General features: G+C 59.0%; 4 protein-coding genes and 1 pseudogene across 13 annotated transcripts; 1 reads left to right on the forward strand and 4 right to left on the reverse strand.

Moving 5' to 3' along the window:
- Positions 1-949: 949 nt before the first annotated feature.
- LOC138833281 (secreted and transmembrane protein 1A-like) lies at positions 950-23,077 on the reverse strand. Of its 8 annotated transcripts, none has more exons than XM_070031706.1 (7): positions 22,005-22,121; positions 21,178-21,215; positions 13,889-14,044; positions 10,890-11,225; positions 10,646-10,699; positions 8,179-8,306; positions 950-1,080 (listed from the first exon to the last, which is right to left on the reverse strand). In XM_070031706.1, the coding sequence occupies exons 1-7, from the start codon at positions 22,049-22,051 to the stop codon at positions 1,024-1,026; spliced, it is 816 nt and encodes a 271-aa protein (XP_069887807.1). In that variant the 5' UTR covers positions 22,052-22,121; the 3' UTR covers positions 950-1,023. The 8 variants fall into 8 exon arrangements, with proteins under 8 accessions (XP_069887807.1, XP_069887812.1, XP_069887813.1 ...); XM_070031711.1 differs by having other exon boundaries at positions 22,058-22,117; XM_070031712.1 differs by having other exon boundaries at positions 21,178-21,207; positions 22,005-22,087.
- Positions 8,996-10,563, reverse strand: LOC138833213 (basic proline-rich protein-like; annotated as a pseudogene).
- On the reverse strand, positions 23,036-44,748 carry LOC138833283 (secreted and transmembrane protein 1-like). 2 transcript variants are annotated; one of them, XM_070031715.1, is made up of 5 exons: positions 44,681-44,748; positions 40,224-40,365; positions 39,523-39,831; positions 37,978-38,104; positions 23,036-23,121 (listed from the first exon to the last, which is right to left on the reverse strand). In XM_070031715.1, the coding sequence occupies exons 2-5, from the start codon at positions 40,312-40,314 to the stop codon at positions 23,067-23,069; spliced, it is 582 nt and encodes a 193-aa protein (XP_069887816.1). In that variant the 5' UTR covers positions 40,315-40,365; positions 44,681-44,748; the 3' UTR covers positions 23,036-23,066. The 2 variants fall into 2 exon arrangements, with proteins under 2 accessions (XP_069887816.1, XP_069887817.1); XM_070031716.1 differs by lacking the exon at positions 23,036-23,121 and adding an exon at positions 36,615-36,972.
- Positions 44,749-46,728: 1,980 nt separating this feature from the next.
- On the reverse strand, positions 46,729-80,226 carry LOC138833211 (testis-expressed protein 19.2-like). Of its 2 annotated transcripts, none has more exons than XM_070031572.1 (6): positions 80,178-80,226; positions 78,244-78,331; positions 77,273-78,116; positions 57,663-57,980; positions 57,212-57,383; positions 46,729-47,303 (listed from the first exon to the last, which is right to left on the reverse strand). In XM_070031572.1, exons 3-6 carry the CDS (start codon positions 78,096-78,098, stop codon positions 47,279-47,281), a joined length of 1,341 nt encoding a protein of 446 aa, XP_069887673.1. In that variant the 5' UTR covers positions 78,099-78,116; positions 78,244-78,331; positions 80,178-80,226; the 3' UTR covers positions 46,729-47,278. The 2 variants fall into 2 exon arrangements, with proteins under 2 accessions (XP_069887673.1, XP_069887672.1); XM_070031571.1 differs by lacking the exon at positions 46,729-47,303 and adding an exon at positions 56,482-56,684 and having other exon boundaries at positions 57,212-57,368.
- An 18,423-nt stretch (positions 80,227-98,649) lies between these two features.
- On the forward strand, positions 98,650-102,373 carry LOC138833212 (testis-expressed protein 19.2-like). Its single transcript, XM_070031573.1, has 3 exons — positions 98,650-98,698; positions 100,655-100,742; positions 100,870-102,373. The coding sequence occupies exon 3, from the start codon at positions 100,888-100,890 to the stop codon at positions 102,052-102,054; it is 1,167 nt and encodes a 388-aa protein (XP_069887674.1). The 5' UTR covers positions 98,650-98,698; positions 100,655-100,742; positions 100,870-100,887; the 3' UTR covers positions 102,055-102,373.
- The last annotated feature ends 33,015 nt before the right edge of the window (positions 102,374-135,388 follow it).

A 135,388-nucleotide genomic window follows, 5' to 3' on the forward strand; every position in this document is an offset into this window, starting at 1 on the left:
TCCAGGGCGGGCTGGGGTCCCGGGACGGGGCAGGGCTGCACACGGCACGCACGCAGGAGGCTGAGCGGCCTGGAGAAGACCGGGCTTCACGGAGCTGGCCTGACCACATTCACACATGCAGCTGGGTCCAGCTTCAATGTGGGGTGCTTCCTTCAGGAGGGCGCAAACTTTGACCCAGCCCCAAGCTCTCCCCGGGTGGCCCCCGCTCCCGACCTCTCCCCAGGGACCCTGGCTCCCGACCTCTCCCCAGGGACCCTGGCTCCCGACCTCTCCCCGGGTGGCCCCCGCTCCCGACCTCTCCCCAGGGGCCCTGGCTCCCGACCTCTCCCCGGGGGCCCTGGCTCCCGACCTCTCCCCGGGGCCAGCCCCCACTCCCGACCTCTCCCCGGGGTCAGCCCCCACTCCCGACCTCTCCCCGGGGTCAGCCCCCACTCCCGACCTCTCCCCAGGGCCAGCCCCCACTCCCGACCTCTCCCCAGGGACCCTGGCTCCCGACCTCTCCCCGGGGTCAGCCCCCACTCCCGACCTCTCCCCGGGGTCAGCCCCCACTCCCGACCTCTCCTCAGGGCCCAGCTTCTGGGCAGAGGGCTTGGGGAGGGTTACCCCAGGCTCCCAGCGAGTGGTCAGCTGGGGCTCTCTGGTGCTGGGCGGCCTGGGGCCCCAGGAGGTGCCGGGTGTGGCCCAGACCCTGAGGCAGAGGCCTGGACTCCAGGAGCGGCCGTGGCCCCAGCACCGAAGGGCTTCGTCTGCCCAGGAAGAGAAGCTGGTGCCCGTGCGACCCCGCGACCCCGCGGCCCCGCGACCCTGCGGTTCTGAGGCTCTGCCTGGGACGGTGGGGCACCGGGCCGGGCCCCTCCTGTGAGGCACCAGTGTAAGGGCGGTCTCTGGGGAACCCCCCCAATCTCCCGGACTCCATCTTGGAGTGGTTCAGAAGCCAACACAGCCTGGAGCAGGGCTCACAGAACAACTGTATTTCAGAAAACTCAACGTCCACACACAACGGCACCACACGTCCACCTCCAGTCAGCGCGGGACGCACGCACGCCCGTCTCCGGAGGCGGCCCTGGGCTCCCTGGGCATCTGCAACACAAAAGGCGACTGAGCTGTGCAGGGCACCAGCGCCTCCCGGGGCCGCCCCCTGGGGACCCCGGGTCCAAGGACATGCCCCACAGGTGTCCTTCAGCGTCTACTGCCTCTCAATTCATTCCTCATCTGAGAGGAAGCAGGGCGAGGGCTGGGCCTGACGGGCACAAGACCCCAAAACAGACCTAACACAGACCCAACACAGACCCAGCACACAGCCAACACACAGCCAACACACAGCCAACACACAGCCAACACACAGCCAACACACAGCCAACACACAGCCAACACACAGCCAACACAGACCCAACACACACCCAACACACACCCAACACACAGCCAACACACAGCCAACACAGATCCAACACAGACCCAACACACACCCAACACACAGCCAACACACACCCAACACAGACCCAACACACAGCCAACACAAAGCCAAAACAGACCCAACACACAGCCAACACACAGCCAACACACAGCCAACACACACCCAACACACAGCCAACACACAGCCAACACAGACCCAACACACAGCCAACACACAGCCAACACACAGCCAACACAGACCCAACACAGACCTAACACAGACCCAACACAGACCTAACACACACCCAATACACAGCCAAAACAGACCTAACACAGACCCAACACAGACCCAACACACACCCAACACAGACTCAACACAGACCCAATACAGACCCAACACACCCAACACACAGCCAACACAGACCCAACACACAGCCAACACAGACCCAACATGTAGAGAGCTGTGAGAGGCCGCACCTGGAAGATGGTGCCAGCTTCCGCCCTCCGCCTTCCCGATGGCGAGTGCTCTCTGTGGTAAACAACTCCTGATATGGCTAAGGCAAAGAATCTGGCTTGCTTCTGCGCACCTGAACCTATTGGCGGTTCCCACGTGGCGTATCAGGGTTGGCTACCCAGCGGGTACTTAAGGCTGTGGGGAATTCTCCCAGGGGTTGGGGTCACAAGATTAAAAAAAGGTCCTGAATAAATGGCAGAGAGAAGAGTCCGGTGTCGCGTCTCCTTGCTGGTCGAGGCGGTAGCGACACGTGGTGGCCCGTATGGGGAACTCAGCCATAACCCCAACGAGGACTCAGAACTCTCTGCGGTCAGGGTGGTGCACCGGTAAGTCCCCAGGTAAAAGGGGAATCCGCGACAAAAGCGGGGAGTAAGTCCCCAGGTAAAAGGGGAATCCGCCACAAAAGCGGGGAGTAAGTTCCCAGGTAAAAGGGGAATCCGCCACAAGAGCGGGGAGTAAGTTCCCAGGTAAAAGGGGAATCCGCCACAAGAGTGGGGAGTAAGTTCCCAGGTAAAAGGGGGATCCGCCACAAGAGCGGGGAGTAAGTTCCCAGGTAAAAGGGGAATCCGCCACAAGAGTGGGGAGTAAGTTCCCAGGTAAAAGGGGGATCCGCCACAAGAGTGGGGGGATTTTTGCTCTTCTCGGTAGATAAAGAGAGAGTGAGAACCCGGGGCTAGTCAATAGAGTAGCCAAAAGTGAAAGTAAAAGTTTGTTTACCAGCTTTAAATGTTTAAAACATGGGCGCTTCTTCTTCACACCCAATTTTTTGGGCTCTCAATGAGCTACTGCACTCAAAAAAGTTAAAAATAAAAAAGAGTACTTTAGAGAGATTTTTGAATGAATGTGACACCATTGCCCCATGGTTCGCTGTCTCTGGAAGCCTCACGGTGGCCTCTTGGGAGAAACTAGGGAGGGACCTAGATTTTGCCTCTGAACAAGGAACGCTTAAGAGCGGAGTGAGACCAATATGGAAACTGATAAGAGGCTGTCTCGAGGACCAGCGTTGCAGTGAGGCGGTAGAGAATGGTCAGGCCGCCTTAGAAATGCTGCAGGAAGAAAGATCAGAAAGGGCAGACAGCGAAAAGGAGGAGAGCAGGGGGGGGTCATACCCTGATTTTGCCGAACTAGAGACCTCTGAGTCTACAGACTCAGAGGAACTACAATCACTCATAGAACAAATAGAAAAAACAAAGATAAGAAAGAGGAGGAAAGGGAAGGAGAGAGAGGACCCAGATAAAGATGAATGCACGCCCTCCGTGCACCGCCCCACACCTTCGGCCCCTCCGCTCTATGCGGAGGACCCTGGAAGTGGCAGCCCCGGCTGTTCTTTCAGCCCAGGCGTGTGGAAAGCGGTCAGAACCGAGTTACATCTAGCCTGTCCAATATTTCAGGATCCACAGGGACAGCGGTATCATGAACCCTTAGATTTTAAGGTTATAAAATCTTTAGCTGAGTCTGCGCGGACATACAGAATCAGGGCCTCCTTTACTGTAGCCCAGGTGGAGGCCCTAAACAGACACTGCATGACACCCGGTGATTGGAGTGGGCTCGCACGAGCTTGTTTGAGCCCAGGTCAGTATTTAGATTGGAAGGCTTTTTTGATTGAATTTGCTAGTGAAGAGGCTGCGGCCAATCAGGCTGGGGGAAACCCAGCTTGGGACAGAGATATGCTGCTTGGACAGGGGAGATTCGCCAATCAGCAGATAGGCTACCCGGTCCAAGTTTATGAACAAATCAATAAAATTGGCATAAAGGCATGGAAGGCCTTACCAAATAAAGGCGAGGTGAGTGGCAATCTCACCAAAATCCTGCAGGGCTCTATGGAGCCGTTTTCGGACTTTGTTGCCCGTATGGTCGAGGCCGCTGGCAGAATTTTTGGTGACCCAGACGCAGCCATGCCATTAATTAAACAGCTTGTTTACGAGCAGTGCACTAAGGAATGCAGAGCCGCCATAACCCCATATAAGAATAGGGGACTAGAAGCATGGATGAAAGTTTGCAGAGAGCTGGGCGGACCACTAACTAATGCTGGATTAGCTGCTGCTGTGGTGCAATTAACCCAGAAGAAGCGGGCTGGGAAGGTGGCTCAGTGGTAGAGCACTTGCCTTGCATGCATGAGGCCCTGGGTTCGATTCCTCAGCACATAAGCAGAAATGAAAAAAGCCAGAAGTGACGCTGTGACTCAAGTGGTAGAGCGCTGGCCTTGAGCTGAAGAGCTGAGGGACAGCGCCCAGACCCAGAGTTCAGGCCCAGGAAAAACCCTATTTAAAAAACGCTGCAAATTTGTCTAAACAGTTGTCTAGTTATCTTTTAGGTAATTGAACTGGGGAGTTCGACAGCCTGATGGAACAGCTCAGGGTTGCCATCTTCATGGTGAACTCGACCCGAGTGGATGCCGGATTGGCGGAGGGGTTATCTTCGTGGATCTCCGCTGCTATGAATCATCTTAAGGAATGGGCGGGTTTGGGAGCCCTGACAGGCCTCCTGGTGTTAGCCTCCTTGGTATGTCTGTGGTGCATTTGCCAAATTAGAGGTTCTCAGCGTCGCAGTGCAGCCATGATTATTCAAGCCTTTACAGTCATTGGAGCAGGTCAGTCCCCCTAAGCGTGGCTTGCCACCCTAAAACAATGAACACAGATTGCAAAGCCAAAGTACTGCAGTCGAGAGGCATGAGTTTTGCCCTCGAGGAGAGCATGTTTGATTGCACACGGGTTCGATTCGCCTTTTCCCGTCCTTGTGAATAACGAATCAATGGACAGGCTGAGTCATCCCTAGAGAAGGCACCCTCTGGGAGAAGGCTTGTATGCAGTCCTTGCATTGCACAACAGGGATCAGACCTCTGTTCTCATCTGTGTTCTTTAAACAAAAAAGGGGGAACTGTAGAGAGCTGTGAGAGGCCGCACCTGGAAGATGGTGCCAGCTTCCGCCCTCCGCCTTCCCGATGGCGAGTGCTCTCTGTGGTAAACAACCCCTGATATGGCTAAGGCAAAGAATCTGGCTTGCTTCCGCGCACCTGAACCTATTGGCGGTTCCCACGTGGCGTATCAGGGTTGGCTACCCAGCGGGTACTTAAGGCTGTGGGGAATTCTCCCAGGGGTTGGGGTCACAAGATTAAAAAAAGGTCCTGAATAAACGGCAGAGAGAAGAGTCCGGTGTCGCGTCTCCTTGCTGGTCGAGGCGGTAGCGACACCAACACACAGCCAACACAGACCCAACACACAGCCAACATAGACCCAACACACACCCAACACAGACCCAACACACAGCAAACACACAGCCAAAACAGACCTAACACAGACCTAACACAGACCTAACACAGACCCAACACACACCCAACACACAGCCAACACACAGCCAACACACAGCCAACACACAGCCAACACAGACCCAACACACAGCCAACACAGACCCAACACACAGCAAACACACAGCCAAAACAGACCTAACACAGACCTAACACAGACCTAACACAGACCCAACACACAGCCAACATAGACCCAACACACACCCAACACAGACCCAACACACAGCAAACACACAGCCAAAACAGACCTAACACAGACCTAACACAGACCTAACACAGACCCAACACACACCCAACACACAGCCAACACACAGCCAACACACAGCCAACACACAGCCAACACAGACCCAACACACAGCCAACACACAGCCAACACACAGCCAACACACACCCAAAACACACCCAACACACAGCCAACACAGACCCAACACAGACCCAACACACACCCAACACACACCCAACACACACCCAACACACAGCCAACACAGACCTAACACACACCCAACACACACCCAAAACACACCCAACACACACCCAACACACAGCCAACACAGACCTAACACACACCCAACACACAGCAAACACAGACCTAACACACACCCAACACACAGCCAACACACACCCAACACACACCCAACACACAGCCAAAACAGACCTAACACAGACCTAACACAGACCCAACACACACCCAACACACACCCAACACACACCCAACACACAGCCAACACAGACCAACACACCCAACACACACCCAACACACAGCCAAAACAGACCTAACACAGACCCAACACAAGCCAACACACAGCCAACACAGCCAACACAGATCTAACACAGACCCAACACACATCCAACACACACCCAACACACATCCAACACAGACCTAACACAGACCCAACATACATCCAACACACAGCCAACACAGACCTAACACAGATACAACACAAGCCAACACACAGCCAACACAGACCTAACACACCCAACACACAGCAAACACACAGCCAACACAGACCTAACACAGACCCAACACACATCCAACACAGACCCAACACACATCCAACACAGACCTAACAGACCCAACATACATCCAACACACAGCCAACACAGACCTAACACAGACGCAACACACATCCAACACACACCCAACACAGACCTAACACAGACCCAACACACAGCCAACACACACCCAACACACACCTAACACAGACCCAACACACAGCCAACACACACCCAAAACACACCTAACACAGACCTAACACAGACCTAACACACACCCAAAACACACCCAACACACACCTAACACAGACCCAAAACACAGACCTAACACACACCTAACACACACCCAACACACACCTAACACAGACCCAACACACACCTAACACAGACCCAACACACACCCAACACACACCCAAAACACACCTAACACAGACCCAAAACACAGACCCAACACACACCCAACACACACCCAAAACACAACCAAAACACAACCAACACACACCCAGGACACCTAACACAGACCCAAAACACACCTAACACAGACCCAACACACAACCAACACACACCCAAAACAGACCTAACACAGACCCAACACACAACCAACACCCACCCAACACACAACACACACCCAAAACACACCTAACACAGACCCAACATGGACCTAACACACACCCAACACAGACCTAACACACACCCAACACACAACCAACACACACCCAAAACAGATCCAACACAGACCCCGACACAGACCCAACACAGACTTAACACAGACCCTGACACAGACCCAACACACACCCAACAGAGACCCAACACAGCTCTAACACAGAACCAACACAGACCCAACTCACACCAGAGGCCCGACCTGCATGAGACCCAAACAGAAACCCTCAGACCCTGCTCTGGAGGCAGGGTCTACGTTCACTGGGTGTGCACACACACCGAGCTCACACACACACACACACAGTGGTGCTGCACTGGACAGTCGGCCCTCACGTGGGTACCCAGGCCTCTGGAGAAGTCTGAAGACTTGGGGCCTGACCGGCCTGCAGGTGCCTGGGGCCTCTGGTCTAACTGGAGCCTGTACTGCCACCCAGAGCCCACGCTCTAGGGGAGCCTGCTGCCATGTCCTTCCTGATGCCCTCCCCCTGCCCATGTCCTCCCCTGCCCATGTCCTCCCCTGCCCATGTCCTTCCCCTGCCCACGTCCTCCCCCTGCCCATGTCCTCCCCCTGCCCACGTCCTCCCCCTGCCCATGTCCTCCCCTGCCCATGTCCTCCCCTGCCCATGTCCTTCCCCTGCCCATGTCCTCCCCCTGCCCATGTCCTTCCCCTGCCCATGTCCTTCCCCTGCCCATGTCCTTCCCCTGCCCATGTCCTCCCCCTGCCCATGTCCTTCCCCTGCCCATGTCCTCCCCTGCCCATGTCCTCCCCTGCCCATGTCCTTCCCCTGCCCATGTCCTCCCCCTGCCCATGTCCTTCCCCTGCCCATGTCCTTCCCCTGCCCATGTCCTCCCCCTGCCCATGTCCTTCCTGATGCCATGTCCTTCCCCTGCCCATGTCCTCCCCCTGCCCATGTCCTTCCCCTGCCCATGTCCTCCCCCTGCCCATGTCCTTCCCCTGCCCATGTCCTTCCCCTGCCCATGTCCTCCCCTGCCCATGTCCTCCCCCTGCCCATGTCCTCCCCCTGCCCACGTCCTCCCCCTGCCCATGTCCTTCCTGATGCCCATGTCCTCCCCCTGCCCATGTCCTTCCCCTGCCCATGTCCTTCCTGATGCCCATGTCCTTCCTGATGCCCATGTCCTTCCCCTGCCCATGTCCTTCCCCTGCCCATGTCCTTCCCCTGCCCATGTCCTTCCCCTGCCCATGTCCTCCCCCTGCCCAGTCCTCCCCCCTACCCGGGTCCCCTCACCCCTCTTGGGGTGCACTGGGGATGTCCAGGGGCCCTGCCCCCACTGTAAGCAGGTGCTGGCCGCGTACCTGCTGGAACTTCCGGGAATGGCAGGTCCTATACCATGACAGGAGGCAGAGCACGGCGATGCCCAGCGTGAGGACGGAGGCCAGGGCCCCTCCCCGGGACCGGGGCCAGGTGGATGCCTCCGGGTGGACTTGGCGCAGAGAGGGGGTGTCGGCCTGTACCCACCCACCATGCGGGCTCCTCCCTGAGTCTCCACCCCCTCCACCCCTTCCTCCCCCCACCTCCTCCCTCCCTCCCCCCTCCCCCCACCGCCTCCTCTCCCACCTCCTGCCCCCTCCACCATCCTCCACCATTTCCCTCCCCCATGGCCTCCCAACTCTTCCCCACAGCCTGGGCACAAGGATGCCCAGAGTAGGGCTGGGAGGAGGGGGCTGGGAGGAGGAGGGTTGGGAGGAGGAGGCTGGGAGGAGGGGGCTGGGAGGAGGGGGCTGGGAGGAGGGGGTTGGGAGGAGGGGGTTGGGAGGTGGGGTTGGGAGGAGGGGGCTGGGAGGAGGAGGGCTGGGAGGAGGGGGGCTGGGAGGAGGGGGCTGGGAGGAGGGGGCTGGGAGGAGGGGGTTGGGAGGAGGGGGCTGGGAGGAGGAGGGCTGGGAGGAGGGGGGCTGGGAGGAGGGGGCTGGGAGGAGGGGGCTGGGAGGAGGGGGCTGGGAGGAGGGGGTTGGGAGGTGGGGTTGGGAGGAGGGGGCTGGGAGGAGGGGGTTGGGAGGTGGGGGGCTGGGAGGAGGGGGGCTGGGAGGAGGGGGCTGGGAGGAGGGGGCTGGGAGGAGGGGGCTGGGAGGAGGGGGTTGGGAGGTGGGGTTGGGAGGAGGGGGCTGGGAGGAGGGGGTTGGGAGGTGGGGGGCTGGGAGGAGGGGGGCTGGGAGGAGGGGGCTGGGAGGAGGGGGCTGGGAGGAAGGGGTTGGGAGGAGGGGGTTGGGAGGTGGGGTTGGGAGGAGGGGGCTGGGAGGAGGGGGTTGGGAGGTGGGGTTGGGAGGAGGGGGCTGGGAGGAGGAGGGTTGGGAGGAGGGGGGCTGGGAGGAGGGGGCTGGGAGGAGGGGGCTGGGAGGAGGGGGGCTGGGAGGAGGGGGCTGGGAGGAGGGGGTGGGGAGGAGGGGGTTGGGAGGTGGGGTTGGGAGGAGGGGGCTGGGAGGTGGGGGGCTGGGAGGAGGGGGGCTGAAAGGTGGGGGACTGGGAGGAGGGGGCTGGGAGGAGGGGGCTGGGAGGAGGAGGGTTGGGAGGAGGGGGGCTGGGAGGAGGGGGGCTGGGAGGAGGGGGCTGGGAGGAGGAGGGTTGGGAGGAGGGGGGCTGGGAGGAGGAGGGCTGGGAGGAGGGGGCTGGGAGGAGGGGGGCTGGGAGGAGGGGGCTGGGAGGAGGGGGCTGGGAGGAGGGGGTTGGGAGGTGGGGTTGGGAGGTGGGGGGCTGGGAGGAGGGGGGCTGAAAGGTGGGGGACTGGGAGGAGGGGGCTGGGAGGAGGGGGCTGGGAGGAGGAGGGTTGGGAGGAGGGGGGCTGGGAGGAGGAGGGTTGGGAGGAGGGGGGCTGGGAGGAGGGGGGCTGGGAGGAGGGGGCTGGGAGGAGGGGGCTGGGAGGAGGAGGGTTGGGAGGAGGGGGCTGGGAGGTGGGGGGCTGGGAGGAGGGGGGCTGAAAGGTGGGGGACTGGGAGGAGGGGGCTGGGAGGAGAGGGCTGGGAGGAGGAGGGTTGGGAGGAGGGGGGCTGGGAGGAGGGGGACTGGGAGGAGGGGGCTGGGAGGAGGGGGGCTGGGAGGAGGGGGCTGGGAGGTGGGGTTTGGAGGAGGGGGCTGGGAGGTGGGGGGCTGGGAGGAGGGGGGCTGAAAGGTGGGGGACTGGGAGGAGGGGGGCTGGGAGGAGGGGGCTGGGAGGAGGGGGCCTGGGAGGTGGGGGGCTGGGAGGAGGGGGGCTGAAAGGTGGGGGACTGGGAGGAGGGGGCTGGGAGGAGGGGGCTGGGAGGAGGGGGGCTGGGAGGAGGAAGATTGTGAGGAGGGGGGCTGGGAGGAAGGGGGTTGAAAGGTGGGGGGCTGGGAGGAGGGAGCTGGGAGGTGAGGTGGGGGACTGGGAGGAGGGGGGCTGGGAGGAGAGAGGTTGGGAGGAGGGGGCTGGGAGGTGGGGGGCTGGGAGGAGGGGGGCTGGGAGGAGGGGGCTGGGAGGAGGGGGGCTGGGAGGAGGGGACTGGGAGGAGGGGGGCTGGGAGGAGGGGGGCTGGGAGGTGGGGGGCTGGGAGGAGGGGGGCTGGGAGGAGGGGGGCTGGGAGGAGGGGACTGGGAGGAGAGAGGTTGTGAGGAGGGGGGCTGGGAGGTGGGGGGCTGGGAGGAGGGGGGCTGGGAGGAGGGGACTGGGAGGAGGAGGGCTGGGAGGTGGGGGGAAGGGGGGAGGGAGGTTCTGAAGAGGAGGTTGGGAGGAGGGGGTTTCAGGGATGGGGTTGGGGAAGTGGGTTGGGGGGGTCCTGGGTCCTGTCCTTGGGAACAGAGGTCACTCACCCCTGGAGGACATGACCAGTCCTAGGGCTGCAGCCAGCTGCGGGTCTTGGGGCTCTGCCAGGAAGACGGGGAGGTGGGGTCCCACCCAGCGTGGGCATCCCGACCAGCTGGCACTTCCCAGGGGTCAGGAGGCCGTGGAGGGTGGGGTCAGGCGGGGGGGGGCTGCTCAGAGGGGCAGGGCCGTCCCCCTCCTCCCTCTTCCCCCCTCGCCTCCCTCTCCCCCGACCCCTCCTCCAGCTCCTACCTCCAGTCCCGCCCGTCCCAGACACGTTCAGGTAGACCTGTCTGAGATTCATCTGGCACCCGCGCAGACGCCAGGAGTACAGCCCGGCGTGGCGGTCCTGCGCGGACTCCACCACCAGCTGGGCCCGGCCCCCCTGGACCAGGAGCTCCCAGCCGTCCCGGGAGGCGCGGGAGCGGCCTGCGGAGGGCTCCACGCGGAAGAGGGTCCCGTCGGCCCCGGGGGCGCTCAGGCTGACGGTGATGCGGGTGAAGGGGTTGGAGATGTTGCAGGTCATCACGGCACGCTGACCCCTGGACACGGAGACCACGCCCTCGGTGCACGCGGGGTCATCCCAGCCTGGGGGGACATGGACGGCATGGGACCCGGATCCTGGGGCCCGGCAGGGGCCTCGTGAGCACCCGTTCCTCGGGTGCAGGGGGCCGGCGGGGCCGGGCTCCAGGGGCTCCCCACACCCCTCCTGGGAATCCGACCCCAGGCCCCGCCGGCCCGGTGGCCTCCGTGTGCAGCCTGACTGTGAACACGAAGCGCGCGGCTGGTGCAGAGCTGTGCGTCCTGGGGGGCGGCATTGTGAGGAGGCAGGAGATACAGACAGACAGGCAGCAGACCGACAGACAGGCATGGTCTCTCCCTGCAGCTGGTGGGACTCAGACAGACAGACAGACAGACCGACAGACAGGCATGGTCTCTCCCTGCGTCTGGTGGGACTCAGACAGACAGGCAGACAGACCGACAGACAGGCATGGTCTCTCCCTGTGGCTGGTGGGACTCAGACAGACAGGCAGACAGACCGACAGACAGGCATGGTCTCTCCCTGCGGCTGATGGACTCAGCGAGGACCCTTTCGTCCTCATGTCGGGGACCCCCTGGGGCTTCAGGGTTCCGGGGTGCTCCTCCCAGGGCGGGCGGGGCGGGGCCGGATGAGGTCAGGCCCTTCCTGGGGGGGGTCGGGGAGGGGGGGTCAGGCCCTTCCTGGGTGGGGTCGAGGGGGGTCAGGCCCTTCCTGGGGGGGGTCGGGGAGGGGGGGTCAGGCCCTTCCTGGGTGGGGTCGGGGGGGGTCAGGCCCTTCCTGGGTGGGGTCGGGGGGGGTCAGGCCCTTCCTGGGGGGGGGTCGGGGAGGGGGGGTCAGGCCCTTCCTGGGTGGAGTGGGGGGGTCAGGCCCTTCCTGGGTGGGGGTTGGGGAGGGGGGGTCAGGCCCTTCCTGGGTGGGGTGGGGGGGGTCAGGCCCTTCCGGGGGGGGGGTCGGGGAGGGGGGGTCAGGCCCTTCCTGGGTGGGGGTAGGGGAGGGGGGTCAGGCCCTTCCTGGGTGGGGGTAGGGGAGGGGGGGTCAGGCCCTTCGTGGAGGGGGTCAGGGAGGGGGGGTCAGGCCCTTCCTGGGTGGGGGTAGGGGAGGGGGGGGTCAGGCCCTTCCTGGGGGGGTGGGGGGGTTCAGGGTCCAGCCGAACCGGACCTTCCCCGCGAGGCGTCCTGCGCTTGCCGCGGTGCCCGAAGCCGTCACCATCTGCGTGGCTGCCGTGGCGCACATGCGGCCTCGCGCACACCCAGCCTCGCTCACACCCGGCCTCGCGCACACCCGGCCTCGCTCACACCCGGCCTCGTGCACACCCGGCCTCGCTCACACCCGGCCTCGCTCACACCCGGCCCCGCTCACACGCGGCCTGGCTCACACCCGGCCTGGCGCACACGCGGCCTCGCTCACACCCGGCCTCGCTCACACCCGGCCTCGTTCATACCCGGCCTCGCTCACACCCGGCCTCGCTCACACGCGGCCTCGCGCACACCCGGCCTCGCGCACACCCGGCCTCGCGCACACCCGGCCTCGCGCACACCTGGCCTCGCTCACACGCGGCCTCGCTCACACGCGGCCTCGCTCACACCCGGCCTCGCGCACACCAGTCCTTGTTCACACCCGGCCTTGCTCACACCTGGCCTTGCTCACGCCTGGCCTTGCTCACACCCGTCCTTGTTCACACCCAGCCTTGCTCACACCCAGCCTTGCTCACACCCAGCCTTGCCGTACATCTATTCTTGCACACACCGGACCTCTCACACACCTGCCTTACACCCGGCCTTGCACAGGCTGCTTCTGTCAGTGCTGTGGGGCCCCCCTCTGGGCCCAAGCCTCGGCTTCATGTGGACACCGCCTGTGGCTGTGACAGGGTCCCAGGGGCTGCTGGGGTTCTGGCAGCCACCTTGCAGCTAAGCCTCAGAGACAGTGTGCAGTTTGCATCATTAATACCCCGCCCCTCAGCCCCCGGAAACTCAGGGCGGTGTGAGCAGCGTGGGCTGCGGATCTACACTCGTTCTGTGCACTCAGGTTGGCGTGTGCAGCGTGGGCTGCGGATCTACACTCGTTCTGTGCACTCAGGTTGGCGTGTGCAGCGTGGGCAGTGGATCTACACTCGCTCTGTGCACTCAGGTTGGTGTGTGCAGCGTGGGCAGTGGATCTACACTCGTTCTGTGCACTCAGGTTGGCGTGTGCAGCGTGGGCTGCGGATCTACACTCGTTCTGTGCACTCAGGTTGGTGTGAGCAGCGTGGGCAGTGGATCTACACTCGTTCTGTGCACTCAGGTTGGTGTGAGCAGCGTGGGCAGTGGATCTACACTCGTTCTGTGCACTCAGGTTGGTGTGAGCAGCGTGGGCAGTGGATCTACACTCGTTCTGTGCACTCAGGTTGGCGTGTGCAGCGTGGGCAGTGGATCTACACTCGTTCTGTGCACTCAGGTTGGTGTGAGCATCGTGGGCAGTGGATCTACTCTTGCTCTGCTCTCAGGTTGGTGTGGGAAGCGTGGGCAGTGGATCTACTCTTGCTCTGCTCTCAGGTTGGTGTGGGAAGCGTGGGCAGTGGATCTACTCTTGCTCTGCTCTCAGGTTGGTGTGGGAAGCGTGGGCAGTGGATCTACTCTTGCTCTGCTCTCAGGTTGGTGTGGGAAGCGTGGGCAGTGGATCTACTCTTGCTCTGCTCTCAGGTTGGTGTGGGAAGCGAGGGCTGCGGACCTACGTTCGTTCTTTGCACTCAGGGCGGCGTCCAGGAGCAGGAGGACCCCCAGCACCCTGGCTACGCGGCTGGGTGTGGCCCGGTGTCGGGTGGGCATCATGGGCTGGAGGGACTCTCTTAGGGGTTCAGAGCTCCAGACATCGGTTCTTGGAATGCCCCCTGGTGGGAAGAAAGCCACTAGGTCAAAGGCTATGGTGAGGCAGCGGGCCGGTGTCGGGCAGGGATGGGCAGCTAAGGACCCCGCTCCGCCTGGACCCCGCTCCGCCTGGACCCCTCTCCGCCTGGACCCCGCTCCGCCTGGACCCTGCTCCACCCCTCTGTCCGCCGCTGCCTATGCCCCAGTGCCCCTCAGGCGCCCAGGCCTTGCTCTCTGTCCCCAGGTGGATGACAGGCCGGGAGGCTGTGCTTGCAACCTCGCGGCTACCTCTAAGGTCAGGCCCGGCTCACAGGGCCGCACGGCCACGGGGCACATGCAGGGCAGCGAGGCCCGGCTCAGGTCCACACCCACGGGGCACACGCAGGGCAGCAAGGCCCGGCTCACAGGTCCACACCCACGAGGCACACGCAGGGCAGCGAGGCCCGGCTCAGGTCCACGCCCACGGGGCACACGCAGGGCAGCGAGGCCCGGCTCACAGGGCTGCACCCACGGGGCACACGCAGGGCAGCGAGGCCCGGCTCACAGGGCTGCACCCACGGGGCACACGCAGGGCAGCGAGGCCTGGCTCAGGTCCACACTCACGGGGCACACGCAGGGCAGCGAGGCCCGGCTCAGGTCCACACCCACAGGGCACATGCAGGGCAGCGAGGCCCGGCTCAGGTCCACGCCCACGGGGCACACGCAGGGCAGCGAGGCCCGGCTCACGGCCATACCCACGGGGCACACACAGGGCAGCGAGGCCCGGCTCACGGCTGCACCCACGGGGCACACGCAGGGGATGATGGCCCTCTCAGGCCTCACGGGAAGAGTGGTCAGAATTGAGAGCCCCTCTTCCCGCTCACTGTCCTGACCAGCACGGCCGCGTCGCGCCCCAGCCCCGCCCGGGGCCCTTGCAGGGCAGGAGAGGTGCCCCACACCTCTGCACCCAGCTGGCCAGGGCGGCACCGGGCTGCGGGCCGCTCCCCGCCTCCCCTCAGCCCTCCCGTCTGCCTCCGACACACCCTGTACACAGACCCAGCACACACGTGCACACACGTCCCCCACAGGCACAGCAACCCAATATGCATGGGTGTGCACACACCCACGGAGTACATCCCAATGTGCACACGTGAGCTCACCTACACACAGTACACCCCACTGTGCACACGTGTACACCCACACCCATGCATAGTGCACCGATGTGCACACGTGTACACCCACACCCATGCATAGTGCACCCCGATGTGCACATATGTGCACACCCACACCCACACCCATGCATAGTGCACCCTGATGTGCACATGTACACCCACACCCATGCATAGTGCACCCTGATGTGCACACCCACACCCACACCCCTGCATAGTGCACCGATGTGCACACGTGTACACCCACACCCATGCATAGTGCACCCCGATGTGCACACGTGTACACCCCACACCCATGCATAGTGCACCCCGATGTGCACATGTACACCCCACACCATGCATAGTGCACCCCGATATGCACACATGTGCACCCACACCCATGCATAGTGCACCGATGTGCACACGTGTACACCCACACCCATGCATAGTGCACCCCGATGTGCACATGTATACCCACACCCATGCATAGTGCACCCCGATGTGCATATGTACACCCCACACCCATGCATAGTGCACCCCGATGTGCACACGTGTACACCCCACACCCATGCATAGTGCACCCCGATATGCACACATGTGCACCCACACCCATGCATAGTGCACCCCGATGTGCACGTGTACACCCACACCCATGCATAGTGCACCCCGATGTGCATATGTACACCCCACACCCATGCATAGTGCACCCTGATATGCACACATGTGCACCCACACCCATGCATAGTGCACCCCGATGTGCACACCCACACGCATGCATAGTGCACCCCGATGTGCACATGTGTACACCCACACCCATGCATAGTGCACCCCGATGTGCACGTGTACACCACACCCCTGCATAGTGCACCCCGATGTGCACACGTGTACACCCACACCCATGCATAGTGCACCCCGATGTGCACACTCAGCTGGCCCGGTGGGTCAAAGGTTAATCTTGGTCCTTGCCTGGTGCAGAAATGGCAGCTTCAGCACAGAGGGGTTCATGTCACTGGCTGAGGCACCAGACCCAGGGTGGGCTGGGACATGGGTCTGCCCTGCGGGGGGCAGGTCTGGGGGGTGGGGGACACGGGTCTGCCCGGGCTCAGGCCCTGTGCTTTCCAGTCTGGGTGTATTTTCTGGAGCACGGTACGTGTGTCCATGCTCCACTGCAGGAGGCGTCTGGCCCCCAAGGGCCTGATTCCCGGGCCCAGCCTGCCCAGCCCCCCCCCACCTCAGGGTCCTTCCCCGAATCTAGATGCCTGCCACCGTCCTGTCCCTGCAGTGAGGCACACGCTTCCTCCCTTCTGCTTTTCCCAGAAGGCATCTGGGTGGAGCCCTGCCGGGGGCAGGGTTTCCCCGGGCGGTCCCGTCATCGGGGAGCTGGCCGGCTGAGCGGGGTGTCCAGCCGCCAGGCGCTCTGCCTCTCAGGCTGCGCATCACAGCTGGGGCCTCGAGAGTGCCCAGTCTCCGCCCTCCCCGGGCCGGCCCTGCCCGGCTGGCCGTTAGGTGGGCCCGGCTTTGGAGCAATAGCGTTCAAGATCTGCCAACCCAAGTGCTTCATTTTGAATATGAGCGCGACGTCAGGAGAAGTGCACCTCGTGTGTACTCACCAACAACCAGGACACCCCGGTCACAGGAATCCACAGTCCCAACAAATCCGAACCCAGACCCAGGGACTCAGACACCGGCCAACTGCCACACGCCCTGCCCCGAACGTCCGCCCGCTAGACCTAGACCGACCTCTCCCTGGGACCCCAGCAGAGCACGGTGTGTTCTGACTCAGATGCAGACGGTGCACTGCGGTCAGAGCAGCCTCCCGCCCCCCCGCACTCACACCAGGACTGCAAACCCTCCCCCACCGCACTCACACCAGGACTGCAAACCCTCCCCCCCCGCACTCACACCAGGACTGCAAACCCTCCCCCACCGCACTCACACCAGGACTGCAAACCCTCCTCCCTGCACTCACACCAGGACTGCAAACCCTCCTCCTCCCTGCACTCACACCAGGACTGCAAACCCTCCCCCACCGCACTCACACCAAGACTGCAAACCCTCCCCCCCCGCACTCACACCAGGACTGCAAACCCTCCCCCACCGCACTCACACCAGGACTGCAAACCCTCCTCCCTGCACTCACACCAGGACTGCAAACCCTCCTCCTCCCTGCACTCACACCAGGACTGCAAACCCTCCCCCACCACACTCACACCAAGACTGCAAACCCTCCCCCACCGCACTCACACCAGGACTGCAAACCCTCCCCCACCGCACTCACACCAGGACTGCAAACCCTCCTCCCTGCACTCACACCAGGACTGCAAACCCTCCTCCTCCCTGCACTCACACCAAGACTGCAAACCCTCCCCCACCGCACTCACACCAGGACTGCAAACCCTCCTCCCCCCTGTACTCACACCAGGACTGCAAACCCTCCTCCCCCCTGCACTCACACCAGGACTGCAAACCCTTCCCCACCGCACTCACACCAGGACTGCAAACCCTCCTCCCTGCACTCACACCAGGACTACAAACCCTCCTCCCCCCTGTACTCACACCAGGACTGCAAACCCTCCCCCACCGCACTCACACCAGGACTGCAAACCCTCCTCCCTGCACTCACACCAGGACTGCAAACCCTCCTCCCCCCTGTACTCACACCAGGACTGCAAACCCTCCTCCCCCCTGTACTCACACCAGGACTGCAAACCCTCCCCCACTGCACTCACACCAGGACTGCAAACCCTCCTCCCTGCACTCACACCAGGACTGCAAACCCTCCTCCTCCCTGCACTCACACCAGGACTGCAAACCCTCCTCCCCCCTGTACTCACACCAGGACTGCAAACCCTCCTCCCCCCTGTACTCACACCAGGACTGCAAACCCTCCCCCACCGCACTCACACCAGGACTGCAAACCCTCCTCCCTGCACTCACACCAGGACTGCAAACCCTCCTCCCCCGCACTCACACCAGGACTACAAACCCTCCCCCCCCGCACTCACACCAGGACTGCAAACCCTCCCCCCCGCACTCACACCAGGACTGCAAACCCTCCTCCCTGCACTCACACCAAGACTGCAAACCCTCCCCCACCGCACTCACACCAGGACTGCAAACCCTCCTCCCCCCTGTACTCACACCAGGACTGCAAACCCTCCTCCCCCCTGTACTCACACCAGGACTGCAAACCCTCCTCCCCCCCTGTACTCACACCAGGACTGCAAATCCTCCTCCCCCGCACTCACACCAGGACTACAAACCCTCCTCCCCCCCACACTCACACCAGGACTGCAAACCCTCCTCCCTGCACTCACACCAAGACTGCAAACCCTCCTCCCCCCTGTACTCACACCAGGACTGCAAACCCTCCTCCCCCACACTCACACCAGGACTGCAAACCCTCCTCCCTGCACTCACACAAAGACTGCAAACCCTCCTCCCCTGCACTCACACCAGGACTGCAAACCCTCCTCCCCCCAACTCAAACCAGGACTGCAAACCCTCCTCCCACCTGCACTCACACCAGGACTGCAAACCCTCCTCCTCCCTGCACTCACACCAGGACTGCAAACCCTCCCCCACCGCACTCACACCAGGACTGCAAACCCTCCTCCCTGCACTCACACCAGGACTGCAAACCCTCCTCCCCCGCACTCACACCAGGACTACAAACCCTCCCCCCCCGCACTCACACCAGGACTGCAAACCCTCCCCCCCGCACTCACACCAGGACTGCAAACCCTCCTCCCTGCACTCACACCAAGACTGCAAACCCTCCCCCACCGCACTCACACCAGGACTGCAAACCCTCCTCCCCCCTGTACTCACACCAGGACTGCAAACCCTCCTCCCCCCTGTACTCACACCAGGACTGCAAACCCTCCTCCCCCCCTGTACTCACACCAGGACTGCAAATCCTCCTCCCCCGCACTCACACCAGGACTACAAACCCTCCTCCCCCCCACACTCACACCAGGACTGCAAACCCTCCTCCCTGCACTCACACCAAGACTGCAAACCCTCCTCCCCCCTGTACTCACACCAGGACTGCAAACCCTCCTCCCCCACACTCACACCAGGACTGCAAACCCTCCTCCCCCGCACTCACACCAGGACTGCAAACCCTCCTCCCCCGCACTCACACCAGGACTGCAAACCCTCCTCCCTGCACTCACACAAAGACTGCAAACCCTCCTCCCCTGCACTCACACCAGGACTGCAAACCCTCCTCCCCCCAACTCAAACCAGGACTGCAAACCCTCCTCCCACCTGCACTCACACCAGGACTGCAAACCCTCCTCCCCCCAACTCAAACCAGGACTGCAAACCCTCCTCCCCTGCACTCACACCAGGACTGCAAACCCTCCTCCCCTGCACTCACACCAGGACTGCAAACCCTCCTCCCTGCACTCACACCAGGACTGCAAACCCTCCTCCCTGTACTCAAACCAGGACTGCAAACCCTCCTCCCACCTGCACTCACACCAGGACTGCAAACCCTCCTCCCTGCACTCACACCAGGACTGCAAACCCTCCTCCCCCCCTGCACTCACACCAGGACTGCAAACCCTCCTCCCCCCCTGCACTCACACCAGGTGTAGGTGTCTGGTGTGTGTGTGTGTGTGTATGGTGTGGGTGTCTGGGGTGTGTGCATAGGGTGGATGGTTTGGCTGGGATGATCTGCTCAAACACCCACTCCACACACACCAACCAGACACCTACACAACACACCATACACCACACACACACACACACACACACCAACCAGACACCTATACCACACACACAACCACACACAAACCAGACACTTACACCACAACACAACCACACACACACCAACCAGACACCTACACCACACACACACACCAACCACATACCACACACCAACCAGACACCTACACCACACAAACACCACAGCCAGACCAGGGAGAAGGCGGCTCTGAGAGGAGCCAAGGAAGAGGGGGAGTCAGGGAGGATCCAGGCTTTCCCTTCTGTCCTGCGAATCTCCCTGTTGAGCATGTTGAGCAGGCTCAGGGTGTGGACATCAGAACAGGGGCAAGGGCCAGGAGGGCACCCGTGACTGTGTGTGCGTGCGCCTGTCTCATTACCTGTGTGCAAAGGGAGTTCCCGGCAACCTGGGCACAGGTCGGGAGAGTGCATCACCCTGGGCTGGTGCAACCGCACAGGGCCCTGCAGTGGCCGGAAACGAGGAGGGAGACAGGAGAGCCCAGAGCGGCCTCCTGCCTGAGGCGCTGGGACGGATGCAGGGGCTGCCCTGCCCAGCCAGGACCCTGTGTGTGGCCACTGCCTCAGCCCTGGACGGAGCGCCCTCCCCCTGTGCTCCCCAACCTGTGCTCCACACAGCCCTGGACAGAGCGCTCTCCCCCCTGTGCTCCCCAACCTGTGCTCCACACAGCCCTGGACAGAGCACCCTCCCTGTGCTCCCCAACTGATGTGCTCCACACAGCCCTGGACAGAGCGCCCTCCCCGTGCTCCCCAACCTGTGCTCCACACAGCCCTGGACAGAGCGCCCTCCCCGTGCTCCCCAACCTGTGCTCCACACAGCCCTGGACAGAGCGCCCTCCCCGTGCTCCCCAACCTGTGCTCCACACAGCCCTGGACAGAGCGCCCCCCGTGCTCCCCAACTGATGTGCTCCACACAGCCCTGGACGAGCGCCCCCCCCCCCCCCCCGTGCTCACGGCAGGAGAGCCAGTGTGGTGAGGGCCGGCCGACGTCCCCACCTGTGCACTGATGAGCCCAAGCCCAGGCCCTGCCCCTCCCTCCACCCCCCCCTTCTCCCATGCCCACCTCAGTCCTTACCCTGCCTCTGTGGTTGGTCCTCCAAGCCTCCTCTGCCCAGACAGCTGTCTGCGGTCTGCCCAGCCCAGAGCAGGGGAGGAGAGGAGGCGGTCTTGCAGGGCGGGACTAGGTTCTCCCTGAAGGAAACACTTTCTGGAAAGCAGCCGAGTTCCCGGAACTGCCTGTGTTTACTAAGAAGTGTCAGGATTCTCTGGGTAGTACTCACCGTGTGTTTTAATTAGGAGCCAGGAACTTGCTGTGCATCTCCAAGAAAATGGGGGGCCGGAGGGGGGGAGGGGAGCCAGCGTGAATCCCAGCAGGAGGAGGGGAGGGTGGCCTTCCCTCAGGGCCATTACAGTGCAGGACCTTCCACTGGCTGCAGCTGCAGCCCAGGGCCCAGGGAGGCTGGGCCGGGCCAGCCTGGGGCCCAGGGAGGCTGGGCCGGGCCAGCCTGGGGCCCAGGGAGGCTGGGCCGGGCCAGCCTGGGGCCCAGGGAGGCTGGGCCGGGCCAGCCTGGGGCCCAGGGAGGCTGGGCCGGGCCAGCCTGGGGCCCAGGGAGGCTGGGCCGGGCCAGCCTGGGGCCCAGGGAGGCTGGGCCGGGCCAGCCTGGGGACCAGGCCTCCCCCGGCTCCCCCACAGCCTCCCCCGGCCACCCCCCGCCTCCCCCTCCTCCCCCGCCCCCCTGTGTCCCCCACAGCCTCCCCCGGCCACCCCCGCCTCCCCCTCCTCCCCCACCCCCCCCGTGTCCCCCTGGCCCCCCTTGGCCCTCCCGGCCTCCCCCGGCCCCCCCCGGCTCCCCCACAGCCTCCCCCGGCCACCCCCCACCTCCCCCTCCTCCCCCGCCCCCCCGTGTCCCCCTGGCCCCCCCTCGGCCCTCCCGGCCTCCCCCAGCCCCCCGGCTCCCCGGGCCTCCCCTGGCCCCCCCCCGCCTCCCCCTTCCCCCCCCGCCCCCCGTGTCCCCCTGGCCCCCCTCGGCCCTCCCGGCCTCCCCCAGCCCCCCGGCTCCCCGGGCCTCCCCTGGCCCCCCCCCACCTCCCCCGGCCCCCCCTGCACCTGGGGTCTGAGGAGCCCTGTGCCTCTCCCCAGCCCTGTTCGTCCATCCCCACCACTGGGGCACCACTGGCGGCTTGGGGAATGTTTGAATCCTTGTAAGGTATCCACACACACGTGTGTTTAGGAGCGATCAGGTGTGGACAAAACAAATCAAAGTCTGGGTGATGTCAGGACACCAAGTCCAGTTCCAAAGTCCAGTTCCATTCCTAGAGTGGAGCCTGGGCCACACACCCCCAGCTCTGCACGCACACCCACCGGTATGCCTTGCTCAGCCCCAGGGCACCCCCGTCCCCCCCCCAGCTCTGCACGCACCCACCGGTATGCCTTGCTCAGCCCCAGGGCACCCCCGTCCCCCCCCCAGCTCTGCACGCACACCCGCCTGTACGCCTTGCTCAGCCCCAGGGCACCCCCGTCCCCCCCCCAGCTCTGCACGCACACCTGCAGGTATGCCTTGCTCAGTCCCAGGGTGTTGGAGACCCGAAACCTGCCTGAAAATGCTCTGGCCTCTTTCAAACACCTAATTGACAAGTAGCCGTTCTCAGAAATTCCCAGGTGCACATTTAGATAACTTCCTATAACAAACTACATCTGGCTAACCATAAAACTTCTCTTATCTCCAGCCCTAAGCAAATGGCACCTGGCTAACCATAAAAGAAATCACAGGAGATACCTTTAAGATGAGCACAATGGCCAAAAGGATAAGCACGACCCATCCCTGACCCCGGGACTCCTCACCCTTGCTTCTGCAAAGTTTTTTCATTCCCTTCCCCTGTCCCTTCGGGTATATAAACCCTGCCTCACTTTAATAAAGCAGACCTTGACGCGACTCAGAGTGGCTCTGTCTTTCTTAATGCGCTTGGTCTCGATTCTCTCTCGCCCCCCTTGGTTCTTTCAGGAGGTGCCCCCTCGGATCCCCCACTAAATTACCTGGCCTGCTGGACGGGTCAAGTGGCACCCAACGTGGGGCCCGAGACGCGGTAACTTACCGACAGCGGACAAAGAAGGAGCTCCTGACGCGAGGTAGAGACGGCCGGACTGCATCACTCGTGCACCGGAAAGGTCTCAGGGTAAGCATTGCTGTCGATTGACCATGGGAAGTAGTCTGTCTAAAGAAGGTCTTTTCATTAAGGAAATGAAAAAGAGTATCAGGGAGAGAGGAATTAGAGTTAAGAAAAAGGACTTGCATAAATTTTTTTGTTTTGTGGAAGAAAAATGTCCATGGTTAGTGTTACATGGTCCAGGAATTCACCCTCTTACCTGGAATAAGGTAGGAAGGGACATTAACAAACTCCTCAGAGACAGAGAAGAGGTTCCTGAAGCCTTTTTTAGTTTTTATGGGGTAATCAGGGACATCTTAAAAGATGTGGAGGGAGATGGACGATTTTCCCATCTCTTAGCCCTTGCGGATGACCTCTTTACTTGTCCCCCGGCAGAACATGAACCTTCCTCCAAGGTCAGTTCGCCAACCGCCCCTTTAAAAAATGAAACTAATTTGTAAAAAGGGACATCAGGCCTGGATGAGGCTGCCACTGGCGCGGCTTCGCCCTCCCCATCCCTTATTGATGAGCCTATCCCCACGAAGTTGGCCCCCCCTTTATTGAGGCCACCTCCTCCAGACAAATCATCAAAATATAAGGCACTCTATCCTGTAATTCATCAAAATGTCCCTGACGATGATTGGCTCGACCCCTCACAGCAGGCCAGCCTCGAGACGGAGGCTGCCAGATATGAGGAAGAAAAACACGGGTCCCGCCCTCAATATCAGTCCCAAGCTTTTATAGCAGACCGGAAACATCCCAGACAACTCCACTGGCCCTCTCCACCTCCATATGGGCCATGTCCCCCCAGTGCTCCAAGCGCCCCCCCAAATAATTTAGTTCCTCTTACCCAGATTCCAGGGGTAGAAGGACTTTTAAAAACTAAAGACTCCCTGTTAAGACAGGTCTCCTTTTTAAAAGATGTCCTCTCCATAAGAAGGGAATTGAGAGATCTCACCCAGCAAATACAGGAATTACAGATTGACCTTACAGGAGAAACTGGCGTTGTTTTGCCCTGTGTGGGTTCCTTACCCAGAGCACAGGCCAAGCCAAGGATAAATAAAAGTAGCAAGAGACCAACTTCAGTGTCACTCTCTTTTCCAGTAATGACCCGTTCTGGTACTCAGGGAAATCAGGTAGACACCACCCAGGGTGATAACTCAGAGGATGAAGATGCTGAACAAGGGACCTCGGCCTCTGAGGGAGAGGGGGAGGAATTAGAGCAGGAACGAGGGGGAGGTAATGTGGGCCAGGCCATATATAAAAAATTAAAAATTAAACATCTAAAAGACTTGCATTCAGCAGTAAAAAATTATGGCATTAACGCACCCTTCACCCTTTCTATACTTGAAGGACTGGGCCAAGGAGGCAGCCTGCTGCCTCACGAGTGGGTTAAAGTGTTCAGTCAGTCCTGACTAGAAGCCAGTTCTTAACCTGGAAGGCTGAATTTATAGATAAGGCAGAGGCTCAGGCTATCATAAACAAAAAACATGTTCAGATGGCCATTACCATCTGAAGTTGCTTTTCTGTTTGCAGTCCTTCGACTGCCGCGCAGCGCCTGTCTGGTTTCCTCTGTTTCTGTTTAGTTTTGATTGTCTCTGTTGTCTGTCTTGTTGTCCTTAAAGGGAAGGGGCGGCAACTAACAACCCCCTTAAGTCTGACTTTAGATCACTGGAAAAAAGTTACAGCTCAAGCCCAGATTGTCAGGTTTTAGGAACTTGCTTGTTTGTCAATTATGAAATTGCCACTGACCACCTGCGAGTGGCCCCAGTTAGATCTCAGCCTTGGGCCTTGGTTCAGGGGGTCTGAGCGTGGTGGAGAACCTGTCAGTCTGAGGGGACGGCCGCTAGGGATTTTTTTTCCCTTGCCCCAAGATGACTGGGAATTCTCCTCTGCCTTGGAAGGCCCCTGGGTCAACGTCTGAAGGAATCTAAGAGAAAAAATCCTCCGGAGGTGAGTAGGGGTGTTGAGTCCCCTGGTAAGTAAATGGTGGTGAGATGTCGCCCCATTCACTGAGACCTGATTTTGTCTTTGTGGCCACTTGTTTGTCTTGTTTAGTGGGTGTGTTCATTTTATGTTTTCTGAGGTAGGGAAGATTTGGGTGAGCAGGCAGGCTCACTCAACAGACTCTGGATTCAGCTTGCTGAATGAGAACAGCACAGAGATTCAAAAGACTAATTAGTAAATTGCCTTGCTAGATAAGCAAGCTCTGGGAAAATAAAGCCCAACAAAGGTACCTGGCTTAAAAGAAATACTGTCTTAAATTTTTGTTTAAAAACTTTAAAAGGTGTACGTACAACTGATTTTGATTTTTGCGCGCTTTAAGATCTGTGTGTGTTTTGAGTGTGTCTGTGAACGTGTTCAAAGATAAAAATTGTCAGCATGCTGTAACAATCGAGTGAGTTTAAATTTAAAAATTCAAAAGGTTATGAGGTTTGGACATTACCAAAAATTTTAAAGAATCTTCACATTGTTTTAAATGGCTTTGTAAGGATTCTTTAACTTGCAAATTAAAAAATCTGGTATTTAAAAACTAACAGTTTATACTGTAATCAAGTTGCCTGGCTTAACAAAAACGCATTGGCTGTTTGGGATCTAGTTCCCTTGGCTAAAATTTGGGGATAAGTATTAGAAATTTAAATGTAAAGGTTAGTTTAACACTGTCAAAGATGTTACTTGTTCTGTCTGTCTAAAAACTGTGTATTTCATTCGAGAACCAAGAGAAGAGACGGGGAAAAAAGAAGCCAACAGAAGACCTATCTTTAGGGGTGAGGGGTAAACAAGCAGAAGTGCAGTTCAGCTTGTCATGCATGGTGGGACAGGCCCTGGGAGGAGTCCACGCATGGTAAAAGAGGGCAAGCTGATGCAAATGCAGTTCATCTAACCCTAAAGAGTCAGATTGGGTGTGTGGCCATTCCATAGAAGGGGCTGGGTGGCCCATCTTTGTTCTCTCTTTTCTCTGCAGATAGACACTGAAAACATGATGGTTAAAATGAGTGATGTGATGATCTGATTAGTATTGCTAAAACCTCCCCTTGGATGTGTTAACCTTAAAATTAGAAAGGACTTAAAAGAGGGCTAAAAAGTTATTTATATAATGTGGCTTACTTTCAATTATGTTCCACAATTAGGATGCTTTTAAAAGTTATAAAGGTGTTAAGTCTAGCTTCGTGATATAGTAAAGGTGACTGTAATTCTTGCATTAAGGAAAAATTGTCATTTGAGTTTAAAAATCTTAATGTGTGTCTGTTTTAAAACAAGCAACCAAGAGACAATGAGTGACACTTGGCCTCAAGATTTCAAGGGATCTTTTCAAAATGCAAATAAAAACTAAAGTATAAAATATTAAAGGTAATTAATAAGAGGTTTAAAGAAATAGAAATAGATTTTTGGATATAAAGTTTAAATATAAAATTGTTCTTAACATTGGCCTCAATGTGCACAAAGGAAAAATTAGGATTACCAAAATAATTGCTATTCTAGTTTGCTCTTATAGGTTTTTTAAGTTTCCAGCAAAGACCAGAGCAAAGCACAGAGTATTCTTACAAGTTGTCAGATGTAACTTTGACTCTTAATAAGTTTCAGGTAAGAGCATGCTTAAAAGCTACTTCTATGTTGACCACCTTGTTGCTTTTAATTGGAGTAAAATGGCCTTTTATAAGACTCACTGATCTGCAAACAGGTTCAAAGCCAGCCCGGGCACAAAAAGGTTCCTGTGAGACTGTCACCTCTATTCAGCCAGCAGAGTACTAGCCCTGGACTGAAGAGTCAGGGGACAGTACTCAAGCCCCAAGCTCGAGACTCACAGTGGCAGAGTACTAGCCCTGGACTGAAGAGTTAGGGGACAGCATTCAAGCCCCGAGTCTGGGACTCAAAATGGCAGAGTGCTAGCCTTAAGCTGTAGAGCTGAGGGACAGTGCTCAGGCCCCGAGTTCAAGTCCAGCGACCAGCTAAAGGGAAATGCCAATGAGGCATTTATCCCAATGTGGAGAAGACACTCCTGGGACAAAAGCAATGGAGGAGCATCCAGAGGCAGTAAAGCCACTGCTTGGATGGCAGAAATGTCAGATCCTAGAGTCATTTGTGCGTGGCCCTTCAAAACAGGTCAAAGCCGGGAGGTCATAGGAAAATAGTTTGGAAGCATGCCTAATGTTCATGACTACCTTGTAAGGGACAAGAACTTGCCAGTCCTCTGTGATAGTGAAAAGCTAATGTTATAAAATGTGGGGGATAGTTTAAATCTCAACCCCTTTATGTACCAAAAGCTCTAATTGGCAGTAATATTGAGCTGACACCAGCTACATGAAATTCATCTGCTCAGGAAAAAGTTTGTAAACCTGAGAGTGTGTTTCTATTGATATCTGTCTAAAGGCCTGCAAAAGTAATTTAGGCATTGTTGGGATCTTTAGAGATCACATTCCTAAGCCATCTAGGAAGATGCTTTTGCAAACCAGGGTGCTATACAAGCTACACTGCTGTAGCCGGAGAAAAGGTCTGTGCAGTTGTCAAAAGTTAAAATATTGTTCTTAATGACATCTAACCCTGATGGCCTCTTTGTAAAATAGGCTAAGGTTATAGGTTCCTGGCTAGGTAAGATCAACGCCCCTAAAGTCAGCTTGAAGAAGTTACAGAAGATGGACCTTCGCCCTTCTACCCCCAATTTAAGATCAAGGGCCCAGAGTCGGTTTTGGAGAAATGAGGCAAAATAGATGAAAAAAAAAAAAGGCATAAAAAATAATGTTAATTGTTGTAGGTGTTCAAGGTGTGGAGACTGCATCTGTCAGAGATGGTTGCAAGACTAAACCTTCTGAGCCTTCTGTGTCTATTTACAAAATATCTGGTTAGTAAAAAGGTTGTGGTTTTGGTAAATTGTCCTGGGCTATTGTTTAAAGATCTTAAAAACCAGCAGGATCAAAGCCTGCCAAGCCTATGCAATGTATCCTTAACCAGTTTGTGTAGGAATTTACAGCACAGCATGAGGTGTGACAGTCCCTTGGAGCCACTGAGAGACCCTGCTGCTGCTGCTGCTGCTGCTGCATACCCTAATGGGTAAAGTTCAACGACGGCCTGACAGCCACCTGGAGAAACTCCTGCCTGATTCCATCACCTGAGTCGGCTTCCTGGTTGACTGCTGCTAAATCTAAGATCTTGTGGGACATTCTTTTGGGTGATATCCAGAAACCCTCTATTCCCACAGTGGATACTGGGGACAAGAATATCACTGGCTTGCTTGTCTTAGACACTTCAGTGCATAGTGACTGAAAATCCACTCTATGGTCACAGCCTAGTTTGGCTCTGGTATGGTAATAACCTGAGTGTGTTATCAGTGGAGGTAATACTCTTAGCCTTAAAATCTAACAAGCTTCTGCATCACAGTGGTGCCTTAAGGCTGTTCTAAGATAAAGGTTCCGCAAGCCAAAGAAAAATTGGGCAGTTTTAAACTACAGCCACAAAGATGCTCAAAAAATCATAAAAAAAGAGGGTAGTAAAAAAAGCCTTAAAAAAAATGTAAGGGGCTCTGGTACTATTATTTTTGTTACAATCGGACCTTGTATACTCAACAGACTGGTGTCTTTTGTAAAAGAAAAAGATCAGCGCAGTCCTTCTATTAGTTCTGAGATCCAAATACCAAGCATTGAGAACAACTGACACCCCAAAAGATAATATAGAGACACCCCTACGACTGAGATAAGAACCCCCTAAATTTTAAGATTAAAATTAGCCCCCCAAAAATGGGGGAATAAAAGATTAAAAATTAGAGTTACATTTTACAATTGCTAACTGCTGGTTTTGCTTCTGTAAACTTGCTTGCGCTAGCACTGACCCTTCCCCTCCCTGGAGATATAAAAAAGGTTTCGGGGTCTAGGTGTTGGCCCTGGGACAAGCTCTGTAGTCGTAATTAAAGGGCTAACAAGTAAATTCCCTATATGGCCAAATGGGACCCAAGATAAGAAACAAGGAGTATGTTCCTCCACATTCCTGTGTAAAAACTCCCGATTTAGGGGGCTCAAGATAAGGGCCATTTGATGAGCCCAGCAGACTAGGCCAAGTGTTAACCACAAGCCTGTAACACTGTAGATTCCCTAACCCTTACCTCCCAGAGTGACTACCTCAGTTTGATCATCCACGCTAATTGTTTTATTACAAAGAGTGTTATAAACTTCCCCAGGTAGTATGACATTGATGTTGGGATATCCTCCTTTTCCCTGTGCAACAATGTTATTAATGTTTCTGCCTCCCTATACTCACAACAGAGCCAGGTTTTTGTTTGTGGCAATAATATGGCCTACACTGTACTTCCACAAAATTGGACAGGGGCTCTCTCAGCCGGGCCAAAAGTCAACTCTGGCCATTTTTATAAAAGGAGGGGGAATTGTTGGAGACCCGAAACCTGCCTGAGAATGCTCTGGCCTCTTTCAAACACTTAATTAACAAGTAGCCGTTCTCAGAAATTCCCAGGTGCACATTTAGATAACTTCCCATAACAAAATACATCTGGCTAGCCATAAAACTTCTCTTATCTCCATAAAAGAAATCACAGGAGATACCTTTAAGATTAGCACAATGGCCAAAAGGATAAGCACGACCCATCCCTGACCCCGGGACTCCTCACCCTTGCTTCTGCAAAGTTTTTTTCATTCTTTCCCTTCCCCTGTCCCTTCGGGTATATAAACCCTGCCTCACTTTAATAAAGCAGACCTTGACGCGACTCAGAGTGGCTCTGTCTTTCTTAATGCGCTTGGTCTCGATTCTCTCTCCCCCCCTTGGTTTTCAGGTGGTGCCCCCTCGGATCCCCCACTAAATTACCTGGCCTGCTGGACCAGGTCACCAGGGCACCCCCCCCAGCTCTGCACGCACACCCGCAGGTACGCCTTGCTCAGTCCCAGGGCACACCCCCCCAGCTCTGCACGCACACCCGCCTGTACGCCTTGCTCAGCCCCAGGGCACCCCCCCCAGCTCTGCACGCACACCCGCCGGTACGCCTTGCTCAGCCCCAGGGCACACCCCCCAGCTCTGCACGCACACCCGCCGGTACGCCTTGCTCAGCCCCAGGGCACCCCCTTCCCCCCCAGCTCTGCACGCACACCCGCAGGTATGCCTTGCCTTGCTCAGTCCCAGGGCACACCCTCCCCCCCCCCCCCCCCCCCGTGCCCCAGGCCTCTTCACTCTGAATGCCGCTGGCTCCTCCCTCCCTCAGCCCCAGGAATTCACGGTTGCACCCCAGTGGTGGCATTCAGCTGTGGGGTCCGGAAAGGACCCGGCGTCCCTGTCCCCCTGGCTAGGGGTCAGCGCCCACCGGCCTCCACCCTGGGGCGGCGCAGGGCGTCTGGGCACTGGCTGTTGGGCCGGCTGGAGCCACGGTGCAGTTATTCTCCTCTGATTCTGGCCGCCACGCCTTTGGACCTGAGCAAGAACATCCTCAAGAATGACACCCATGCCGGGAAAAATTTGTTTTTGACCAAATGACTGTGGCAGACATGGAAGGATTGACAGGGAAGGAGAGATTACGTTGAGGAAAGGTCACTGTCTCGTCTGAAGGGCAGGCCAGGAGGTCCCGCTGTGTAAGGGAAGCAGCTGCTCATGGCCTCGGTTAGTGAGAGCGCTGTGCACTCGGGGCGTGTCTGGAAACCAGCAGTGAAGAAGGTCAGACCCAACCTGCTTCTCCATGAGGAATGCGCATGGCTCCAGCGCCCCGGCCTCACACACGGCCCCGGCCTCACACACGGCCCCGGCCTCACACACCTCCCCAGCCTCACACACACGGCCCTGGCCTCACACACCTCCCCAGCCTCACACACACGGCCCTGGCCTCACACACCTCCCCAGCCTCACACACACGGCCCTGGCCTCACACACCTCCCCAGCCTCACACACACGGCCCTGGCCTCACACACCTCCCCAGCCTCACACACACGGCCCTGGCCTCACACACCTCCCCAGCCTCACACACACGGCCCTGGCCTCACACACCTCCCCAGCCTCACACACACGGCCCTGGCCTCACACACCTCCCCAGCCTCACACACACGGCCCTGGCCTCACACACCTCCCCAGCCTCACACACACGGCCCTGGCCTCACACACCTCCCCAGCCTCACACACACGGCCCTGGCCTCACACACCTCCCCAGCCTCACACACACGGCCCTGGCCTCACACACCTCCCCAGCCTCACACACACGGCCCTGGCCTCACACACCTCCCCAGCCTCACAGACGGCCCCGGCCTCACACACCTCCCCCCCAGCCTCACATACCTCCCCGGCCTCACACACCTCCCCCCCCTCACACACCTCCCCCCCCCCACACACCTCCCCCCCCCTCACACCCCGCCCCAGCCTCACACACCTCCCCCCCCCTCACACCCCGCCCCAGCCTCACACCCCGCCCCGGCCTCACACGCAGCCCCGGCCTCACCCCCCCCCTCACACACACCCCGCCCCGGCCTCACACCCCCCCCTCCGCCTCACACACACCCCGCCCCCGCCCTCCCCAGCCTCACCCCGCGCCGCCCCGCCCCTCGCGCCGCCCCGCCCCTCGCCCCGCCCCGCCCCTCGCCCCGCCCCTCACGCCGCTCTCCCCCCCCCCCCCCCCCCCCCCCCCCCGCCGTTCCGCACACACCGGGCAGGGCTGTGGGGGATCTTGACGTCCCCACACCTTGGACCAACGTGAGCCATCGAGGAGCATCGAGGAGCGGGGTTTCCCAGCGCCTGCCGGCAGTGACCACCCCGCCCCCTCCCGTCCCTTCAAGCCTGCTTTGTGTTCTCCTGGGGACCTCTGCCCGCACTGCCCACCCTCTGCTGGCCTCAGCCACCGAGTTCCTGCACCTGCCAGTCCACCTGCCATCGCCACACACCACCTCCCCTCCCTCCCCTCCCCTCTGCTCCCCTCCCCTCCCCTCCCCTCTGTTCCCCTCCCTCCCCTCCCCTCCCCTCTGTTCCCCTCCCTCCGCTCCCCTCCCTCCGCTCCCTCCCCTCCCCTCCGCTCCCTCCCCTCCCCTCTGTTCCCCTCCGCTCCCTCCCCTCCCCTCTGCCCTCCTCCCCTCCGCTCCCTCCCCTCCCCTCCGCTCCCCTCCCTCAGCTCCCCTCCCCTCTGTTCCCCTCCCTCCGCTCCCTCCCCTCCCCTCCGCTCCCCTCCCTCCGCTCCCTCCCCTCCCCTCTGTTCCCCTCCGCTCCCTCCCCTCCCCTCCGCCCTCCTCCCCTCCGCTCCCCTCCCCTCTGTTCCCCTCCCTCCGCTCCCCTCCCCTCCCCTCTGTTCCCCTCCCTCCCCTCCCCTCCCCTCCCCTCCCTCCCCTCTCCTCCCTCCCCTCCGCTCCCTCCCCTCCCCTCTGCCCTCCTCCCCTCCCTCCGCTCCCCTCTTCTCCCCTCTGTTCCCCTCCCCTCCCCTCTGTTCCCCTCCCTCCGGTCCCCTCCCCTCCCCTCCCTCCCCTCCCCTCTGTTCCCCTCCCTCCCCTCCCCTCCCCTCTCCTCCCCTCCCTCCAGTCCCCCCTCCCTCCAGTCCCCCCTCCCCTCCCCTCTGTTCCGCTCCCTCCCCTCCCCTCCCCAGGACCCCCCCCCCCCCCCCCCCGCACTGTCAGGGGCCAGGTGTTGGGCAGCTCCCGTCTCCAGCTGCACATGTCCATTCTCTCACTCTGACACGGCCTGTGCCCGAACAGTGTGCAGAGAAGGTGGGAAGGGCTGGGTCTTCTGGGGCGGGGCGGGGGTCTCCTGGAGGAGGGAAGCGTGGGGGCAGGGAGCAGAGGGAGGGGAGTGGAGGGGAGGGGAGCGGAAGGGAGGGGAGCAGAGGGGAGGGGAGGAGGGCAGAGGGGAGGGGAGGGGAGCGGAGGGGAGCAGAGGGAGGGGAGGGAGGGGAGGTGGTGTGTGGCGATGGCAGGTGGACTGGCAGGTGTACAAACTCGGTGGCTGAGGCCAGGAGAGGGTGGGCAGTGTGGGCAGAGGTCCCCAGGAGAACACAAAGCAGACTTGAAGGGACGGGAGGGGGCGGGGGGGGGCGGCTGGGTGTGGCGCAGGGAGTTTCCTGGGCTCTGCAGGCAAGGGTGTAAGCCCACTCTGAACCCTGCCTCCTGCAGCTGGCTGGGCCTGCTTCCGTGGCAGAGTCAGAGCCAGGCCGTGGCTCCACTGCTTTAGGGCCACGCAGGCTGAGCTTTTTGCAGGGCTCTTCACTACAACAGTTACATTCCACAGCTGACCGTATGGATGTCACCAGAACAGTTACATCCCACAGCCGACTGGACGGATGTCACCAGAACAGTTACATCCCACAGCCGACTGGACGGATGTCACCAGAACAGTTACATCCCACAGCCGACTGGACGGATGTCACCAGAACAGTTACATCCCACAGCCGACTGGACGGATGTCACTGGGTTTATCGTGTGCACTTGGTGTGGTCCTTGGTCTTTCTAAGACTGAATGTGGGATGCACTGAAAATCCTTCTCTTGCCCGCCAATGGCAAGGGCTGGACCCGCGACTCGGTGAGGGTGCCCGTGTGCCCAAGGCCAAGGGGCAGCTGTCCAGGGGAGCAGGGCCCCCGGCAGGCCAGTGCCTTGCGCGCAGCCCGCCCTCCCCGGAAGGACGCACCCCAGCCGTCTGTCATCTCAGACTGCCGGCCCTGCGTTCCAGTCTCCAGTCCCTGGAGCTTGGCAGCATGCCCAGGAGCGTCCTCGGTGGCCAGAGGGACCGAGCCTCCAACCGGGTGAGGGGACAGCCCAGAGAGACGCGAGGGCCCAGGGCCAGGCAGAGCAGGGTGGACAGCGGTGCCTCCTGGCACGGAGGTCGGAGCAGCCGGTCCTGACAGCCGTCACCTGGGCACCACCCCAGTCACCACCCACCCCCGAACCGCAGCTCACAACCCCACCCCCTCCCGACCACCCCCGAACCCCGGGTCACCACCCACCCCAAACCCCGGGTCACCACCCAGCCCCCCGACCACCCCCCGAACCCCGGATCACCACCCACCCCAAACCCCGAGTCATCACCCACCCCCAGAACCCCAAGTCACAACCCCACCCCCCCAAACCCCGGGTCACCACCCACCCCCAAACCCCGGGTCACCACCCACCCCCCCAAACCCCGGGTCACCACCCACCCCAAACCTCGAGTCATCACCCACCCCCGAATCCCGGGTCACAACCCCACCCCCCCAAACCCCGGGTCACCACCCACCCCCCCGACCACCCCCCGAACCCCGGATCACCACCCACCCCCAAACCCCGGGTCACCACCCACCCCCGAATCCCGGGTCACCACCCACCCCACTGAACCCCGGGTCACCACCCCCCCCAAACCCCGGGTCACCACCCACCCCCCCGACCACCCCCCAAACCCTGGATCACCACCCACCCCCCCGACCACCCCCCGAACCCCGGATCACCACCCACCCCCCCAACCACCCCCCGAACCCCGGATCACCACCCACCCTCCCAAACCCCCGGTCACCACCCACTCCCCCAACCCTGGGTCACCACCCACCCTCCCGACCACCCCCCCAACCCTGGGTCACCACCCACTCCCCCGAACCCCGAGTCACCACCCACCCCCCTGAACCCCGGGTCACCACCCACCCCCCCGACCACCCCCCGAACCCCGGATCACCACCCACCCCCCAACCCTGGGTCACCACCCACCCCCCCAAACCCCGGGTCACCACCCACCCCCCCGACCACCCCCCTGAACCCCGGATCACCACCCATCCTCCCGAACCCCCGGTCACCACCCACCCCCCCAAACCCTGAGTCACCACCCACCCCCCTGAACCCCGAGTCACCACCCACCCCCCTGAACCCCGAGTCACCACCCACCCACCCCCTCAAACCCCGGGTCACCACCCACCCCCCCCAAACCCCGGGTCACCACCCACCCCCCCCAACCCCGGGTCACCACCCACCCCCAACCCCAGGTTACCACCCACCCCAAACCCCGAGTCACCACCCACCCCCAAAACCCTGGTCACCTCCCACTGAACCCTTATTTACATGACTCAAGTCTACAGAAGAAATGTAGAACAGAGCTGGGAGGTCAAAGCAGCAGTGACCAGAGCTCCAGACAGGACAACAGGGCCTCCTGCTGCCTGGCTTTCAGATCCCGCTACAGCGGCCTGACCTGGCACACCAGCCTACTCCAAAGGGGTGTGTGACACATACCCAGAAGGGTGTGCGTGCACAGGGAAGGGTGTGCGTGTGCACAGGGAAGGGTGTGTGTGTGATGGACAGGGAAGGGTGTGTGTGTGCACAGGGAAGGGTGTGCGTGCACAGGGAAGGGTGTGTGTGTGCACAGGGAAGGGTGTGCGTGCACAGGGAAGGGTGTGTGTGTGCACAGGGAAGGGTGTGCGTGTGCACAGGGAAGGGTGTGTGTGTGATGGACAGGGAAGGGTGTGTGTGTGCACAGGGAAGGGTGTGTGTGTGTGATGCACAGGGAAGGGTGTGTGTGTGCACAGGGAAGGGTGTGTGTGTGTGATGCACAGGGAAGGGTGTGTGTGTGCACAGGGAAGGGTGTGTGTGTGCACAGGGAAGGGTGTGTGTGTGTGCACAGGGAAGGGTGTGTGTGTGTGTGCACAGGGAAGGGTGTGTGTGTGATGCACAGGGAAGGGTGTGTGTGCGCAGGGAAGGGTGTGTGTGTGATGCACAGGGAAGGGTGTGTGTGTGTGCACAGGGAAGGGTGTGTGTGTGTGCACAGGGAAGGGTGTGTGTGTGATGCACAGGGAAGGGTATGTGTGTGCACAGGGAAGGGTGTGTGTGATGCACAGGGAAGGGTGTGTGTGTGCACAGGGAAGGGTGTGTGTGATAGACAGGGAAGGGTGTGTGTGTGCACAGGGAAGGGTGTGTGTGTGCACAGGGAAGGGTGTGTGTGCACAGGGAAGGGTGTGTGTGTGCACAGGGAAGGGTGTGCGTGTGTGTGCACAGGGAAGGGTGTGTGTGATGGACAGGGAAGGGTGTGTGTGTGCACAGGGAAGGGTGTGTGTGATGCACAGGGAAGGGTGTGTGTGTGTGATGCACAGGGAAGGGTGTGTGTGTGCACAGGGAAGGGTGTGTGTGTGGACAGGGAAGGGTGTGTGTGTGTGATGCACAGGGAAGGGTGTGTGTGTGCACAGGGAAGGGTGTGTGTGTGCACAGGGAAGGGTGTGTGTGCACAGGGAAGGGTGTGTGTGCACAGGGAAGGGTGTGTGTGCACAGGGAAGGGTGTGTGTGTGCACAGGGAAGGGTGTGTGTGTGCACAGGGAAGGGTGTGTGTGCACAGGGAAGGGTGTGTGTGTACACAGGGAAGGGTGTGTGTGTGCACAGGGAAGGGTGTGTGTGCACAGGGAAGGGTGTGTGTGTGCACAGGGAAGGGTGTGTGTGATGCACAGGGAAGGGTGTGTGTGTGCACAGGGAAGGGTGTGTGTGATGCACAGGGAAGGGTGTATGTGCACAGGGAAGGGTGTGTGTGTGTGCACAGGGAAGGGTGTGTGCACAGGGAAGGGTGTGTGTGTGCACAGGGAAGGGTGTGTGTGTGATCTGGTTTGGCACATGGAACCTGTTCACGTTGGCTCACAGGAAGTTGGTTAGTCCTCATAGAAATGGGAACAGACACATGACACAGGGTCTGCATGTCCTGCTTTGTTTTCTGACAGAAGACAGGGGGCACCAGACTCCCTGTAGGCCCCGGCCCCTCCCCAGGGAGATCCTCCCCCCCTGTGTGGCCAGAAACCCCGGGGCTGAGTTGTGGGCAGAGGGAGGGCAGCCAGCCCTGTGCCGGGGGTGGGCAGGGCAGGCCGCCCCCAATCCAGCCTCTGGGATTCCCCGTGTGTGCAGAGGGGCAGGGAGGTGGCCGGGACCAGGGTGGGCCTTCTCCTTCCTGGGTGCGGGTGCTTCCAGGCCCTCTTCCCTGGGCTGCCATGCTTGAGCTCGCCGGCACTGGGACCCAGCACCGCCTCGGGCACTAGGCGCAGAGTCTCCTGTGCACAGCAGGAAGGGGGCAGGGCTCCATGGGCATCTGGACCGGATCCAGGATCCACAGCAGGCTCTGAAGGGCTGCCTGGACCCGGCCTCCGGCTGGGATCTGCTTCCTCCCAGGGCCTGATCCCCCCAGGATCTGCTCCCCCCCCATCTGCTCTCTCCCGGGGCCTGCTCCTCCCTCCCTGGATCTGCTCCCTCCCCGGGCCTGCTCCCTCCCGGGGCCTGCTCCTCCCTCCCCCCCATCTGCTCCCTCCCGGGATCTGCTCCCTCCCGGGATCTGCTCCCTCCCGGGATCTGCTCCCTCCCCGGGACCTGCTCCCTCCCGGGATCTGCTCCCTCCCGGGATCTGCTCCCTCCCGGGATCTGCTCCCTCCCGGGATCTGCTCCCTCCCGGGATCTGCTCCCTCCCCGGGACCTGCTCCCTCCCGGGATCTGCTCCCTCCCGGGATCTGCTCCCTCCCGGGATCTGCTCCCTCCCCGGGACCTGCTCCCTCCCGGGATCTGCTCCCTCCCCGGGACCTGCTCCCTCCCGGGACCTGCTCCCTCCCGGGACCTGCTCCCTCCCGGGATCTGCTCCCTCCCGGGATCTGCTCCTTCCTGGGATCTGCTCCCTCCCGGGGCCTGCTCCCTCCCGGGATCTGCTCCCTCCTGGGACCTGCTCCCTCCCGGGACCTGCTCCCTCCCGGGCCTCCTCCTCCCTCCCAGGCCTCCCCCTGGACTCCAGGGGTTTGAGTCCACCCCCCCCCATCCCGCACAGTCACTGTTCAGCTCCCAGCATGGAGGCCGAGTCCTCCTCATGTTGGCGGGAGGCAGAGGAGGCCCTGGCTCAGGCCCAAACTTGGTGGACACCCCGGGCCTGGTGGCTCTGGCTGCATGAGCCCGGCGGCAGTGGGGCGTCCAGGCGCCCTCAGCCAGGGCCAGGCCAGAAACCGCGGGGTCCGTCCTCCACCCGCCCACCACGGTGCGGTCCCACAGTCCCACCCGTACCGCCAGCTGCGGCTCACCTGCTCAAGCCTGTGTAAACTCTCCTAGCCAGGGTTCCAGCCACCAGGACTGAGAAGAGGAGAGCGACCATCACCCCCACCAGCGTCCACGGCCGCAGCTCCCCGCCTGGGCGCTTTGTCTTTGTGCCTGCAGGGGAGCGGGACCGGCAGGCACGGCTGGCTCTGCTGCCCATCACTGGCTGGCATGGCTCGGTCCCTGCCCCCCAGTGACCACCAGAGGGCAGAGGGCGCCCCTGGCCTCCCTCCCTGGCCTCCCCCCCTCCCTCCCTGGCCTCCCCCCCTCCCTCCCTGGCCTCCCTCCCTGGCCTCCCTCTCCAGCCTCCCTCCCCGACCTCCCTCCCCGACCTCCCTTCCCAGCCCCTCCCTTGCCTCCCTCCCCAGCCTCCCTCCCCAGCCCCTCCCCGGCCTCCCTCCCTTGCCTCCCTCCCCAGCCCCTCCCTGGCCTCCCTCCCCAGCCCCTCCCTGGCCTCCCTCCCCAGCCCCTCCCCAGCCTCCCTCCCCAGCCCCTCCCCAGCCTCCCTCCCCAGCCTCCCTCCCCAGCCCCTCCCTGGCCTCCCTCCCCAGCCCCTCCCCGGCCTCCCTCCCTGGCCTCCCTCCCCAGCCTCCCTCCCCAGCCCCTCCCTGGCCTCCTTCCCCAGCCTCCCTCCCCAGCCCCTTCCCCAGTCCCTCCCCAGCCTCCCTCCCCAGCCTCCCTCCCCAGCCCCTCCCTGGCCTCCCTCCCCAGCCTCCCTCCCCAGCCCCTCCCTAGCCTCCTTCCCCAGCCTCCCTCCCCAGCCCCTCCCCCGGCCTCCCTCCCCAGCCCCTCCCCGGCCTCCCTCCCCAGCCCCTCCCTGGCCTCCCTCCCCAGCCTCCCTCCCCAGCCCCTCCCTGGCCTCCTTCCCCAGCCTCCCTCCCCAGCCCCTCCCCAGCCTCCCTCCCCAGCCCCTCCCCGGCCTCCCTCCCCAGCCCCTCCCCAGCCTCCCTCCCCAGCCCCTCCCCCGGCCTCCCTCCCCAGCCCCTCCCCGGCCTCCCTCCCGGGCCTCCCTCCCCAGCCCCTCCCCAGCCTCCCTCCCCAGCCCCTCCCTGGCCTCCCTCCCCAGCCTCCCTCCCCAGCCTCCCTCCCCAGCCCCTCCCTGGCCTCCTTCCCCAGCCTCCCTCCCCAGCCTCCCTCCCCAGCCTCCCTCCCCAGCCTCCCTCCCCAGCCCCTCCCCGGCCTCCCTCCCCAGCCCCTCCCTGGCCTCCCTCCCCAGCCCCTCCCCGGCCTCCCTCCCCAGCCTCTCCCTGGCCTCCTTCCCCAGCCTCCCTCCCCAGCCCCTCCCCCGGCCTCCCTCCCCAGCCCCTCCCCGGCCTCCCTCCCCAGCCTCCCTCCCCAGCCCCTCCCCGGCCTCCCTCCCCAGCCCCTCCCCGGCCTCCCTCCCAGGCCTCCCTCCCCAGCCCCTCCCCGGCCTCCCTCCCAGGCCTCCCTCCCCAGCCCCTCCCCGGCCTCCTTCCCCAGCCCCTCCCTGGCCTCCTTCCCCAGCCCCTCCCCAGCCTCCCTCCCCAGCCCCTCCTTGGCCTCCACCTCACCTGTAACATGTAGAATGATGACTCTGCTGTTTCTCTGGTGTCCATACAAATGCCACAGGTACAGCCCGGCGTGGCTGTCCTGGGCGGCCCTGACCACCAGCTGGGCCTGGCCCCCCTGGACCTGGAGCTGCCACTCGCCCCGGGAGAAGTGGCCAGGGGCGTCCTCACTGAAGACGGTCCTGTTCACCCCGTGGGCGCTCAGCTGGATGGTGATGTGGGTGATTGGGTTGGAGAGGTTGCAGGTCATCACCGCGCGCTGACCCCTGGCCACAGAGACCACGCCCTCGGTGCACACGGGGTCATCCCGGCCTGGGGGGAGGTCCCGTGTGTCAGGGCCTCCTGGGGACGCCATGGGCTCCACATCACACAGGCGGGCAGGAGGCGGGCCGTGCCGGTATCCCCTGCTCACCGCAGAACCCGGTCTGCCTGGCCCGGCCCGGCCGGCTCTGGGCTGCGGGGACACTGCGGCCGCTGGACGGGCCCGGCCCATGCAGAGCAAAGGCTCCCAACAGAGCCCGACCCCCAGCCCGTAGACACGCGTCTCCGCGGCCCACCGACGTGCTGGGGTCCTCACGGCGCTCCCCGTGGCTCTCTCTGCCGTCCCCAGGGCCCGCGGCTGCTGACAGCCACTTCTCCCCGCCAGGGCCCAGGCCGGTCTGCCCCCGGCCCCCGCAGCGCCCAGGGAGGGACCCCAGACTTACTTCCGCTCTGAGTGTTCAGTGAGGAGGCCAGCAGCAGGAGCGCTCCAAGCACCCGGGAAAAGCGGCCAGGGACCGCCGGGCAGCCGGTCATCGTGACGGGGCTCGGGCCACCAGGCCCTCGATGTCCGCTCGGGGACGCTGCCTGCAGGGACGCCTCCTGTCAGTCGAGGGTCAGGCAGCCTCGGCCGACCTCTTCACGGCCCATCACGGCCCGGGGCCTGGGCCTCCAGCTCCCCACTCTCTACCCCGTCCCCCAGCATGGCGCCGGCCGGTGGTGTGGGGCCGTCGAGCCAGCTACGCAGGAGGCTGAGGGCATGAGGGCACGGTCGGAAGCCAGCTCAAGGTCACAGTCAGTAGCCAGCTCATGCGACAAGGTCCAGCAGACTCCACCTCCTGCTGACCAGCACAAGGCTGGCCTGGAGGGCGGCTGCGGCCCAGACCGGTGCTGACATCACAGCCAGCGCGGGCACCGTGGTGCACCGGCTCCCCTGCTGTGTGCAGGAAGGCAGGAAGACGGCCGAGGCTGCTTGGCCAGCCGCGTCTCAAGCAGCACAGAACAGTGATGGAGACCAGGAGGAAGCCAGGGAGCCATCTCACGGCAGCAAGAGAGCTGGGGCGTCGGGCCCGGGCCCTGGGCTTGTCCTGAAGCTCCACACTGACGTAGGCAAAGCTGCGCCCAGCTGCTTCCTGGGGAGCAGCATCATGTGACAGAGGATTGTCCCTGTGTCCTGTGGTCACGTGTCCCTGTGTCCTGTGGTCACGTGTCCCTGTGTCCTGTGGTCTGTGGCCACGTGTCCCCGTGTCCTATGGTCACGTGTCCCTGTGTCCTGTGGTCTGTGGTCACGTGTCCCTGTGTCCTGTGGTCACATGTCCCTGCAGTCTGTGATCACGTGTCCCTGTATCTCTGCAGTCTGTGGCCATGTGTCCCTGTGGTCTGTGGTCATGTGTCCCGGTGTCCTGTGGTCTGTGGTCATGTGTCCCCGTGTCCTGTGGCCACGAGTCCCTGTGTCCTGTGGTCACATGTCCCTGTGGTCTGTGATCTGTGGTCACGTGTCCCTATGTCTTTGCGGTCTGCGGTCTGTGATCTGTGGTCATGTGTCCCCGTGGTCTGTGATCTGTGGTCACGTGTCCCTGTCTCTGCGGTCTGTGGTCATGTGTCCCTGTGTCCTGTGGTCACGTGTCCCTGTGATCTGTGGTCACGTATCCCTGTGTCCCTGTGGTCTGTGGTCATGTGTCCCTGTGTCCTGTGGTCACGTGTCCCTGTGATCTGTGGTCATGTGTCCCTGTGGTCTGTGATCACATGTTCCTGTGTCCCTGTGTCCTGTGGTCATGTGTCGCCATGGTCTGTGGTCACGTGTCCCTGTGTTTCTGCGGTCCGTGGTCATGTATCCCTGTGGTCTGTGATCTGTGGTCATGTGTCCCTGTCTCTGCGGTCTGTGGTCACGTGTCCCTGTGTCCTGTGGTCACGTGTCCCTGTGGTCTGTGATCACGTGTCCCTGTCTCTGCGGTCTGTGGGCACATGTCCCTGTGGTCTGTGGTCACGTGTCCCTGTGTCTCTGCGGTCTGTGGTCATGTGTCCCTGTGGTCTGTGGTCACATGTCCCTGTGGTCTGTGGTCACATGTCCCCATGTCCTGTGGTCACGTGTCCCCACAGCTGTGGGCATGTGTCCCTGTGGTCACATGTCCCCGTGGTCTGTGGTCACGTGCCCGTGTCCCCGTGTCCTGTGGTCATGTGTCCCTGTGTCCTGTGGTCACGTGTCCCCGTGGTCTGTGGGCACATGTCCCTGTGGTCTGTGGTCACGTGTCACTGTGTCCCTGTGGTCTGTGGTCACGTGTCCCTGTGGTCTGTGGTCACATGTCCCCGTGTCCTGTGGTCATGTGTCCCCACAGCCGTGGGCACGTGTCCCTGTGTTCCTGTGTCCTGTGGTCATGTGTCCCCATGGTCTGTGGTCACGTGTCCTCGTGTCCTGTGGTAACGTGTCCCTGTGTCTTGTGGTCACGTGTCCCTGTGGTCTGTGTCCTGTGGTCATGTGTCCCCACAGCTGTGGGCACGTGTCCCTGTGTTCCTGTGTCCTGTGGTCATGTGTCCCCATGGTCTGTGGTCACGTGTCCTCGTGTCCTGTGGTAACGTGTCCCTGTGTCCTGTGGTCACGTGTCCCTGTGGTCTGTGTCCTGTGGTCACGTGTCCCTGTGTCCTGTGGTCATGTGTCCCCATGGTCTGTGGTCACGTGTCCCTGTGGTCTGTGGTCACGTGTCCCTGTGTCCTGTGGTCATGTGTCCCTGTGTCCTGTGGTCACGTGTCCCTGTGTCCTGTGTTCACGTGCCCCTGTGGTCTGTGATCACATGTCCCTGTGGTCTGTGGTCACGTGTCCCTGTGTCCTGTGGTCATGTGCCCCTGTGTCCTGTGGTCATGTGTCCCCATGGTCTGTGGTCACGTGTCCCTGTGTCCTGTGGTCACGTGTCCCCATGTCCTGTGCTCACATGTCCCCACAGCCGTGGGCACGTGTCCCTGTTCCTGGGACACTGCCACGCCGCCTCCAGCGCCCGGGCAGCTGGTGGCTGTGGGAGCTGCTGTCCTCCTGACGCTTGCTGTCACGCATGTCCCAGACGCAGGCCGCCATTCTCATGGCACTGTCTGTCTGTCTTGTCCTTTCTGGTTTGAGGAAGCTGTGTTTTAATGAAGCAAATGCTCGGCCCTCCCACCGGCCTATTTGTTCTGTGGCGAATCCTCGCTCTCCTCTTCTGCGGCTCGGGGAGAGTGGAGATACTGCCATCAGTTCTCTTGGTGTGTCTTTTCCTTCAAAGATCTAAGATTGTGGCTTAATTTGTTAACATTCGTTTTAAAATGTAAACCGGGCGCTGGTGGCTCACGCCTGTAATCCTAGCTACTCAGGAGGCTGAGATCTGAGGATCGCGGTTCAAAGCCAGCCCGGGCAGGAGAGACCGTGAGACTCCTATCTCAAATAAACCACCAGAAAACCGGAAGTGGCGCTGTAGCTCAAGTGGTAGAGCGCTCGCCTTGAGCTGAAGAGCTGAAGGACAGCGCCCAGGCCCAGAGTTCAAGCCCCACGACCGACAAAAAAAAAAAAAAAAAAAAAAAAAAAAAAAAAGTGTCCAAGACGTCCTGGGCTCTGAAGATTCCAATCCTATGTGACGACCATTTGTAGGTAGCACGTGGCAGGGCCCACCTCCACCTTCTTCCTGAAGGAGGACTCATGCCCAGGATGCACGCGTGCTTCCCAGGGCCTCCGCCTTCACCCGGGCCCGGCCCGACCCCGGCCCTGCCTCAGCCATCCCCTCCCCGCATCCAGCTGGCGTGAGCGGCTTGCCCTCTGAGCTCACACCTGCCGGGGAGGCTCTTCTCTGGGCTCCTCTTCCTTTCCTTGCATCTGCTTTCCAGCCAGAACATCAGCTCATTCTGCTCTACTTTGAGAAGCAGGAATTTCTGATGGGCTGCTCAACCCTGCCAGGACCCACCCGGGTCACGTGACCGAGGCAACGTCGCCAGAGCCGTGGCTTCGCGCTTGGCCCACTGACTATCTCCAGCATCAGCAGAAATAGTTCACCCATTGCTGGGAGCTTGCGTAAATGGCCAGCTCTGGTGAGGTGCGGCAACGCTCCTGAGGCTGAGATTTTCTAGCTAAGATCTTATCTCTCAGCTCCCCCTCTGTCCTGATTTCATGACACTGCCCCTACCACGGCAGTTCTTCTAGGACACAAAATGGCCCCAGCAACCTTGGTGCCCATGGCTTCCATGCTGGGGGTCGGGGGTCTCCAGGGACCAGGCCCCGCCACGCCCAAGGCCACCTGTGTCCTGTGCAGGGGAGGGCCGTACCTGCCATCCTCCCCCCCAGGAGGCCCACCCTTGCTGGAAACACCCCTAGTGCCCAGCACAGCTGGGGGAGCCGGCCCCGCCCTTCCTGTCCCCAGAGCTCGGGGACGTCGGCCCGGCATGGGCAGCCTGGACCCCCTTCCTGTCCCCAGTGCTGTGGTGCAGGTGGGTGTGTAGGATTCAGAGCGAGGGCTAGTGCCCGTGTGAGGGGACGCAGCCGTCTGCCCACAGGGCCGTGTGTGTGTGTGTGTGTGTGTGTGTGTGTGTGTGTGTGTGTGTGAACCCAGGCCTGTGTGCAGGAACTGTTGTGACACAGGCTCAGATCAGCTCTGTGCCCCACCCTGGGGTCTGCGGCCAGGAAGGGTGGGACCGGCCCCTCATCCTGCTTATCCCGCTGCCTGGGCCCCTGGAGAGCCGAGGCCCAGGCCTCAGGGGACACCGGACCTCCAAAGGCAGCCGCTCATCCGTCTCCCATGTGTCCTGCTTTCTAGCGCCTGTGGTGGCCCTGACCCTGCTCGTGCTCTGGGCCTGGCTGTGCGGCTCAGCCGGAGGCCGTGCCCAGAATCCCCTCCCCAGGCCCCTCGCACCTGGGTGCACCGACCCCCCCCCTCACCCCTCCACTCACCTCCCCTCCTCCAGCCGGCTCTCCAGCGTGTCTGTTGCCACCAGCTCCCAAGCCTGCCCAGCCCAGAGGAAGACCAGAAGAGGAAGACGAAGGCGGGAGGCAGGCCCCGGGCAGGTCCGGCCCATCTGGGAAGCTGGTGGAATTCCAGGAACTGCCTGTGTCCACAGAAAAGTGCCATGACTTTTCCTAATGGTTTGCTCGTTATGCATTTTAATTAGAAGTTGTGCATTAGCTGTTTACTCACAGGAAACAGGAGGAGGGCCGGAGTTTCATAGGGAGTCAGTCCATAGCTGGGTTGGTCCTTGCTCACGGACTCAAGGACTGCTCCTCGGGAAGGCCAGTAGATCACTCCCTACTGGGGTCAGGGCAAGCAGGACACGGTCATGCAGGGGACACGGTCAGCAGGACCTGCTGTGTGCTGGGGACAGGAGGGGACACGGTCAGCAGGACCTGCTGTGTGCTGGGGACAGGCAGGGGACACGGTCAGCAGGACCTGCTGTGTGCTGGGGACAGGCAGGGGACACGGTCAGCAGGACCTGCCGTGTGCTGGGGACAGGAGGGGACACGGTCAGCAGGACCTGCTGTATGCTGGGGACAGGAGGGGACACGGTCAGTAGGACCCACCATGTGCTGGGGACAGGAGGGGACACGGTCAGCAGGACCCGCCGTGTGCTGGGGACAGCAGGGGACACGGTCAGCAGGACCCGCCGTATGCTGGGGACAGCAGGGGACACGGTCAGCAGGACCCACTGTGCACTGGGGACAGGTAGGGGACACGGTCAGCAGGACCCGCCATGTGCTGGGGACAGGCAGGGGACATGGACAGCAGGACCTGCCGTGTGCTGGGGACAGGCAGGGGACACGGTCAGCAGGACCCGCCGTGCACTGGGGACAGGCAGGGGACATGGACAGCAGGACCTGCCGTGTGCTGGGGACAGGCAGAGGACACGGTCAGCAGGACCCGCCGCCGTGTGCTGGGGACAGGAGGGGACACGGTCAGCAGGACCCGCCGTGTGCTGGGGACAGGTAGGGGACATGGTCAGCAGGACCCGCCATGTGCTGGGGACAGGCAGGGGACATGGACAGCAGGACCCGCCGTGTGCTGGGGACAGGCAGGGGACACGGTCAGCAGGACCCGCCGTGCACTGGGGACAGGCAGGGGACATGGACAGCAGGACCTGCCATGTGCTGGGGACAGGCAGGGGACATGGACAGCAGGACCTGCCGTGTGCTGGGGACAGGGGGGGACACGGTCAGCAGGACCTGCCGTGTGCTGGGGACAGGCAGGGGACACGGTCAGCAGGACCTGCCGTGGGCTGGGGACAGGCAGGGGACACGGTCAGCAGGACCCACTGTGTGCTGGGGACAGCAGGGGACACGGTCAGCAGGACCCGCCGTGTGCTGGGGACAGGAGGGGACACGGTCAGCAGGACCTGCTGTGTGCTGGGGACAGGCAGGGGACATGGACAGCAGGACCGGCTGTGCACTGGGGACAGGCAGGGGACACGGTCAGCAGGACCCACTGTGTGCTGGGGACAGGCAGGGGACACGGTCAGCAGGACCCACTGTGTGCTGGGGACAGGCAGGTTACACGGTCAGCAGGACCCGCTGTGTGCTGGGGACAGGCAGGTTACACGGTCAGCAGGACCCACTGTGTGCTGGGGACAGGCTGGGGACATGGTCAGCAGGACCCGCCATGTGCTGGGGACAGGCAGGGGACACGGTCAGCAGGACCCACCGTGTGCTGGGGACAGGCAGGGGACATGGTCAGCAGGACCCGCCATGTGCTGGGGACAGGCAGGGGACACGGTCAGCAGGACCCACCGTGTGCTGGGGACAGGCAGGGGACACAGTCAGCAGGACCCACCGTGTGCTGGGGACAGGCCACACAGTGAAGGAAAGACCTGGGCTTTGGGCAGGAGCCTGGGCCCTGGGCCTGGCTGTGTGATATGGGGAACTATCCTTCGGACACTTCTTGGCAGGGTAGGCCACTTGTAGCTTTAAGTTTATAACAAACAAAAGGATGGGTGTTTATTGCAACACAGCCTGGCACGAATATGCTTTTGGGAATGAAGAGCCATGGCCTGAAGTGGGACTGAAATTGTCATCCAGTCTTGCGTTTGGAGTCATTCTGCAGAAAGCAGGCCAATGGGGTGGAAGTCAATGTGTGCAGGCCTAATAAACCCTTCCAGGAGCGACGTTTGGTTGAAGGTACAACAAGAGCCAAAGGCTGTGGTAAGCAAGGGTGTCCATGCCTCAGAAGAGAAGTGTGAAGAGGACTTAATTTGAGTGTAATGAATCCTCAGGCTGCTCCGGAGGCTTCTGGCACACGGGAATGAGCAGCAGACATAGGCAAGCTAACTGGGCCCTGCCAGTCATGGCCTTCGAAGACCCAACAGGGCCTGATTTGGCCAGGGGGCTGCTCCTACTGGGGCCATCTCCAAGGGGTGAGTACTCAGGACAAGCTGCTGGCCGTGTCCAGCTACAGTCCCTTTTCAGCTTCAGACTTGTCAAACTGAACAACACGGTCACTACCTATGGCGAGGTCCTCAGAATACGACTGGGTTATTTACAGATGCACAAACGCTGTTGAACGTCTTACTTTTGGACGATGAATACCAACCTGTAAAAGACAAAGGATTAGGCGTGGTGCCTCTGGGATGAGCGGCTGGTGATGTCTCTCACCGACGGCGTCACCGTGGTGCAGCCAGTGTGAACCCTAGCCACAGACGCAGGAAATCCAAGGTAGACCACCGTGCGGGCATCTCCGGAAGGTGCCCAGAGGGGCCCAAATGCGATTCAAGATGAGGATGATTCTAAGAGACAGTTTCTCTATGAGGTTGCTGTGGACCCTGGCGGGACTTGTGCCGGTGAGTGTCTGCTGATGCCCACAGGGGCCGCCATTCTCAGAGACAAAGCAATGCCATGAGGTGGGGCAGGAGTTCTAACACCAGGGAGCAACGCATAAATCACAGTGAAAGACTCCAAAATCCCCAAACAACCAAGACAACACGCCACTCTCAGAAGCCAACAGCTTACCAGGCACCAGTGGCTCACACCTGTCATCCTAGCTACTCAGGCGGCTAAGATCTGAGGATCACAGTTTGAAGCCAGCCTGGGCAGGAAAGTCTGAAAAACTAGAAAAACTCAGAAAAAACTAGAAGTGGTACTATGGCTCAAGTGGTAGCCTTAAGCTCAGAGACAGCACCCAGGGCCTGAGTTAAAGCCCCAGAACTTGCAAAACACAAACAAACAAAAAAAAACCCACAAAAACCCCACAAAACCCAAAAAAACAAAAAAAGATCCAACCATGTGTTGTCTCCAAGAAATGTATGTCACAGTCAAAGACAGACACAAATTCTGGGTGAAGGGATAGAAATAAATCTTTTTAGCAAATGTATCCTGCAAGAAGGCAGAAATTGCCAAACTGTTGCCTGAAATATATATGCACCAAACAATGGAGCACCTGAAAATGCCAGACAGACACTCTTAGACTTGCACAATTGGATAGATCTTAACACAATAGTGGGATGCTCTCACCCACGGACAGGTCAGCAAAGGATCAGCAAAGAAGCCTTTGAATGAATGAATACCATGAACCAAATGGACTGAATACACATCTACAGAGTATTTCATCCAACAGCCACACAATTCTCATTCTCCTTGGGATCCCACAGAACCTTGTCCAAAATAGATCATGTCTGTGGACATTCAACCAGCCTGAGTAAATACAGAAAGATTAAGATAATTCCTAATATGCTATCTGATCGCAATGGAAACAAACTAGATCTCAACAACAAAATATACTGCAGAAAACATTCAACCACATGGAGCATGAACTCTACACCGTTGAATGACAGGTGGGTCACTGCAGAAACAAAGCCCCGTCTCTTTACTCGGTGGTGTTTTATGACCTCGATGGATCAATGGACGGTGCCCGTCACGGAAGGGCCGGGGCACCTGTGTGCTGTGCCAACACACAGAACAGCTGCGGGATGCACTCACTCCCGCTGTCTGGGGGCAAGTCACACGACGCAGGGGTCCCCCAAACTTGCTGCTGTTTTCATTCCAAACACAAGCGAAGCTGGGTGTGGACAACGTGTGACACGAGGAGCTGAGGTCTGAGGATGGACGCCAGCCCGGGCAGGGATGTCGGTGAGGTTCTTTTCTTTTTTGGGTCCGGTCATGGGGCCTGAACTCTGGGCCTGGGCGCTGTCCCTCAGCTCTTCAGCTCAAGGCTAGCGCTCTACTACTTGAGCCACAGCGCCACTTCTGGCTTTTTTCTTTTTGCTTATGTGGTGCTGAGGAATCGAACCCAGGGCCTCATGCATGCAAGACAAGCACTCTACCACTGAGCCACCTTCCCAGCCCATCTGTGAGGTTCTTATCTCCAATAAATTATCAAAAAAGCTACAAGTGGAGCCATGGCTCAAGGCGCAGAGCACTAGACTTGAGCAAAAGCAGCTCAGGACACCCAAGCCCCAAGTTCAAACCCCAGGACTGACAACAAACAAACCCCAAAACAAAAAACAAAAGTTCTAATCAAGATGGCAGTGAGGCCGTCACTCGAATCGCTCTAGCTCTCTAATCAGAGACTTGGGGCTCTAACACACACTTCTCCCCGAGACTGACAACAAGAAAAGCAGAAACTGACCACCAAAAAGAACAAAGAGCGTCGCATCCCTAGCACACACGGGATGGAAAGCTGCGAAGCACCTCCCTCCACCCTGGTGCTGCACCTGCAGCCCCAGGCCGCCTGGACCCAGGGGCCAGCCTGGGGGACGGCTGGGGCAATCTCCCGCTGCCCTGCGGGAGCCCACCCCCTCCGAGCCCCACGCCTGTCCCAACCCAGGGCTGGGAGGGGACAGCCTCCCATTGGGGCAGAGTGGGAACCTGCCCCTCCCCACACACACCCAGACAAGGTCAGGGCCTGGAGCACGGCTCCCGGCCCCTCTGGGAGCAGATGCCAGGGCAAGACTCAGGCCAGACAAGGTCAGGGCCTGGAGCATGGCTCCCGGCCCCTCTGGGAGCAGATGCCAGGGCAAGACTCAGGCCAGTATGAGCCCCCCCCCCCCCCCCCCCCGTGACTAGCAGGAATCTGCCGACCTACCCCAGACACTCAACCGCTGTGTGCCACATAACAGGAACCTACTAGCAGGCCTAAACCTAGGCCAGAACGCCAGGACACCCTGCAGACCACAGAGCCCCAACCACTGACCAGGACACATTACACTATCGACACCCCTGGAGCTGAAGATTGCCCAATGCAAAACTGGCAGAGATCATCCAGTGACTCACACTCCACCACCACCCCTCACCACAGCCAGGACGACCTTCACAATCCCCAGACCCAAATGTGTAAATCACAATGAAAGATAAGATTCACAAACAAGCAAGACAACAAACCAAGTCCAAAAGCCAACAATAATCCAGGGAAAGATCTCAGTGAGAGCGAAGGAGAAGAGAGGAAGGCCAAAGAACCATCAAAGACACCATGAGAGAATAAAAGGGGCTATCCAAAAACAAACAGAGGTGTGGAAGGAGGAAATGACGACGGACATACAACTCACCCAAAAAGATATGGAGAGAAAAATGGCAACGCTATACACCTCTCTAAGTGACAGAACTAACGCCATGAGAACCGGCCTCAACAAAGCACTGGGAAGCATACAAGTTTCAATTTCCCTATTTCAAACCACAGTTGAATGTCAAAGCAACAGAATAAGTGAAATGGAAAACGGTATCAGTAGTTGAGGATAAAACAGAAGAATTAGAACAAAAAAAATCAAAGAAAGGCAAAAAAAAAAAAAAAAAAAGAACACACTTGGAACACACCAAAGCGGAAGCCAAGAACTGGCAGACTCAGACAAAAGATCAAATTTACACATAGTCGGGATCAATGGGGGGAAGAAATAAAAACTAAAGGTATTGAAAACCTATTCAATAGAACAGTAACAGAAAACGTCCCCAATCTTAAGAGAGAAAACTCACCCACCTGACAGAGGCATACAGAGCTCCCAGTCAACGGGATCCAAGAAGAAACATTTCTAGACACATTGTAGTGAAAACACTGGACTTACAAAACAAGGAATTAATTTTACATGCAGCAAGATCAAAGAAGGAATTGTATTACAATGGAAGGAAGATCAGAATTATTGCCAATCTCTCCACACAAACTCAATGCAAGGAGAGCCTAGAATGGTATCATTCAAGTCCCAAAGACCAACAACTGCCAACCCAAACTGAGTGCGAAGTTCTCATTCACAAGAGACAGGGAAACTAAAACCTTCCATGACAAACACAAACTAAACGAATTGATGAGCACTAACCCAGCATTACAAAGAATACTAAGGGGAAGCAATCAAACGAAGGAAACAATCAAAGTCAAGGAAACATTAGACAAAAATCACTGGAAGAGCAGTTTAAGTAAGAACAGGAAGGAAAGAAACAAAATACGGGAAATCAAGAAAATGGCAGGAAACACGACACATCTCTCCCTCATAACCCTGAACATTAATGTACCCAATTCCTCAGTCAGAAGAAAAGGGGCAGCAGATTGGATGAAAAGACAAATCCATCCATCTCTGTCTCCAAGAGACCCATCTCCCAGTCAAAGACAAAAACAAATTCTGAGTGAAGGGATGGGAAAAGACCTTTCATGCAAATGCATCCTGTAAGAAGGCAGGTATCTGGTAAAATAGAGTTTTCACTAAAATCAGCACAAAGAGACAAAGCAGCTCATTACATAGTAGTGAAGGGGATGATCACAGTGACCAACAAATCACAGTGGTCAGTATCTATGCACCAAACAATGGAGTACTTACATATGTTACACAAACACTTCTGAATTCACAGAACGGGATAGACCCCAACGCAGTAATATTGGGAGATTTTAACACAGGTCAACCAGACAAAAGATAAGCAAAGAAGCTCTGAATTAAATGACAGCACAACCCAAATGGAGTTAGCAGACACCCAACAACAACCAATCCACCTTCTTCTCAGCAGCCCATGGAACATTCTCCAAAACAGATCCTATCCTAGTGCACACAAACACAGGAGCACTGGTGTAACTCCTTGCATCCTCTCTGATCACAGTGTAATCAAACTAGTTCTCAACAACAAAACATATCGCAGAAAACACCCAAAAACATGAAGACTGACTGAACAACACACTACTGAATAACACACGGGTTAGAAGAAATTAGAACGTTCTTACAATTCAATGAAAATGAAAACACATCACCACAAAACTCTGGGATAGAGCAAAGGCAGTGCTAAGAGGAAAGTTTATAGCTCTAAGTGCACACATTAAAAAACAAACAGCTGGGCTGGGAAGGTGGCTCAGTGGTAGAGCGCTTGCCTTGCATGCATGAGGCCCTGGGTTCCATTCCTCAGCACCACATAAGCAAAAAGAAAAAAAAAAGCCGGAAGTGGTGTTGTGGCTCAAGTGGTAGAGTGCTCGCCTTGAGCTGAAGGGCTGAGGGACAGCGCCCAGGCCCAGAGTTCAGGCCCCATGACCGGACCCAGAATAAACCAAACAGCTCAAGTAAATAACCTCATGATGTGACTAAAACAAACTACTAGACTAAGAAAGATAGTGAAGATGAGGGCAGAAATTAATGAAACAGAGACAAAAAAACTATACAGAAAATCAATGAAACAAAAAGCTGCTTTTTTGAAAAAATTAATCAAATTGACAGACCACTAGTGAGACTGATAAAGAAGAGATGAAGCCAGGCGCCGGTGGCTCATGCCTGTCATCCTAGTTACTCAGGAGGCTGAGATCTGAGGATCACGGTTCAAAGCCAGCCCAGGCAGGAAACTCCATGAGACTCTTATCTCCAATAAACCACCAGAAAACCGGAAGTGGAGCTGTTGTCCAAGTGGTAGAGCACTCGCCTTGAGCTGAAGAGCTGAGGGACAGCACCCAGGCCCAGAGTTCAAGACCCACGACCATCAAGAAATCAGAGATGCCACAGGAAATATTACCACAAACATCCAAAAAATCTAAAGGACTATTTTCAAAACCTAAACTCAAAAAAGAAGGAAAATCTAGAAGAAATGGACAAATTTCTAGAGACATGCAAATTGCCTAAGCTGAACCAGGAAGATATAAATCAATTAAACAGACCAATAACACAATGAGATTGAAGAAATAATCAGAAGTCTTCCAACAAGGAAAAGCCCAGGCTCAGGTGGATTCACTGTTGAATTCTATAACTTTCAAAGATGAACTAACACCAATACTCCTCAAGCTTTTCATGAAATACAGAGGGAGCAATTCCAAACTCATTCTATGAAGCCAGTATCACACTCGTCGCCAAACCAGAGGGGGGGGGGGGGAGGGGGAAGATGGGAAGGGATGGGAAGGGAAAACAAAGGAGGAGGCAACAATGCTTGATAAGAAATGTACTCATTACCTTGCTCATGTAATTGTAATCCCTCTGTACAGTATTTTCACAATAAAAAAAAAGAAAAAAAGAAGAACTACAGTCCAATTTCTCTGATGAATGCAAATGCAAAGCCAATAAAATACTAGCCAACAGAAACAAATAAAATAAATCTCACACTATGACTAAGTAGACTTCATCCTACAGATGTAAGGCTGATTTAACATACACAAATCAATAAATGCAATTCCCCATATCAACAAAGCCAACGATAAGAACCATGTGATCATCTCAATAGATGCTGAAAAAGGCTTCAACAAAATATAACATCCATTCATGCTAAAAAGGTTTGGAGAAGTTAGGATCATCCCACCAGGCACTGGTGGCTCACGTCTGTAATCTTATACTCAGTAGACTTGAGATCTGAGGATCAGGGTTCAAAGCCAGCCTGAGCAAGAAAGGCCTGTAAGACTCTGATCTTCAAATAACCACCAGAAAACTGGAAGTGGCGCTGTGACTCAAGTGGTAGAGCGCTAGCATTGAGCTGAAGAGCTGAGGGACAGCGCCCAGGCCCAGCGTTCAAGCCCTACGACCGACAAAAATAAAGGAACGTCCCTTAAAATAATAAAGGCTATCTGTGACAGACCAACAGCCACCACCATACTGAATGGGGAGAAACTAAAACCGTTTTCCCTAAAATCAGGAACAAGGCAAGGATGTCCACTCTCCATTCCTCTTCAGTATAGTTCTGGAATTCCCAGCCAGAGCAGTAAGGCAAGAAAATGACATAAAAAGGAATCACATAGAGAAAGAAGAAATCAAACTATCACTATTTGCAGATGACATGATCTTACACCTAAAGGATCCAAAAAACTCCATTTCCAAGCTCCTACAGCTGAACAACCATGTTAGCAAAGTAGCAAGATATAAAATTAACCTACAAAAATTAGTAGCCTTTCTGTATGCCAACCCTGTACAAGCAGAAAGGGAAATCATGAAAACAACTCCATTTGCAATAGCCTAAAAAAAAACCACCTAAGAATTAATCTAACCAAAGATGTAAAAGATCTTTATAGTGAAAACTATAAAAATCTGAGGAAAGAAATCCAAGAGGACATTAGGAAATGGAAAGACCTTCCATGTCCATGGACAGGTAGAATCAATATTGAGAAAATGGCCACATTGCAAAAATGATATACAAATTCAATGCAATCCCTATTAAAGTCCCAATGATGTTCTTTACCAAGATAAACAAAACAATCTAAAAATTCATATGGATAACAAAAGATCTAGAATAGCTAAAGCAATTCTAGGCAAAAAAAAAAAAAAAAGGCAATCCAGGCAGTATTATAAATTACCAGACCTCAAACTACTACAGAACCATAATAACAAAAACAGGTTGGTATTGGCACAGAAATAGACCCCAAGATCAGTGGAATAGATTAGAAGACCTAGAAATAAAACCATACACTTACAGTTATCTGATATTTGATAAGGGACCCAAAGACATATAGTGGAAAAAAACATAGCCTCTTCAACAATCGGTGTTGGGAAAACTGGACATCCATATGTAGAAAACTAGAAGTGGATCCCTGTTTGTCAACATATACTAATATCAGCTCAAAGCGGATCCAAGACCTCAATGCCAGACCTGAAACTTTGAAACTACTGCAAGAGAGAACAGGAGAAACATTAGAACTTAAAGGTACAGGTAGAAACTTCTTGAATCGAGTCCAGAAGACAGACTTGACAAGTGGGACTACATCAAAATAAAAAGTTTGTGCACAGCTAAGGACACAGCTACTAAACTAGAAAGCCAGCCAACAGACTGGAAGATCTTTACCAGCCATACATAGACAAAGGCCTAATATCCCATATATACAAGGAGCTCAAGAAACTAACCCCTCCCAAACCTAATACACCAATCACTAAGTGGGCAAGGGAGCTAAGGACAGACTTCTCAGAAGAGGACATAAGAATGGAAAGGAAGCACACGAGGAAATGCTCATCATCCCCAGCCATGAAGGAAACACAAATCAAAACGACTCTGAGATTCCATCTCACCCCAGTAAGACTGGCCAGCTTCGTGAATTTGAACAACAAATGCTGGCGGGGATATGGGGAAAAGGAAGCCTACTGCACGGTTGGTGGGAATGTGGACCAGCACAACCACTCAGGAAAGCAGCCTGGAGGTTCCTCAGAAACTAAGCATAGACCCTCCCTGAGCCAGCCAGGGCGCCCCGGGCACGGACCCTGAGCGTCATGAGCCAGGATAGGACACCTGCACCTCCGTGCTCACTGCCGCATTACGCACAACAGCCAGTTACGGCGACAGCCCAGATGCCCCCAACAGATGAATGGCACCTATGCTCAGGGATTTTACACAGCCATTTGAAAGAATAATGTCATCTGAAGGGAAATGGAACCAGAATGAATCATGCTAAGTGAGGTAAGCCAAGCTCAGAGAGAAACGGCACATGTTCATTCTGATACGCAGCAGTTAGATCTAAAATGCACCGGGATGCGATAAGTTATACAAGACTCTAGATACTCACAGAGCGAGACCAAAAGAGGATGCTCTTAGGAGAGAAACACAAAGGTGCAATGCCCAAGTGCCTCTTCATAGTTATATAAAACAATATACATGCTGAAGTGAACTCCAGATACAGAAACAAAAGACTTATTTATTCTCCTTTAACTTATGTGTGGTGTATTTGCGTGTCTTTTTTAACTTATGTGTGTTGTATTCGCATATATATTTTCAGGAGGGTCGGGGAAGAGCACAGAACTCAAGGGAAAAGGTAAAAAAGTGGTGGAGCTCACTGGACCTTGATGAACGTGAACGGTACCATGTGTGGGCAGAGACGGGAGGGGCAGGGAGAGAATGGAACAAGACACTGAACAGAATGAAATGTACTCACTACCTGACTAATGTAATTTGTGATTGCTCTGTACACCTCGATGATAACAAGGTTAATTACACACGCACGCACACAAGCGCGTGTGCAGGCAGCTCCGCGTCTCCTGGCGGGCACTGAGACCTTGCTGGAGGGAAGGGCAAGCCTGGACAGTGCCCAGCAAACCAGAGCAAGCCCTCAGGGCAGCAGCTCTGCCAGGGAGGAGGTCAGGACTCTGTGTGCCTCAGGGACCCAGCAGAGGGGGGAGGCCCCCCCAGCGTGCCCCTCGCCGAGGGCCTGCGGGCGGGACCCACGCTGGGCCAGGCTCCGTTCCCTCTGGCTCTGAACCAGCCCTCTTCATCTAGTGTTGGGTCTTCGTCCGTCCCACAAAAGACGGACGGGGTCCGAGGAAAGGTAAGTGGGGCGCTCGCCCGTTCCCTAGCCTCCCTTAGCCCAGGAGACAATCAGACACAGCGGGGAGCCAAATCCAGCAGGTAGAAAAACTCGTTTATTAACAGAGAGCAGCCCCTTTTTAAAGACAAAGAGGGTGGGTGGTATGGTAAGGGAGGAAGAGGAACCAATCACTGTCAAGGTCACACCCTATCATTCACCTGAGCCTTCACGGGCTGGTTAGGTACTGATCAGAAGATCAATTGGGGTCTGCCCACTCTACCCTCTCCCAGAGCCATCTTTGCTGCCCATGTGCTCCACAATCTAGGAAGGAGGAAGGAGAGAAAGCTCCCATTGTACACGTGCAGACCCGACAGAGCCAGCCCCAGCTCTGCGCTCCACACTCAGGCCACACCAGGAGGGTGGATTCAGCCATGCGTGGATGCCCCAGCCCAGCCGGGTTTCGAGTACCTCAGGACGGGGCCCCTCCCCCTGGGGACAGGGCTCCCTCCCAGGGCCCCCGCAGGCAGAGGCTCTGGGTCAGAAGCCACCACATCTGTCCCCAAGCTGGTGCCCAGGGCTCAGGGCAGGGTCTGAAACCCTGGAGGCCTCGCTGCCCTCTGTGGTGCCCTGGGTGGAAGCGGGGACCTGGACAGAGGGCCCCACTGCGCCCCACCCGAGCTGTGGCTGTGCTGTTGGTCAGAGGGGGCTTCAGTTCTGTGGGGACCCTGCTCTCGGGGTGCTCCTGTCCCCCTCCTCTCACTGCCGGGAGCAGGACTTTGGGGGGCTGCGGGCGGTGGCCAGGCACGGGCCAGGGAGCCTGAGCCCCGCACCAGGCCCTGGGGTCATACCTGGTCCAGCCCCGTGTGCGCCAGTCCTCGCCCAGGCTGTCCAGCACCAGGATCACGCAGAGAACAGAGAGCCAGGGCTGGGTTTCTGGGCCCATGCGCGTGGTCCCCGAGCCTGCGGGAGGGTCCGGAGTGGGGGCTGCGGGGCCAGGCTCCGGCTCTGCAGAGACACCATCTTGTGGTGGGCAAGGGCGGCCTCAGGACGGGGCACGGGAGTGCAGGCGACCCGTTCCCTGCAGGACGCTCCCCCCTACCCCGGGACGTGGAGTTACGGGGTGGGCTGGGCAGCAGAGGGCCTGTGGAGGACCGGAGGGGCGTGCGGGTGGGTGGGGGAGCTTCAGGGCAGCAGGAGCTCCCGGCCGTGCATGCTGGCACCGTGTCCAGGCGTCCTCAGGTGCAGGTCCCCTGCCTCCTCTCCCCTTCCCCCTGCGGACCCCAGCAGGCCCTCACTCACCCGACACGTTCAGGGACACGTTCCTGTTGTTCAGCTGGTGTCCACGCAGACGCCAGGAGTACAGCCCGGCGTGGCGGTCCTGCGCGGACTCCACCACCAGCTGGGCCCGGCCCCCCTGGACCAGGAGCTCCCAGCCGTCCCGGGAGGCGCGGGAGCGGCCTGCGGAGGGCTCCACGCGGAAGAGGGTCCCGTCGGCCCCGGGGGCACTCAGGCTGACGGTGATGCGGGTGAAGGGGTTGGAGATGTTGCAGGTCATCACGGCACGCTGACCCCTGGACACGGAGACCACGCCCTCAGTGCACGCGGGATCGTCCCAGCCTGGGGGGACACACGTAGGCAGGGCCTTGGGATGTGGCTGTCCTGTGGGCCAGGGCTCTGAACGGGCCCTGTGCAGGGGTGGGCCAGCACCACTCACGGAGTGTGTAGAGGACGGCATGGGGGGAGGGGAGGTCCTGCATCTGCTGGGACGGGCTGAGAACCGAGGGCTTCCACTCCGCCGTCTCCAGGGCCTGGGCCCCTCTGGGCCTGAGCTGGGCTCTCCTTCCCGCCCTCTCCGGGGCCTCCCTGTCCCCAGCAGATGGCGGCTCTCAAGGACCTACTTTCATGAGCAGCACTGAAGGAGGCGACCAGAAGCAGGAGGACTCTGAGCAAGCTGGACACAGGGCCAGGGCATGGCACGGGGCAGGGGGGCATGGCCAGCGGGGTCCCCGGTCCTGACTCCGTTCCTGAGACTCGCTGCAGGAGGAGGGGCAGGAGCTGGAGGCCTCAGGGCTGCTGTGGGGCAGGGGGAGCCGAGAGCCTGCGGGATGGGCAGCCCTGAGGACAGCTCCTCCTGACCCACCCTGGCCAGGCTGCCCGGCCTCCAGAGCCCCAGCCCCCTTCCTGTCCCTGAGCTTCCTGTGTGAGCCGCTCTTTCTAGCACGGCCGCAGGGAGGCCGGGGCGGGCAGAGGGGACCCATCCTAGCCCGGCACCGAGCCGTGCCTGCCACGCGTGGCCTCTGCCAGGGGCTGCCGTGAGTCAGGCCAGGATGTGCCGGAGGACACTGTTCTTTTTCTTTTGTTCCTTGCTTACTTTTAAATGTAATTTTATTGTCATTATTAGGGTGCACAGAGGGCTTAGGACTGCATACGTCTGGCAATGAGTACCTCTTTCTGGACAATGTCACTGCTTCCTTCATTTTTCCTGTTTTCCCCTCCTAACTTTGCCCACAGGTTACACGTCTTTTACACAGAGTGTCTCCTGAGCAGCATGATTCCATTTGTTCACCTTCCTCCCTCCCTCTCTCCCTCTCCACTCTTTATGCCCCCCAAAAGAAGAAAACACCCAAAGCATAACCACCACAGCCAACAACAACAACAACACCACCACGTTTCCATTTCCTGGAACTCATGTAGCTAGACGGTATTTTACGCACTCAGCGAAGTCACGCCTCTGCGTCCTGCCGGGGCGGTGCCTGCAGTCCTGTGTGACTGATCTCCTCCTGAGCATTTAGGTCTAGCACTGCCGCCTCTCTGAGCCTGGCTTACCGCACTTAGCATGATTTGTTCTAGGTCCACCCATTTCCCTGCCAATGACAATCTTATTTTTTCTAACGGATGAGCAAAATTCCATTGTATATAGGTACCACATTTATTTTGGCCAGTCCTGGGGCTTGAACTGTGGGCCTGGGCATTGTCCCTGAGCTTCTTTTGCTCAAGGCTAGCACTCTACCACTTGAGCCACAGTGCCATTCCTGGCTTTTTCTGTGGATGTGGTGCTGAGGAATGGAACCCAGGGCCTCAGGCATGCGAGGCAAGCGCTCTACCACTGAGCCACCTTCCCAGCCCATAGGTACATTTTTCTTCTGATCCATTCATCTGTTGTAGGGCCTAGTTTTTTTTTTATTTTGAGCCACTTTAGGTTTACAGAAGTGCTGTTACAGTGAGTACCGCACCCACCGGAACCCCATTGCTCTAGATGCTCTATTGCACACACTGTGCTGAGCAGGAATTAATTTTGTTTTAGGTAGTGTCTTCCAAAGCTTTTAACAGTTACTTCACTTCTCTAATCCTGGCTATTCAGAAGGCTGAGATCTGAGGATAACTGCTCAGACAGCCATGGCAGGATTCTGTGAGACTCTTATCTCAATTAGCCACCAAAAAGGTGGAAATGGAGCTGTAGTCCAAGTGGTAGAGCACTAGCGTTGAGCACAAAAACTCAAGGATGTCCGTAAGTGCTTGTGCTGGAGTGCACAAGCGTGCGTGCACGGGTATAGACCAGCCCCGCCCCGCCAGCCTCGGCTCCAAGTCCCCCACGGCCCACCCGCCTGCCCGTGACCCCATCCTGCCCTTGCGTGGAGCACGGCTGAGGAGCCGGGCGCCTGTGCCGGTCCCCCAGCCCCCTCACCCTGTCCTCTCTCCTCAGCACACCCCAGCCCCTTACCTGCTGCCTCTGCTGCCAACTGCTCTCTGCGCTCTCTGTGTGGCAGTGGGAGGGGCCGGAGCCAGGCTCCTCCTGGACTCGCCCAGAAGGAAAGCTTTTCTGGGAAGCCATGGAGTTCCAGGAACTATCTCCTGTTCAGAGGCAAGTCAGAACTTCTCTTGGTAGTCTACTCATCATGTGTGTTTTAATGAGAAGCCAGGAATTCACTGTTCATCTCCAAGAAAATGGGAGGAGGCAAGAATTTCATCAAGCAAGTTCGTGGAGAGGGCTACTTGGTCCAGGGCTGAGGAGCCACTCCTAAATGACCCTTCACTTCCCTACCAGGGCCAGCACCTACTGTGTGCTCTCCAGACAAGCACGGGGCAGGGCAGGACCAGCTGGACTCACTGTGTGCTCCGAGGACAGGCACAGGGCAGGGCCAGCACCCTGGGACGGAGCTGTGGAGCCGTGGGCTGGCCAGAGTGAGGCTGGGTGAAGGGCGGAGGCTGGCAGGACTGGCAGCAGGCTGTGCCCTGGCTAATCAGCCTTTGACAGCACAAGACAACGCACCCTGGACAGAGACGCTCCAGACCACTCCTCCCTGCGGGACTGGACACCCTGGACCAACCCAGGCCACCTCAGCCCCTACAAGTCCCCGGGAAGCAGGGTTCACGGGGCATTTGCGCATTTGCGACTGCTCCTGAAGGGGAAAAAACATCAACCTCTAATGGAGCAAAGAGCTTAATAGGAGACCTGAAAACTGTGAAACTACTGCAGGAAAACACAGGGCAAACACTGAAGATACAGGCATAGGCAATTATTTTCTGGTAAGACTCCAATTGCCCAGAGAATATGCTTTTATGGACAGATGGGATTGTATTCAAAATTAAAAGCAGCTGCACATCAAAGGTACCAATTTACAGAATCAAGAGACAACCCATCAAATGGAAGAACACCTTAGCCTGTGCATCTCCGAGACACAGTCTATGTAGCTCAAGCTGGTCTTGAACTCGACTCTTCCAGCTGGGCCAGCACGTGCTGGGGTTCAGGCGCATTCAACCGATTCCCCGCCAGCTCTGTTTTCACTATCCTCCCGGGGCCAAAGAGTTAGCAAATGTTTCATCACACCTTTGTTTGTTCTCCAGCCTGGTCCTCCTGGGTGCTCCACTGTTGATGCTCGTAATTTCTTTTTATAAACGATACTTAAAGTTATCTTTAAGTAGTTGTGCAAAGGGTGAGAAAGTAGTTTCTCTAGGAATTTTACTTGGTTCTTTGTTCTTGTGTCCTTGTCATTATCTAACAACCAAATTCTAATTCATGTTTTAAGGGATTTACTTAGCAGTTCTGGAATTTAAATTTTAGCCAGGCAATGTCCCTACAGGGTGACCTATGACCCCAGACCTCCAAGCCTTCCCTCGTGGCTCCCCTCTGAGGTCAGGGTGGACTTCTAGCCCCAGATGGGGCTCAGCTGGACCTGGGAAGGCCAGGTGTGCTCTGGTGTGAGGAATTCAGGAAGGGGGGGTGGAAATGGGGAAGGAGCCAAGTCTGAGTTGGAGGGAGGACAGGAAGCCAGCCAGGCCTTCCCAGGGCCCTTGGCGCTCTGCCTGGGCAGGTGGGTGAGAAGGCACTGGCTCAGCGTCAGCATCTACCTGGGAGGGAGCACTGCACTGGCCCACGTGGGGCTGGAGAAACGTGGACCAGGCTGCACTACCGTCCGAGGAGCTGCGTGCAGCAGCAGGGCCGGCTGCCTGCTTTCCCTAGCAGTGTGAACCCAGGCACACATCCGCAGCTCTTGCTGGTTTGCTGCATCTATTCTGTCCCAGGAACTCAGATTGCTCCTAGCCCTGGTTGTTTACTTAGCAGATTACCTGGGGATAAAGTGGGAGACACAGGGAGAGGGAGGGAAGGGGGTGAAAAAGGGGAGGACAGTGAGCTCACTGCCCCCATTCCAGATTCCAGGGAAGTCCAGCAAGTGGCAGCTGTGGTGTTCAGGCACACGGCGGTGGTGGCTGTGGTGGTCAGGCACATGGTGATGATGGCTGTGGTGGTCAGGCACACGGTGGTGGTGAGGGCTGTGGTGGTCAGGCACATGGTGGTGGTGGCTGTGGTGGTCAGGTACACAGTGGTAGTGGCTGTGGTGGTCAGGCACATGGCGGTGATGGCTGTGGTGGTGACTGTGGTGGTCAGGCACACGGTGGTGATGATGGCTGTAGTGGTCAGGCATATGGTGGTGGCAGCCATGGTGGTCAGGCACATGGTGGTGGTGGCTGTGGTGGTCAGGCACACGGTGGTGGCTGTGGTGGTCAGGCACATGGTGGTGGTGGCTGTGGTGGTCAGGCACATGGTGGTGGTGACTGGTGGTCAGGCACACGGTGGTGGTGGTGGCTGTGGTGGTCAGGCACATGGTGGTGGTGACTGTGGTGGTCAGGCACACGGTGGTGGTGGTGACTGTGGTGGTCAGGCACATACTGGTGGTGACTGTGGTGGTCAGGCACACAGTGGTGGTGGCTGTGGTGGTCAGGCACATGGTGGTGATGGCTGTGGTGGTCAGGCACATGGTGATGATGGCTATGGTGGTCAGGCACACGGTGGTGGTGGCTGTGGTGTTCAGGCACATGGCGGTGGTGGCTGTGGTGGTCAGGCACATGGTGGTGGTGGCTGTGGTGGTCAGGCACATGGCGGTGATGGCTGTGGTGGTGACTGTGGTGGTCAGGCACACGGTGGTGATGATGGCTGTAGTGGTCAGGCATATGGTGGTGGCAGCCATGGTGGTCAGGCACATGGTGGTGGTGGCTGTGGTGGTCAGGCACACGGTGGTGGCTGTGGTGGTCAGGCACATGGTGGTGGTGGCTGTGGTGGTCAGGCACACGGTGGTGATGATGGCTGTAGTGGTCAGGCATATGGTGGTGGCAGCTATGGTGGTCAGGCACATGGTGGTGGTGATGGCTGTGGTGGTCAGGCACATGGTGGTGGTGGCTGTGGTGGTCAGGCACACGGTGGTGGTGGCTGTGGTGGTCAGGCACATGGTGGTGGTGACTGGTGGTCAGGCACACGGTGGTGGTGGTGGCTGTGGTGGTCAGGCACATGGTGGTGGTGACTGTGGTGGTCAGGCACACGGTGGTGGTGGTGACTGTGGTGGTCAGGCACATACTGGTGGTGACTGTGGTGGTCAGGCACACAGTGGTGGTGGTGACTGTGGTGGTCAGGCACACGGTGGTGGTGGCTGTGGTGGTCAGGCACACGGTGGTGGTGACTGTGGTGGTCAGGCACATGGTGGTGATGGTGGCTGTGGTGGTCAGGCACACAGTGGTGGTGGCTGTGGTGGTCAGGCACATGGTGGTGGTGGCTGTGGTGGTCAGGCACATGGTGGTGGTGGCTGTGGTGGTCAGGCACACAGTGGTGATGGCTGTGGTGGTCAGGCACACAGTGGTGGTGGTGGCTGTGGTGGTCAGGCACACGGTGGTGATGGCTGTGGTGGTCAGGCACACAGTGGTGATGGTGGCTGTGGTGGTCAGGCACATGGTGGTGGTGGCTGTGGTGGTCAGGCACACGGTGGTGGTGGTGACTGTGGTGGTCAGGCACACAGTGGTGGTGGCTGTGGTGGTCAGGCACACAGTGGTGATGGCTGTGGTGGTCAGGCACACGGTGGTGATGGTGGCTGTGGTGGTCAGGCACACGGTGGTGATGGCTGTGGTGGTCAGGCACACGGTGGTGGTGGCTGTGGTGGTCAGGCACACAGTGGTGGTGACTGTGGTGGTCAGGCACACGGTGGTGGTGGCTGTGGTGGTCAGGCACACAGTGGTGGTGACTGTGGTGGTCAGGCACACAGTGGTGGTGGCTGTGGTGGTCAGGCACATGGTGATGGTGGTGATGGCTGTGGTGGTCAGGCACATGGTGGTGGTGACTGTGGTGGTCAGGCACATGGTGGTGGTGATGGCTGTGGTGGTCAGGCACATGGTGGTGATGGCTATGGTGGTCAGGCACACAGTGGTGGTGGCTGTGGTGGTCAGGCACATGGTGGTGGTGATGGCTGTGGTGGTCAGGCACACAGTGGTGGTGACTGTGGTGGTCAGGCACATGGTGGTGGTGATGGCTGTGGTGGTCAGGCACACAGTGGTGGTGACTGTGGTGGTGAGGCACATGATGTTGGTGGTGACTGTGGTGGTCAGGCACATGATGTTGGTGGTGTCTATGGTGGTCAGGCACACAGTGATGGTGGCTGTGGTGGTCAGGCACATGGTGGTGATGGCTGTGGTGGTCAGGCACACAGTGTTGGTGTTGGCTGTGGTGGTCAGGCACACAGTGGTGGTGACTGTGGTGGTCAGGCACATGGTGGTGATGGCTGTGGTGGTCAGGCACACGGTGCTGGTGACTGTGGTGGTCAGGCACACAGTGGTGGTTACTGCAGTGGTCAGGGGCACAGTGGGAATGTCCTTTTTCCAAGCAGCTGCCCTCCTCCCAAGTACAGAAGGTGTGTTCTGGCATGACTCCCATCTGAAGTGGCCAGGTTGGGTCAGCTGAGGCCCATTACCACCACCTATTCCTTTGGCTGACTGCCCACCATTCAGAAGTACCCAAGGATCAGGACAGTCACTTGTCCCTGGAGATGTCCCCAAAGCTGGTTCACAGGCCCCATCCTGGGCCTCTAAGTTCAGGTCAGGGGGCCTTTGTGTCTCAGCCCTTTTCTGGCCAGAGTTGGGGAGTTCCAGAGAGGCCTCTCAGAAGCGTGTCCTGGTGCTACTATTGGGCGGGCGGTGCAGGGCCTGGGTGCCCCGTGGCTGCTGCGGGTCCTGAGAGGGGCAGTCACGGAAGGGCGCAAAGCCTGGGCTGGGGCTGGCAGGGGCCACGTCCAGGTTAGTCTCATGAAATATCCCAGTAGGAAACAGGCTGCCTGGGAAGGCCCTGCCATGGGCCAGGACAAGGGTCCCATGGTTCTCCAGGATTTCTTCAGCCCCATGACTGCCTGGTGTTCCTTGTTTTCCTGATCCCTTGTTGTTCTGACAAAGCCCCAGCTGGGTCACCCATGGGGGCAGACAGACCACACCTGAGCAGAGGTCCCGGCCACGTCCACCGGCACGGCCTGCCAGGCAGGGGGTGACTGGGAGCCAAGACCTCGCAGAACAGCTCTTCTCCTGGTGGTGCTCTACATGCGCTGCATGCAGGCCCGGCAGCCGGTGTCCGGTGCTGGCTGCCGCGCAGGAGCGTGTGGCTCGGAAGCACAGGTTCTCCACCCTTCCCTGGACACCACCTTCAGCACCTGGCCTTTCTTGTGGCCCCCTTCTCCTCTTAAGCACATGTGAAAGGAAGCCAGGGAGAATGGAGCATTCTGAAAATTTCTAGAAAATTCAGATAGGCCTGCCTCATGAAACACTACCCCAGTGCCTGTGCGTCCGTCTTGCTGGTCCTGGAGGGAGGGTGGTTTATTCGGTGCATGGCTCAGGTGCCCTCCTGAGGATGGAGACCTCCTGACCCCCACCAGAGGGGCCCTCCAGCTGCCTGGTTTTGGCAGCCAGGGCCTCTGACTGCTAGGCAGATGTTCTATCACTTCAGCCATACCCTCCAGCCCTCTTTGCTCTGGTCATACTGCCTCTTCTTGTCCAGGCAGACCTGGCCTGAGATTCTCTTTTTTCCTTTCTGCTGTGGCTGCAACGACAGGTTTGTGTCATCGCACCTCTCTGTTGACATGGATCTCTTGAGCTTTTGACATAGGCTGAGCCTGAACAGCAATCACTCCCTGCCAAGCACTAGGGTTACAAATGTGAGCCATAAGGCCTGGCCTGCTTCTTCTAAGAGACAGAATCTCAACTCTGCTGCCCAGGCTAGATTTGAACTCCTGGGCCCAAGTGATCCTTCTGTCCCTGCCTCTCAAAGGTTTGGAACTCCAGGTCCCCCCACAGTGCCCAAAGAAGCATGTGGTCTGGGTACTATTCACACAGCTCTGCTGTGTTCAGTGCCAGGGCCTGTCCCACAGGGAGGTCCCCTTTGTCTCTCTCCAGTGCCCAGAACAGAGTGTTGGCGTCTTGGGGTCTTGCTGTTGCTGTTTGTTTCAGCCATTAAAATATTCATTTATGAGGGAAGTTATTTCATGTGCATTATTTTTATACTTGTAGCAGACACTTGTAAAATGTTTGTCTTTCATTTTCTTCCTTTCTTTTTGTTTTTTTGTCGGTCGTGGGGCTTGAACTCTGGGCCTGGGCGCTGACCCTCAGCTCTTCAGCTCAAGGTGAGCACTCTACCACTTGAGTTACAGCACCACTTCCCCTTTCTTTTTTGAGATAGGATCTCACTCAAACTTGAGCTCCTCCTGTCTCAGCCTCCTAAATTCTGGAATTACAGGTACAAGCCACCATGTCTGGTAACTCTTAAACTTTTTTAAAAAATTAACTTTATTTACTTTTTGTTTATGTGGTACCAAGGAATGAAACCCAGGGCCTCATGTATGGTAGGCAAGCGGGCTACCACTAAGCCACCTTCCTAGCCGACTCTCAGACTTTTAGCAACGTAATAGACATCCTGTTTAATCCATTCCATAGCTGCACGTGGCAGCACTCCACACCAGCAGAGGCTGGTCTGAGCGAAGAGGGCCAGCTCTTGGGATGAGTCGCAGCCACCCAACACTAAGCCAAAAATGTGGCTGTGTGCAGACTTCATCAGCGTGATCCGTTTACAGTAAGACAGCAGCCTGAGGACGTGTCTGCTCCCCCACACCCATGCTGTCTTAGACTGACTTCCCATTCTGCTGCACTTCTTTCAAACTACAGGGATGGCTCACCTTCACATCGGCCCAGGGTGGGCTGAACAACGTCAGAAGCTGAAGGGATGTGGGATCTTTGGCTGTGAGGTAAACCGATCAACCTCCTCCTCATTCCTGCCCACCCCTGCCCCCGCCTGCTCACTGGCAGGCATGGGGCACTGAGTGGAGGTCTTGGGGTACAGGTCATCCATTACTGGAAGCCAATGGGGCAGCCTTGAGTGTACATCCAGCCACAAAAAACCAGGCTTCTGTAATCTGCCCCTCCAGCAGCTGCCCTGCCGGAGGGTAGAGAGAGCCATCAGGGCTGGGCGACTGGTGAGCTGATTCCTATTCCTTCTTTTCCAGGAACTGTTGCCAATAGTTTGGCATTTCTTTAGAAGTCCTGCGTGAGCAAGGCTCTGGGGTCTCTTCCTAGAACATCAGACAGCCGCAGCATCTGCTTCCTGCACCTACCTATGTCCTGAGGGCCCCCTTGCATGACTGCATGGTGCCCAGCTTTTGGGGAACCCCCTAGCCTTTCTGGGAATCAGAGCTGGGCCGAAGACACCCTCAGACCTTGAGGTCATTAGTGCTTGCTCTGCTCAGAGATGTGTGAGTAAGCGCACCACCAGCAGAGGACACAGAGATCCCACGGGAGGGGTCCTGTTCCCACTCTTGGCAGGTCCCACTGGGCACTGCTCTGTCTCAGGTAAAATGTCTGTCTCAGAGAGCCACACACAACCTGCAAGCGGTGGATCCAGGTTGTGGCTGCAGCCCTTTGTGGCCCGTGATGGCCTAGGGGACTAGCAACAGGCTACGGACAGGGCGGTCTGACTGACTGCCATGGGACATGCGGCCCTCCAGGAGTGCCCCCTCTGCTCTGCTGGAGAGCTGGCGGGCTAGCTCAGGGGGCTCCATGGCCTGGCACCCCACATTCCAGGTGGCATACTGGGTCTAGAGGGCCTGTGGCTCCTGATTAACTGCAGGCATGTGAGGAGGGCTCATAAATCTCCTGGGACCCTGCACAGATGGGAAGCTGCTGGCTCTCACCACCTCTCCCGTCCAGCTGCAGCTCCCAAGAGGGCCCCAGACGCTGAACGGCCCTGGCACGTGGACACAGTGAGTGTGAGAGCAGAAAGGCCCAAGCGCAAGGCATGATGGAAAGCTAAACAAAACAAAACAAAACAAAACCAGGCCTGGAGACCGTAGGAAACAGCAGCACACCAAACCAAAGAGGCTCCTGTGGGAAGCAGCGGCAGTGGGGCTCAAGCTCCCAGCCCCTCAGGAGCTGAGACCTGAGGATATCGGTGCAAACGCAGAAAGACCGAAGCCCCAGTGCCCATGCTGGGCACAGCATAACTCAGTCCCATACCTTTTCTCTCTCCACCCCCAAACTTGATGCACATTTCTAAACATATTTATTCCTTACTACTTATCAAACCATGGGTTTTATTTCTATTTTTCAAAGGAAAGCATAGCACATTAGTGAAGCTAGCACTACAGCACAAATGAAGTAAATGCTTCCAATGTTCGGAACCAGAGGTAAGCACTCACTGGGAAAGGCAACATTTCTCCTGTCTGTGCTAACTCCCAGCAGGCTCCCAGAAGACTAGAGGAGGCTGCAAGTGTTCACCCTTGGCATGTGGGTAAGCATCAAAGCCCTCCCTCTGAGTCTGACTTTTCAACATCATGAAGGTACTTCGAGGATGGCCAGTGTCCTGGGATAACCAGCCACCCCTCCAAGCCCACTGGGTGACATCAGGTCTTCTGGAAGAGGCTCACCTGGACAGGTGAGATAAGTCAGCTCACCTGCTGCCCTAGGAAAGCCAGGGCCCCAGAGTCTGGCCTGGTGGAAGCATGTGGAAGTGATGTCCTGAATAAAGCTTTCATTTATTACAGAAAGTTCAAGTGTTAATGCTGAGGGAGAGAATAGGACAACAAACCCAGACTCACTACACCCTAATCTCAAGGGCTACCAACTCTTCCATTATCCCTCTTCTTGCCCTCATACCACCCATGCTCAGTTAGAGACCTCATGGCTTCTTCCTCTGCACATTCCCGACTCTCGCCCATTTCCTGACATGTGAGAAGCACACACTTGCTTCTTTCACATCTACATAGCTCAGACCTGTAGATGAAGTAAATCATTTTGATGTCCTTGGAGCTTGTCCTGATTCGGAGCTTGACAGACACTTGGGTCCCCCCATGCACTGGTTCCTCTCCCCAAACCCTTGACAGGATTTGACCTCATCAATCATGTGGATTATAGAGAAGACGTAGGGTACTGATGTCAGCACTGACTCCCACATCTGAGCCAAACAGCACTCTCAGTCCCAGCGTCCCAAGAGGCCACATCCGGAGCTCTTTGCCCTGAGCCGCCCGCCTGCAGCTGTGCTGAGATCCATGTATGGGGATAGCTATGTGCTTGGCTCACTGATGGAGGCCACCAGGCCCCAGGGACACTTTCCCCCGTCACATGGTGACTTTAAAAAGCTGGTGTGTGGGCTGAGAAGGTGGCTCAGTGGTGGAGCGCTTGCCTTGCATGCATGAGGCCCTGGGTTCGATTCCTCAGCACCACATAAGCAAAAAGGAAAAAAGCCGGAAGTGGTGCTGTGGCTCAAGTGGTAGAGCGCTAGCCTTGAGCTGAAGAGCTGAGGGACAGCGCCCAGGCCCAGAGTTCAGGCCCCACGACCGGACCCCCCCCCCCCAAAAAAAGCTGGTGTCTTTAATGGGGGAGGAAGGGTGAACAAACGCCGTAGACATGTGTGGAAAATGAGCTACGCAACCTGAGGGCAGGGACAGGAGGGGAATGCCGGGGCAAAGTGAAGGAAGGGACGACTTTGTCCAACAAGAAGTGCACTCATGGCCTAGCTTACGAAACAGCAACTCCTCTGTACAACACCTTAAGAATAAAGCTGTTTGTTTGTTTTGGGGGGGTGTCGGTTGTGGGACTTGAACTCTGGGTCTGGGCGCTGTCCCTCAGCTCTTCAGCTCAAGGCCAGCGCTCTACCACTTGAGCCACAGCCCCACTTCCGGTTTTCTGGTGGTTCATTGGAGATAAGAGTCTCTTGGACTTTCCTGCCTGGGCTGGCTTTGAACCACAATCCTCAGATCTCAGCCTCCTGAGTAGCTAAGATGACAGGTGTGAGCCACCGGCTCCCGGCACTGTATGTGATTTTAAAGCTGGTGTGTTATGGAGTTGTGCCATAATGGCCCTGGGGTGAATGACCAGCCTGAGTCAGGGTACCCACTGCACAGCAGTGCCATGTTACGGATGAGATGCTTGGGCAGGAGCCAATCATCCCCAGGCTCTGGACAGGTAGCACTGAGGGCTCTGCGGGGCAAAGGCTCGGGCTGGGCCTCCAGAACCAACCTGGTACCTCATGTTTATGCAGGACCGGGCACAGGGTGAGCCCAGCCATCCGTGAGCAACCCTGGGGCTGGGCGTCTCAAGGGTTTGTTCTAGAGCCAGGCTAGGGGCGCTCAAGCAGGCCACCTGCTCTGTCAGCAGCAGTGTTTGTGGGGGCCACTGATGCCAGCTGCTTGATCATCCCAGGGGGATGTCACAGGAAGAAGCAAAATGGAGGTGGGCTGCCAGGCAGTGCCCCCGGCTGACAGCACACTGACAAGCCGGTGCTGGTGCTGGCTGAGCAGCCTTAGCCCTCACCCATTCCTCTAGGCTGTCCTAAGCGGTGCCCTCTCCAAGGGACAAGGCTGCCGCACACTTTGACTACCAACTGGTCTCTGCCTCAGCCCTTTGTACACTGACCAAGGAGCTCAGCCTGGCCTGGACTGTAGACATGGGGCTGTAGAGAGCATGAGGAGACTGGGGTTGCTTGGTGTACGTCTACAGGAGTTCAAGCAAGCGCAGCTGAGATGCTGTGGAAATCACAGATAAGCAGAACACGTGACCGTTCTATGATCGGCCATCGCCTGGCCCTGCCTCGGAGCCCTGTGTCCAGCAGTCATCTTGTTACTTCACCAGCCGTGCATGGAGCAGTGGTCATGCTGGGCTGGGACCCCAACCGGATTGTTGGAGCCTTGGAGGTTGTGTGTTCCTATACACACCTCCACACACCAGGCACACAAACAGGTAAGTGTTCTCACAGCTTACCTCCACAGGACCATGTCCCCACCTCGGCATATGCCAGAGTCCTTTCCAAGAGAGAACTCAGGACATGCACAGATCCAAACACCAGGGCACACAGCCACTACGTCCAATGTGCATATGTGAATATGGAACCAGGTGGCTTGGAGTGGGTGGGGTTGGGAGGATTGGGGGAGTGATGGGAGGTGGCCTGGACTGGAATGTGCTGTGTTTATGGACCTATGAGTTGAGGTCCCTTTGTGTAACTACTTAACAGATAATTTTTTTAAATTCCAGGGTACAGACTGGAAAGCTGGAAGACCTCAGGAGCTAAGGGACTGGCCGTTGATTTTGTCTTGAGTTTTTCATGGGAGCTAGGCTGGGATGGAGCCTGTGGCTCCTGCTCTACTTCAGGCCTGACTTTGTGGGTATTCGGGACCCTGTTTGGCCTGGAATGACCAGCAGGGGGTACTGTTAGAAAGCTAAGTTTCACAGATCCCAGCCTAGGAATGGATCCTGTCACTGTTATGGTGCTGGGTCCTGTCCAGTGTCCCACGCAAGAGGCACCTGCCCCACACCACGTTAGAGCGGCCTGGTTCTGAAATCCCATGTGGATTTCATTCAGTCCAGTCTTTCTGGGGCCTGTTTTGTGGCAGCAGACCTATAAGCAAAGGTGGAAGGAATCCCAGGAAAGAAGAGAGGTCTCTGCCCAAGGCTTTTATACCCACAGCTGCCTGGACCTGGGTGAGCACTAACCCCGGCTTCTCTGGAGAGAAGGCACTGGACAGGACTCCAGACCCTGACTGCCCACCAGGAATGAGGCTCTAACCAGCGAGAGAAAATAGAGTGCCGGCTGGCTCCAGTGCCCTTTTTGTCTGGCAGTGACTCCACAGAGAACTTTCATGGAGTTCACAAGAGGAGCCAATGGGGACACAGGTGGGGGGAGGGGGAATAAAACCAGGAGCTTTGAGGGGGACCCAGAGAGCCACTCCACACATGGGGGCTGCCATCGCTCCAGACTGGGTGGGCCCATGAGCATGGACAGGTCTCCATGGAGCCCGTGATCCAGGGCTTCCTGACAACTACCGTTTTTGCTTCTACTTCAACACAAATAGACTGACCTCAAAAATAGTTAAAAATTGTTTTAAACCTGAAAATGTGTTATTCATAGTGTGTAAATAGTCCTGTCACTGTCTGACAGACAGCGGGTGGAGGGACCCTAAGGCCCTGAGGGCAGGCAGCCCTCACTGAAGGCCTGGCCGTGCCACACAGCTCTGACTTGCTAGGAATGTTTAATCCTTGACATTTCCCCTTATTTTTCGTCTTTTTAAAGAGATGCCATCTTGTAAGGCGGGAGATAGCACAGCCAGCCATGAGTGTCAGCTGTGCCCTTCACATTCGGCTGATTAGAGGGGGTAATCTGTAATCATCCAGCCTGTGCATCCATTTCCCTTGTGTGTGTTGGGGCTCCTCCAGGTTATTGCTGCATAACCTTTAGAATCAGGGTACCTCCTTTAAAGAAGCCCTAGGAGAAGGGAAGGAAAAGTCACTCCTGTGTTCCCTCCCCACAGCTGCTGAAGCCAGCGGAGAAGGCGCACACACAGAGTCCCCAGAAGCAGCTGACACGCAGCAGGGGCCTGAAAGCCCTGCTGACCATCATGTCTGAGTTTGCTCCACCTCTGCCACCTTGACCTCCTCTGTGGGGCTGAAGTGGGGAGTTGCCTGCCTCCAGCTATTTCAAGGTCTGAAGCCTCAGGATATGAACTTTTCAGACATTCAGGTGTCTCTAGACAAAGCCAGCATGGAAGGAAGGAGACGGAGTCTCCCTCATGGACAATCTCCTCTCAAGTTTGATGGCTTGGGAAGTCACGGGGTCCTGAGTGACAGACAGCATATCTGAAGACCTGAGTCCTATGGAGCCTCCTGACCCTCTTCCTCCATCCAGATTCCCTTCCTCCTCACTTCAGACACGGCCCCTCCCAGGGCTGCTCAGGGGTATATCTAAGATCGCTATCACCTGGGGTCCCTACTGACTGGTAACAGTCCCACTCTTGCACTGCTGAGACGAAGTAAACTCCCTCCGAGGGGGTTTGCCTCCTTGGGCCCTGTGTGGTCCACACCTGGCTGGAAACCCATTCCAAGTGGTCCTGGGGGACCTGTAGGTGTGTTTCCAGACCACACTGCCCTATGTATGGGTTCCAGACTAGCTGACGAAGCATGTGACTACAGGGAAGGACACCAAGGGTCTACTGCTCAGATGCTATCCTATGTGGCATCCATGTGTCTCTGAAGGGACCACAGATTCTGAACTCAGGAGATAATATCCATCTTATAACTCTCCCAGTAACCACCCCACTTCCCCAGGCTGGGCACAGGACTCCTGAGTGACACATAGCCAGACCTTTAAAATGTGTGTGTGTGTGTGTGTGTGTGTGTGTGTGTGTGTGTGTTTGCGTGCATGCATGCGTGTGTACACATGAGTGCACACACATCCTGGCCAGAACTTGACCTTGAACTCACACCATGGGTGCAGCCCCTCAGCTTTTTCACTCAAGGCTGGTGATCTACCACTTGAGCCACACTCCACTTTTGATTTTTTTGATGGTAAATTGGAAATGAGAGTCCCACAGATTTTTCTGCCTGGGCCAGCTTTGAGCGACAATCCTCCCAATACCTAGGATTATGGGCATGAGCCACCAGTGCCCATTTAAAAATTCTCTTTTAAAACTAACTATTGCAAGCCAGGCAGTGGTGGGTCACGGCTGTGACCTTAGCTACTTGGGAGGCTAACTAAGATCAACAAGACTGATGTTCCAGGCTACCTGGGCAGAAAAAGCCCAGGAGACTCCATTTCAATGGAAGAAGCTTAGTATGGTGACATATATCAATCATCTCAGCTACAATGGAAGTCAAATATGGGAGGATGCAGACTCATACTCAGGACTGGGAAGGTGGCTCAGTGGTAGAGCGCTTGCCTAGCATGCATGACACTCTGGGCTCAATTTCTCAGTACCACATAAACGGAAAAAGCCAGAAGAAGGACTGTGGCTCAAGTGGTAGAGTGCTAGCCTTGATCAAAAAAAGCTCAAGGACAGTGCCCAGGCCCTGAGTTCAAGCCTCAGCACTGGCAAAAATAAAAAATAACCAGCACAAAACAAGAGGTAGTGGTGAGACACACAGTAGAAGCCTGAATAGCTAGTGCAATGTCCTGAATTCTAACCTCATTACACCAAAAAAAAAAGGAAAATCTATGTGTAGACATAGTGATGGCACACCTGTAATCCCAGCTACCTAGGAGACTGAACTCAGGAGGACCAAGAGGTCACAGCTAGCCTGGCAGTTAGCAAGATCCTGTTTCAAAGACAAATAAAAAGCGAAAGTACAAAGGCCCTGAGTTTAATCCCCAAGTACTACCCAAAAAGCAAAATAACAAACACACACACACATGCCTCTAAAGACAGTAAATACCTACAGGAAAAGCTGACAACATACTCTCTCTGGGGGATGCATGACTGGCCATCTCAACCCTCCTCTGTTTTGCTTACTTGTTTTCTATATTCTGACCATGCACATGCACAACATAAACAAGCAAATACTGGAAGTCATAGGGCACAACTAATTCGGGCCTCTGTGACTACCCAGCGATGGCAGGAGACCTGGCCATGATACCTGAGCTGCACGTGGCAGCTCTGACTCTTGGAAGCAGTCTGGCCTACGGAGTCGGGAGCTCAGTAGGTGGGTAAACCAGTGAGGGAGGCTGAGAGGGGTTGGGGTGGCCTGAGGTGAAGGAAGGCCCACGGCAAGGCCTGGGCCCGCTTTAAGGGATCCACCCTCCTGCACGGGACCCCCTCCCTGCATGGCTCGCCCCTGTAATTCCCACAGAAATTCTGCACTCTGCAGACCTCTGGGCTATGCTTGCTACCTGCAACATGGTGCACAGTAGGCGCTTAATAAAGGCTTGGTGACAGGACACTTCCTCGTCTTGGGAGGTGAAACATGTCCGTGGGTAACAATCTTCTACAACAGCCAAACAGAGCGAGTACATGGCTATGTTCTCCAGGCACACTGAGACAATGACCATGCCCAGAACCTCTAGGCAGCCATCAGTTCTTCAGTATGTAGAGATCAACAGACTGAGCAGAGTATGGAGACACGTGAACACAATCCCAGCAATCAGGAGGCTAGAGAAAGAGGATCCTGAGAACAAGACCCTGTATAAACTACCAAGGGTGAGGTGGGCAAGGCAGCCCAGGCAAAGCCAGTAAAAACATGAAAAATAATTAAAGTTCAGGGCCAGGTACTGGTGGCTCATGTTTGTAGTCCTAGATACTCGGGGATGAAATCTGAGTATTACGGTTCAAAACCACCCTCAGCAGGACAGTCTGTAAGACTTTTTATTGAAAGTGGAGCTCTCAGTGGTAGAGTGCTAGGCTTGAGCAAAAAAACTCAGGGACAGTACCCAGGCCCTGAGTTTAAGCACCATAACCACCACCACCACACAACAAAAAAGACTACAGGGCATGTCTGAAAAAGAAGAATGTCTGCCAAACAAGTGCAAGGTGTTAAGTTCAAAATAGCTTTTTTTTTTTTAAGAAAAAGCTCCCATGTGCGCTCTCTCTCTCTCTCTCTCTCTCTCTCTCTCTCTCTCTCTCTCTCTCTCTCTCTCTCTCTCTCTCTCTCTCTCACACACACACACACACACACAAAATAAATTTTTAAAAAGGGCTATACTATTAGAACACCTGTCTAGCATGCAAAAAATGTTGGGTGCAACCTCAGGAGAAGCACAACCCCACAAAAGGGCACCTCTTTCTGTTACCTGTATTTGTGATGCTTTCCTCCCTATACAGATGTGAACGAAAAGAAAGCAACACTAGCACTAGCCAGAGACCCCACAGGAGGTATGGTAGAAACCTCCAGAAAGATGACTTAGAGAAAGACTGGCCATCCATAGGGCCAATGCCTATGATACCCAGGAGAGTCAATCACTACTACATCCTCCTCTGTGCACAACACAGATGTCCACTGCGTCCTCCTCTGTACAGAACACAGATGCCTAGAACAGTGTCTACTACGTCCTTCTCTGTGCAGAACACAGATGCTGAAAAGAGTGTCTACTACGTCCTTCTCTGTGCAGAACACAGATGCTGAAAACAGTGTCTACTACATCCTTCTCTGTGCAGAACACAGATGCCTAGAACAGTGTCTACTACGTCCTCCTCTGTGCAGAACACAGATGCTGAAAACAGTGTCTACTACGTCCTTCTCTGTGTAGGACACAGATGCCCAGAGCAGTGTCTACTACATCCTCCTCTGTATAGAACACAGATGCCCAGAACAGTGTCACTGTCTGCAGACATTACCACCTGTCTCACATGACCAATCTGTAGATTTGTCACAGACCCTGGGCACAAACCAGGTGACCCTCAGTGCGGGAACATATTACTTGTGTTCAACACAGGTCTCTTCTGTATTCTAGGCAGGTTTTCACATACAGGTTTAAAAATAACCACCTTTGACACAACCTTCTTAAGTGAGCCAAAAAGTAGACCAGAACGCCAAACCACCTCCTGCTCCCAACAACTGCTAAGATTTCCCACTGGTAGGAGGTCAGCCCAGACAGTGAGAGAAAAAATATCACATCAGCCTACACCAACTTAAACAACTTTATTTCACCAAAACCAACATGCCAAGGAACAGGAATTGAACATTCAGGAGCACAACCGGCTAACACGTGAACCAGATCTCTTCCACTACAGCCAGAAACCCTGGATCTGGACAGGGCCTTCTGGCCTCCCACATACTACACCAACCAAAGTGCAGGACCTGACTCAGTCACCCACGTGTCCCTGTGTCACACACAGTGCCCTCAGCCGCCACCTGCCCAAGGAAGAGCTGGTCAGGGCACCTTTGGTGACCTGCAGCACCTCACCTCAGGGCAGCATGAATGTCCACCTCAACACAGCCAGGTCAGCACCACCTCCCAACAACTCCAAAAGCAACCGGTGAGAATGTAGCTCGTGAGCACCCACCATGCTTCCCGAGGCCCTAAGGCTGCCTCCCGTTCTGCCACCACCTGTCAAGGTCATCGTCCTCTGCCATGTGCTCCACTGCAAATAAGGAAGGGCTGCTGCTGGTCCTCTCTGGTTCCTGGTGTCCAGGGACAACCATGTCAATGGCGGCTGCCTGGGCTTCAGGCTCACTGTGATGGGGCCAAGGGAGCAGGGGCTGGAAGAAGGGCAGCTCCTCAAAAGTCATGGATCCCACCCCACCCAGCACTGACTCAGGCCACGAAGGCCACAAAGGCCACTCAGGCCCCCAGCTCCAGCTCTCAGGCTGGCTGTAGCCCTCGTCTAGCTCGGCGGCGGAAACCCCCCACTCTGCCTCACCTTTGCTCTGGGGTGAACAGGAGATGATACGGAACCCCTTCTTCAACAGCATAGTGTCCGCGGGCACCAGCTGCGTGTCCAGCACGGTGGTGTCCAGAATGCTCAGCTTCCATCTGGGCAGATCCAGATACTGGGGCAGGTCCTGGAATCCCAGCTGGCACGCCTCGTCGGGGTCCAACAGCAGCTTCCAGCGATGGCTTACGGGCTGCAGGACAGAGTCTGGGACCATCTTCCTGAGGTAGAAGGTATCGCCGCTGCTCTCCATGCAGACAAACTGTAGGCCCAGCAACCAGACCTCGGCCTCCATGGGCTCCACGGGCCACACGGTGCCCAGCTCCAGCACCACGGGCTCCCGAGGGGGCTGGTCCAAGCTGAGAGACCACTGCCACGGGGGTGGGTTCTGGGGCCAGTGTGAGCAGGAAGGCAATTCCAGGCATCTCCAGGGAAGGCCCTGGATCCAGTCTCCATCCTTGGGGCCCGCATCCAGGGGCACCACATCCTCAGGCCTCAGCTCAGTTGGCACGTAGGGATAGCCTAGGCCCACCTCCTGCAACCCCATGGCAGCCAGTGCCACAGCTCCGGGGTGCACTGGCTCAAACTCCTCCTCCTCTTCCTCCTCCTCCTCAGGGGAGTCCAAGGGATCCAGGTCCCAGTCATCCTCCTCCCATTCTTCAGACTCCAGCAGGTCCTTTAAGTCCAGAAAGGCAATCTTGAAGCAGGCAAAGCACACTTGTAACGGTTGTCCGTGGAGCAGCCTGAAGACCCAGAGTGCATGGAGGTGCGACACGCCCTCTCTGCCATGCCGCTCCATGACCGGGGGACACATGGCCACACAGCTCGCCTCCTGTGGGGTGGACAGCAGAGGACTCGCTGGGGACCAGGGCCACGCCGGGGCAGAGAGGAAGGGCAAAGAGGGAGGCAGAGGAGGAGGAAAGGGGAAGCAGGAAGGGGGTGAGGATGGGGTGGAAGACCTGGGTCTCAATTCGGTGAAGATCTTCAGATGCTGGAGGCTTTCTTTCCAGAGACTTCTTCAGCCTGGCCTTCTCAGGTTTCTGGGAGCTAGAAAGGCAATGGAAGGAAGGTGTGGCACCCTTTGGTGTGCAGGGTGGTGGGGCAGGTGAGGAAGGGGTGCTGGGCAGGAGGAAGGGTCCAGGCCTCAGATCTGATGTGACTCAGCCTGACCCAGTCAGGACCGCCGCCCCTGCCAGCCTGCCTCAGAAATGGAGAGGGAGGGAGTCCTCTCCACACCCACCGCCCCAGACAGGCAAGGGGGACTCCAGCCCTGCCAGGCCAGTGACTCCCTCCCTCCCCGCCTCTCCCCTACGCCAAGTCCTCCCACCTCAGACCCCAGACCCCAGGCCCTCCACCCTGCCTGGCCCGCCCCCTCTGGCCCTGCCCCTCACCCCCTGTTGTCCTGTGGGTCCCCCACGCCCCAGGCCCAGCCCACCCCACACCCCCCTCCGGCCTGTCCCCCCTCACAGCCTGCTGGTCTGCGCCCATCAACAGAGGTAGCACTGGGGTCTGGGAAAGGGTGCCCTGCTCATTTGCATATTTCCCAGAAGTCCCCACCCCGGGAGGAAAAAGTGCTGAGTCACCCTGGTCCCCAGAGCACGTGCCTGGGTCGGCCGGGGTCCCTCAGCTCGGCGCCCCTCAGCCCCTCGGACCCCTCAGCCCCTCCGGACCCCTCAGCCCCTCCGGACCCCTCAGCCCCTCCGGACCCCTCAGCCCGGCGCCCCTCAGCCCCTCCGGACCCCTCGGCCCCTCCGGACCCCTCAGCCCGGCGCCCCTCAGCCCCTCCGGACCCCTCGGCCCCTCCGGACCCCTCAGCGCCCTCCGGACCCCTCAGCCCCTCCGGACCCCTCAGCCCGGCGCCCCTCAGCCCGGCGCCCCTCAGCCCCTCCGGACCCCTCAGCCCCTCCGGACCCCTCAGCCCCTCCGGACCCCTCGGCCCCTCCGGACCCCTCGGCCCCTCCGGACCCCTCAGCCCCTCCGGACCCCTCAGCCCGGCGCCCCTCAGCCCCTCCGGACCCCTCAGCCCCTCCAGACCCCTCGGCCCCTCCGGACCCCTCAGCCCCTCCGGACCCCTCAGCCCCTCCGGACCCCTCAGCCCGGCGCCCCTCAGCCCCTCCGGACCCCTCGGCCCCTCCGGACCCCTCAGCCCCTCCGGACCCCTCAGCCCCTCCGGACCCCTCGGCCCCTCCGGACCCCTCAGCCCGGCGCCCCTCAGCCCCTCCGGACCCCTCGGCCCCTCCGGACCCCTCAGCCCCTCCGGACCCCTCAGCCCCTCCGGACCCCTCGGCCCCTCCGGACCCCTCAGCCCCTCCGGACCCCTCAGCCCCTCCGGACCCCTCAGCCCGGCGCCCCTCAGCCCGGCGCCCCTCAGCCCCTCCGGACCCCTCAGCCCCTCCGGACCCCTCGGCCCCTCCGGACCCCTCAGCCCCTCCGGACCCCTCAGCGCCCTCCGGACCCCTCAGCCCCTCCGGACCCCTCAGCCCCTCCGGACCCCTCAGCCCCTCCGGACCCCTCAGCCCCTCCGGACCCCTCAGCCCGGCGCCCCTCAGCCCCTCCGGACCCCTCAGCCCGGCGCCCCTCAGCCCCTCCGGACCCCTCAGCCCGGCGCCCCTCAGCCCGGCGTCCCTCAGGCTCTCCGGACCCCTCAGGCCGGCGCCCCTCAGCCCCTCCGGACCCCTCAGCCCCTCCGGACCCCTCAGCCCGGCGCCCCTCAGCCCCTCCGCACCCCTCAGGCCGGCGCCCCGCACGCCCGCGTCTGCGGACCCCGCCCGCACCGCGCGTGCCCCTCCCCTGGAGGCCGGCGCCCACGAGGCCCCGCCGTGCGCCCTGCAGACCCCGCGCCCCTTCAGCCACGCGCCCCGGGCGCGCCGCGCCGCCCTCCTGCTCCCAGTACCAGGCGGCCAGGTCCTCCCCGCGGCCCCGGCCCCGCGCTCTGCCCCAGGCCGCACAGACCGCGCGCGGGCCCGGGCTCCCGCCACTGGCGCCCCCTGGCGTCCGCCGCCGCGGTTCCCGCTCGGGCCACAGGGGGCGCCCTTCCCCGCGGGCCCCGAAGGAGGCCTGGGATTGGTGCAGACGCTGCCCGCTGCTCGCCGTGGCCCGGCTGTGATTGGTGCAGAGCAAGGCCTCGTTTGCATAGAGGGCTGCGTGTGGCCGAGCCGCGCGGCGCTGCAGGGCCAGTGGGCCCGGCCGGCCATGCCGGGTCCCGCGTGCCCAGCAGAGGGCACCGGCTCCGCGCTGCAGCGCTTGGCTCTGCCCGCGGCCAGGTGCTGGAACGGAGGTTTGGGTTGTCTCCCGGTTTCTCCCCTTACCGTGGTTCCGCGCGTGGCCGGTGCTCGGGCGGCGTGCCCTGCCCTGCCCTGCCCTGGCCTGGCCTGCGCGTGGAAACGGCAGCGTGCCCTGCCCTGGCCTGCCCTGGCCTGGCCTGGCCTGCCCTGCCCTGCCCTGCCCTGCCCTGACCTGACCTGCGTGTGGAAATGGTGGCGTGCCCTGCCCTGCCCTGGCCTGTGTGTGGAAACGGCGGCGTGCCCTGCCCTGGCCTGCCCTGCGTGTGGAAATGGCGGTGTGTCCTGCCCTGCCCTGGCCTGGCCTGCGTGTGGAAACGGCGGCGTGCCCTGCCCTGGCCTGCCCTGCGTGTGGAAACGGCGGCGTGCCCTGCCCTGGCCTGCGTGTGGAAACGGCGGTGTGTCCTGTCCTGCCCTGCCCTGCCCTGCCCTGGCCTGCGTGTGGAAACGGCGGCGTGCCCTGCCCTGCCCTGCCCTGGCCTGGCCTGCGTGTGGAAACGGCGGTGTGTCCTGCCCTGCCCTGGCCTGCGTGTGGAAACGGCGGTGTGTCCTGCCCTGCCCTGCCTGCGTGTGGAAACGGCGGCGTGCCCTGCCCTGGCCTGGCCTGCGTGTGGAAACGGCGGTGTGTCCTGCCCTGGCCTGTGTGTGGAAATGGCGGTGTGTCCTGCCCTGGCCTGGCCTGTCCTGAGTGTGGAAATGGCGGTGTGTCCTGCCCTGGCCTGGCCTGCGTGTGGAAATGGCGGCGTGCCCTGGCCTGGCCTGCGTGTGGAAACGGCAGCGTGCCCTGCCCTGCCCTGCCCTGGCCTGGCCTGCATGTGGAAACGGCGGCGTTGTGGACCCTTTGTCACCGGTACCTCACAAGGAGGCGGTGTAGACAGCAGAGCCAGGAGGAGCTGCGTGGAATGGGCGGCAGGGACTGGTGGTGTCAAAGCACGGGAAGCGGGAGAACGGAGACCAGGCTCCCGGCCTTGAGGCCTGTGGGCAGCTGACTGTCTCAGCACAAAGCCTCTGTGCAGGCACCGCCTTCACCCGCCAGGTGTGTCCCGCCTGGTCGTGGGCACTCGGTTGTGTAAGGTGTCTGTGGGTGGGACATGCTGGCAGCTGCGTCCCGGGCCACGTCACAGGGTCCTGAGGCCCTGGCCTGCTCGAGGCCCTCAGCAGGTATGCCTGAGTCTGGTGGAATGTGCTCAGGATACACTGAGCCTCGCCCCGCTGTGATGGGGGGGCCCAGGTCCCAGTGCTCATAAGGCCTGCCCTGGAGACGAGCCACTCTGGCCCAGCCCTTTGTGGAGCCACACCAGGATGGGGCCACGTGCTTGGTGGGCCTGCCCGCCTGGAGGGAGTGGTGTGAGGGTGGCCACAGCATTTCCATACAAGCCGTGACTTTGCTGGGGGTGAGTGGGTGGAGGTGGTCCTCCAGGGACAGGTCTGTAGACAGAACTCCATGTGCATTTCTCACTTTCTGCGCTGAGGCAGGGAAGAAAACCAGAGCTTGAGACTTTGGGGGGCCCGCATCTGCAGCAGGGACATCCCGACTCAGCTCTTGGTCACCCTCTCTGTTGTGGGGTGGCACTAGGGAGCCAGGGCTGTGCTCAGGCGTGGGCATCAGCGGAGGGCTTGGCTTCAGCACAGCAAAGGTAGGACTCATGACACTAAGACCACTTAACTGTCCTCATGAGGCTCTTACCTTCCCTGTGAAGGGAAAGAGGTCTGGAGACTCAAGCCTGGAGCCTCAGGGCTCTGCCACTGCAGATAAGGCCAGACCACCCCCAGCCCTGACAGCCCACTTCCTCCGGGACAGAGGCCAAGTCACCAGAGCTGGCGCCCAGAGCTACGTGGGCTGGGCTGAGACATTCCTTGTGACCAGGTCCTGGCTTCATTCAGGTCTGGCCCTGTGAAATTCCGAGGCGATAATACCTCCATGGTTAAATTTCATTTTTAAAAACGTCTGAAGTGAGGGCAATGTGGCTCCAGGCTCATGGAGTCAGGGAAGCAGCCCATCTTCAGGGCAGAGGCCTTGTGTCCCCAGAAGCACACTCATGACAACTGCATTAAAGACCCTCACATTTCACCAAAAGAGGACCCTTCGGGCCCTGAAGCAACAAGGACAATCACATAGATAACAGCAGGGAAGCAAGACAGGGTGCAAAGGCTAGTCTGGAATCTCCACATGGCTCTCAGCCATGCTCTGCTTCAAGCTGGCTGTGAGCCCAGGCTGGTGAACAGGGACTGTCAGGTAACCCTCCCCCACCTCCCCCACCAGTGTCCCACTCACCACCAGGCCATGCCCAGCAGAGGTGGTCAGATGGGACACCTGCGGGCAGGGGCATCACCTGCAGGCAGGAGCCGCAGGTGAGGTTGTGCCCTGGCCCCGGTGCACTGGCCGCTCAACAGCACAAGTCCCATCAGGACCGATGTCACAGCCAGCTTTTCTGTGTCAAACCTCATTTGCCACCGAATATAAAGCATTGGACGAATCTCCCTGCTTCCAGTATAATAGGCTCATCACCAAGTTGCACTAAGTGGGAAATGGGAGCTTTTTTTTTTTTTCAATCAGTCATGGGGCTTCAACTTAGGGCCTGGGAACTGTCCCTGGGCTCTTTTTGCTCAAGACTAGTGTACTGCTTCTTTGAGCCACAGCTCCATTTCTGGTTTTTGAGTGGCTCATTGGAGATAAGAGCCCCACGGGGACTTTCCTGCCCTGGCTGGCTTCAAGCTGAGATCCTCAGATCTCAGCCTCCTGAGTCGCTAGGATTCCAGCATGAGCCGCAGCCCCCAGCTTGGGAGCTTTTTTGAACAGCTCCCAAGGTGAAGCGGTTAGGCATTTAGGTATTCACAGAGGGTAGAGGTTTGGGAAGTAGGGCCACAGCAACCTCACACCCATCCCACCCTGGGCCTAGGCTGGCTCAGCAGCATTCTCTCTTCCCTGCCACTGCTCAGGTCCTCTCCTGCGTGCGGCCCACGGTCACCTGGTTAGTAGAGGTGTCCCCTCCCACCTTCAGGTCCTGAGGTCTCCCCCTTTATCCCCTCCACCCCACTGTCCACAGGATCTGTCCGCATCCACACTGGATGGGGATTTGAGACACACTGAGACAAATAGGAGGAAGGTCACTGTGGTGTGTGGTGCGGTTTGGTAGGATATTGTAACCAACAGACAAGGTGCAGGTTGCTGACTACCTGCTCTCTTTTCTGAGCCTCCCACTGCCCATCAGTGTTCAGGAAGACGGAGCCATGCCAGCCCTGGGTCCAGGAGCCACTGCCTGCCTGGCGTGCCTTGGTGTTCTCCCCCAGCAATGTGGTCAGCGTCTCAGAGGCCAGGAGGCAGTGCTGGACACACACACCTAAGGGCACCCCGTGTGCTTGCCTCAGGCAGGTCCTGGCGAATGATTTACTTTGATGTTCAGTAGAATCACAGGCCTTGTGCCGGCGAACTTGGGGGGCGGTCAGGAGTGGAGTTCACTGCATCTGCACACGGAGGCAAAGCCATCTTTCCAAGGGCTTTCCAACTAGCCCTTCCCCACGGCTGTCTTCTCTCACAACTCTCACTGGGACAGAACGACCTTGAGGACTGAATGACTCAAAGACCATTCAGAATCCCAAAGGACATAACAGCCTTTGATAGGAAAGTGAGTGCCTGCATCTCAGCCATTCCTGTCAATCAGACTTCAGCCTCGCATTTCCCTTGACAGGCAGCAGTCCAGGGAACATGAAGAATGCATTTACTTTCCAGTTTTACTCGGTTCCCTCCGTCCTCAGTGCTGCTCCCTGGCTCCGGGTGTCCCCCGCGTCCCAATGCCGTTTGCTCTTCTAGTTGGGGTTGTAGCATCAGCCCCTGTGGGGTCCCTGGGGGACCTAGGAATCTCAGGCCCGCCTTCTCACACTGTCATTCTTGTTGCTGAGGTAAAGTGACAGGACTTTTTTTTTTTTTTTTTTTTTGGTGGGGCTTGAACTCCGGGCCTGGGCGCTGTCCCTCAGCTCTTCAGCTCAAGGCGAGTGCTCTACCACTTGAGCTACAGCGCCACTTCCGGTTTTCTGGTGGTTTATTGGAGATAGGAGTCTCACGGTCTTTCCTGCCCGGGCTGGCTTTGAACCGCGATCCTCAGATCTCAGCCTCCTGAGTAGCTAGGATTACAGGCGTGAGCCACCAGCGCCCGGCAGTGACAGGACTTTTTACCTCAAGTCTGACTCCAGTGGGTTGATCCAGGCAGGGACAGGAGGCCCTCCCCTGTCAGAGGCATTGCCGGGCATGGGACCCCTGTAGATAATTCCCACCAGTCCTCAGCCACCTGCCCATCCATCTGTCCATCCACTCATCTGCTCATCCATCCGTCTGTTTCTTCATCTAACCATCTACATCCATGCTGTCCATCCATCCACCATTCCACACATCCTTTCATTCACTCACCCATCTACCAATCTATGAATCTGTGGATCCATCTTTACACCCCATTCATCCATCCCCCCCCCCACACCCATCACTGTTGATTTATTTATTTGATGAATAATCTGCTGAGTACCTACATTTCAGTAGGGAGAGGCTAACAGTGATTTTGCCAGCAGATCAAAACTATAATTTCAGATAGCAGCAAGTGCTAACAACAGCCACAACCACAACAAAAACACCAAGAATGTCTGGTGCCAGTGGCTCACACCTATAATCCTAGCTACTCAGGATGCTGAGATCTGAGGGTCATGGTTCAAAGCCAACTCAGCAGGAAAGTCTACTCTCATCTACAATTAACCATCAAAAAGCTAGGAATGGAGCTAAAGAGCAAAAGAGCTCAGGGACAATGCCCTAGGCTCTGAGTCTGAGTTCAATCCTCAGGACTGGCACAGAAAGAAAATGGGGGGGGGGAGAGAGAGAGAGAGAGAGAGAGAGAGAGAGAGAGAGAGAGAGAGAGAGAGAGAGAGAAATTGAGAGAGAAAGGGAAGGTGGAAGGGAGATCAAGAGCAATGTTATGAAGAGTATGGTCACACTGAGGGTTGCATATCTTCAAAATGCAGGTGATAGCTAGGCACTGATGGCTCATGCCTGTCATCCTAGCTACTCAGGAAGCTGAGATCTGAGGATCGTGGTTCAAAGCCAGCCCAGGCAGGAGTCCGTGAGACTTACCTCCAATTAACCACCAGAAAACTGGAAATGGTGCTGTGGCTCAAAGTGGTAGAGCACTAGCCTTGAGCTGAAGAGCTCAGGGACAGCGCCCAGGCCCAGAGTTCAAGACCCATGACTGAAAAAAAAAAAGTAGGTGATGCATAGGACATTTCCTTATGAGGAACACTTTTCACAACAGTATTCTTTTGAGAAATCTCCTGAAGCTTGTTCTACCCAGAGAATGGAATGAGTAAGAAGTCACTTTGGAGAAAGGATACTTTTTTGGGTCAAACTTCAGATCTGCAGCTGATGGAGGTAGATACCAGGACAGCCAAGAAGCTGGATATGGAACTAGCTAATGGTCAATCCAGTCTGTTAGAATGGAGGGGAAACTGAGGCAGGCAGAACAATATGATTCCTTATAGTTCAAATAGTAAGAAAAAATGAGCCAAACTACAACAGTGTCACATACCCTGCATATGATATGAAAATAGAAATCCAAGATACTGGCTATTGCTTCAGATTTATTATGGCATTCAAAATTTAATGTCCTGGGCTGGGAAGTTGGCTCAGTGGTGGAGCGCCTGCCTTGCATGCATGAGGCCCTGGGTTCGATTCCTCAGCACCACATAAGCAAAAAGAAAAAAAGCCAGAAATGGCGCTGTGGCTCAAGTGGTAGAGCGCTAGCCTTGAGCTGAAGAGCTGAGGGACAGCGCCCAGGCCCAGAGTTCAGGCCCCATGACTGACCAAAATAAATCAATAAATTTAATGTCCTTAGAAGAGTGTGTACCTCCGAGAGAAATGGAAACACTGCCTCAGAGCCCTGCTTCTGTGTGACTGCTGTTGTGTCCAGATGGGAGGGGAAGCGGAAGCAGTACCTACGTGCATTACTTTCAGTAGACTTAAACACCATCTTCATTTGTATGGCTTTTCGGAATCTTATTAGTACCAGCCAGAGAATTATTACGTGGACTTGCCTTCACAGTTTGTTATTTCTTTTTATTTTATTTTTTCACAGTTTGTTATTTCTTTTGGAAATATAACTCTAGTTTTATGGGCAAGTCAGTAAAAAGGAATATATCACAGCAAACCAGTACATAGGCAGCGTTTCAGAACACATCTGTTTTTCATGTCTGTGGGTGTGTACCCTTCTTGGGCACAAGCGTATGCAGGGGCCTTCAACACCAGATGGTATCCCTCCAGAGAACTCCCTGTGATGAGTTTATGCAAGAAAGACATAAAACTATTCATCTCCTTCTTTATTGTCTGTGAAGAGGAATGAGAGGGGAAAACCAATAAAAATGCAATTGCATCTGCTATTGAAATACTTCACAAACATGTTGAGAGTTGAGAACAGATTTTTTTGTGTGTGTAACATAAGATCAATGATACAAATGTTTATTCAGAATCAAAGACTATCCAGTAATCCTCCCTGCTCCTGATTATTACCAGTTTTCAAGCAGGTTCTATTTTGTGACTCACTTGATTATCTCAACACATTTCTCTTTTTTATTGGGGTTTGATGCCAACTGGGTCGCCTGCCAACAGAAGCAAGCCCATGTGGATCTTGAAGGCTTTGAGGTTTGGACAGCTTCTCCAGACACTGCTGGTCCTGCTTACATCAGGTTCCCAGACACCCCGGGAACGGTACCAGCCCAGGGAGCTCTGAGGCTCATCCAGAGGACACAGCGGGTCAGGACGGCCAGCACGGCCATCCCAAGGACACGTCAGGGGCCCAGAAAGAAAGAATGTGTCTTCTAGAAGCTGCTCTGCCCTCCACCATCTCTGGGATGGTGGGTGAAACAAAAGCTGATGTTCAAAGGGTTCTGCACGAAGACGTCCATTTCCTCCCAAGGTCCTGGCCAGCCTTTGTGCCCCGGCCTGTGCAGGTCACGCTCCTGGCCCTCTTCCGGCTTGTCCTCCCTCACCCACTCACTTCTGACTCATGCCTTTGAGCTTCTCCCTCTGACGTGGTTTTTCCTGTGCGGGTCCCGGCACAGTGGGATGGGGCTTTGCATCGTTGGCAGTTTTGGAGGCAAAGCTCCGGCCCCCACAGACTCCAGCCCATGTCCCTGACCTCACAGAGGCCATGCTGTATCCACAGGTGGCTTCTGCCATTTGGGGAATATCTGGCCCTTCTCTTAGAAGCACGGGGTCTTGGGTCCCCTCATACTTCCCTACTCACTGAGTCCAGCTGAGGTTGCTCTCAAGTCCCTGAGACCACTCCTTGGGTGACTTCCCTGCCCAGTGGTCCACAAACTCCCAAATAGCAGGGGGTCTGATCCGGGTCCCTCCACAGTGCAGTGCCCTGCCCCTGCCAGCCATGAGCACTGCTGCTCCTTCAGGTCTCAGCCACGCCCCCTCCTGCCCACTTCCTCTCCTAGTGTAAAACCTAGCAGATCTTCACCTTCTGCCCTTCACGTGTAGAGAGTTCTATTTCAGAAATTCCATATCCTTTGTCTTGTGTGTGTGTGTGTGTGTGTGTGTGAGCGCGCACGCGCACGCGTGCACGCGCCCCCAGTTCTGGAGCTTGAAATCAGAGCTTGGGATGCTGTCCTTGAGATTTTCGTTGTTGTTGTGTCCTTTTGGCTTGAGGCTAGCCCTCTACTACTTGAGCCACAGCTCTACTTCCAGCTTTTTGATGGTTCATTGGAGATAAGATTCTCATGGACTTTCCTGCCTAGGCTGGCCTTGAACTGTGATTCTCACATCTCAGCCTCCTGCTAGCTAAGATTATAGCCAGCAACATCCAGCTCCATTCCTTTTAAATCAGAGATAACAAACATTGAGTAAAACGTGCAGGTGTTATTTATAGATACATTCACGAACAGCTACTGCAGCCTGGCTGTAGAGTGTCACCCTGTCGCAAGCACCCTCCACAAGTTCACAGATTGCAGAAATGGCTTATCACATTCTAATGCTCTAGCAAACACCCTGCTGGGACTTTGAATGAAGCTGCATTGAGCCCACAGATCAACCAGACTGGAAGATGGCAGACATCATTCCAGAAGCAAGAATCCCCAGAGTATGGCAGGCCTCTCGATTCACTCAGGAATCTTCAGTGTCTTCTAATAAAGTTCTTTCACCATTCCCCACAAAAGTCTCAGACATCCTTTGTTCTACTCATTCCTTGGAGCTTGATATTTTCTGATGTAATGGTGTCATCTTTTAAAATAAATCTTGACTTCCTCCTTGTTGTTGATATTTAGAAAATACAATTGACCCCTGAATGTTCTGTGTAACAAGCACACCAATTCTCCACTCTGGTGGCAGCTCTTTGCATTCCTGGTCTTCTAGGGAGGATCCCAGGCCCTCGGAGCACCCTGTCCAGCACTGCTACCCAATCCCCATGACTCACACCCATAAACACTTTCAACACCTTTAACTCCACACAGACACTTCCCTGGCAGCTCAGCAGATGTCACCATGTTGGCGCAGGGCACCGGCTCAGGGAAGGTGCCCACAGTGGCACTTCCCAGGAGTGAAGACACTAGGCAGCCTTCAGCCTGGTGATGGCCCCGGGCCCAGGGACCCAGGCTGGGGAGGGCGGAGCAAGGCCCCATGGCTCAGGGCCGAGACCCTGGTGTGTCATTCTCTAGTCCTGTGTTCTTCCACTGCCAGGCGCCAGGGCGGACATCGGTGACACTGCACCCTACCGAGGAGGGAGGGCAGGTCCTCAGAGCCCCCTCAGCCTGGGCTCACAGCATAGCTGGACACCACCTCGCTGCCCCTTGCTGAGCAGTTGCTGAGCAAACCACAAAGGAAGGAGCCAGCTCAGGGAAGGCTGTGTCCCTGCAGGGTGAGCTTCCTGGGCCCTGTGGGAGCCCCTGGCTGCAGTCCCACTTCACTCTGAGCCTCGTGGGGGTGTGCATGGTCCTTTCAGCTCCAGGATGCAGATGCTGCTGGTCCTGGACCAGGATAGGGGACTGAGGGCTGTCTGCATGGCTTCCTGGTTTTCAGCTCCACGTCTTCCCAGTGGTGGAGTCCTCCAGGAGCTGGTGACATTTCAAGGATGTGGGCTGGCATGCTTCAGCATGGCCAAAACCCAGGACCACTGCCTGTGCCAGTCCTCTGGTAGACAGGAAGCCCCCCGCCCCAGGCTGCTGACCGATGCCGCCTGGCCCTCACAGAGCACTCCTTCCCACGCTGGTCAATCGTACTTGTTCACAGAGCCTTCTGTCTTTTGTTAATTTCACGTTATTCATCTGCACAGTGAGCCACCTGGACTTGGCTGGTGTAATGGGGTGGGACAGATTCTACCCTTCCTTTAGGTCACCAGAAGTCCTTCACCGAAGAAGCCCCTTTTCCATTCAGGCTGCTCCTGGATACGGGGACATTGGCATGCCGAGTCCCATGAACACAGGTGGCAGCTCACCAAGCCAAGGGTCTTGGATTGCTGCGCCACTTCCTCCCACGGGCCCCCCCTCCCCTCGCCCACTTCCTCCCACAAGCCCCCCCTCCCCTCGCCCACTTCCTCCCACGGGCCCCCCTCCCTTTGCCCACTTCCTCCCACAGACCCCCCTCCCCTCACCCACATCCTCCCACGGGCCTCCCCTCCCCTCGCCCACTTCCTCCCACGGGCCTCCCCTCCCCTCGCCCACTTCCTCCCACAGGCCCCCCCTCCCCTGCGCCACTTCCTCCCACAGGCCCCCCCTCCCCTGCGCCACTTCCTCCCACAGGCCCCCCCTCCCCTCGCCCACTTCCTCCCACAGGCCCCCCCTCCCTTCACCCACTTCCTCCCACAGGCCTCCCCTCCCCTGCGCCCACTTCCTCCCACAGGCCCCCCCTCCCCTCGCCCACTTCCTCCCACAGGCCTCCCCTCCCCTCGCCCACTTCCTCCCACAGGCCCCCCCTCCCTTCACCCACTTCCTCCCACAGGCCCCCCCTCCCCTGCGCCACTTCCTCCCACAGGCCCCCCCTCCCCTGCGCCACTTCCTCCCACAGGCCCCCCCTCCCCTCGCCCACTTCCTCCCACAGGCCCCCCCTCCCTTCACCCACTTCCTCCCACAGGCCTCCCCTCCCCTGCGCCCACTTCCTCCCACAGGCCCCCCCTCCCCTCACCCACATCCTCCCACGGGCCTCCCCTCCCCTCGCCCACTTCCTCCCACAGGCCCCCCCTCCCCTGCGCCACTTCCTCCCACAGGCCCCCCCTCCCCTCGCCCACTTCCTCCCACAGGCCCCCCCTCCCCTGCGCCACTTCCTCCCACAGGCCCCCCCTCCCCTCGCCCACTTCCTCCCACAGGCCCCCCTCCCCTCCCCTCGCCCACTTCCTCCCACAGGCCCCCCCTCCCTTCACCCACTTCCTCCCACAGGCCTCCCCTCCCCTCGCCCACTTCCTCCCACAGGCCCCCCCTCCCCTGCGCCACTTCCTCCCACAGGCCCCCCCTCCCCTGCGCCACTTCCTCCCACAGGCCCCCCCTCCCCTGCGCCACTTCCTCCCACAGGCCCCCCCTCCCCTCGCCCACTTCCTCCCACGGGCCCCCCCTCCCCTCGCCCACTTCCTCCCACAGGCCCCCCCTCCCCTCGCCCACTTCCTCCCACGGCCCCCCCTCCCCTCGCCCACTTCCTCCCACAGGCCTCCCCTCCCTTCACCCACTTCCTCCCACAGACCCCCCTCCCCTCGCCCACTTCCTCCCACGGGCCCCCCCTCCCCTCGCCCACTTCCTCCCACAGGCCTCCCCTCCCCTCGCCCACTTCCTCCCACAGGCCTCCCCTCCCCTCGCCCACTTCCTCCCACAGGCCCCCCTCCCCTCGCCCACTTCCTCCCACAGGCCCCCCTCCCCTCGCCCACTTCCTCCCACAGGCCCCCCCTCCCCTCCCCTGCGCCCACTTCCTCCCACAGGCCCCCCTCCCCTCGCCCACTTCCTCCCACGGCCCCCCCTCCCCTCGCCCACTTCCTCCCACGGGCCTCCCCTCCCCTGCACCCACTTCCTCCCACAGGCCTCCCCTCCCCTCGCCCACTTCCTCCCACGGGCCCCCCCTCCCCTGCGCCACTTCCTCCCACGGGCCCCCCCTCCCCTGCGCCACTTCCTCCCACAGGCCTCCCCTCCCCTCGCCCACTTCCTCCCACAGGCCTCCCCTCCCCTCGCCCACTTCCTCCCACAGGCCTCCCCTCCCCTCGCCCACTTCCTCCCACGGCCCCCCCTCCCCTGCGCCACTTCCTCCCACGGGCCTCCCCTCCCCTGTGCCCACTTCCTCCCACAGGCCCCCCCTCCCCTCGCCCACTTCCTTCCACAATCTCTGTATTCTTAAGTGTCTGACAATCTGTTCTATTGATCTATCAGCCTTTGTCCCAGTACAACGCCCTTTTAGTAATGACTGATGTTTTGTATTACACTTTAATATCTGGTCATTAAAACTGTTTCTAAATACTATTTTCTACCTATTTGCCAAAGAGGTTTTTGGCAGGCATAGTGGCTCATGTCTGTAATCCCAGCACTCAGGAGGCTGAGGTAGGAGGATCCAAAGTCCAGAGACAATCTGGGTTCATAGTGAGACCTGTCTCCAAAACAAACCAACCCCCAATCCCACAGTCTTACTAAACCTCTCCTTTTTATTTCCCTAGGTAATATCATCATTTTGCTAAAATTTCTCTTCTAAATATAAAGGGGAAATGACAACTCACATTATACACTTCTTTGTGAAAACAGAGTTTATTTATTGGGAAAGGAAACATGGTAGACCCTCAAGATGCTCCGCTGAGGGCCCTGAAAATACTTCTTACATAAAACATTCCCAGCCAGGCCCAGAAGCTCAGGTCTGTAATCCTAGCTGAGATCTGAGGATCACAGGTCAAAGCCAGCTGGGGCAGGAAAGTCTGCAAGACTCTCTTCTCCAGTGAACCACCAAAAAGTGCCACAAGTGGTGCTCTGGCTCAAGTGGTTGAACACTAGCTTTGAAAAAAGAAAAGAACAGACCTTAGGGATAGTGCTCAGATCCTGAGTTCAAGTCCCAGGACAAGCACAAAAACAAAACAAAACAGAACACACACACACACACACACACACACACACACACACACACACACACACAGACCCACTACGACCAAACAAACCAGGGGACTGAAAAAATGTGACATATGAGACAAGGGATACAAATGACACAAAACACAAAGCTGCAGCCCGGCCCCGCACCCAGGGGCTTACTCAGTCAGGCTGGGGCACGAGCGTCTGCACTTGGTTTGGGGGCAGTGGAGCACCTGCGGCCTGCTCTGCAAATGCCAGGGAATGGGACATGTGCTCTCGGCACTGAGGCTGAGAACTGGGAGGGCTGGCGCCCACACAGACAGGCGCCCACTCAGACAGGTGCACACATGGACAGGCGCACACTCAGACAGTCGCACACATGGACAGGCACACACGGACAGGCGCTCACACGGACAGGCGCACACTCAGACAGGCGCACGCTCGGACAGACACATGAACAGGCACACACACAAACAGGCACACATACAAACAGGCACACACAGATAGGCGCACACTCAGACAGGCACACACACGGACAGGCACACACTCAGACAGGTGCACACACAGACAGGTGCTCACACGGACAGGCGCACACACAGACAGGCACCCACTCGGACAGGCGCCCACTCAGATAGGCGCTCACACAGACAGGCGCTCACACGGATAGGCGCACACACAGGCGCTCACAAAGACAGGCGCACACTCAAACAGGCGCTCACACAGACAGGCGCCCACTCAGACAGGCGCCCACTCAGACAGGCGCTCACACGGATAGGCACACACTGACAGGTGCTCACACGGACAGGCGCACACACAGACAGGTGCTGCTCACTCAGACAGGCACACACACAGACAGGCGCTCACTCAGACAGGCGCTCACACAGACAGGCGCTCACACAGACAGGCGCTCACACGGACAGGCACACACACGGACAGGCGCACACACGGACAGGCGCTCACACGGACAGGCGCTCACACAGACAGGCGCTCACACAGACAGGCGCACACTCAGACAGGCGCTCACACAGACAGGCACACACAGACAGGCGCACACACAGACAGGCACACACACAGACAGGCGCTCACACAGACAGGCACACACACAGACAGGCGCTGCTCACTCAGACAGGCGCTCACACAGACAGGCACACAGACAGGCACACACACTGACAGGCGCTCACACAGACAGGCGCTCACACAGACAGGCACACACACAGACAGGCGCTCACACAGACAGGCGCTCACACAGACAGGCGCTCACACGGACAGGCACTCACACGGACAGGCGCTCACACAGACAGGCACACACACAGACAGGCGCTCACACAGACAGGCACACACACAGACAGGCGCTCACACAGACAGGTGCTCACACAGACAGGCACACACACAGACAGGCGCTCACACAGACAGGCGCTCACACAGACAGGCGCTCACACACAGGCGCTCACACAGACAGGCGCTCACACAGACAGGCACACACTCAGACAGGCGCTCACACAGACAGGTGCACACACAGACAGGCACACACACAGACAGGCACACACAGACAGGCGCTCACTCAGACAGGCACACACACAGACAGGCGCTCACACAGACAGGCACTCACTCAGACAGGCGCTCACTCAGACAGGCACTCACTCAGACAGGCGCTCACACAGACAGGCGCTCACACAGACAGGCGCCCACTCAGACAGGCGCTCACACAGACAGGCGCTCACACAGACAGGCGCTCACACAGATAGGCACACACACAGACAGGCGCACACACAGACAGGTGCTCACACAGACAGGCACACACAGACAGGCGCTCACACAGACAGGCGCTCACACAGACAGGCGCACACTCAGACAGGCGCACACACAGACAGGCACACACTGACAGGTGCCCACTCAGACAGGCGCTCACACAGACAGGCACACACACAGACAGGTGCTCACACAGACAGGCGCTCACACAGACAGGCGCTCACACAGACAGGCACACACACAGACAGGCGCTCACACAGACAGGCGCACACTCGGACAGGCGCTCACACAGACAGGCACACACACAGACAGGCGCTCACACAGACAGGCACACACAGACAGGCGCTCACTCAGACAGGCGCTCACACAGACAGGCGCTCACACAGACAGGCGCACACACAGACAGGTGCACACACAGGCGCTCACTCAGACAGGCGCTCACACGGACAGGCGCACACACAGGCGCTCACTCAGACAGGCGCTCACACAGACAGGCGCTCACTCAGACAGGCGCACACACAGACAGGTGCACACACAGGCGCTCACTCAGACAGGCGGTCACACAGACAGGCGCTCACACAGACAGGCGCACACTCGGACAGGCACTGCTCACACAGACAGGCACACACACAGACAGGCGCTCACACAGACAGGCGCTCACACAGACAGGCGCACACTCGGACAGGCACTGCTCACAGACAGGCACACACAGGCACACACACAGACAGGCGCTCACACAGACAGGCGCTCACACAGACAGGTGCACACACAGACAGGCGCTCACACAGACAGGCACACACAGACAGGCGCTCACACAGACAGGCACTCACACAGACAGGCGCTCACACAGGCAGGCGCTCACACAGACAGGCACACACACAGACAGGCGCTCACAGACAGGCGCTCACAGACAGGCGCTCACACGGACAGGCGCACACTGGGACAGGCGCTCACACAGACAGGCGCTCACACACAGACAGGCGCTCACACAGACAGGCACTCACACAGACAGGCGCTCACACAGACAGGCGCACACTCGGACAGGCGCTCACACAGACAGGCACTCACACAGACAGGCGCTCACACAGACAGGCGCTCACACAGACAGGCGCTCACACAGACAGGCACACACACAGACAGGCGCTCACACAGACAGGCGCTCACACAGACAGGCGCTCACACAGACAGGCGCTCACACAGACAGGCGCTCACACAGGCAGGCGCTCACACAGACAGGCACACACACAGACAGGCGCTCACAGACAGGCGCTCACAGACAGGCGCTCACACGGACAGGCGCTCACACGGATAGGCGCACACTGGGACAGGCGCTCACACAGACAGGCGCTCACACACAGACAGGCGCTCACACAGACAGGCGCTCACACAGACAGGCGCTCACACAGACAGGCGCACACTCAGACAGGCGCTCACACAGACAGGCACTCACACAGACAGGCACTCACACAGACAGGCGCTCACACAGACAGGCGCTCACACAGACAGGCACACACACAGACAGGCGCTCACACAGACAGGCGCTCACACAGACAGGCACTCACACAGACAGGCGCTCACACAGACAGGCGCTCACACAGACAGGCGCTCACACAGACAGGCGCTCACACAGACAGGCGCACACACAGGCAGGCGCACACACAGACAGGCACACACTCGGACAGGCGCTCACACAGACAGGCGCTCACACGGACAGGTACTCAGACAGGTGCACACTCGGACAGGTGCCCACTCAGACAGGCGCTCACACGGACAGGCACACACTGACAGGTGCTCACACAGACAGGCACACACACTGACAGGCACACACTCAGACAGGTGCTCACACAGACAGGCACACACACAGACAGGCGCTCACAGACAGGCGCTCACACGGACAGGCGCTCACACAGACAGGCACACACACAGACAGGCGCACACACAGACAGGCGCTCACACAGACAGGCGCTCACACAGACAGGAGCTCACACAGACAGGCGCTCACACACAGACAGGCGCTCACACAGACAGGCGCTCACACAGACAGGCGCTCACACAGACAGGCGCACACTCGGACAGGCGCTCACACAGACAGGCGCTCACACAGACAGGCGCTCACACAGACAGGCGCTCACACAGACAGGCGCTCACACAGACAGGCACACACACAGACAGGCGCTCACACAGACAGGCGCTCACACAGACAGGCGCTCACACAGACAGGCGCTCACACAGACAGGCGCACACACAGACAGGCGCTCACACAGACAGGCGCTCACACAGACAGGCGCTCACACAGACAGGCGCTCACACAGACAGGCACACACACAGGCAGGCGCACACACAGACAGGCACACACTCGGACAGGCGCTCACACAGACAGGCGCTCACACGGACAGGTACTCAGACAGGTGCACACTCGGACAGGTGCCCACTCAGACAGGCGCTCACACGGACAGGCACACACTGACAGGTGCTCACACAGACAGGCACACACACTGACAGGCACACACTCAGACAGGTGCTCACACAGACAGGCACACACACAGACAGGCACACACACAGACAGGCGTTCACAGAGTCTGCAGCCTCTGCAGTCAAGCCATCTCAGAAAAGCTTGAGTGCCTGGCTGTGTCCTCCAAGGCTGTCTCGGCCATCATTCACAGCTGTGACTTGGCCCAGCTGTGGCTGGGGCGGCTCAGGGAAGAGGCTGAGCCCACGCTGGGTGATGGAGGTTCAGAGAGGATCTTTCCACACGTCCAGACCCAGGAAGGCTCAGGGCCTCACTGGCCTGGCTCAGCTTCCCACAGCCTCTTAGACAGTGGCGCTCGCTGGCCACCTTCCTGTCCTCTCCCAACCTCCGTGCTGACCCCACTGTGCACTGCACCAACTTCTCCACACAACTAACTGCAGTTCCAAAGAGCCGTGCACATCACAGTCCATAGGGACGCCTGCCTGTGACCGGTCACCAGAGCTCTGCTGCTCTGTCCAAGCCTGTCTTTGGAGGAGATTCTGCAGTGCCCAGCTGGGCAGTGTGCCCAGTGTTGGAGATGACTGGGATCTGGTGGTGGCTGCGAAGGACCCAGGCCCCCTTGGGTGTCAGGACTTGGTGGAGGCCCCCCGCTCATGCCACCGTCTTCATTCTCCTCGCAGGTGCAGGGGTACCTCTCACTCTGGCTGGGCCATTAGCTCAGCCCTGGGGCCGTGAACAGAGGGTGAGGGCACAGAGCCCCTCCAGGAAGCCTCTGCCACAGCCCGACAACAATTCCTGCATCCAAGCAGCGGCTCTTCCCAGCAGGGCCCAGCCACATAGCTCGGGGCAGGAGGATGTGTGCGCTACAGAGACCATTCCCCCGACCCCCGACCCAGGGCCAGAGCTGTACCGGCCATTGCCTGGCCACTGACCACAGGAAACCCCCCAGGAGGGCAGTGCGTGTGCCTGGGGGCCGGGCTCTGCTCTGACGGGCCTCTGAGGAGCAGGGGACCCCATAGCCTGACCCCCACTCGGTGTCCCCCCAGCTCTAATCGGCTCCTGCTCAGCCCTGCCCTACCACACATGGCAAACGCCACAGAACGTGGCTGCCCTGGTCTCCTGGGCTTGTAGAAGCGTGCCACATTCCCTCCCTCCCTCTCCGTGCACATCCCGTCTGCCTGTGTCTCGGCCTCCTCTTCTCACAGGGTGTCAGCCACAAAGGCCCTGTGGCCGGCCCAGCTCCAGAAGACCTCCTCTGTGTCGGGGTAAGCGATGAGTGTTTGCACGCTCGCTGGGGAGACATTTCACAAAGAGCCCTGCCAGTCCGCCAGTCCACGGGGAACGGCCGACGCCAGCGACAGCTCGGCCACTGCCACAGGCAGAGAACGCAAATGATGACAACTCCTCATCCCGCCACACCGCCACTGCCCGCAGCGGGCCCAGCCCAGCCTGGAGACCGGGCAGACCAGACCTCACCACGGGCCTGTCATAGTCACGACAAGGGAGAAGCGGAGGCCCCTGTGGGCGTGAAGGCCGAGCTCCGGCGTCCCTCGGGGAAGGTGGGTCCGAGGATGGGAACCGGCAGCGCCGCGCGGCTCGGCCACACGCAGCCCTCTATGCAAACGAGGCCTTGCTCTGCACCAATCACAGCCGGGCCACGGCGAGCAGCGGGCAGCGTCTGCACCAATCCCAGGCCTCCTTCGGGGCCCGCGGGGAAGGGCGCCCCCTGTGGCCCGAGCGGGAACCGCGGCGGCGGACGCCAGGGGGCGCCAGTGGCGGGAGCCCGGGCCCGCGCGCGGTCTGTGCGGCCTGGGGCAGAGCGCGGGGCCGGGGCCGCGGGGAGGACCTGGCCGCCTGGTACTCGGAGCAGGAGGGCGGCGCGGCGCGCCCGGGGCGCGTGGCTGAAGGGGCGCGGGGTCTGCAGGGCGCACGGCGGGGCCTCGTGGGCGCCGGCCTCCAGGGGAGGGGCACGCGCGGTGCGGCCCACGGGCGGGGTCCGCAGACGCGGGCGTGCGGGGCGCCGGCCTGAGGGGTCCGGAGGGGCTGAGGGGCGCCGGGCTGAGGGGTCCGGAGGGCGCTGAGGGGCGCCGGGCTGAGGGGTCCGCAGGGGCTGAGGGGTCCGGAGGGGCTGAGGGGTCCGGAGGGGCTGAGGGGTCCGGAGGGGCCGAGGGGCGCCGGGCTGAGGGGTCCGGAGGGGCCGAGGGGCGCCGGGCTGAGGGGTCCGGAGGGGCTGAGGGGCGCCGGGCTGAGGGGTCCGGAGGGGCTGAGGGGCGCCGGGCTGAGGGGTCCGCAGGGGCTGAGGGGTCCGGAGGGGCTGAGGGGTCCGGAGGGGCTGAGGGGTCCGGAGGGGCCGAGGGGCGCCGGGCTGAGGGGTCCGGAGGGGCTGAGGGGTCCGGAGGGGCTGAGGGGCGCCGGGCCGAGGGGTCCGGAGGGGCTGAGGGGTCCGGAGGGGCCGAGGGGTCCGGAGGGGCTGAGGGGCGCCGGGCTGAGGGGTCCGGAGGGGCTGAGGGGTCCGGAGGGGCTGAGGGGTCCGAGGGGCTGAGGGGCGCCGGGCTGAGGGGTCCGAGGGGCTGAGGGGCGCCGGGCTGAGGGGTCCGGAGGGGCTGAGGGGTCCGGAGGGGCTGAGGGGCGCCGGGCTGAGGGGTCCGGAGGGGCTGAGGGGCGCCGGCCTGAGGGGTCCGGAGGGGCTGAGGGGTCCGGAGGGGCTGAGGGGCGCCGGGCTGAGGGGCGCCGGGCTGAGGGGTCCGGAGGGCGCTGAGGGGTCCGCAGGGGCTGAGGGGTCCGGAGGGGCTGAGGGGTCCGGAGGGGCTGAGGGGCGCCGGGCTGAGGGGTCCGAGGGGCTGAGGGGCGCCGGGCTGAGGGGTCCGGAGGGGCTGAGGGGCGCCGGGCCGAGGGGTCCGGAGGGGCCGAGGGGTCCGGAGGGGCTGAGGGGTCCGGAGGGGCTGAGGGGTCCGGAGGGGCTGAGGGGTCCGGAGGGGCTGAGGGGCGCCGGGCTGAGGGGCGCCGGGCTGAGGGGTCCGGAGGGGCTGAGGGGTCCGGAGGGCGCTGAGGGGTCCGGAGGGGCCGAGGGGTCCGGAGGGGCTGAGGGGCGCCGGGCTGAGGGGTCCGGAGGGGCCGAGGGGTCCGGAGGGGCTGAGGGGCGCCGGGCTGAGGGGTCCGGAGGGGCTGAGGGGTCCGGAGGGGCTGAGGGGTCCGGAGGGGCTGAGGGGTCCGAGGGGCTGAGGGGCGCCGAGCTGAGGGACCCCGGCCGACCCAGGCACGTGCTCTGGGGACCAGGGTGACTCAGCACTTTTTCCTCCCGGGGTGGGGACTTCTGGGAAATATGCAAATGAGCAGGGCACCCTTTCCCAGACCCCAGTGCTACCTCTGTTGATGGGCGCAGACCAGCAGGCTGTGAGGGGGGACAGGCCGGAGGGGGGTGTGGGGTGGGCTGGGCCTGGGGCGTGGGGGACCCACAGGACAACAGGGGGTGAGGGGCAGGGCCAGAGGGGGCGGGCCAGGCAGGGTGGAGGGCCTGGGGTCTGGGGTCTGAGGTGGGAGGACTTGGCGTAGGGGAGAGGCGGGGAGGGAGGGAGTCACTGGCCTGGCAGGGCTGGAGTCCCCCTTGCCTGTCTGGGGCGGTGGGTGTGGAGAGGACTCCCTCCCTCTCCATTTCTGAGGCAGGCTGGCAGGGGCGGCGGTCCTGACTGGGTCAGGCTGAGTCACATCAGATCTGAGGCCTGGACCCTTCCTCCTGCCCAGCACCCCTTCCTCACCTGCCCCACCACCCTGCACACCAAAGGGTGCCACACCTTCCTTCCATTGCCTTTCTAGCTCCCAGAAACCTGAGAAGGCCAGGCTGAAGAAGTCTCTGGAAAGAAAGCCTCCAGCATCTGAAGATCTTCACCGAATTGAGACCCAGGTCTTCCACCCCATCCTCACCCCCTTCCTGCTTCCCCTTTCCTCCTCCTCTGCCTCCCTCTTTGCCCTTCCTCTCTGCCCCGGCGTGGCCCTGGTCCCCAGCGAGTCCTCTGCTGTCCACCCCACAGGAGGCGAGCTGTGTGGCCATGTGTCCCCCGGTCATGGAGCGGCATGGCAGAGAGGGCGTGTCGCACCTCCATGCACTCTGGGTCTTCAGGCTGCTCCACGGACAACCGTTACAAGTGTGCTTTGCCTGCTTCAAGATTGCCTTTCTGGACTTAAAGGACCTGCTGGAGTCTGAAGAATGGGAGGAGGATGACTGGGACCTGGATCCCTTGGACTCCCCTGAGGAGGAGGAGGAAGAGGAGGAGGAGTTTGAGCCAGTGCACCCCGGAGCTGTGGCACTGGCTGCCATGGGGTTGCAGGAGGTGGGCCTAGGCTATCCCTACGTGCCAACTGAGCTGAGGCCTGAGGATGTGGTGCCCCTGGATGCGGGCCCCAAGGATGGAGACTGGATCCAGGGCCTTCCCTGGAGATGCCTGGAATTGCCTTCCTGCTCACACTGGCCCCAGAACCCACCCCCGTGGCAGTGGTCTCTCAGCTTGGACCAGCCCCCTCGGGAGCCCGTGGTGCTGGAGCTGGGCACCGTGTGGCCCGTGGAGCCCATGGAGGCCGAGGTCTGGTTGCTGGGCCTACAGTTTGTCTGCATGGAGAGCAGCGGCGATACCTTCTACCTCAGGAAGATGGTCCCAGACTCTGTCCTGCAGCCCGTAAGCCATCGCTGGAAGCTGCTGTTGGACCCCGACGAGGCGTGCCAGCTGGGATTCCAGGACCTGCCCCAGTATCTGGATCTGCCCAGATGGAAGCTGAGCATTCTGGACACCACCGTGCTGGACACGCAGCTGGTGCCCGCGGACACTATGCTGTTGAAGAAGGGGTTCCGTATCATCTCCTGTTCACCCCAGAGCAAAGGTGAGGCAGAGTGGGGGGTTTCCGCCGCCGAGCTAGACGAGGGCTACAGCCAGCCTGAGAGCTGGAGCTGGGGGCCTGAGTGGCCTTTGTGGCCTTCGTGGCCTGAGTCAGTGCTGGGTGGGGTGGGATCCATGACTTTTGAGGAGCTGCCCTTCTTCCAGCCCCTGCTCCCTTGGCCCCATCACAGTGAGCCTGAAGCCCAGGCAGCCGCCATTGACATGGTTGTCCCTGGACACCAGGAACCAGAGAGGACCAGCAGCAGCCCTTCCTTATTTGCAGTGGAGCACATGGCAGAGGACGATGACCTTGACAGGTGGTGGCAGAACGGGAGGCAGCCTTAGGGCCTCGGGAAGCATGGTGGGTGCTCACGAGCTACATTCTCACCGGTTGCTTTTGGAGTTGTTGGGAGGTGGTGCTGACCTGGCTGTGTTGAGGTGGACATTCATGCTGCCCTGAGGTGAGGTGCTGCAGGTCACCAAAGGTGCCCTGACCAGCTCTTCCTTGGGCAGGTGGCGGCTGAGGGCACTGTGTGTGACACAGGGACACGTGGGTGACTGAGTCAGGTCCTGCACTTTGGTTGGTGTAGTATGTGGGAGGCCAGAAGGCCCTGTCCAGATCCAGGGTTTCTGGCTGTAGTGGAAGAGATCTGGTTCACATGTTAGCCGGTTGTGCTCCTGAATGTTCAATTCCTGTTCCTTGGCATGTTGGTTTTGGTGAAATAAAGTTGTTTAAGTTGGTGTAGGCTGATGTGATATTTTTTCTCTCACTGTCTGGGCTGACCTCCTACCAGTGGGAAATCTTAGCAGTTGTTGGGAGCAGGAGGTGGTTTGGCGTTCTGGTCTACTTTTTGGCTCACTTAAGAAGGTTGTGTCAAAGGTGGTTATTTTTAAACCTGTATGTGAAAACCTGCCTAGAATACAGAAGAGACCTGTGTTGAACACAAGTAATATGTTCCCGCACTGAGGGTCACCTGGTTTGTGCCCAGGGTCTGTGACAAATCTACAGATTGGTCATGTGAGACAGGTGGTAATGTCTGCAGACAGTGACACTGTTCTGGGCATCTGTGTTCTACACAGAGGAGGATGTAGTAGACACTGTTCTAGGCATCTGTGTCCTACACAGAGAAGGATGTAGTAGACACTGTTTTCAGCATCTGTGTTCTGCACAGAGAAGGACGTAGTCGACACTGCAGCATCTGTGTTCTGCACAATGAAGGACGTAGTAGACACTGTTCTGGGCATCTGTGTTCTGCACAGTGAAGGACGTAGTAGACACTGTTTTCAGCATCTGTGTTCTGCACAGAGAAGGATGTAGTAGACACTGTTTTCAGCATCTGTGTTCTGCACAGAGAAGGACGTAGTAGACACTGTTTTCAGCATCTGTGTTCTACACAGAGAAGGACGTAGTAGACACTGTTCTAGGCATCTGTATTCTGCACAGAGAAGGACGTAGTAGACACTGTTCTAGGCATCTGTGTTCTATACAGAGGAGGACATAGTAGACACTGTTTTCAGCATCTGTGTTCTGTACAGAGAAGAACGTTGTAAAAATCAGCTCTTCCTGGGTGTCATTGGGAGGGCAGATAGGACACAAGTTTCAGGCAGTTTTATGTGTCTGTTTATAACTGATCACTGCCACCTCAAACTCTGGACACAGTGATGGCTTAGTAGATACTGCTCTACCATGTTTCTGATCTCAGAGGTCCAGTTTTACCCATAACAGGGATAGTGTCCTCTCTTGTTCCTGTGAGGACATATGTTGAATGCACAGTTGGGAGTTCACTGTACAATGGGTGGCTCTTGCTCATGCTCCTGTTAACTGCAGCCTCTGAGCTAACGGCTAGATCTCATTGTCTACAAGGGAGCAAGAGAGGGAACAAGGAGAACAGCGCTCTGCTACTTCTGAGTGGAACTTTGTGAGGATATGTGGCTTTGGATGCAGAAATCTGGATCCCTGGGTTTCCACTGTCACTCCACCATCCATGTCCACCTCTGCCATCCCCAAAAGGGCTCTCCAAGTGTGTGTGCATGGCCTTCTTATTCAGGATGTGACATTTTGTGGATCTTCAGGGCTTTTGTTCCATTATTATCTAGTCTTCATGTGGGACCTCTCGCTCCTCCCGTTGGCAGGAGACACCCGTTTGGGTGTCCCATGTTGGGTGGCTCTTTGATGCTTGGTATTCTCTTTCCCCTGCCTTTCAGCCCCTCTGGCCTTGGGCACGTCAGACATGGTCAGTCTCTGAATTCAGCCGGTCTTGCCAGCATCAGTGCTTTGGCTTTGTGAGATTGCCCAGCTATCTGAGGCTGCCCCGTAATTAACTGCCCTCCCTCCCCTGCTGAAGACCTGTTTAGGTTTCAATTGGTTTGACTGATGTCACAATCTCTCCAGCTATGTCTCAGACCTGGGGACGTTGGGACTAGACTTGGGGAAATTGTAGTGTTTGACAGGGAAAGTGATTATTCCCAGCAGGGCCAAGGGGTGTCTCTGGGAGAGCAGAGTGCCCACCTGCTGCAGGCGACTCAGCCAGGGGCAGTATGGTGAAGTAGTGAAGTATACCCACAAGCCCCTGCGAAGCGCGAGCAGGACCTGACCATCTTAGTACCACAGGAGGAGCTGCTTAGCTGCCCTCCTCTGAGCCTTGCCCATTCTCTTATCTTTCCAAAAGTCTTCCACAACAAATTGCTGCCTCTGCATCTTCCCAGTGGCCCAAGAGCTGAATGGATCCCTGGAGTTGGATGGTCTCTGAGCACATGCACAAAGCATCCTCTTTGGCAAGTCTGAAAAGCACCGATGTAGAGACTGGCTGAGCACCTGAAAAGAAACCTGGGAAGCCTGCCTCTTCCTGCAGAGCCTCATTTTCTACCGAATGTAGTAATGTGACTGGAAATTAGCTTTTTCAGAAAAATTACCAGTCCCAAACATAATGAACCCATTATGTACACAGCAAAGCTGTAAAGGTCATATTTAGGGAGATGGGGCTTTCGGATTATCCTTTATGAGTTAATGGTCCACTAAGTGAACCACAAGTATGTAGGGTGCTTTTGTACAGATCACGTAGACTTTGGGGGGATGGAAGCAGCCTTCTGAGCTCCCATCTGAGCATTGCTCCCTCTTACACCCTTGGCCTCTCCTGGGTCTGGGCCAAGGTCACTGGTGCAGGAGAGGGTCTAGGTGTCCCCTCCCCTCTTCAGGCCTTGAGCTTTCTCCCTTACTCCTCCTTCACTGGCCCCCACCCCTGCCACTCACTCTCAGGACAGCCAGGCAGCCCACTCTGCACAAGGTCTGATCAGAGTCCATGGTAGAATGGCTATGTGAGCTGATGCTTGTCAAGGTTATCCCTGCCATTGGTGTGTGCTGCTCAGGAAACAAGAGCTGTGGGGTGGAGGGAGACCAGGGGTCCCAGGTTCTCTGTGACTGATGCTGACTACAGACAGACAGACATTCACTGGGAGACCTCCTCGCCTTCTGGCCTGCACTCCAGACAGACAGATGCCCACTGGAAGACCTCCTCTCCCCCATGACCTGCACTCCAGACAGATGTCCACTGGGAGACTTCCTGTCCCCCCTGACCTCCACTCCAGATAGACAGATCTCTACTAGGAGACCTCCTCTCCCCGCTGACCTGCACTCCAGACAGACAGATGTCCACTGGAGGACCTCCTCTCCCCCCTGACCTGCACTCCAGACAGACAGACAGACGTCCACTGGGAGACCTCTTCTCCATGACCAAGGGCACAGAGTTGAGAAATGGACCTTACAGGTGCAGACTGCAGATTTAGGGGGGACATGGGAAGTCAGACTGCTCTGCTTGAATGGGTGGCATAAACATGGACAGAGTAGAGCCCCAGGGAGGCAGGGAGACACCGGTCTCAGGCTGAGTCAGGGTGGGATACAGAGTAGGGTGTGCAGAACTTGAGTTGCTCAGGCATCACACCAGTGATCTGCATGGGAGACTCCTGGTACCTCCCTGGTCCTTTCTCCAGGGGCAGTGGCCAGGCTCTGGCCTCCACAGGGGCCTGAGGTGATCATTCTTTTTTTTGTCGTGGGGCTTGAACTCTGGGCCTGGGCGCTGTCCCTCAGCTCTTCAGCTCAAGGCTAGCACTCTACCACGTGAGTGCCACTTTCGGTTTTCTGGTGGTTTAATGGAGATAAGAGTCTCATGGACTTTCCTGTCTGGGCTGGCTTTGAACTGCAATCCTCAGATCTCAGCCTCCTGAGTAGATAGGATTACAGGCGTGAGCCACCAGCACCCAGCTGATATGATCATTCTTTTCCTTTTTTTCTTTCGGTCATGGGGCTTGAACTCTGGGCCTGAGCGCTGTCCCTCAGCAATTCAGCTCAAGGCTAGCACTCTACCACTTGTGCCAGGGCACCACTTCTGGTTTTCTGGTGGTTTGTTGAGTTTCACGGCTTTTCCTGCCCAGGCTGTCTTTGAACTGTGATCTGAGGTGATCATTCTTATCCGACATGCTTGTGACACAGCTGACACATGTATGGACACAAGACTAAAGCACTGGATTGCTAGCCAGGGATCAGCCAAACACTGCACTGTGCCTTTAACAAGCCCTCAAACACAGATAGGGCAAGAGAGGAGCTTCCTGCACTGGAGTTTGCCTCCATAGCCTGTCCAGGGGATGGAGTCACCTAAGGATCTGTAACCAGCCAGTTCAGCAGAACATCAAGGCTGCTACTTGACTCAAGTCTGTGGTGTTGGGAGGGACAATGGTCAATGAGTCCCCAGGTCCTTCCTCTGGATACCTGAAGACCATTTCTCCTGCTCCCCACTATCAAGAGTGTCAGCAGGGGCCACATGCAGTGGTTCTGCACTTTTAGCTACAAATCTGACCTGGAAAGTGGATAAAGTATGGATGGGCTGAGCTCCCTGATGCACTAAAGCCCCCAAATGGCTTCTAACAGCAATCCCGAGCCCCTCTCGCCCACCCTGGCAATGCTGAGGACCAGGAGGCCCTGGATAGGGCCCAGAGCTGCTGCTTTTTACTCCTGAGCAGTGGTTCAGAATCAAAATCTATGTGGAGGTTTCTGGTTAGGATGGGAGGTACAGCTTTGAACCCTCGCTCCAACCATAAGAAGAACAAATACCCTCCAAAAAGGAAGAATTAAGCACTGACATGCCAGTGCAGGTGGTGGGTGTGCAACTCACGGGATCATTTCACCAACCACAGACCTGTGCTGAGAACTACCAAGACAAGGAAGCCACCCCACCCACCAAGCTGGAATATGAGTGCACACATTTAGATGTAAAAGATGGTGTCACTTGAAAACATAAGAACACAGAATTTTCAGAGTAAGGGGACACACACATAAAGATAGGAAATCATGAAAAAATAGTGTTTTTCACAGTAGCTAAATAGTGTAAATGGCACTGTGTCCATTCATGGGCTCATGCCTGTATACCTAGGACATGTCCTGGGTAGGAAAGGGACACTATGGAGCTCTCACCACAACACCTGCACAGTGTTCTCCTGAGATCCCTGGAACTGTTCACCATAAAACCTGCATGGTGCTCTCCTGTGATCTGTGCAACCATAACACCTGCATGGTGCTCTCCTGTGATCCATGGAACTGCCCACCACAACACCTGCACGGTGCTCTCCTGTGATCTGTGGAACTTCCCACCACACTAGCACGGTGCTCTCCTGTGATCCATGGAACTGCCCACCACAACACCTGCACAGTGCTCTCCTGTGGTCTGTGGAACTTCCCACAACACTAGCACGGTGCTCTCCTGTGATCCATGGAGCACCCACCACAACACCTGCACTGTGTTCTCTTGGGATCTGTGGAGCTGCCCACCAAAACAGTTGCATGGTGTTCTCCTGTGATTCATGGAAATGCTCACCACAACACCTGCATGGTGCTCTCCTGTGATCCATTGAACTGCTCACTGAAACACCTGCACGGTGCTCTCCTGTGATACACGTAACTGCCCACCACCATACCTGCATGGTGCTCTCCTGTGATCTGTGTAACTGCCAACCACAGCACCTGCACGGTGCTCTCCTGTGATCTGCGGAACTGCCCACCACACTAGCATGGTACTCTCGTGTGATCCATGGAGCACCCTCCACAACACCTGCACTGTATTCTCCTGTGATCTGTGGAACCACCACCACAGCACCTGCACAGTGCTCCCCTGTGATCCCTAGAACTACCCACCATAACACCTGCATGGTGCTCTCCTGTGATCTGTGCAACTGCCAACCACAACACCTGCACAGTGTTCTCCTGTGATCCCTGGAATTACTCACCATAACACCTGCATGGTGCTCTCCTGTGATCCCTGGAATTACTCACCACAACACCTGCACAATGCTCCCCTGTGTTCCCTAGAACTGCCCACCACAGCACCTGAATGGTGCTCACCTATGATCCATGGAGCATCCACCACAACAACTGCATAGTGCTCTCCTGAGATCCATTGAACTGCTCACCACAGCACCTGCACGGTGTTCCACTGTGATCTGTGGAACTGCCAACCACAACACTTGCAGGGTATTCTCCTGTGATCCCTGGAACTGCCCACCACAGCACCTGCACAGTGCTCTCCTGTGATCCATGGAACTGCCCACTACAACATCTGCACAGTGCTCTCCTGTGATCCATGGAGCTGCCCACCACAGCACCTGCACGGTGCTCTCCTGTGATCCCTGGACCTGCCCACCACAACACCTGCACGGTGCTCTCCTGTGATCTGTGAACCGCCCACAGTAGATTTTCTTGTTCATTGTGAATCAAACTGAATGTGCAATACTTACTTTGAGCTTTAAAGATGCCATTCTCTTCTAGTTTCAGTAGTCTTTGGGGAAGAATTTAACTGTCTTACACTTATTCCCTGAATGTAGTATCTCCTAATGTAAATGCCAACAATTTTAAAGTTTTATCTTTGGTTTTCAGAATATTTGTTCTGGGAGTTGGGTGTGATGGCTCACATACAATCTTAGATATTCAAGAAGCAGAGATAAGATTCACGGTCGCTGGGCAATGGTGGCTCATGCCTATAAGCCTAGCTACTCAGGAGGCTGTAATCTGAGGATCACGGTTCAAGACAGACTTGGCTGACAAGTCTGACACTTTCATCTCCAAGTAACCAGCAAAATCTGGAGTTAGAGGTATGACTCAAGTACAGCTCCAGCCTGGTGTGAAAAGGCCAAGGAAGAACCAATGGCCCTGAGTCAAACCCAGTTCTGGCACAATAAAAGGAGGATCGAGGTTCAAGGCCAACCTGTATAAAAATTCAGCGAGACTCCTGTCTTAACCAATACGCTGGGTGTGGTGGTCTGAGTGCTTAAGACAAGGCCGAAGCAGAAGGTCTGGGTTGTGTCCAGCAGGCTATGTAATGAGGGAAAGAAGTGAATCAGACACATGAGGAAGGGTCACTGGAAGTGATCAGACCCGAGACTGGAGAGAAGAGCAGGACAAAGCAGAAGCACCGGTGCCAAGTGGTGGGAGCCCTAGAGAGGAAGGGAGTGCGGCAGAGGCAGTGTTTGGGAACATGGTGGCTGCGGACGTTTCTAGATTGGTGAGTGTCATTGCACACAGAAAAGCAAACGCATGCTTACGCGCATCAGTGTGTGCGTGTGAGTGTGAACTCCGGGCTCACACTTGCTAGGCACGCAGGCCTGTGCTTGCTTCCTTGAGGAACACACAGCTCCAGGGGACGACGCCCCCTGGACCGGCACGGAGCTGCTGGCAGATTCCACCGCCTCTGGACGTGCCCGGCCGAGGGCAGGGGACGGGGCGCGGGACGGGGGCCCACCTCTGCCGGGCACGGCCCAGGTGGGGCCGGGTCAGGCCTGCTCAGGGTGGAGTGGACAGGACCCTGGGTCAGGGAACGAGCCGCAGCCCATGGGTCCATCTTGGGCAAGCTGAAGGCCAGCCACTGCCCGGACCACCCCCTGCCCCGCCCCCCGCCCCCAGACCGCCCCCTGCCCTGGGGCCGGCCCCTACCACTGCCCAGACCGCCCCCTGCCCCGCCCCCGGACCGCCCCCTGCCCTGGGGCCGGCCCCTACCACTGCCCAGACCGCCCCCTGCCCCCGGACCGCCCCCTGCCCTGGGGCCGGCCCCTACCACTGCCCAGACCGCCCCCTGCCCCGCCCCCGGACCGCCCCCTGCCCTGGGGCCGGCCCCTACCACTGCCCAGACCGCCCCCTGCCCTGGGGCCGGCCCCTACCACTGCCCAGACCGCCCCCTGCCCCGCCCCCCTGCCCTGGGGCTGCCCCTCTGCCCCCTCCCCCTGCCCCGCCCCTTGCTCCTGGTCACCCCCCCTGCCCCGCCCCCTCCTGCCCTGCCCCGCCCCCTGCCCCAGGCCCGCCCCCTCCTGCCCCGCCCCTTGCCCCAGGCCCGCCCCCTCCTGCCCTGCCACGCCCCCTGCCCCAGGCCCGCCCCCTCCAGCCCCGCCCCCTGACCCAGGCCCGCCCCCTCCTGCCCTGCCCCGCCCCCTGCCCCAGGCCCGCCCCCTCCTGCCCCGCCCCTTGCCCCAGGCCCGGCCCCTCCTGCCCTGCCCCGCCCCCTGCCCCAGGCCCGCCCCCTCCTGCCCCGCCCCGCCCCCTGCCCCAGGCCCGCCCCCTCCTGCCCCGCCCCCTCCTGCCCCAGGCCCGCCCCCTCCTGCCCCGCCCCCTGCCCCAGGCCCGCCCCCTCCTGCCCCGCCCCTTGCCCCAGGCCCGCCCCCTCCTGCCCCGCCCCCTGACCCAGGCCCGCCCCCTCCTGCCCTGCCCCGCCCCCTGCCCCAGGCCCGCCCCCTCCTGCCCCGCCCCTTGCCCCAGGCCCGGCCCCTCCTGCCCTGCCCCGCCCCCTGCCCCAGGCCCGCCCCCTCCTGCCCCGCCCCGCCCCCTGCCCCAGGCCCGCCCCCTCCTGCCCCGCCCCCTCCTGCCCCAGGCCCGCCCCCTCCTGCCCCGCCCCCTGCCCCAGGCCCGCCCCCTCCTGCCCCGCCCCTTGCCCCAGGCCCGCCCCCTCCTGCCCCGCCCCCTGCCCCAGGCCCGCGCTGCGTTATTAATACCGCGCTGGCGCGGCCGGCGCATTCCCAGCTGGCGGCCGGACAGGTGGCGGCGGCGGCGGCATTGCTGGACCAGACGTGGCGCGGCTCCGACGGACCAAGGCGGGACCAGAGCGGCTGCAGCCCCGAGGCCCCACGCCGGTCCCCGGCCCGGACCGCGCCCGGGAGGCGCCCCGAGGCGTCGGGACTCCGGCCGGAGAGACGCGACATCGGCCGGCGGCCAGGCGCGCCGTCGGCTCCCAGCCCCAGGTGAGCCCCGCCGCGGGGCCGGGGGCCGGGCGCGCCGTCGGCTCCCAGCCCGAGGTGAGCCCCGCCGCGGGGCCGGGCGCGCGGGGCGCGAGGCCGGGACGCCTGTGGACGCCGCGAGGGTCCGCCCGCTGTGGGTCCCGGCCCCGCACGCCGCGGGCCGCGCCCGCCTCCCTGCTCAGCGGCCCCGGCCAGGGGCGGCGGCCGGCCTAGAGCAGGGCGACCGGGCTGCCGGGCGCGGGACCGGGCGCCTGCGGGCCTGGCCGGAGACCTGAGCCCAGCCCGGACCCGCGCGCCGCCCGCACCGCTCCGCGTCCCTCCACCCACCCCTCCACCCCTCCACCCCACCCCTCCACCCCTCCACCCCACCACCCCACCCCTCCACCCCTCCACCCCACCCCTCCACCCCACCTCTCCACCCCTCCACCCCTCCACCCCACCCCTCCACCCCTCCACCTCACCCCTCCACCCCACCTCTCCACCCCTCCACTCCACCCCACCCCTCCACCCCTCCACCCCACCCCTCCACCCCTCCACCCCACCCCTCCACCCCTCCACCCCACCCCTCCACCCCTCCACCCCTCCACCCCACCCCTCCACCCCACCCCTCCACCCCTCCACCCCTCCACCCCACCCCTCCACCCCTCCACCCCACCTCTCCACCCCTCCACCCCACCCCTCCACCCCTCCACCTCACCCCTCCACCCCACCCCTCCACCCCTCCACCCCACCCCACCCCTCCACCCCACCCCTCCACCCCCACCCCTCCACCCCTCCACCCCTCCACCCCTCCACCCCACCCCTCCACCCCACCCCTCCACCCCACCTCTCCACCCCACCCCTCCACCCCTCCACCCCTCCACCCCACCCCTCCACCCCTCCACCCCACCCCTCCACCCCTCCACCTCACCCCTCCACCCCACCTCTCCACCCCTCCACCCCACCCCACCCCTCCACCCCACCCCTCCACCCCACCCCTCCACCCCTCCACCCCCCCACCCCTCCACCCCACCCCTCCACCCCACCTCTCCACCCCTCCACCCCACCCCACCCCTCCACCCCACCCCTCCACCCCACCCCTCCACCCCTCCACCCCTCCACCCCTCCACCCCACCCCTCCACCCCACCCCTCCACCCCACCTCTCCACCCCACCCCTCCACCCCTCCACCCCTCCACCCCACCCCTCCACCCCTCCACCCCACCCCTCCACCCCTCCACCTCACCCCTCCACCCCACCACCCCACCCCACCCCTCCACCCCACCCCTCCACCCCACCCCTCCACCCCTCCACCTCACCTCTCCACCCCTCCACCCCACCCCTCCACCCCACCCCTCCACCCCACCCCTCCACCCCACCCCTCCACCCCACCACCCCACCCCACCCCTCCACCCCACCCCTCCACCCCTCCACCCCACCCCTCCACCCCACCCCTCCACCCCTCCACCCCACCCCTCCACCCCTCCACCCCACCCCTCCACCCCTCCACCTCACCCCTCCACCCCACCACCCCACCCCACCCCTCCACCCCACCCCTCCACCCCACCCCTCCACCCCTCCACCCCACCCCTCCACCCCACCCCTCCACCCCTCCACCCCACCCCTCCACCCCACCCCTCCACCCCTCCACCCCACCCCTCCACCCCACCCCTCCACCCCACCCCTCCACCCCACCACCCCACCCCACCCCTCCACCCCACCCCTCCACCCCACCCCTCCACCCCACCACCCCACCCCACCCCTCCACCCCACCCCTCCACCCCTCCACCCCACCCCTCCACCCCACCCCTCCACCCCTCCACCCCACCCCTCCACCCCACCCCTCCACCCCACCCCTCCACCCCACCACCCCACCCCACCCCTCCACCCCACCCCTCCACCCCACCCCTCCACCCCACCACCCCACCCCACCCCTCCACCCCACCCCTCCACCCCACCCCTCCACCCCACCCCTCCACCCCACCCCTCCACCCCTCCACCCCACCCCTCCACCCCACCCCTCCACCCCTCCACCCCACCCCTCCACCCCACCACCCCACCCCACCCCTCCACCCCACCCCTCCACCCCACCCCTCCACCCCACCCCTCCACCCCTCCACCCCACCCCACCCCTCCACCCCACCCCTCCACCCCACCCCTCCACCCCACCTCTCCACCCCACCCCTCCACCCCACCCCTCCACCCCACCCCTCCACCCCTCCACCCCTCCACCCCACCCCTCCACCCCACCCCTCCACCCCACCCCTCCACCCCACCCCTCCACCCCTCCACCCCACCCCTCCACCCCTCCACCCCACCCCTCCACCCCACCTCTCCACCCCACCCCTCCACCCCACCCCTCCACCCCACCCCTCCACCCCACCCCTCCACCCCTCCACCCCACCCCACCCCTCCACCCCACCCCTCCACCCCTCCACCCCACCCCTCCACCCCTCCACCCCACCTCTCCACCTCTCCACCCCACCCCTCCACCCCTCCACCTCACCCCTCCACCCCACCTCTCCACCCCTCCACCCCACCCCACCCCTCCACCCCACCCCTCCACCCCACCCCTCCACCCCACCTCTCCACCCCACCCCTCCACCCCTCCACCCCTCCACCCCACCCCTCCACCCCTCCACCCCACCCCTCCACCCCTCCACCCCACCCCTCCACCCCACCCCTCCACCCCTCCACCCCACCCCTCCACCCCACCCCTCCACCCCTCCACCCCACCCCTCCACCCCACCCCTCCACCCCACCACCCCACCCCACCCCTCCACCCCACCCCTCCACCCCACCACCCCACCCCTCCACCCCACCCCTCCACCCCACCCCTCCACCCCACCCCTCCACCCCTCCACCCCACCCCTCCACCCCACCCCTCCACCCCTCCACCCCACCCCTCCACCCCACCCCTCCACCCCTCCACCCCACCCCTCCACCCCACCCCTCCACCCCACCCCCCACCCCACCCCTCCACCCCACCCCTCCACCCCTCCACCCCACCCCTCCACCTCACCCCTCCACCCCTCCACCCCACCCCTCCACCCCTCCACCCCACCCCTCCACCCCACCCCTCCACCCCTCCACCCCTCCACCCCTCCACCCCACCCCTCCACCTCACCCCTCCACCCCACCACCCCACCCCACCCCTCCACCCCACCCCTCCACCCCTCCACCTCAGCCCTCCACCCCTCCACCCCTCCACCCCACCCCTCCACCCCACCCCTCCACCCCACCCCTCCACCCCACCCCTCCACCCCTCCACCCCACCCCTCCACCCCACCCCTCCACCCCACCCCTCCACCTCACCCCTCCACCTCACCCCTCCACCCCTCCACCCCACCCCTCCACCCCTCCACCCCTCCACCTCACCCCTCCACCTCACTCCTCCACCCCACCCCTCCACCTCACCCCTCCACCCCTCCACCCCACCCCTCCACCCCTCCACTCCTCCACCTCACCCCTCCACCTCACCCCTCCACCCCACCCCTCCACCCCACCCCTCCACCCCACCCCTCCACCCCTCCACCCCACCCCTCCACCCCACCCCTCCACCTCACCCCTCCACCCCACCCCTCCACCCCACCCCACCACCTCACCCCTCCACCCCACTCCACCTCACCCCTCCACCCCACCCCTCCACCCCACCCCTCCACCCCTCCACCCCACCCCTCCACCCCACCCCTCCACCCCACCCCTCCACCCCACCCCTCCACCTCACTCCTCCACCCCACCCCTCCACCTCACTCCTCCACCCCACCCCTCCACCCCACCCCTCCACCTCACTCCTCCACCCCACCCCTCCACCCCACCCCTCCACCTCACCCCTCCACCTCACCCCTCCACTCCTCCACCCCACTCCTCCACCTCACCCCTCCACCCCGCCCCTCCACCCCGTGCCGGGACCCCCACCAGCCCGGGACCCCCGCCAGCCCGGGACCCCCGCCAGCCCAGGACCCCGACCAGCCCGGGCCGGGACCCCCGCCAGCCCGTGCCGGGACCCCCACCAGCCGCCCGCGCCGCAGGGCCGTGGGAAGAGGCCGCGCGCCACGCTGCAGCCCAGGCTGGCTCGGCACGTGCCGGGCGGGGCTGGCCCAGTGCAGCCCAGTACAGCCCCAGTGCAGCCCAGTGCGCCCCAGTGCGGCCCCAGTGCAGGCCCAGTGCAGCCCCAGTGCAGCCCAGTGTGGCCCAGTCTGACCCCAGTCCGGCCCCAGTGCAGCCCAGTCCGGCCCCAGTCCGCCCCAGTGCAGCCCAGTCCATTTGTCTTTCTGAGCCTGACTCCTTAATAGGGGTCACTTTAGGTCCCTCATCCCTGCACACGGCATCCTGCCGCTCTTTCTGACGTGGGTAAAGTCTCAGTGTGACCGGTGCCACGTTTCTTGATCCACTCACCTGCCAAGGCCCTCGCAGTAACTGGCTGTGGTGAGGAGTGTGGGTGTGAGCAGGAGGTGCAGGTGTGAGCAGTGTGGGCGTGAGCAGGAGGTGCAGGTGTGAGGAGTGTGGGTGTGATCAGGAGGTGCAGGAGTGAACAGTATGGGTGTGATCAGGAGGTGCAGGTGTGAGGAGTGTGGGTGTGAGCGCAGGGTACAGGTGTGAGCAGTGTGGGTGTGAGTGCAGGGTGCAGGTGTGAGCAGTGTGGGCGTGAGCACAGGGTGCAGGTGTGAGGATTGTTGGCGTGAGCGCAGGGTGCAGGTGTGAGCAGTGTGGTTGTGAGCAGGAGGTGCAGGTGTGAGGAGTGTGGGCGTGAGCGCAGGGTGCAGGTGTGCAGTGTGGGCGTGAGCGCAGGGTGCAGGTGTGAGCAGTGTGGGTGTGAGCAGGAGGTGCAGGTGTGAGCAGTGTGGGCGTGAGCAGGAGGTGCAGGTGTGAGGAGTGTGGGCGTGAGCGCAGGAGGTGCAGGTGTGAGTGGGTGTGAGCAGGAGGTGCAGGTGTGAGCAGTGTGGGCGTGAGCGCAGGGTGCAGGTGTGAGGAGTGTGGGCATGAGCGCAGGGTGCAGGTGTGAGCAGTGTGGGCGTGAGCGCAGGGTGCAGGTGTGAGCAGTGTGGGTGTGAGCAGGAGGTGCAGGTGTGAGGAGTGTGGGTGTGAGCAGGAGGTGCAGGTGTGAGCAGTGTGGGCGTGACCGCAGGGTGCAGGTGTGAGCAGTGTGGGTGTGAGCATGAAGTGCAGGTGTGAGCAGTGTGGGCATGAGCGCAGGGTGCTGGTGTGAGCAGTGTGGGCGTGAGCACAGGGTGCAGGTGTGAGCAGTGTGGGCGTGAGCGCAGGGTGAGGTGTCTTCATCACACGCTGGCTCGTGAGCTCAGGGTCTGTGCCCGGGGGTGCCCAGGGGACCCTTGGGGGGCCCGGGTGTGCCCACGGTGCCGGGGCGCCCGGCTGGGTCTAGGGAGGGTCCGTTCGCGTCTGAGGAACCTCCGGACTGCTGTCCAGCGTGGCTGTGCCGTCCACGTCCCCACAGCGTGCAGTAGCTTCCTTTCCCCCCATCCGCTCCAGCACGTCGTTCAAGTTCACGACTTTTAGGGTGTCGTGGAATCTGAAAGTTGTTCTGACTTGCATTTCCTTTATGGCCAGGGATGATGAGCATTTCCTTGTGTGTTTCTTTGCCGCTTTCCTCTTCTGAGAAGTCTGCTTAGCTCCCTTGCCCATTTAGTGATGGGTTTATCAGGTTTGAGCTGCTCTATATGCTGGATATTAGGCCTTTGCCCGATGTATGGCTGGTAAAGACCTTCTCCCAGTCTGTTGGCTGCCTTTCTAGTGTCGTAACCATGTCCCTTGCTGTGAAGAAAGTTTTTATCTTGATGTAGTCCCATTTGTCAAGTCTGTCTTCTGTCTGTTGTGCCCTGGGACTTTTCAGAAAAGTTTCTGCCTATGTCTATAAGTTCTGATGTTTCTCCTATCCTTTTTGCAGTAGTTTCAAAGTCTGTGATCTGATGTTGAGTTCTGTGACCCCCTTTGAGTTGATGTTAGTGTCTGGTGACAAATGGGGATTCACTTTTGGTTTTCTGCATATGGATGACCCGTCTTCCCAACTCCTTGAGGAGTCTATCTTTTTTCCATTTTGGCTCCCTTACCAAATATCAGATAACTGCAAGTATATGACTTTATCTCTGTTTTTTTCCAGTCTTTTCCATTGATCTTCAGGTCTATTTTGTGCCAATCCCAAGCTGCTTTTGTTATCATGGCTTTGTTGTAGAGCTTTATGCGGATTGTGATACTGTCAGCATTACATTTTTGCCTAGAATAGCTTTGGCTATTCAGGGTCTTTTGTTGTACCATAGCAATTTTTGGATTTTTTTCTCTATCTAGGTAAAGAACATCATTGGAATTTTTATAGGGATTATGTTTTTTTTTTTCTTTGTCGGTCGTGGGGCGTGAACTCTGGGCCTGGGTGCTGTCCCTCAGCTCTTCAGCTCAAGGCTAGCGCTCTACCATTTGAGCCACAGCACAGCACCACTTCCAGTTTTCTTGGACTTTCCTGCCCCAGCTGGCTTTGAACCATAGTCCTCAGATCTCAGCCTCCTGAGTAGCTAGGATTACAGGCATGCGCCACCAGCGCCAGCTCAATTATGTTGTTTGTAGTTAATTTTTGGCAGTATGGCCATTTTCACAATATTAATTCTATCTACCCATGAACAGGGAGGGTCTCTCCATTTCCTGATGTTGTCTTTGATTTGTTCCTTCAAATTTTTATAGTTTTTGCTATAAAGATCTTTTGCTTCCTTGGCTAGGTTTATTCCCAGATATAATTTTGAGGCTATTGCAAATGGAGTTGTTTTCCTGATTTCCCTCTCTGCTTGTACATTATTGGTATACAGAAAGATTTTTGTGGGCTAATGGTATCCTGCTACTTTACCAGTTATTGATCAGATCTAGGAGTTGGGGGTGGAGTCTTTTGGGTCCCTTAGATATAAGATCATGTCATTTGCAAATAAGGACAGTTTGAGTTCTTCTTTCCCTATATGAATCCCTTCTGTGTCTTTTTCTTGCCTTTTGTTGTGGCTGGGAATTCCAGAACTATATTGAAGAGGAATGGAGAGAGTGGACATCCTTGTCTTGTTCCTGGTTTTCAAGGAAATGTTTTTGGATTTTCGCTGCTCAGTATATGTTGGCTGTTGGTCTGTTATATAGCCTTTATGATAAAAGGTAAGTTCCTTTTCTTCCTAGCTTTTCCAGAGCTTTTAATGTGAATGGATGTTGGATTTTGTCAGAGGCTTCTACTGCATCTGCTGAGATGAGCATGTGGTTCTTGTCTCGGTCTCTGCTAGTGTAGTGTATTGTGTTTCTTGATTTACGTATGTTACACCAGCCTTGTCTCTCTGGGATGAAACCTACTTGATCATAATGTATGATTTTTTAAATTTGTTGCTGAATTCTGTTGGCTAGTTTTTTGTTTGTTTTTTTGTCAGTCGTGGGGCCTGAACTCTGGGCCTGGGCGCTGTCCCTCAGCTCTTCAGCTCAAGGCTAGCGCTCTACCACTTGAGCCACAGCGCCACTTCCAGCATTTTCAGCTGGAATCAAACCAGGGCCTCATGCAAGCAAGGCAAGCACTCTACCACTGAGCCACCTTCCCAGCCCATGGCTAGTATTTTTTTTTTTTTTTTTGGGTCCGGTCGTGGGGCCTGACCTCTGGGCCTGGGCTCTGTCCCTCAGCTCTTCAGCTCAAGGCTAGCGCTCTACCACTTGAGCCACAACGCTACTTCTGGCTTTTTTTCTTTTTGCTTATGTGGTGGCTAGTATTTTTTAAGAGCTTTGCATCTGTGTTCATCAGAGCAGTTGGTCCGTGTTCTCTTTTTATGTTGGATCCCTACCTAGTTTTGAGATGAGTGTGATGTTGGCTTCATAGAATGGGTTTGGAATTGATCCTTCTCTTTCTAGTTCATGGAAAAGTTTGAGGAGTCCTGGTGTTAGCTCAGCTTTAAAAGTCTTATAGAATTCAGCTGTGAGTCCTGGGCTTTTCCTTCCTCAATCTTACTGCTTGTAATGGGCTGTTAGTGATTTGTATCTTCTTGTTTCAGCTTAGACAGTTTGTATGTCTCTCAGAATTTATCCATGTCTACTAGATTTCCCATCATCTTTGAGTGTGGGTTTTGAAAGTAGTAACTCATAATCTTTTAGGTTTCTTGAGTGTTTGTTGTGGTTTCCTTTGGCATCTTTAATTTTGTTGATTTGAATTAATTAGTGGTCTGTCAATTTTATTTTATTTTTTTAAAAACCAGCTTTTTGTTTCATTGATTTTATGTATAGTTTTTGTCTCTATTTCATTGATTTCCATCCTAATCTTTACTATCTCTCTCTGTCTAGTAGTTTGGGGTTTGGCTTGTTCCTGGGGTGTTTTTTTAGCAGCTTTAGTTACATCATGAGATTATTTACTTGAGCTGTTTCTGTTTTATGTGCCTAAAGCTATGTGCTTTCCTCTCAACACTGCTTTTGCTATATCCTGGTGGTTCCAGTGTGATTGTGTTTTTATTTTCATTGAATTACAAGGATTTTCTGATTCCCTCTTTATTTCTTCAGTGACCCACCTGTTGTTCCAAAGTAGGTTGTTCAGTCTCCATGTGTCTAAACGTTTTCTGCAGTATATTTTGCTAATGAGATCTAATTTCATTCTCTTTCGATCAGATAGGATGCCAGGAGTTATCTCAGTCATTTTGTATTTGTTCGGGCTTGTTGGGTGTCCTAGGAAATGATTGATTTTGGAGACGGTTCCATGGGCTGCTGAGAAGAATGTGAAATCTGTGACTGTTGTGTCAGACACCCTGCAGAAGTCTAAAACATCCGTTTGAGTTATGGTGCCATTTAATTCAGAGGTTTCTTTGCTGATCTTTTGTTTGGTTGACCTGTGATTGGGTGCCAGTGGGGTGTTGAAGTCTCCCACTATTGTTGTGTTGGGGTCTGTCATGTTCTGCAAGTCCAAGAGTGTTTGATGTATTAGTGCTCTATTTAGGTACATAAATGTTTACTACTAGGATTTCCTCGTCCTGGATCATTCCCTTTATTGATATGGAATGTCCTTCTTTGTCTCTTATTACTGGTTTTACTGAGAAGTTTATTTTATCCGACAGCAATATGGCTTCTCCTGTCTCTTGCAGGATGAATTTGCATGAAAGATCCTTTTCCATCTCTTCCCTCAGAATTTATCTTTGATCTGGGTTTTTTGGAGACAGCAGTTGGTTGGATCTTATTTTTTGATCCAGTCTCCTACATCTTTTGGTTGGAGAGTTGAGTCCGTCGGTGTTTATTGTTACTGTGGAGAAATAGGTCATATTAGCTGGGTACAGTGGCTCAGGCCTGTCATCCTAGCTACTCAGGAGGCTAAGATCTGAGGATCACGGTTCAAATCCAGCCCAGGCACAAAAAGACCATGAGACTCTTTATCTCCAATAAACTACTAAAAAATCAGAAGTGGTGCTGTGGCTCATGTGGTAGAGCGCTAGCCTTGAGCTGAAGAGCACAGGGTCAGGGTCCAAGCCCAGAATTCAAGCCCCACAACCAACAAAAAGAAAAGAAAAGAAATATGTCATTTTTCCTGCCATTTTGTTGTTTTCCTGTAGTGTGCTTCTTTCCTCCTCTTGTGTTTGCTAAAACTTCTAGTGATTTTAATGTAATGTTGTGTTTCCTTGACTTTGGTTGTTTTCTTCAGATTGTATGCTTCCATTTAGTATTCTTTGTAGTGCTGCTTTACTGTTCATGGATCCCTTCAGTTTTTGCTTGTTTTGGAAGGTTTTAGTTCTGCTGTCTACTGTGAATGTTCACTTTTCCGGGTTCACCAGTTTGGGTTGGCAGTTTCTGTCATTCAGAGCTTGGATTATACCAACCACCCCAGGCTCTCCATGCACTGAGTGTGTGCAGGAATTCTCATCTTTCTGTTGTAATAAAGCTTCCTCTTGATGTTTCTGTGTTTAAAATTAATTTCTTGGTTTTTAAGTTTTCACTACAATGTGTCCAGAAGTTTGGTTTTTTTTTTTTTGGTTTTTTTGGGGGGGTCCAGTTGTGGGGCCTGAACTCTGGGCCTGGGCGCTGTCCCTCAGCTCTTCAGCTCAAGGCTAGCACTCTACCACTTGAGCCACAGCACCACATCTGGCTTTTTTCTTTTTGCTTATGTAGTACTGAGGAATTGAACCCAGGGCCTCATGCATGCCAGGCAAGCGCTCTACCACTGAGCCACCTTCCCAGCTCCCCAGAGGTATTTTTCTTAGATAGTGTCTACTAGGAGTTCTGCATACCTCTGTCAGGTGGGTAAGATTCTCTTGAGATTGTGGATATTCTGGGTTATTTTGTTAAATAGGTTTTCAATGCCTTTGGTTTTGAATTCTCCCTTATCTCTCCTGACTATGCGTTGATCTTTTGGCTGAATCTTCCAATTCTTTGGTATGTTCCAAGTGTTTTTCTCCGTGCTTTTGAGTTTTTGTTCTAATTCCTCTGCTTTATCCTCAACTCCTGACAGCCTGTTTTCTACTTCACTTGTTCTACTGCTTTTACTTCCGTTGGTTTGCAATGAGGAGATAGACCTTTCCTGTTTCCTAGCTCTTTGTTGATGTCAGCTCCCAGGGAGTTTGTCTTTCAGTGAGATGCGTAATGTTTCTGTCTTCTCCATGTCTTCTTGGATGTCCTGCATTTTCTTGGTCATTTCCTCCTAGAATTCTTCTATTTGTTTTTGGATCAACCCTTTCATTTTATCGGCTAATTCTCTCATCATTGCTTTAATGGTTCTTTTGATCTCCATCTCTTCTTCGTTCTCACTGGAGTCCTTCCCTGGACTGTTGCTTTTGAGAGTGTCCTGTCTTGATTGCTGATGAATTCTGTGATTTTTCACTGTGATTCACACATTTGGGTTCGGAGACGGTAGGGCCCGGTCAGTTTATGGGTTAGTTCAGTGGGATGTGGTTCGCTGGATGGCTGCTGTTGGACTGTGAGCTTGGCAGCTTTCTGCAGAGTGGCGCAAGCAATGGGATTAGTCGTAGCCAGATGTCAGGGCCCTGTGGGGGGGGGGTCCTGCGTGGCAGGCGAGGTGGCTGGGGCCCTGTGGCAGGGGCCTGCGTGGAGGGGCAGGGCAGTTTCGCAGTTCCTCTTGGAGCAAGTGAGGGTTTGTAAGTCTGCCGGTCCCTGTAGTTCTCTGGCCTGGCGCAGGGATGCATCCCAATGATCTTCCCCAGGTAGCTGGAGAAGGGGTGGGAGGAAAGACTCCGGCCTTTTTGCCCTCCTAGTATGGCGTCGCTCTCCAGCAGGGGAAGGGGGTGTGGGCCCCTGGGTCGCCACCAGTGCCCGACTCCCACAGGAAGGTCGCTCTCCAGCAGGGGAAGGGGGTGTGGGCCCCTGGGTCGCCACCAGTGCCCGACTCCCACAGGAAGGTCGCTCTCCAGCAGGGGAAGGGGGTGTGGGCCCCTGGGTCGCCACCAGTGCCCGACTCCCACAGGAAGGTCGCTCTCCAGCAGGGGTCTCACGAAGGCTTCCTGGGTTGGTTCTGAGCCAACCGGCGGTGTTGTGGTGGAGGTTTTCTGCGTCATACTCCTGCAACTGTGGACCTTCAGGTGTGACCTTTGGGTGTGACTGGAGTCCTGGGGGGTGGGGGATGTTAAAAAGCCCTGTCCCTGTCCCTCTGCAGGGGAGGGGCCCCATGGGAGCTGCGCCACCACTGGGGCCTTGAAGGGGTGAGGGGTGAGGGGTGTGCCCGCACCGCTGACGGGCCCCTCCCCTCCCCCGCAGGACAAGCTGTCGCCCCTCTGTAAGGAGCAGCAGGTCCTGGAGCCTCATGGGAGGGCAGGGATGGCGCTGGACCTGGAGCCTGTGACCCACTTCCCCTTGCTGGCCCTCCGGGGCAGTGCCACGCCTGAGCTGCCAGGTGGCCCCAACGTGGCCCCCAACAGCTCCTGGTCCAGCCCCCCAGAGCCCCGGTCCCCGCAGGACCTGGTGACCTCAGGAGCGATCGGGGCTGTGCTGGCGGCGGTGGGCGTGGTGGGCGTGGCGGGCAACGTGTACACGCTGGTGGTCATGTGCCGCTTCCTGCGTGCTTCTGCCCCATTGTACGTCTATGTGGTCAACCTGGCGCTGGCCGACCTGCTGTATCTGCTCAGCATCCCCTTCATCGTGGCCACCTACGTCACCAGGAACTGGCACTTTGGAGACGTGGGCTGCCGTGTCCTCTTCAGCCTGGACTTCCTGACCATGCACGCCAGCATCTTCACACTGACCGTCATGAGCAGCGAGCGCTACGCCGCGGTGCAGAGGCCTCTGGACACGGTGCGGCGCGCCAAGGGTTACCGCAAGCTGCTGGCCCTGGGCACCTGGCTGCTGGCACTGCTGCTGACGCTGCCCATGACGCTGGGCATCCGGCTGGTCCGCAGGGGCTCCAAGAGCCTCTGCCTGCCAGCCTGGGGCCCCCGCGCGCACCGCGCCTACCTGACGCTACTCTTTGGAACCAGCATCGTGGGGCCCGGCCTGATCATAGGGCTGCTGTACGTGGGCCTGGCCCGGGCCTACTGGCGGTCACAAAGGGCCTCCTTCCCGCAGACGGGGCGGCTGCCGAGCCCCAGGGTGCTCTGGCTCATTCTCGGCATCGTCCTGCTCTTCTGGGCCTGCTTCCTGCCCTTCTGGCTGTGGCAGCTGCTCGCCCACTTCCACGAGGTGCTGCCGCTCAGCCCTCGGGCCGCACGCCTGGCCAACTACCTGACCACCTGCCTCACCTATGGTAACAGCTGCATCAACCCCTTCCTCTACACCCTGCTCACCAGGAACTACCGGGAGCACCTGCGGGCCCGCCGCGGCCGCGGCCCCCCCCGCCGGCCCTGCCTCCCGCCGGCCTCGGGCCGGGCACCGCTCCCCAGGAGCCAGCGGGCCACAGAGGCCCTCATGCTGGCCCCCGCGGCCCTGGGGCCCGTGTCCGAGAGTCCTCATGTGCCTCTGGGGCAGGGGTGGCCAGAGATAGGCAGGGGAGGGCCCCAGCCCCTTCTCAGAGGACCCCCGTTCCCGGCTGACCCTGCTGTTCCTGTCTGTCGCCCCTCATGCCCGGCTGACCCCGCTGTTCCTGTCTGTCACCCCTCACGCCCGGCTGACCCCGCTGTTCCTGTCTGTCGCCCCTCACGCCCGGTTGACCCCGCTGTTCCTGTCTGTCGCCCCTCATGCCCGGCTGACCCCGCTGTTCCTGTCTGTCACCCCTCACGCCCGGCTGACCCTGCTGTTCCTGTCTGTCGCCCCTCATGCCCGGCTGACCCCGCTGTTCCTGTCTGTCAGCCCCTCACACCCAGCTGACCCCGCTGTTCCTGTCTGTCGCCCCTCACGCCCGGTTGACCCCGCTGTTCCTGTCTGTCGGCCCCTCACGCCCAGCTGACCCCGCTGTTCCTGTCTGTCGCCCCTCATGCCCGGTTGACCCCGCTGTTCCTGTCTGTCGGCCCCTCACGCCCAGCTGACCCCGCTGTTCCAGTCTGTCGGCCCCTCACGCCCGGCTGACCCCGCTGTTCCTGTCTGTCGCCCCTCACGCCCGGCTGACCCGCTGTTCCTGTCTTCTCAGCTCTCTTCTGGAAAGCTCCTTGCTCTCCCTTCCTGGTGTCCACTTCAGCTTCGTCTGACCAGACCCAGCCTCTGCGGAGATGGCGAGTGCGGCCTGCTGAGGCCGCGTCACCCCGAGCAGCAGCCGCCAGAGCCCGGCTGTGCCCGGGACCGTGGCCAAGGCTCTTCTCCCTCCCTACGCACCCCTCCTGCTTGCTCTAGCTCTGTTCCCCGAGTCCTCAGCGGGTAGAACAATAAAGTCTGTGCTTCTGAGTCCTGTCTCCACCGGCATGGATCCCCGCGGGGTGGGGTGGATGGGGGCTGAGGTGGGGAGAGGCGTCTGCCTTGGGGATCCCCAGTGGCCATCTCTGCTGTCCCTCTTCTTTGGGGTAGGGAGGTGGGCAGGGGCCGCACTGGCAGGGTGGGCCGGGGGCAGGCGGCTGCCCAGCAGGACTCAGTGCTCTGTACAGGCCTCGCCCTGGTGACCGCGGCCCTGCAGAGCTTGTGTTCCCTGCCACATGGACAGCGCTGCTGGCCCCAGTGCTGCCAGCCATCCAACCACTGCCCACACCAGGCCTGTCCCCCAACCCCACGCCAGGCCCACCACCTAACCCCACGCCAGGCCCACCACCTAACCCCACGCCAGGCCCACCACCTAACCCCACACCAGGCCCACCCCCCCCACACCAGGTCTGTTCCCCCATCCCACGCCAGGCCCACACCCCAACCCCACGCCAGGCCCACCACCTAACCCCACGCCAGGCCCGCCCCCCAACCCCACGCCAGGCCCACCACCTAACCCCACGCCAGGCCTGCCCCCCAACCCCACGCCAGGCCCACCCCCCAACCCCACGCCAGGCCCACCCCCTAACCCCACGCCAGGCCCGCCCCCCCACACCAGGCCCACCCCCCAACCCCACGCCAGGCCCACCCCCCAACCCTACGCCAGGCCCACACCCCCAACCCCACGCCAGGCCCACCCCCCCACACCAGGTCTGTTCCCCCATCCCACGCCAGGCCCACACCCCAACCCCACGCCAGGCCCACCCCCTAACCCCACGCCAGGCCCACCCCCCAACCCCACGCCAGGCCCACACCCCCAACCCCACGCCAGGCCCGCCCCCCCACACCAGGTCTGTTCCCCCATCCCACGCCAGGCCCACCCCCCCACACCAGGTCTGTTCCCCCGCCCCACGCCAGGCCCACCCCCCACACCAGGTCTGTTCCCCTGCCCCACACCAGGTCTGTTCCCCCGCCCCACACCAGGTCTGTTCCCCCGCCCCACGCCAGGTCTGTTCCCCTGCCCCACACCAGGCCAGGCCGCCCCCCCACACCAGGTCTGTTCCCCCATCCCACCCCACGCCAGGCCGCCCCCCCACACCAGGTCTGTTCCCCTGCCCCACGCCAGGTCTGTTCCCCTGCCCCACGCCAGGTCTGTTCCCCTGCCCCACGCCAGGTCTGTTCCCCTGCCCCACGCCAGGTCTGTTCCCCTGCCCCACGCCAGGCCGCCCTCACACACACTGTAGGTGGCAGAGCACTCACACCGCGAGCAGAGGCAGGTGCTGACGCGCTGCTCTGCACCTCTCGCAGGGGCACGCACACGTGCACGTGGTGGAGACCGCCGCAGCCCCTGGCCCACCCCTGCCCTCCCCCCCCCGGCACCCCGTGCCGGGGCAGCCACAGCCCAGCTCACAGCTGCAGCACAGCGAGTGCCAGCGAGTTGATTTATGGAGTCTCTCTGGCTTGAGGACCTGGCACCGCCTGGCCCTGCCCTGCCAGCCTGGCCAGCCTCCCTGGTCCGAGGCCACGCTGGGGTCCTGGCAAGCCCTCAGACCCAGCCTGGCTCCCCAGGGGTCTGATGCCGGGCAGGACAGGAGATATGCAGGTGCGGTACACACAGACATGAGTGATGACCCCTGCCTTCCAGCACCTGCGGGGACACAGCCACAGCTGAACCCACCTGTCACAGCCCCGTCCCCGCGCAGACACCACCGCTCACGGCCCCGTCCCTGCTCAGAGCCCACCCGTCACGGCCCCGTCCCCGCGCAGACACCACCGCTCACGGCCCCACGCAGACACCACCGCTCACGGCCCCACGCAGACACCACCGCTCACGGCCCCACGCAGACACCACCGCTCACGGCCCCACGCAGACACCACCGCTCACGGCCCCACGCAGACACCACCGCTCACGGCCCCATGCAGACACCACCGCTCACGGCCCCACGCAGACACCACCGCTCACGGCCCCGGCCCCGCTCAGAGCCCACCGCTCACGGCCCCGTCCCCGCGCAGACACCACCGCTCACGGCCCCGTCCCCGCGCAGACACCACCGCTCACGGCCCCACGCAGACACCACCGCTCATGGCCCCGGCCCTGCTCAAAGCCCACCGCTCACGGCCCCGTCCCCGCGCAGACACCACCGCTCGCGGCCCCGTCCCCGTGCAGACACCACCGCTCGCGGCCCCGGCCCCACGCACAGCCCACAGCGCAGAACCCACCCATCATGGCCCCGTCCCCACACAGAACCCACGCGTCACGGCCCCGTCCCCACGCAGATCAGCAGTCACCATCGCTTGGCAGTTCTGGGCAGCCATGACTGTGTGGCTCCAGGATGCCCGTGTGGTTTGCACACAGTTTGTAAGACGAGGCTCCAGCGAGCGGTCTGCTGGGGTTCACTCCCAGGCATCACCCATTGGCCGGCCCCCCCCTCCGCAGGAGGGCAAACTAACCACGGACAGAACCAGAAAGTACTTCACGGCAGCACTCTGGATCTGAGTTGGCGAGCGGGCTGTAACCTAGCTGGTTGGCACTGAGAGGTAAGCTCTCCCCTGTGCCCGAGGGCCCAGCCTGGCTTCCATCGGTAGACCGGCTGTTCTGGGCACTGCTCTCCGGATGTTTCAAGGGTGGTCCCTGGCGCTCAGTGCTTCATTGCCTCCGACTCTGAGAGCCCCTGGAAGACTGCTCAGCTTGTTTGTCTCGGCCACATCTGTGGATAGGTGGGCTGCTGCTGCTGTGGGGGGACTCCTGGGGGGAAGGCAGGGGAGGGGAAGGCGGGGCAGCCGGAGCACGGGCCTCACTTCCCGGATGACCACAGTGCCTGCAGCGCGCGGCTCCTCCTGGGGTTCAGGCACCCCACCTCCTCTCAACACTTCTGGGCAGCATTGCCTTTTGGTTTTACTTGTTTGGGGTTTTGTGCTGGTCGTGGGATTTGAACTCAGGGTCTGGGAGCTGTCCCTCAGCTTTTGTGCTCGAGGCTGGTGCTCTACACTTGAGCTGCAGTGCCCCTTCCAGCTTTTTCTGTGATTAATTGACGATAAGCCCTCAGAGACTTTCCTGCTCAGGCTGACTTTCAAAATCCCTAGGTCTCAGCCTCCTGAGTAGTTAGGATGACAGGTGTGAGCCACTGGCACCCAGCAGCACTGCTTCTATACTAGAAGAGTAGCTGCTCTGAGTGAACGTGGGTTAATAACCACAGCTCTGTAACATCTACCACCACCGACACTAACTCCACACCGTCCTGAGCTGGCCTCCATGCTGCCCTGGCCCAGCGTGGTCAGCAGATGTGCACAACTGCACACACCACACATGTACCACACACATGCCCTCTCACCTGCCCAGCACCCAAGGCACCAGCCCATACCGAGATCCCACCGCCCAGAGGCCCAGTTCCTAGGGTGAGGGGAAGAGGGAGGAGGGTAAGAGGACAGGAGGTGGGCACCAGAGGGGGCAGAGGAGGGGGCAGGAGAAGGCAGCAGAGAGCCTGGAGAGGGAGGGAGGGCACAGTGGAGGGCCACATGAAGCCCCATGCTCAGGATGGGACCTGACGAGATCCAGCCATGGTATGGTGAGCCATGGGGACTGTGGGATCCATGGTCTCTGTAGCTGTGAGGGCTGTGGGACCTATGGTCTCTGGAGCCGTGGGGGCTGTGGGATCTGTGGTCTCAGGAGCGGTGGGGGCTGTGGGATCCGTGGTCTCTGGAGCCGTGGGGGCTGTGGGATCTATGGTCTCAGGAGCGGTGGGGGCTGTGGGATCTGTGGTCTTAGGAGCTATGGGATCTGTGGTCTCAGGAGTCATGGGGGCTGTGGTCTCAGGAGCAGTGGGAGTTGTGGGATCTGTGCTCTCCAGAGCCATGGGGGCTGTGGTCTCAGGAGCCATGGGATTGTGTGATCCGTGGTCTCCAGAGCCATGGGGGCTATGGTGGCCATGGTCTCCAGAGCCATGGGGGCTGTGGGATCCATGGTCTCAGGAGCCGTGGGGCTATGGGATCTGTGGTCTCAGGAGCCATGGGAGCTGTGGGATCCATGGTCTCAGGAGCCATGGGGCTGTGGGATCCGTGGTCTCAGGAGCCATGGGGCTGTGGGATCCAGGGTCTTAGGAGCCATGGGGCTGTGGGATCCGTGGTCTCAGGAGCCATGGGGCTGTGGGATCCAGGGTCTCGGGAGCCATGGGGCTGTGGGATCCAGGGTCTCGGGAGCCATGGGGCTGTGGGATCCGTGGTCTCAGCAGCCATGAGGCTTTGGGGGCCATGGTCTCAGGAGTTGTAGGGCTGTGGGATCCATGGTCTTGGGAGCTGTGGGGGCCATGGTACTGGGAGCCATGGGGCTGTGGGATCCATGGTCTCGGGAACCGTGCGGGCCATGGTATTGGGAGCTGTGGGGCTGTGGGATCTGTGGTCCTAGGAGCCATGGTAGCTGTGGGAATCTATAGTCTCAGGAACCATGGGGCTGTGGGAACCGTAGTCTTGGGAGCCGTGGGGCTGTGGGATCTGTGGTCTTAGGAGCCGTGGGAGCTGTGGGGTCTGTGGTCTCAGGAGCTGTGGGGGCTGTGAGATCCGTGGTCTCGGGAACCATGGGGTCTGTCAAGGCTGTTGCTTGTCTGATGGGCGAGCACATGGGCCAAGGCCACAGAGGTGAGGACCAGGCTTCTTGGCTGTTAAATGTCATCTCCCCAACACCCAGACTTGCTGGCAAAGGAGAAAACACTAGAATGTCTGTGCAGTGCCACCAGCTTGGGAGCACAGTGCCCCGTGCATTTGTCTCGTCTCCAGAGGGTGGGGAACTGCCCGGCCCCCTGCTGTCCAGGGGGTGCCGAGGCTGCTGGACCCCAGAGCTCCCATGACATCCCACAAGGCCTAGCATGCCAGCTCCACCCGGCCCCAGAGGGAGGGGCCTGTCCATCCTGCTTGGGGTCCAGCTCTCTCACTGGTCCGTCCTGGGTGGCAGCCGCTGGATGGAGCGGCCAGGCGGGAGGCGAGGTCTATGGCTGGACTCAGACTGCCTGTCCCTCAGGCCACAGGGGATACAGAAGGGGAGATTCTGGGGCTTGGTGTTGACAACAGTCAGAAAAGGGAGGCAGGGCCCTGGGCCACAACACCCAGCTGTGCCACGGGGGCAGCTGCCCACAGTCCAGGGGAAACCCAGGTGGCGTTTTATGCATGGGTGCACCGATGTAAAACCATAGAAGAATGAAGAAGAAATACAAGTGACGGTCACAAACAGGAAAGCGATGGAAAGTCTGACCCCAGCTCCACTGCCTGAACGTGAGGAGGGAGCACGCTGGCGGAAGGAGTCCTTTAGAATTCAGAGCAGAAGTACTGCAAGCAGCCGGAGCCCTGGGGCCAGGATGTGACCCGGGGCCCGGCACTTGCCTAGCTCACACCAGGCCCTGGGCTCCTTGTAATAATAAAAATAAACCAAGCTGTGTGGATGGTCATGACTGGCCTGAGCAATAGGATTTTACCCTAAAACCCAAGACTCTGACGTGGGCACCTTGCGGTCACAAGATCCCTGCTTCCTTCAGGGCTGCCCAGTCCTGCATCCTGGACAAGATCACCTGCTGTGGAGAGGAGGAAGGGGTGGGTGAAGAGGCCGGGAGCAGGTGGAGAGAGTGGGGTGCAGGCCCGTGCTGCCTGGCTCCTGCCCTGCCCCAGGCTCTGCCCTTCCCTGATGCCAACCTCCCTACTCGAGTGAGGTTCAGTCCCTCACCGCGCCCTGGGCCCAGGCCATCCTGCCTTTGCTTCGTGAGTCTCCGTGGTGACTGCCCTGTCTGTGTCCAGGGCAGGAGCAGAGCCTGCTCAGGAGGAGGTGGCAGGATGATGGTGGAGGACTTCCATCAGCCAACAGGACCCTCACCCCCAGCAGAGCACCCCAGCAAAAGTTCTTTCTGCCCATCAAAAGCCGTGAGCCACACAGGCATCAGTGGGTCATGCCTGAGATCCTAGCTACTCGGGAGGCTGAAAACTGAGGATCATGGTTCAAAGCCAGCCTGAGCAGGAAAGTCTGCGAAACTCTTTATCTTCAATAAACCACCAGAACACCACAAGTGGCTCTGTGGCTCAAGTCATAGAGCATAGAGCACTAGCCTTGAACAAAAGAGGCTCAGAGACAGTGCCCAGGCTGAGTTCAAGCCCAGGGCATGGCACGCGTGCGCACACACACACACAAGCCATGGCTCGCCAAGGTGGCCACAGGCAAAGTCCAGGGGACAGGACTGAAGCTGAGCTGCCCACAGCACCTCCCCTGGCTCGATCCTGCGGCCCCCACACAAGTGCCCAGAGGCCGTGTTCTGGCTGTTCAGCATGACTGCTGGTTCTTCACACGGCCCCGCAGTCCCTGGCCTCCTCTCTGGGTCCTGACGGTGCTGACGCTGTGCACACCGACCTGTGGCCTCAGTTTATTCTCTGTGGCTTCCAGATCTGCTGATGGACGAGGCCCAGGGTGCTGGCCACTGGCAGGGGCATCTGGTCCAGTGTGGGGCGAATGCAGCCAAGGCCACAGTGCTGTGTCTGCTTGTGTGCTCCCAAGAGAACCAGGCAGGGGAGCTGCCAGGTGCATGCAGCTTTTCCGACCTGAGCCACAGCCTGGGTTCACTTAGGGGAGGAATTTCTTCTCATGGAGTTCACGAAGAATCCCTTTGTGAGCAGGAGGCTGGGATGGAAGGTACAGTAGATTCAAGCTTCAGTCCATGGGGCTCACTACGGGGCAGGAGAGGGCTTTTTCTACAGTGGGGGCTCGGAGCCAGGGGACTCATCCCTCTGCCTCGGTTTGCAGTCCAGCTGCCCCGGCTGAGAGCCAAGTCAGAGGGAGGACGGTGTCCCACCAGCTGTGGGCCCCATGAACAGGACAGCAAAGGCCTGGCGTCCAGTGAGTGAGCACACCAATGAATGAACAGAGCTCCTGGTGAAGGCTGCAGACTGCTAGTGTTGTAATAAAGACTCCAATACCCATCTTCTGAAGTGTGGCTTCTCTGATAAGTTACCGCACTGGGTTCGAGTGGCCAGGCTGGTTTACCAGGCGCCCTTGTGTATGCAGCACTAGGCCGGCCTGTCTCCAGGCAGCTTTGGCTGGGTTGGGGTTTGGTTCAGATCCTCTCTCCCTGGTGGAGGGCATGGATGGCTGCTGGCATCTGTCCGTGGGCACTGTGCTCATCCGTGGGTGCTACCTGGACTGTGGGTGACAGTGACCATGTTTGTGGCATGAGAAGGAGCTCTTCCTATCAAGAGTCTGCAGGCAGTGTGGGGGCAGGGGAGCAGTACAGTGGGGCACAGGGCACAGGGCACAGGGCCTGCCACATCCTTCCGAAGGCACGGTGGGGCTTCTCCTCACCACACAGCTTCTCCACTTGAATTCCAGACGGATGACATGCACACATACAGCCAAAGGGAGGCGGCTCCAGCCTCGGGCCTTGTCCAGACTGGCAGGAGCCCAGCCAGTTCTCCTAGGCCCGACCCCGAGCTGCCGGCTGGGCTGGGAGGTCAGCATCCCGAGGGCTCAGCTGTCACCCAGGCCGCTCTCTGCCCCCTCCCTGGGGCCTGCACAGCCTGGGTGGATCTCGGGGTCTCGGCCAGCCCAGGCGTCCCCTCCGAACCCCTCACCATCCCACCCGTGACCCGTGTGCCCAGGCCTTGCAGGGTGTGAGGCTGGCCTGCTGTCCATCAAGGTGGCTGTGCAGGAATGTGGTCCTCTGCCTGCCAACCAGCGCCAGCCCTCTGCAGACTCCAGCAGACCACAGCCCCTGTCTCACCCCACAACTATGTGCCATGGCTGTCTGGGACAGTGGCCTTGTGCGCCAAGATCCCTTCAAGAACTGGGGCCTGGACTGGACTTAGCCAGGGCCTGAGAGGGCAGAAGAAACACAGGCCTGAGATGCAAATGCAGGTCTGGACCGCCTGGGCCAGAGGCCTTCTCAGGGCATCCAGGAGCCCAGGGGTTGAGAGAGCGGAATAGGGAGGGGAGGGGAGAGGAGCAGGAAGGGCTGCAGGGGAAGGGGGCCATCTGGCACCTGCAGACTTCTTCCAGGGTGACCCAAACCCACCCTGGGACTGGCCTCGAGACGATGGCAGTAGGAGGGCTGCCTGACACCCCCCTCACATGCCCCCCCCTCAGCCGTGGCTCCCGAGTTCTTGGGCCCTCCAAGCTCCCACAGGGCCCAGGGCTAGGGACACTGAGGAGGGCGGTGCAGGAGGGGTGAAGCCTCTGTCCAGGAGCCTTTGTCTCCACCCCAGGCCCTCCCAAGACCCCCCAGTCCCTCTCTGCAGCTCTGCGGCCACTGGGCAAAGGTCAGAAGGTGGAGATGGCCAAGCTCCCAGTGAAAGACGTTCTATCGCCTCCCCAGGACTCGGGAGCTGCAAGCTCCTACTGGCTGTTTGTTTTTTAAGTTTATTATATGTACACGTGACATGGGATGACGTCGACCATAGACAAAGTAAGACGACTTCATAGTCTGACATCTCCTTCTCCAGTGCTGGAGGTTGAACTCAGAGCTTTATACTTGCTAGGGGGTACCACTGTGTTAACTTTCTAGATCTTAAAAGGTGTCATGGAGAGCTGGACACTGGTGGCTCACACCTGTAATCCTAGCTACTCAGGAGGCTGAGATCTGAGGATCGCGGTTCAAAGCAAGCCCAAGCAAGAAAGCCCATGAAAAACTGGAAGTGCACTATGGCTCAAGTGGTAGAGTGCTCGACTTGAGCTGAAGAGCTGAGGGACAGCGCCCAAGCCCAGAGTTCAAGCCCCACGACCGACATTAAAAAAAAAATGTTATGGGGGCTGGGAAGGTGGCTCAGTGGTAGAGCGCTTGCCTTGCATGCTCAAGGCCCTGGGTTCGATTCCTCAGCACCACATAAGCAAAAAGAAAAAAGCCGGAAGTGGCGCTGTGGCTCAAGTGGTAGAGTGCTAGCCTTGAGCTGAAGAGTTGAGGGACAGCGCTCAGGCCCAGAGTTCAGGCCCCACGTCCGGACCCAAAAAAAAAAAAAAAAAAAAAAATGTTATGGAGGTAGATGCCAGATGTAGCTCCATAATGGCCAAAACGTCCTCTGTGGGCAGGCCCAGGCTCCAGACCCTCCCCTGTGCCTTGTAGGGTGGTGCCCAGCATGCAGTAGGGCAGGGGCAGGGCAGGGTGAAACTGATGGAGGCCGGTAGAGGTTTGATGGAGGCTGATGGAGGTTGGTGGAAGCTGGTGGAGGATGATGGAGGCTGGTGGAGGTTCATGAAGGCCGGCTGGAGGCTGATGGAGGTTGGGGAGGAAGATGAAGATTAGTGGAGGCCGGCGGAGGATATGGAGGCTGGTGGAGGTTCATGAAGGCCGGTTGGAGGCTGATGGAGGTTGGGGAGGAGGATGAAGATTAGTGGAGGCCGGCAGAGGATGATGGAGGCTGGTGGAGGTTTATGAAGGACGGTTGAAGGCTGATGGAGGTTGGTGGAGGCCGGTGGAGGTTGCTGGAGGCTGATGGAGGTTGGTGGAGGAAGATGAAAGTTAGTGGAGGTTGGTGGAGGATGGTGGAGGAAGATGGTTAGTGGAGGATGATGGAGGTTGGTGGAGGCCGGGGGAGGATGATGGAGGTTGGTGGAGGCCGGGGGAGGATGATGGAGGTTGGTGGAGGAAGATGGTTAGTGGAGGTGGGTGGAGGCTGGGGGAGGATGATGAAGGCTGGTGAAGGCCGGGGGAGGATGATGGAGGTTGGTGGAGGGAGATGAAGGTTAGTGGAGGTTGGAGGCTGGTGGAGGCCAGGGGAGGTTGATGGAGGCTGGTGGAGGATGATGGAGGTTGGTGGAGGAAGATGGTTAGTGGACGTTGGTGGAAGAGGGTGGAGGCTGGTGGAGGCCGGGGGAGGATGATGGAGGTTGGTGGAGGATGATGGAGGTTGGTGGAGGCTCATGGAGACCAGTTGGAGGATGGTGGAGGCTGGGGGAGGATGATGGAGGTTGGTGGAGGCTCATGGAGGCCAGTTGGAGGATGGTGGAGGCTGGGGGAGGATGATGGAGGTTGGTGGAGGCTCATGGAGGCCAGTTGGAGGATGGTGGAGGCTGGTGGAGGCCGGGGGAGGATGATGGAGGTTGATGGAGGCTCATGGAGGCCAGTTGGAGGCTGGTGGAGGATGATGGAGGTTGGTGGAGGCTCATGGAGGCCAGTTGGAGGCTGGTGGAGGCCAGGGGAGGATGATGGAGGTTGGTGAAGGATGATGGAGGTTGGGCCAGTTGGAGGATGGTGGAGGCCGGGGGAGGATGGTGGAGGCTGGAGGAGGATGATGGAGGTTGGTGGAGGCTCATGGAGGCCAGTTGGAGGATGGTGGAGGCTGGTGGAGGCCGGGGGAGGATGATGGAGGTTGGTGGAGGCTCATGGAGGCCAGTTGGAGGCCGGGGGAGGATGATGGAGGCTGCCCAGACAAGGGTCCCTGCATAGGGCTTCCAGAGCTACGCTGTGGGCATGGCCTGTGAGAACCGCGGAGCCCTGTGGAGAGGCGAGGAGGGCTGCCTTTCCCAGGGGCTTGCCGGGCGCCTCGGTGGGCAGAGCCACGGGGCCGGGCCTTGGGTCCTAGGCAGGGTCTCCGCGCTGCGCCTCCCACAGGAGCGGCCGGGCCGGCACCCCAGCGTCCTCGGCCCGGCCACGGAGCAGCGGCCGCGCTGCCTCGCAGCCTCCGGCGCCCCCTGGCGGCCCGGCTCGGCGTGTGTCGGC

Source organism: Dipodomys merriami, unplaced genomic scaffold (genome assembly GCF_024711535.1).
Source record: "Dipodomys merriami isolate MVZ:Mamm:240054 unplaced genomic scaffold, mDipMer1.0.p SCAF_202, whole genome shotgun sequence".
NCBI classification, from domain to species: Eukaryota; Metazoa; Chordata; class Mammalia; order Rodentia; family Heteromyidae; genus Dipodomys; species Dipodomys merriami.

What these genes read in the sequence shown, in the direction of transcription:
- LOC138833212 (XM_070031573.1), top strand. Translation starts at nt 100,888, where the DNA reads ATGTGTCCCCCGGTCATGGAGCGGCATGGCAGAGAGGGCGTGTCGCAC.
- LOC138833211 (XM_070031571.1), bottom strand. Translation starts at nt 78,098, where the DNA reads ATGTGTCCCCCGGTCATGGAGCGGCATGGCAGAGAGGGCGTGTCGCAC. An exon ending in CTGTTCACCCCAGAGCAAAG is followed by an intron (nt 57,981 to 77,272) that starts GTGAGGCAGAGT and finishes GTGTCCCCCCAG; the next exon opens with GCTGGGACGATCCCGCGTGC. An exon ending in CGTGTCCCTGAACGTGTCGG is followed by an intron (nt 57,369 to 57,662) that starts GTGAGTGAGGGC and finishes GTGTCTCTGCAG; the next exon opens with AGCCGGAGCCTGGCCCCGCA.
- LOC138833283 (XM_070031715.1), bottom strand. Translation starts at nt 40,314, where the DNA reads ATGACCGGCTGCCCGGCGGTCCCTGGCCGCTTTTCCCGGGTGCTTGGA. An exon ending in CATCATTCTACATGTTACAG is followed by an intron (nt 38,105 to 39,522) that starts GTGAGGTGGAGG and finishes GCTCCCCTGCAG; the next exon opens with GCACAAAGACAAAGCGCCCA. An exon ending in GTTTACACAGGCTTGAGCAG is followed by an intron (nt 23,122 to 37,977) that starts GTGAGCCGCAGC and finishes CTTAATGAAAAG; the next exon opens with ACCTTCTTTAGACAGACTAC.
- LOC138833281 (XM_070031705.1), bottom strand. Translation starts at nt 21,304, where the DNA reads ATGGCCCTGAGGGAAGGCCACCCTCCCCTCCTCCTGCTGGGATTCACG. An exon ending in GCTCCTAATTAAAACACACG is followed by an intron (nt 14,045 to 21,177) that starts GTGAGTACTACC and finishes TCTTCCCACCAG; the next exon opens with GGGGCATTCCAAGAACCGAT. An exon ending in ATTCCCGGAAGTTCCAGCAG is followed by an intron (nt 1,081 to 8,178) that starts GTACGCGGCCAG and finishes TTTGTGTTGCAG; the next exon opens with ATGCCCAGGGAGCCCAGGGC.